Source organism: Silurus meridionalis, chromosome 3 (genome assembly GCF_014805685.1).
Source record: "Silurus meridionalis isolate SWU-2019-XX chromosome 3, ASM1480568v1, whole genome shotgun sequence".
Taxonomy (NCBI): Eukaryota; Metazoa; Chordata; class Actinopteri; order Siluriformes; family Siluridae; genus Silurus; species Silurus meridionalis.
This window is the reverse complement of record NC_060886.1, coordinates 8621541-8765719: the sequence shown is the minus strand read 5'-3', so window position 1 is coordinate 8765719 and position 144179 is coordinate 8621541. Positions and strand designations below refer to the sequence as shown.

At 40.3% G+C, this 144179-nt stretch overlaps 9 protein-coding genes across 21 annotated transcripts in view; 3 read left to right on the top strand and 6 right to left on the bottom strand.

Moving 5' to 3' along the window:
• The window catches only part of stxbp5l (syntaxin binding protein 5L), a 140107-nt gene extending 132329 nt beyond the window's left edge, over positions 1 to 7778 (bottom strand). For 4 of the 9 annotated variants that reach the window (XM_046843857.1, XM_046843844.1, XM_046843867.1 and 1 more), the window contains exon 1: positions 6914 to 7777. In XM_046843857.1, the coding sequence (XP_046699813.1) occupies positions 6914 to 7081 (168 nt within the window). In that variant the 5' untranslated portion in view covers positions 7082 to 7777. Of the gene's footprint in view, positions 1 to 6913 lie in introns of all 9 variants that reach the window. The other 5 variants (XM_046843898.1, XM_046843885.1, XM_046843889.1 and 2 more) reach the window with 2 other exon arrangements.
• Positions 7779 to 39619: 31841 nt separating this feature from the next.
• gtf2e1 (general transcription factor IIE, polypeptide 1, alpha) lies at positions 39620 to 63741 on the bottom strand. Of its 2 annotated transcripts, none has more exons than XM_046845802.1 (6): positions 63587 to 63741; positions 60439 to 60579; positions 59462 to 59945; positions 45214 to 45415; positions 44812 to 45041; positions 39620 to 40437 (listed from the first exon to the last, which is right to left on the bottom strand). In XM_046845802.1, exons 3-6 carry the CDS (start codon positions 59907 to 59909, stop codon positions 39995 to 39997), a joined length of 1323 nt encoding a protein of 440 aa, XP_046701758.1. In that variant the 5' UTR covers positions 59910 to 59945; positions 60439 to 60579; positions 63587 to 63741; the 3' UTR covers positions 39620 to 39994. The 2 variants fall into 2 exon arrangements, with proteins under 2 accessions (XP_046701758.1, XP_046701759.1); XM_046845803.1 differs by having other exon boundaries at positions 59462 to 59925.
• Positions 63742 to 63909: 168 nt separating this feature from the next.
• lcmt2 (leucine carboxyl methyltransferase 2) lies at positions 63910 to 71816 on the top strand. 3 transcript variants are annotated; one of them, XM_046845200.1, is made up of 15 exons: positions 63912 to 63985; positions 64068 to 64159; positions 65265 to 65389; positions 65477 to 65558; positions 65636 to 65813; positions 66203 to 66356; positions 66442 to 66631; positions 67656 to 67763; positions 67926 to 68013; positions 68918 to 69151; positions 69244 to 69468; positions 69547 to 69644; positions 70422 to 70609; positions 71383 to 71518; positions 71604 to 71816. In XM_046845200.1, exons 2-15 carry the CDS (start codon positions 64112 to 64114, stop codon positions 71802 to 71804), a joined length of 2055 nt encoding a protein of 684 aa, XP_046701156.1. In that variant the 5' UTR covers positions 63912 to 63985; positions 64068 to 64111; the 3' UTR covers positions 71805 to 71816. The 3 variants fall into 3 exon arrangements, with proteins under 3 accessions (XP_046701153.1, XP_046701156.1, XP_046701155.1); XM_046845199.1 differs by having other exon boundaries at positions 63919 to 63973; XM_046845197.1 differs by having other exon boundaries at positions 63910 to 64159.
• Positions 71817 to 71886: 70 nt separating this feature from the next.
• crygs2 (crystallin, gamma S2) lies at positions 71887 to 73754 on the bottom strand. Its single transcript, XM_046845202.1, has 3 exons — positions 73269 to 73754; positions 72558 to 72800; positions 71887 to 72273 (listed from the first exon to the last, which is right to left on the bottom strand). The coding sequence occupies exons 1-3, from the start codon at positions 73275 to 73277 to the stop codon at positions 72001 to 72003; spliced, it is 525 nt and encodes a 174-aa protein (XP_046701158.1). The 5' UTR covers positions 73278 to 73754; the 3' UTR covers positions 71887 to 72000.
• Positions 73755 to 73892: 138 nt separating this feature from the next.
• Positions 73893 to 79123, bottom strand: tbccd1 (TBCC domain containing 1). Its single transcript, XM_046845201.1, has 7 exons — positions 78854 to 79123; positions 77660 to 77991; positions 77392 to 77553; positions 76456 to 76822; positions 76062 to 76248; positions 75445 to 75948; positions 73893 to 75127 (listed from the first exon to the last, which is right to left on the bottom strand). The coding sequence occupies exons 2-7, from the start codon at positions 77987 to 77989 to the stop codon at positions 74935 to 74937; spliced, it is 1743 nt and encodes a 580-aa protein (XP_046701157.1). The 5' UTR covers positions 77990 to 77991; positions 78854 to 79123; the 3' UTR covers positions 73893 to 74934.
• An 8435-nt stretch (positions 79124 to 87558) lies between these two features.
• On the top strand, positions 87559 to 95886 carry rab5b (RAB5B, member RAS oncogene family). Its single transcript, XM_046845879.1, has 6 exons — positions 87559 to 87678; positions 89057 to 89339; positions 91254 to 91405; positions 91930 to 92052; positions 94025 to 94118; positions 94235 to 95886. Exons 2-6 carry the CDS (start codon positions 89177 to 89179, stop codon positions 94345 to 94347), a joined length of 645 nt encoding a protein of 214 aa, XP_046701835.1. The 5' UTR covers positions 87559 to 87678; positions 89057 to 89176; the 3' UTR covers positions 94348 to 95886.
• A 3290-nt stretch (positions 95887 to 99176) lies between these two features.
• dbr1 (debranching RNA lariats 1) lies at positions 99177 to 107703 on the bottom strand (the record flags this gene model as incomplete). The annotated part of the gene is made up of 7 exons (XM_046846002.1): positions 99177 to 100345; positions 101284 to 101429; positions 102321 to 102398; positions 104941 to 105165; positions 106097 to 106182; positions 106264 to 106344; positions 107559 to 107703. Coding segments are annotated over 7 exons (1533 nt in total), but the record flags the coding sequence as incomplete, so codon positions are not given.
• Positions 107704 to 111304: 3601 nt separating this feature from the next.
• Positions 111305 to 133545, top strand: armc8 (armadillo repeat containing 8). 2 transcript variants are annotated; one of them, XM_046845684.1, is made up of 22 exons: positions 111305 to 111430; positions 114701 to 114777; positions 116369 to 116440; positions 118545 to 118687; positions 118796 to 118893; positions 120724 to 120816; positions 121341 to 121421; positions 121780 to 121855; positions 121955 to 122045; positions 122322 to 122382; positions 122612 to 122812; positions 126339 to 126434; positions 128583 to 128665; positions 128880 to 128961; positions 129140 to 129226; positions 129332 to 129424; positions 129511 to 129660; positions 130623 to 130718; positions 130840 to 130935; positions 131083 to 131176; positions 132115 to 132208; positions 132368 to 133545. In XM_046845684.1, the coding sequence occupies exons 1-22, from the start codon at positions 111386 to 111388 to the stop codon at positions 132399 to 132401; spliced, it is 2043 nt and encodes a 680-aa protein (XP_046701640.1). In that variant the 5' UTR covers positions 111305 to 111385; the 3' UTR covers positions 132402 to 133545. The 2 variants fall into 2 exon arrangements, with proteins under 2 accessions (XP_046701640.1, XP_046701641.1); XM_046845685.1 differs by having other exon boundaries at positions 111306 to 111430; positions 131083 to 131155.
• Positions 133546 to 136202: 2657 nt separating this feature from the next.
• The window catches only part of kcnh3 (potassium voltage-gated channel, subfamily H (eag-related), member 3), a 162026-nt gene continuing 154049 nt past the window's right edge, over positions 136203 to 144179 (bottom strand). Inside the window, exons 12-15 of the mRNA XM_046844916.1 lie at positions 141128 to 141384; positions 140603 to 140703; positions 140416 to 140468; positions 136203 to 139198 (exon numbers count right to left, since the gene is read on the bottom strand). Of these exons, the coding sequence (XP_046700872.1) occupies positions 138254 to 139198; positions 140416 to 140468; positions 140603 to 140703; positions 141128 to 141384 (1356 nt within the window). The 3' untranslated portion in view covers positions 136203 to 138253. The remainder of the gene's footprint in view (positions 139199 to 140415; positions 140469 to 140602; positions 140704 to 141127; positions 141385 to 144179) is intronic.

The window sequence follows — 144179 nt, the reverse complement described above, 5'->3', positions numbered from 1 at the left end:
CTGTTCTACCTCTTCACCTAATGATCCTACTCTCCACCCACTGTTCTACCTCTTCACCTAATGATCCTACTCTCCACCCACTGTTCTACCTCTTCACCTAATGATCCTACTTTCCACCTACTGTGTTAACTCTTCACCTAATGATCCTACTCTCCACCCACAGTTCTACCTCTCCACCTAATGATCCTACTCTTCACCCACTGTTCTACCTCTCCACCTATGTTCTATCTCTCCACATATTGATAATTTTCTCCACCCACTGATCCCTACTGTCCACATTTAGTAAGTAAAAATATTGTTTTGAAGACATGTCTGTGTGTGTGTCTGTGTCTGTGTGTGTGTATAATCGCATGTTTAAGTGTGTAGTGAAGAGTCTGTTATGCATCAGCAATGTTACCAACATGCAGGGGTTAATAAGTGGCTCATCAAAGAGGACCAACTTCGGGTCAGAACAAGTAACACAAAACACACAATGACTTTAATATAAGGATAAACATCTGTGTATAATCAAAAGTCTGGAGTATTCATAACATAAAAACAATTTTAATACAAAACACATAGAGCTGTGTCACAGTGCCATGTTATAGCATGACCTTGAAGTCTGATTGAGCTTGCAGAAAAGAACTTAGACTTATAATATGTCTAATGTAAGTAAGTCTATAATATCCTAAAATGGATAAATAAGAGCATTAAGTTGGCCAATGCTCAATACTTTTTGAAAGAAAAGAGCTATGAGGTAGCAATTGTGTGATGTTACACAACCACACCAAACAATTTATAATATTGACACCTCAAAATATTACTAGCAATTGCAATATGTTTAGGAGGTGCGACAAAAACTAAGTAAAAAAACAACTACAAGAACATAGCAAGAACATCAAACCTCAGATCTTAGAATGGTGAGACTCCAACACGATTGTCCCTGTAATACCATCGCATCCAACTGGGCATGTGCTTAAAAAAAACTTATTCGCATAATTGTGAAATGACCGTAATTAAAAACATCCAACAGAGAAAATACATTAAAGTCGCACCCGGAGCTGCAATTCCCAGTAGAAAAGTCGGGGAAATAAATATAACCTAAGGTGTTGGAAATAATGGCTGGCTCTTATGTGTGCCACAATGTTCAGCCACTTTATTAGTCATTCAACGGATTTAATGTTCAGTGCAATTCTGTGCCAAGCAAAAGGACAGACTATAGTGGATATAGGGAAAAGTGTGTAGCATGGCAAAATTTATCCAGCTGAAATATTAGGAAGGAGCTCGAGGCACCTGATTACACGGTGTGCTTGTTTATCCATTAATGACTCATGTGAAACAAGACCATTACAGCTACAGGGTTCAATCTTCTGTACACAATTCTATATTTTCTATTGGGTTTGAATACAGCCAACAGCTTCAGGAAGGACATATACATAAAGTCACATATACATATACATGTACATGTACATATACATATACATATACATATACATATACTATAAAATATTGTAAGATAAATCAAGACAAATCAAATTGGATCTGTCTAATGAGGTAATAGATTCTTCTTGATTGCTGTAGCAGGATATACTGATTATTGATACAATATATGAACTGTCTTTTCCAGCTATATGTGGTACTTCCATAAACTCAAAGTTGGAGGCATGCAATTGTATAGGATGTCTTTGGATGTGGTAGAATTCAATTTATTGAAGTACGAGACCCAAACCTGTTCCAGCATGATAATGCCCCTGTGCACAAAGCCAGCTCCATGAAGATATGGTTTACATGGGTTGGAGTGGAAAATCTTAAGTGGCCTGCTATAGAGCCCTGACCTCATCACTATTGGACACCTTTGGGATAACTTGAAGAACTGACTGCACTCTAACCCTTCTCACTTCACCTACATCAGTACCTGACTTTCAAACATCTTTGTGGCTGAATGAGCATAAATCTCCACAAGCACATTCAAATTTTGTGGAACATCTTCACAGAAGAGTTGAGGTTATTATAACAGCAAATGTGGAATGGGAGAGGTAAAACAGGAGATGGAGATGTAGAATAGTTAGTGGAAGTAGTACCAGTGGGTGGAGAGGTAGAACAGTGGGTGGAAGAATAGAAACATTAGCTAGAGCATTAAATCAGTAGGACATTAGATGGAGAGAAGGATTGTTGGGTAGATAGGTAGAATGCTAGATGAAGCATTGAATCATTAGGTGAAGAGTTAGAACAGTAAAGGTAGAATAGGATCATTGGGTGGAGAATAGGTGGGGAGTATGGTCATTAGGTGGAGAGTAGGATCATTAGGTGGAGAGGTAGAATGATAGGTGGAGAGTAGGATCATTAGGTGGAGATGTAGAACAGTAGGTTCACATATGAATCTGATGATAAGGTGTTCACAAACTGTTGTCCATATAGTGTATGCATAGTCAGTAGATGACAAGCCAAAAAGAAGTCCTCATACACACTACATTCACTTAAGTCGACATTATATTATAGACAGAAATGCTTGCTTAATGACCGACATCTGTTAAATACATCTTTTCCCCGTCGGACTAAATGACGCCGCAAATGAGACTCAGCATTGTTTAGTTGCTCGCTTAAGGAGCAGTTTGCTAAAGGAACACATATTAATCAGTCATAGTAGATGAGTGGCGGACAAAAGACAAGAGAGAAAGAGATGTCTCCATATTCTGGAGCTTATGAAACATGACAGCATATGACAGGACGGCTTGTCAGAGCCCATCGCTGAGGGATGCGATCATAACCACTGATGGCCTCCATTGTCCCACTGGGACAACATGAGAAACTTGCAGAATCTTGTCCTTTGATTAGTCCATAATGAATTGTTTTCAAATGATTTGACATTTATTTATAAAGTACTTAATCGGTTTGTTTAAAGGATTGACTGTAAATATGGAGGACTACCACAACCTTTAACAAGAGCAAAAATACAACCATGAAAAGGTCAGCTGACTGGGTTGACATTACCTCATGTTTAGTAAAAAATCAACAGTGAGTTTTGCCAAGTTTGACCCAAAATGAATAAATTTCCAATCCTGGTTTTACTTCTGAGCTAGCCTGCTTCACAATACAAGATCACAGAGACACTAAATCAAGTTCTAATAGAGCAATGAATATACTGTACATTGTACAGCACTGTCCGACAACTAGTCTTTAGTTCAACACTTAACTTACTGTAATGAGACGGGGTGACATTTGTTTTGTCAGTTTTATCAAAAAGCTTTTTTTATAATATTCCTACAAATACATACATGTAAATTATAACATTTCAGTTGTATTTTTTATTACATTAATGATGACTTTTTGACCGTCGTGCTGTTAGATCCTCTTCAATAAAACAGCACGCTATGATCAAACTTGCATATTAGACAGCTACGAATGGCAGCTTTTTGTGTTTACTTTACAGACACAACAAGATGATAACATCATTGCACAATGAGTTTATTTTAAAAAATGAGTTATATCTTCCATTTTCAGGAAGCACATTGTTCTGATCTACCATTTCCTTCTCATTGTCCTCCTGAAATTAACAATTCATTAATAGATTTCTTATTTTCTTTTGTCTCATGGTCTCTCCTGAAATGTTTTTTGAGAGACACATGTATATTTCTTTTGTTTATATGCAACAAACAATGCAATTTAACTGTATGATATACTTTGACCGAACAAATATATAAAGTACAGATGATAAACATTAATTTTATTGAAAAACTATCCTGTAGCATGAATAACAGCTTTACACACTCTTGGCATCAGGACAGTTAATTTCTCCAAACATTCAAATGAAAACTTTGCTATGCCTCTTTTAAAACTTGCCAAAGGTGTTCTTTACTAATTGGATATTTATTTCTGACCCTGTGATCCAGTTCATCCCAGAGCAGTTCAATATGATTTAGGTGCGGTGATTGGGCAGACCATGACTATGATAGATAACACTCCAGCCTACTGTTTGCTCTCTAAATAACACTTACAGAGTTCGGATGTATGCTTTGTGTCATTGTCTTTTTGTATGGTGAAGTCGGTTCCAATCAGATGCGGTCCAGATAAAACTGCATGGTGTTGAAGAATGGAATGGTAGCCATGTTGGTTTTCTTATTCCTTTCATAAGTCTTTAAAATGATCCCAACCTATTAAACTTCCACCTCCATGTTTGATTGTGGGAGTGAGGCAGTCTGCAAACATCTTCAATCTTGTTCTCTGTCTTAAACAAGTTCTTCTATTAGAGCCAAAAGTGTCACATTTGGACTCATCTATTCAAAATAATTTTCCACTGTCCAATATTTTACATTTTTTAAATATGCATTTTTTATGTGTTTCTTATATTTGTTTGTTGAATATGCTGTGATAATAAGCTTTCCACTAGATTTGAGAGTTTGCGTGTGGGGATTTTTGTTCATTTAGCTACAAGAGTGAGGTCAGGTACTAATTTGGGGTGAGGAGCCCAGGCACACAGTCTGTGTTTTGGTTCTTCCCTACAGTGTTCAACGGGGTTGAGGTCAGAGCTCTACAGCAGGACACTCAAGATCTTCCACTCCAAACAATGCAACCCATATCTTAATTGAGCTGCTTTTGTGCACCAATCATTGTTGAACAGATTCGGGTCTTTTCAACTGACACTTTCAACTTTGTTCTAATAATATAGGGAGGAACTACATACGGATGTGATCATCTGCCTGCAAACTTAATCACTCAATGATTGAAGAAATATCTAAATTAGTTGAAGATTGCAGTCCAGTGTTACATCAATATTTACATTCTTTATACAGTATTTTGTAAATCTTAAAACAATAATGAATGAAAAGAACATGGGTGATGATACACTTTTAGTTTGCAGCGTCAATCATGAAGGACTCAGAAACCGTTAATAAAACCTTTATATCCTGCTGTGTTTGGTGTAGAGGTAAGTAGAAACTCTGCAGCCCCAATGATCTCGCCTGCAATAGCGCAAACTCGCAGCTGTCACGTGCAGAATTCTGTGTGCAGCGCAGTACTCCGATTCAAATTTCACACACCGTGGAGAGGAATGAGAAGGCAGTTACAGCACTGCACACAGTGGGAACAAGACTTGTAACAATAGCATTGAAAACAGCCACACTCATGCAAAGGCAGGCTTTTCTATTCATCACATTTTCTATGCCTCAGAGACCAGACCCTTTGTCAAGTACTAACATGTTCCTACTCCACCTTCAGTTTATGGGACTCCTGAGGGAATATAGTGAGAATTTTTGACCTATATTTATTTGCCGGGGGTTTTCTTTACTACCTTGAAAATGTTCTGAAAATAAATTCTGTACAGCACTACTATATTATATCCTAATGCAGGACTCAGATATAGTGTTTGAAGCAACTGCTGCATAAATTCTACACAAAATAATTGCCAAAATATTTGAATGTCATGCTAAAAGAATAGAAGTATGACGCTCAAACAAGTGCTTAGCTTTACTGTGCATGTGAATGGCAAGAAATTAATTCCCAATAAACTTCCCAACACTGACTTGGACCTTCCAGCATTTTCTGTGCTACATCATCTAGAATGGAAATAACCAGCACTGCCTTGGGCTTGCCCTAACACCATTCCCCTTTCTATGAACCCACTCGTTATTACACCACGTCCACACTGAAGTCCATTACAAAGAATGATTCTTCTAAATTTGGAAATTACTCTCTCTGAACTGAGCACAATTCCTACAGTCAGCTATAAAGAGGATTTCCAGCTTGGATGTAAATGAAAACAGTTCCGAATCTGTCCGATTCTAGCTACTGTAGATTATCAAAATGAGGTCCATTATTCAATTGTGTTAAAAATAGTACAAATCGAGATTGGAGGTTATCCAACCTGGCAACACTGGATTAAAATCCAGCCGCAATGAATGCTAAAAATAGATCCATGGAAGAAAAAAAGACACCAGCCCAAAGATTACTGCATGGTTCTGACTTTAGTACAGACAGAAAGCTTTAGGCTATTTTTAAATTACTTGGACACTACAGCCACATAGGAACAATAGCACACAGAGAACATAACCACTGCATGTATTGTAACCTGTCATGGTGTGCTGATCTGGACCATATTGTGGACAGAACCAAATAAGAGACCCATGACTAGTGTCAAAATGTCAGAATGAGAGTCCAGCTATATTTAGGACAGTACAACATCCCTGCTTATATGCCATATTGCGGTTTGGCAGCGAGCTGGAGGGGTGTGAGGTCGCAAACACAAGCCTGTAAATCTGCCTGATGAAAAGCAGAACCGCAGCATTGCAGTCAGTGAAATAAATAAAATGCCAACAAGAGGCCGCTTTAAATCTTATGATGCGCCACGTAGTGAGAAGATATTAGATTTATTTTGTAAAAGAGAACGCGTCCATGTATAACATTTGTGCGTAAGCATGCGTTTACGTGTGTGTGTGTGTGTGTGTGTGTGTGTGTGTGTGTGTGTTTGCTCGTTTAGCCCTAGGAATCTCATGTCAAAGTAAACTTTGCGCAAGTATTCGGTGCTTGCACACACACACACACACGCGCACACACGCGCACGCACGCACGCACGAATACTTTTTACCTACGGCTTACTTGCAATCATCGCCTAGACATGACCACGCCCCCTGATAACAATATCATTTAAGACCACGCCCCCTACTCTCCGTGCCATCCAAGAATCTGCAAAAAGTCTTCTCTAGTGAACTTGTGTTTTTGATTTGGTTTTGTGAGATGCACACACTCACTCTCTCTCTCACACACACTGGTTGTGGATTGGAAATCTATTCGCATATCCCTGTAGTAATCAGTAGCCCAGCACGCCACCCCCTGGTGCAGTAAGCTCTGCTGGTGTACTAGTGTGCGATGCGCTAACATTTCCTGCTGCTTGCTCGCTTTCAGGCGAAGTTGTTAGGAGCGAAGATTGCCACGCACCCACCTTACAGATGTGGAAGTGCTCCCCCATGAGGGTCTCCTGTATGTCCAGCTCGCGCGGAGTCGCTGCTGCAGTGGGAGTTCCAGCAGCGCTTCCGCACGACGGAGAGCCTCCTGCGCTGGCCGGGGACGACGTGGTCAGACCATCCAGCACCTTCCTGAACTTCTTCATGGTTTCTTCTTTTTTGTTTGTTGGTTTGTTTGTTTTTGCCTCCTTTTCTTATTCTTCTTTCTCTTCCTCTCCTTCCTCTTTTTATTCTACTTCTCCTTCTTCAGTTCTTCTCGGTGCACTCAATTCTACCGCAGAGACGATTAAAGCGGCATAGAGGAGGCTGTTGGTAGTACAAGAGCACAACAAGCCCTCCTTCCTTCCTTCCTTCCTTCCTTCCTTCAGAGAACTGAGAGACTGCCGAGCTCTCCGCTTTCCTCTCAGCCTTTATAAAGCCTTTACGTGCAATTCAGAAAGTCACACACGGACATCCTGGGAAGAACCAAAGCGCCCCAAAAGGTTGAAGAGCTAGCATACGCGTTAGAGCGCAGCTACGCGACACACACAAACTTCATGTTAGTTGTGTAGGACCACTGCATCACACCACCCAGTTCGAAGATGTATGAAATATGATGCTGTAGGAATGTTCATCAAGCTCGGCTAGAATGAGCACCGTTTTCGGTCCGTCCGGGCGTCCTGGGAGACGTTGATGAGGAAGAGGAGAGTCACCGCAAAGAGACCCCTGGACTTGCTGAACGACCAAAGTGCTCCAACTTTTGAGGATGTGACGGTGTGAAAACCTGAAAAGAAGTGTGCGCTCAAAACAAGAGCAGAGTAGACAGAGGACCTCTCTTTCTCTGTCTCTGTCTCTGTCTCTGTCTCAGTCTCTCTCTCTCTCTCTCTCTCTCTCTCTCTCTGTCTCGCTCCCGCAGTCGTCGCTGTCCACGGTGCTGAAAGACCAGCACCACAGATCCCGCCCCCTATTGATGCTATTGGGCCATGCGTTTTATGATTAAGCGCGCAGAGGGAAACGACTTTTGCTGTGCGTCATTATAAAGCATAGTTGCCGTACGCATCGACGCATGTTTGCGTGGTTCACCGTTGGACAGGATCATTTCCTCTTCATCTGTTCCAAAGATAATGGCATACAGGATATCAACTTCCCAAAGCCTCTGTTTCCGACCTGTGAATCAACGCTTTGAAACCTGCAGAGAGATCTGCAACACCACATAGGTGGTCTGCCAGGTGGGTTGCCAGATTGGATGGAGACAAAATATCCCTGTTCAGACTGGCGGTGTAAAGTAATGCCATGATGTGTATCCTATTGTGTTAGATTACTCCAAATATCAAAATCCGTATTCGTATTTAAAAGCTGGGCATGGTCTTAACATAAACTTTTTTTAGGTTTTTATTGAACATGGCCTTTATGTAAGCTTCATGTCTGATCTCTAACAGATATGTCTCCGGTCTCAACCAGATGTTCTGAGAACCTTTGACAGAAACAATCATCAGACAAAATCCTAGAATGACTAGAATGTCACTGAACAAGCTGCTCTTCATCATGGATAAGATACAGTATTCCACTTCGTCATCATACTACAAGGACAGCAAAGCGCTTTTCTATTTACATTTTGGCTGTTATTTTGTTCTGCTGCAATAAAAAAAAACATTTTAAGAAACGGTTCCTTGCTTTGGGGATAACACTGTATGACAATGTATGTGATAGAGAACAACAATATTATTAATATACTATTAATATATACATATTGTTGTGCTTATGTTGAATTGTGTTATTTACTGTGATTTTCTATACAGCTGTATTTTATATCTGCTTTTTTTTAACCTATATTGTATGCATATTTATTTCATAATCAATGCAGCTTTTTTGTAGCTCTGTAAAATGCTATCCATCTATCCATCTATCCATCTATCCATCTATCTATCTATCTATCTATCTATCTATCTATCTATCTATCTATCTATCTATCTATCTATCTATCTAGTGCATCTCTGTTGTTATGACCTAGTTCAGGGTTAGACTGAACGAAATAAATAGCTTGTGACATGCACACAAAAGTTTTATCACAGAAAGAGTTGTATATTATTGTTTAGATTAGATTAGATTAGATTAGATGCAACTTTATTGTCATTATGCAAGGTAGATGTACAGAGCTAATGAAATGCTCTTAGCATCTAACCAGAATATGTCATATATTATATATTCAGAGCTGGCCAAGGACAAAATAATAAACAAACGAGTCTAATGTTTTTGGAGCTTTCTTTCCTTACACATAAGCAACAAAAATACAGTCGAGCACATCTAACTCACACATACACAAAACAAAAAAAAAAATCCCACACACAAAATAAATTACAGCCGCACCTCTACTGCTGGTAAACAGAGTGAACAATATGTATAGTGATACATACAGTATATACAGAGAATAATATACACCACTAACAAGTCTGAAGGGAAACCAAGCTCAAGGTCAAGAAAAACAAGCACAAGTCAAAAACCAGAACATCGAACTTTTATAATACTCACAAATACAACAGACCAACTAACATCTCATCAAAAACCACCCTTTTTAAACACCCTCTTGCTTCCTCTCTTTTTACTTAAATAGAGCCACCAGTCAAGATGTCATCGAGATGCTTTCATAGCTTTAAACTGTAATACTGTAATGTAATCATACTCTAGCAACCCCATGGAAAGGCAGAGACTTTAAAGAGCATGGTCCATTATGCTGCCACACCCTTGACTTCTAAAATACATGCTCATTGGGTGTGTTAACTGTATATGTGTGTGTGTGTGTGTGTGTGTGTGTGTGTGTGTGTGTGTGTGTGTGTGTGTGCGTCTGTGCATGTGCGTGTGTGTGACCTCGCTTAGACTGAACCTCACGGCTGGAGATTGCATAAGCACTTGCATCATCAGCTTCCAATGCCATCGGCCAGGATTATATACCCCGGACTCACAAGCATGTGTGGCTCCCTTTCTCTCATTTAGAAACAGCACGAGAGCACAAAGAAATGAAATAATCCACAAATGTAAAATAAGATTAATTACACATGTCGAGTATGAGTACGCTTTATTTCATGCAATGCACAAAACATGTGGTTCAAGTACACCCTATACACCCCAAAGCTCATTTTCCATCTACTCTGCAACATGTTTTACCTCCTGTGCCAAATTAGATGTTATGCTTTTTTTTAATTCAGTAGGCTCAGTTGGTATGTTAGACCAGAGAATTCACCATGCTGTGAAATTCAAACAAAAAAGCCATAGTGTTTTGACATGTTTCCAAATTCCCTCATGCCTCCATGGGGAAATATCACGTGTCATTGTAGGCTTTACAGATAAATCAATGAATGCCATCTCATGACCTGTCTCTCATTATCTCTGCCCGAACCTCGGCAGGTATTTTGCAGAGTATGGTGGCCCAAATCATTACAGCGATGCTGTCATTTACTACATGAAAAAACGGGTTCTTTCTTTTTTTTCCTGCAGGGCAAAGACAGACCCCCAACATAGTCCTGGATATTGAAATTGACTTTCTATCCTTTATCTTTAAATAGCTTTTTAAAGATAAGATGCTCTGCCTCTGTTAAACACAGATAAGCTGAGCTCTTGTCCGCCTGCTTATAAGCATGTGATTTGGAGCATTATTTTTTTATCTGATTTTGAGAGACACATGTATATTCACATAGTAACACATTTTCGATGACGTATTAGAAATGATTGCATGATAATATAAAGAATAAAATAGGAACTTATCATTTCAAACACACTGCTTTTCTTTTTAAAAAATTAACATACAAAAGACTTTACAGCATTTGATGGACACTTGGATTCAGAGCAACTTACAATTATTTTATTTATACAATAAAGCAGTTGAGGGCCTTGGTCAAGGGTACTGGCATTTTGGTTTCGCTGGGATTTCAGCTTAAAACTTCCTGATTGGCAGTACAAAATCTTAACTACTGAGCTTCCACTTCCTGTAACATTTAAAGATACAATGCAACATGAATGACACAAGTTAGTAAAGTAAAATACACAGACAAGGTATACAGTATATTGTTATGCGGTAACACACATCGTTGATCCCACCTTTACAACAAGAGTTAAGCAATAGGACTCTGCTACTTGCTGGATGTATTACAGGACAAAAAACCCTTTGTGAGAAAGGATTTTTAGAGGAGATCAAATGGCGACATAATCCTCTTCACCACTCCCATGGGGCAAATGACAACTGAGATAATGTAGCTTTCAAGATGGCACTGCAGGAGAAAGCATGCTAATATCTACATTTAAACCTGCAGACAAGGATTAGCGAGCTGGGGTGCATGAGATGTTCCCAGCAAAACATGAAATAAAGGAATTGCAGATAGAAGATTCAAGCGCTAATGCTTACTTTGCTAATTAATGCTAACATGGATAAAATGAATGAGAAAAGCAGGGTAGATCTTTAGCACAATCTTTAACCTTAAATGTTTTTTAATGTTTAACCTAAAATCTGAGGCACAAACTATGATTTTATATTAATATGTCTTTACAGTTTCTTTGAATTAAACAGCTATCTAGTTAGCAAAATATTAAAGAAAACCATACAGCAACTAAACTATAATTATATATTATATTATATACAATACATTTATATACAATTTGCCACACATACTGCTGTTTTCTTCCCTATAAAGGTACAGAATGTTTTTGCCAATTACATAATTAAAACTTGTATAAAGCTATTACAGGAAGGCTTAACAGTATACCTTATGCTTTCGGTGACTCACACAGACACACACAGAGACACACAGAGACACACACACACACACACACACACACACACACACACATACATATGCACACATTTAAAAATTCCCTGTCAGCTGTCTGACATGCCCTTGGGTCCATGTCATCCACACTTAATATGCATGTTTAATTGTGTTTTTTTCTGTTGCTGCGTGATACATTACCTATCGCCAGGGGAAGCAGAACATGTCGAATGGATGTGAAAACGAGGTGCGCGTGTTCAAGAGCATGTACAAGCATGTAGAGGCCAGCAAGAAAACTCCAACCTTGATGATGGCACTACATTAACCAGGACAACCTGCATAATAGGCCATCATGCTGAATACTAGAAAAGAGTGTTCCACGTTATCCAACCTACTGAAAAATAAATCAATGATTAGAACCCAGATCGTAAATCACCCACTCGAGTGAAGATGATTTCTAAATCGTAACTGTTGGTTTTAAAACAGGCTGCCTTTGTGCGACTGTCCCTTTATTCCAGCTTCCGGAGTAACAATCACAAGCCTTTCGTTGATCACTAGCCACTGTTCTTCAAAGAAAGACAAGATTTAATAAAACCAGATTGGATTTTTCTAATTGCTTTACAATAACCTCCCTTTACAGCATATAATAAAGATTTTTTTTTACCTTTCTTCAAAAGGTATTGAACTATAGATCTATAGATCTATCAGTGCTCCAGAGAGTATAGATTGTCCAGTAAATGCTGTAACACAAACACTTATACTCCATGGCAGACAAAAAATAGCAAGTAATGAGCATTGATTAGCCGTGCTTGTCTTTGTAAAACCATGGAAAAGCAGGCTCATCATTCTACTAATCGTCCACCACAACAGTAACAGCCATTTGAACAGGGTTTTATATCCTGAACACACCCATTTACCATCACTCTGCATTGTATTATCCATAAAAAGTGCTCCGGTCAGAATAGGGTGTGTGCCACAATGACACTATATTTATCTGTGTCTGTAAATAATAAAATATTTTAATGATTTAAAGGATGATTTGAAAATGTACATTCTCAATCTAATTATTTTTGTAAATCTGTTTTGGTGTAATGTTCATTGTCCAAAGTATTACATGATTACAATTGAATTGGGAGTTTTGCAACCCTGATATCTGTAACTGTATGTGGATTTAAACATGAAGTGGGCGTTGATTAAAACAAGAAGGCTGGGAAGAAAATAACTCAGAGCTAGAAATGGCATTACTGTCTAGAAAGTCTAGAAATTTCTGTCTCTGACAGGTCCTCAACCTCAGCGACACTTTCACTCCGTTTCAAAACGAGGGATGTGTGCATGACTGGTTTTATTTTTAATCCCGCCCATGCAGGTCTTATTTTTACTCGTACCTGTCTGTGATATATATATGTACACTTCCCTAAATAGGTCTCAAGCACACACATATACACTCTAGGCGGTTTTGTGTCTTTCCTACCCCTAACATTTATTTGTTCCACTTAGCTTAAGTTATTGTGGCAAGATCTGAGCATCTGCAGTTTGTTGCAAGTGTGTCTCTTCATGATCACCAATTTACCATAGTAGCTAATAGAACTCACATACTCTCTTAGCACATGAATATAGTTTTCCCTTTACTTGAACTAAGAGAGCCAAACATGTTCCAGCATGACAAAGTCCCTGTGCTCAAAGCCATTATGAAAATATGCTTTACATGGATTGGAGTGGAAGATCTTGAGTGGCCTGCTGTAGAGCTCTGATCTTAACCATAATGAAGACCTTTTTGATGAATTGGAACACTGACTCCAGTCCAGGCCTCCTCACCTCGCCTACATCAGTACCTGACTTTACTAAATTCCTTGTGTCTGAATGAACACAAATCTCCACAAGCACACTCCAAACTCTAGTTGAACATCTTCTCAGAATAATGGAAATTATTAAACAGCAAATCGGCACTAAATGTGGACTCTTGGTCAGTGGTGGACAGTAATGAAGTAAATGTAATTCATTCCTGTTCTTAAGTAGCTTTTTCACATATCTGTACTTTACTGAAATATTTCCATTTGGGTAGACTTTTTCTTTTACTTCACTACATTTTAACTAAATTTTTTTAAAACAGCCGTTCCTATTTATTTATGAGTGGATAAAATCTTAACTGGTCAATCAAGCAGCAATCCACCAATCAGGGTAGAGCGCACAATTTGTTTTGAATGTGTATTGTGTGCTGCTTGGTGGTATCTACTGATCACAAACATACAGTTTGATGTCAGTTCAACAGCAACCAGAACATTTTAAGCAATAAATAATGAAAAAAACTCCTGACTCGAACTCACCACAACACCTGAGGCCTTATTTGTGTGATTTTTTTTAAAAGAAGTCATTTGAAAAGATATCAATCAGTGTTTGACTCATTAATATCATAATATCTAATAGATTGCTATGCTAAGAGTAACATTAGAGTGACGATTACCAAACTTTCCGGACTCATATATAAGCCGTGTGTGCAAGACCGAGGAATATGTCCTTATTATTTTCTGATGCTCATTTCTAAGTTTCTTTGACTAACCCTCTGTTGCCAAAAAAAAAATATAGCACGAGTTTTGGAAACCTGTCTGTGCTTATATGATTTCTGTTGCAACTGGAGTTAGTGAGCTCTCCCATGACCCAGACTCAACGCGTTACAACGGCTTGTATCTAACACTTGTTAGTAAAATCCGGCACAGGTATTTGATCATTAACACTTATCACCCCAGTTCTGCTTTTTATTTCACAAACCTACACTTATCCACACCCACCATTCCACAGCATTAAATTTCAGTTTTAATTTCTTACTCACTATAGTTAACCACAGCATTGATCGTGTAATAATTTTACCTTAAACCATCAATTCTGTTTCCAGTGATTTATTTTTTTATTCAATGCTTTTATGCAGTCAGGTTTTTATGTGGCTATCCTTCTGAGGATAGTGGTAGGACTATCTCCAAAAAAAAAATGTTTGTTGTAGAATTTTTAATTAGGTGCTCTCAAACAATACTTTAGTCCCATCAACCAATTGGCAAGAAAATGCAGATTGAGCCTGACTTCCTTAGAGCCTCCAGCTACTTTCACTTGTCTGCTTCGTATCGATCTTGCTGCTTACGTGCTCCTACTTTTTTTGGGTGTTTGTTTGGACAAGATGTTATCCCAAGCAAAGTCTAAAAAATGGCAATTCTAAAACAAAAAGAAAAAAATGTGTATTCCCGAGAGGTGCAGGAGCTCCAGCAAAATAAAGCTAGCAAGTTCAACGAAACAAGCAGACACAGACAGATGCAAACAAGCCAGAAAATAAAAAGAGAGGTGGATGCAAGGTGAGCAGGAGAAAATAAGAAAAAGAAAAAAACAAGTGTGCAGAAGACAAGGAGATAAAGCAAAAAGGTCCATAAAGGCAACAGCATTCTGCTTCAAATCTCTGTCTCATTATGAATGCATTTTAGACCGATGCTGAAAAACTAGAATGAATTCTCCTTTCCATCACGACAGTTCCTTTTATCCACTTTTCATCCTACGTGATTGCAGTCGCTCAAAGGTTCAGTTAGAAAGCTGATGAATAAGCTCAGATGAATACATGCTCTTAAAAAAAAACAAAAAACACCTGCATTCTGGTCTGCATTTGCTTCATCTCATCACCAAGAGAAAAGTATCCTTTCAAAATCATACAGTGACTAAAAACAAACAGGAGTCTTTTCGGGGTTTTTCATTTTCACCATCAAGAACTTGTCATGAAGAACTGTCATCAAGAACTGTCCAAAAGGTGCGCAGAAGTTTCTTTAAATAATTTATTTGGGTTTTTTTAAAGCTGTCCTTCTTGGAATTTTTTTAGGATTTCTCATAATAAGTATATATCCCATAATAAGAATCTGAATTTATTTTTCCCAAAAGCCTTTCTCAATTTTTTCTTTCTTTCCACCCAAAATAACTAAACAGCATTTATGACTGCTCAACTTGAAGGAAGTTTATTTTACAAATGGTATAATATAAATTGGTTAAAAATGTATTGCTTTGAAATATTCAGTTAAATTCAATTCATTTTTATTTGTATAGAGCTTTTTACAATGGACATTGTCTCAGCAGCTGTACACAGTACAGTTATAAGGTTGTATAAAAGAATGTGCAAGTTTGTTCCTTATAATTGTTTATCCCTGATGAGCGAACCAGTGGTGACAGTGGAAAGGAAAACCTCCCTGAGACGGTAAGCGGAAGAAATCTTGAAAGGAACCAGACTCAAAACATTCTCAAAGTGCAATCTAAGCCAGATGCCCTGTCATTTACTCCAAATTCTCATCTGGCTCAAGAGTCAATCAGCAACATGATCTTCCTGCAGCTATTCTGTGCTCTTATACAAGAAGTTGCTGTTGTTCAATATCTTTAGCCTGCTCTTTTTGTTCTTTCGCCCCAGACAAAAGAATGACCTTTAGAAAAATGGATGAAAAACTCTAGGAAAATATACACATTAAGTGCAGACATAGACTAAGAGAGGGTCTCTAAGTGATTGATTTTGGTAGATTTTTTATCATACAGCATGAAAGTGAACGAGCACTTGGCCTCAATCCATCAAACGATCGGAGCCATGAGCACATTCTGGATGAGTGCACTGTGCTTATAATAATGGCAGCTCGTATCTGGCACCTGTCTTGTTGCTCTTAGTAAAAAAAAATTATAATAAAATTTTTGTTCATTAAAGCAAAGCTTGAAAGATTTTTCTTAAACTGCACCTTGTGTTGATGTCTGTTGAGTTCACAAAAAATGTTTACAGTCACTAGGGAATTAGTGTCAGTGTTCCACAGCTAGCAGAGTGGCTCAAGAGAGACATGATGGATGCAGAAAGCAATAAGGATAAATGATCCATTCAGTAATGCTTCCAGATTTGAGTTTGGCAGTGTGTTTGTGTTAAAAGATAATAGTGGGTGAGTGTGTGTGTGTGTGTGTGTGTGTGTGTGTGTGTGTGTGTGTGTGTGTGTGTGTGTGTGTGTGTGTGTGTGTGTGTGTGTTGAGTTACACTTCTAAAGAATCAGGGGATAAGGTGTTTGCTGACATGTCTGATCATAGCTGTCAACTCATCTAAACCTTATAACATCTCTCATTTCTAGCTTTTTTATTAGAAAAGTCTTTGGAATGTTTGAAATGAAATGAATTAAACCACATCCTCTGCGGTTGACTGATAACACGCTGATTAAGTGCATCGCCTGTTGTTTCATTAACTGTAGTGGCCTCTGAGGCACCTGGCACCGTTTCTGAAGCCCTGCTGATAGTCTTCCTATTTAACGGGCAGAGCAGAATCTACTCGGGTCCCACTAACAGCAAGGCAAGTGCACTGTTTATCGATTTAGGACTCGATTGGCTTTAGTAATTGAGTAACACTGGCAGGAGTCTTGGTGAGAGTAAGCAGGTTTGTCCTTTGAGGCATTTCTACAATTTGCATATAAATGGGCTGGTAAATGCATCGTCGCCATTAGCGGAGCATTTGATTGGCTCGGAGGAAAGGGTAATGAGTGCCTTACCCCTTTCCGATTAGCATGGCAGTAAGAGTATAATTTTAGGGCCAAAAAGCACCATCTTTAGACACAGTGGAACAGATGGGCACAAAATTTTCAATAACATTTCGGATTTCAAATTATGTTAAAACAAATAAACAAGTTTTAACTCCCTTAACATTTAAACCGAACAAATAACAACTAAAGAAAACAACTGCAAGTACCAGTTAAGCATTTTAAAACACAGAGGACAAAAATGTAAGGAAAGAAGAATATTGGGATGCACCAAATGACACCAGTGACACCATATATCACTAACACCAATTGACATTAATGACACCAAATAACACCAGACATCAAAAGACTGATTTGATTTGATCACTTAAACCAAATGACATGACTGACACTAAACGATATTACTAAAACCTGGCACCAGAGACAGCAAATGACATCAGACGTCATATGACACCATATGACATGACACAAAATATGGTTGTCATATGCAACCAGGTAATGTGAAATACATTACGGATATCAGACATTACTGCACCAAATGACACCGTATGACATCACTTACACAGCTGACACCAAAAAATACCAGATATCATAAGACACACTGACAGCAAATGACACCAAATTACATTACTCACATCAAATGACATCAGACATTAAATGTCATCAGTAACACCAAATAACACCAGACAACAAATGACATCATTGACATAATAATGGTGATCCAAATGCCTCCAATTGTGATATGCACTGTAATGTAATGTAATCTTTATTTAATGACATATACAGTACAACAGTAATAACCCTAGAAATGCAGTACATGATACAAAACATCAGTGCTCTGTGTACTGTAATATTGACAACATGCATCCAGCTAGCAGATACTTTGATCTAAAGTGGCTTACAAGTGAGCTAAAATCTATCTAAGGAGTCGAGGGTTAGAGATTAACCAACAGCAGCTTTGTCCTCACTCGTCCTTCTTAAAACCACTACTGCTTAGCAAACTTTTAAAGCTTAACAAATATTCAAAAGGTACAATACAGTCTAATTGACCCCAGAGATAAGTTATGAATTTGCAAACTACATTTATTTTGTAGAAAAAAATAAAAATAAATTTAATGTGGTTGGCAGTGGAGCTATTTCCAGAACAAGGTTGTCTTTCCTTTATCGACTCCAAACCAATTGCCCATACAGAACTGCCTGTTAAACACCAGTAATTATTTGGTGAAATAAACTGACCTTGTCAATATCTTTTTTTTTCATCCTTCAATCAACACCAAAGGATATAATGAAGTGACAATTTCTTATATAGCATTAACTATTAATGCTCTGTTCACATGCAGAAGATGTGTGTTTCTTTCTTTTCATAAGAATGTACACATGAATTTCTCTTCAGCTGTGCATGAATTATTTGTTAAAGTCTGCTGAAAGAAATGTAAGATTTACAACATAATAGCCATTCTTTACAAAAAAATAAATAAAAAATCCTAATCCATGACATCATTAACAATATAATCAAGATCATCTGAAACACCCATAATAAGATTATCTGGCAATTAGGCATGATGAAAATGGTGATATAATCTTTATAATGTTTTGGGTTACATGTGATGTCTGTATTAAGCTATGACTGACAAATAGAGGAGTGCTGTCTCTTTTCATTCCTTTTGTCCCTTTATATTGTCCTGTAAGGAAGTGCTGTCTCACTATGCCTGAATACCTTGCTATTCCTGAATTGATAAGGCTGTAACTGATGACAGTAAAATCAGCAGGTTGAAAAAATTCTTTTCTGCAAAAGGATAAAAATCTAAAACTATTATGAATGTGGCATTGTTGTTATGCCTTCAGGGAAAAAAAAGAGAAAACATGAATAAACAGATGGGCTCTCCAGCTTGCTGTAGTACAAAACACACAACGAAGGCTGCCTTTAATAAGAACAGCAGGGGAATGGTTCCTGAGGATTCTGCTATTCACTGAAAGCCAGACATCTGTGTTGTGGTGTAGCCAAGTTAAGTGTTTAGATTGCTGAGGCACTAATCAGTACTCCATGTCTGCTAGCATGGAATATATGGGTGTAGAACCCACGAGTATGATAATGTGTCTACATTATACATGATATTTCAGTTATTGAAAGATCATAGATAGATATTAGAGTCAAAGTATATGTGCACTATATAGAAAAAAGTATTGGGACACCTACTGTTTTGTTACCACAAAGTTGGTATCTCCCTTACAATTGTATATTATGTCTTTGGATGCAGTAGCATTAGATTTTCCATTTACTTCAGGAGACTTTAACCTGTTCCAGCATGAAAATGCCCTTGTGCATAAAACCAGCTCCATGAAGATATGGTTTGCATGGTTTGGGGTGAAAGATCTTGAGTAGCCTTTTATAGAGCTTTGATTTCAACTCTATTTAACACCTTTGAGATAAATGAGAACAATTACTGCACAAAAGAGCTCCACACCCTACATCAGGTGGATTTTACTAACAGTCTTGTAGATGAATGAGCACAAATCTTGACAAGAACTCTCCAAAATCAACTTTCCAAATCTTCCCAGAACTAAATGTGGAATGGGCTGCAAAGGCATACACTGTATGAATCTTATAGTCATGTGTCCACAATCCTTTAACTTAAGTATTATTCTATTTAGGTTGATCCCATCTCAGGCACAGTGTTTACAGTATGGGCTGCTGATCTACCATCATTTTGACCATGATGAAGCATTTTCTGAGGATTAATACATTAATTAAATAACTATGAGATTTTTCTCTAAGGATCCAGGATCTACAACCAAGCTGTTCCTGAGCTCCAATACTGGAAATCCACATTCCAAGCATCCTCAACTTCCAACCCACCTGATCTAGTTCATCAGATCATTATCAAGTCCTTGAAAATGTAGGTCATATCTATTAAGATAGAAAAATAATTTAAGTCTGAAGGAAACTGGACATTATAATCCCTGCTACAGTAGCTCATCAATCTTGAACCCCTGCTAGACTATGAATCGCCATCATGCAGCCACTTGACCAGTCATTATACTGGGTAATGATGCAGTGGAAGATGGGCCCTGACCTTTGTGATCCCAGTTAGACTTTCACCAAGCTCTAGAGTGATTAAAGTGTATACATTGCTTGATCTTGACTAACCCACTATTTTCTAACTGACTGTTCAATTTATTAATCCATCCTCTCTTCTGCCTTTGTATTATAGCTCAACTTAATTTCTTTTCCTTCTTTCCCCTCCAGCTTTTCAACTGCCTGTCTTATAGCATGTCATTTTGTTGCTAAGTAACAGGGTCATGAGAAGGTACCAGGTCTTGGTCGGACGCTTTGAACAGGATTATCGCAGGAAGCAGAGTAGGACAGATTTTCCTTGTACATATTTAGGAATGAGATTAATCTGATCCTGTACACGATCTGTTTTTCTTCAGATAAGCATAATTTAAAGCAGTAGGATATAGTGACCATGAAATTCCCTTTCACATTTGACTGACTGCAGGTTTTGCACCTGAGATTGTGAAAAATGGTTCTCAAAATCTTTAGGACTTAAACCGGATTTAATTGTAACTGTCTATTATAGAAACATTACTATATCTGAGTTGATTAGAGCATACAATCTCCAGTGTGCCACTTTGACTTTGTGAAATCAGGCAGATCAAACAGCCTACAGTGACGTCCACATCAGAAATGTAACTCGGCTTTTATTTGCTCAAGAGCTGCTCATATTAGGACCATTAAAGGAAACAAGCATCTCATACCATTAGCTGCAATGGAGACAGAATCAATCTAATCACTTTTCTCTTTGACTGGGACTGCTGAGTGTACTAAATAACACACAAACATCTGGTTCTGTAATGCTATGCTCTATAATGCCTTGATTTATTTACCTGAATTGTCCTGAATATTTGATTATTGGCTCAACAATGATCCATAACCATCTTCAGTTAGTTTTGTGAATATGTGCGCATGTGTTCTTTCTGTACTCAGGTACACTACCTATACATTCACAAAACTACTGGGACAACTGACTTTTTCACCCATGTGGTTCTTTCCCAAACTGTTACCACAAAATTGAAGACACGCAATTGTATAAGAGGTCTTTGGATGTGGTAAATTTTCCCTACATTTATTTTATTTCCTAAGTTTATTGTGAAAGAGCTTGAGTGGCCTGCTATAGAGCTTTGACCTCAACCCTATTGAACACCTTTGGGATGAATTGCAAATCTGACTGCACCCCAGGCCTTCATCGGTACCTAACTTTACTAGCACCCTTGTAGTTGAATGAGCACAAATCTCCACAAACACACTCTAACATCTAGTGGAACAGAAAGGTTGAGGTTATTATAAAGCAAATGGGGACCAAATGTGAAATCTTGGTCAAGCGTCCACAATCTTTTGTTCATATAGTGTATATCTATTAAACGATCTGTTTGTTTTCTATATGAGTACAATTTCAAGGTAAATTAGTGTATTTTGTGGTTTAATATTCTTGCCATAATTATATTATTAGCTATCGTTATGATTATCATTTGCAGTTTGTTGAAGTGTAAAACAGTGACACTTTTAAAATCTGGAAAACCACTTGCTCCACATGAATAGCCTAAAGATACCTAAGGTTACTGTGGAAGTTGTAGCAGCCATGAAAATGGATATAGATTGTAAAAAATATAAACAATTTGCTACAATGGCATAGGATTATGATTTCCATAAACAGTTTTGTACTCAAGTGGCTATCAGTGAACAGCTGGTAACCTGTGGATGAAACTACAATGAATAGACATTCAGTGTCATCCAGATGGTTCCCTGATGAGTTCCCTATAGAGTCTAGTTCCTCTCAGTAAATTCTATTTTTTTCTGTTTATTTCTGTAAATTCACTTTGGTAATATGTTCATTGTTAAACATGGTATAGATATAAAAATTGAATTAAATTGCACTTGTTTGTCCAATTCCATTCAATTCTCTTTTATGAGTACAGCCCTTTAACAATGAACAGTGTCCCAAAACAGCTTTACAGAATAAAAAGTATAATATTTGTATATTTATTGTGTAGGGGACAGTTCACTTAGAATATCAACCCTACCACTATGCTAGTGAAAGCACAACAAATACAAGGCCTGGAAATTATTACAACAGTTCCTCAGCCTCAACTACATCACTCTGGTTTACCATTAAGTCTCAAGAGTCACATGTTTATCATTACATGTACAGAAAACATTCTGTTACACCATACAGTTTAATTTGCTCTCTGCAGCAATCCTCCCAGCAACCCTGACATCATTTAGACAGGACACAAAAAAAACCCCACAAAACATAAATGACAAAAATAACAAAATTACAAATAAGGCTTTTTTGCTCTGTTCCACAGAAACCCTATTCTGCACTCCTCTGGTCTCAAACAGAAACCCTATGAACCAACTCACCAGTTAACAGATATTCATTTTCCAGCACTTATATCACAATCAAGCAATTTTGTACTTGGATTGCACTCAGCACTCACTTCAATTCAATTCAATTTATTTTTATTTGTATAGCGCTTTTAACAATGAACATTGTCTCAAAGCAGCTTTACACAGATAATGTGGTGATAAAAAATGAATTTGTTCTTTATAAGTGTAAGTATAAAAGTATAAGTGTTTTGTATAAAAGCATTGGCCAATAAAAAAATGTAAATATAAATTAATCAGTCTTTTTTTTAGCTGAATATGGCCTGTTAAATCAACTCAGAGTAAACTAATCCGCATCCTGATTATGCAAAGTGAAAATGCAGCTATTGCAACTGCCAAAATTCCTGTAATAAGCTACACATTATGATGCATCTTAATAAGCACGGCGTTAACTAGCTTACAACAATCCTGCACATTTCCTGTTAAAATGAATCAAAAGTGTTATCTGTTTTTCTCCAATTTGGGAACCCATCCTCATCTGCGTATCACTGAATGTCTATTCAAGTCAAGTCAAGAGGCTTTTATTGTCATTTCTACTATACACAGTGGTACACAGTACACAGTACAAACGAGAAAACGTTCCTCCAGAACCCTGGTGCTACACAAAACAACACAGAGCTACAACACACAACATAAAGCTACATAAAGTGCATGAAGTGCAACCTAGTGCAAACAGTGCAGACGAAAAACAGTACCGACAGACAGTACAGGCAGACAGACAAACAGTACAGACAGAGAGGCAACACAAGACAACACAAGACAGTGTGGGACAATACACAAAACACAAGATAGCACCGACCAGTTACCCTACTGTATACTCTGAATATACAGTACTGTGCAAAGAGGACTGTAAAGACTATAACCGAGAGTATATGTAAACAAGCACTATGCAGTGCAAAAACAGCAGTAGCAGCAGTCAAGAGGTGCAAAAACAGCATGTAAATGGTGTAATATGGTTAAGGTGTAACTAAGGTGTTATTACAGCTAAACGATGTTTAGGTATGCAGTGATGGTGATCAAATGCAAACTGTAGTACTGCGTCAGTGTAGCAGATTGTTGACAATAAGTACAATCCAAATCCATCATCAGTGGTCCTGTGCTATTCCGTAAATTCATGGATCCCTAGGCCGTAGATCCCCAGCTGTACAGTGTCGCCTCCAATCACAGAAAACCCTATCCAGAGGCAGGCCTGGACAAAGCTTTCGACAAGAGGGGCAGGAACAGTGGTCACTGGTACCTCAGGAGCATGTTTACCTCAAGAGAGAGAGAGAGAGAGAGAGAGAGAGAGAGAGAGAAGAGGGGTGACAGGGAGATTAAGAAATGTATGATTAAGTATCCTTACTGTTGTATAAGAGTTAAGGAAACTGTGCAGTTGGGGACTCCAACAGGACTAGCTATGGCAGCCTAGCTAAAAAAGAGAGCCAGAAGGTAACACAGACATGATGGATCGCTGGAATAAGAGATGACCCACCACACCACAGTCAACAATCCTGAGTGATCAACAGCATACAAATATCCCAGTTCAACAAACACTCTATATCCATGATCCCTCCAGATCTGCTCCTTTACCTAAGAAAAACAACCGATAAAAGGCTTGACTAAATATATATGTTTTCAGCCTTGACTTGAACACTGAGACTGTGTCTGAATCCTGAACATTATTTGGAAGGCTGTTTCATAACTGTGGGGCTTTGTAAGAGAAAGCTTTGCCCCCACTGTAAACTCCTTTATTTGAGCTACTAACAAATAGCCTGCAACATTTGATCTAAGTAGGGGATCATAATGGTACAGGAGTTCACTCAGATACTGCGGCATGGGCCCTTAAGTGCTTTATATGTCAGCAGTAGTATTTTATAATCAATGCGAGATTTAATTGGGAGCCAGTGTAGGCTGATTAAAACAGGGGTCATGTGGTCATATTTTCTAGATCTAGTGAGGACTCTTGCTACTGCATTCTGGACTAACTCAAGCTTGCTTATGCACTTACTCGAACATCTAGACAGTAAAGCGTTACAGTAGTCTAATTAAGATGTAACAAAAGCATAAACTAGTTTTACTGCATCCTGTAACAACATCAAATTTCTATTTTTTTATTCATTCCCCCTCTCCTGCTCCAGCCTCGGAGAGAGAGTTACCAAGCAGAAACAAGTGGCCGATCCACGAATGGTTGCCGGCGGACTTCAAGACATAGAGGATTCCCAACTGTGAGTGTGTGGGTGAGCCCTGGTGTGAGTGCCAGAAAGGAAAGTGCCAGGGTGAAAACAAGGGTAAAGAAAGAAAGCTCAGCTTGGTGAACTTTTGCCTGTCTCTCTCTTTTCTCTCTCTCTCGCTCTTCCAGCGCGGAACCAGTGAGTGTGCTACAGATAGATTTAGATGTCTGTTCTTGGCTGACAGGAGTAGATTTAGTCATCTGCTGCTGTGGTTTATACAACTCAAGGTTTGATCTCTTGTGCATGCTGAGATTTTTTTCTGCTCACAGGTTGAAAAGAGAACTTATTTGTGTTACTATAGACACTGTTTGGTTCATCTCTGAGATAGCATCAGTTTAAAGTCCTATCTTGCTCGTTCTTAGTCAGTCTCTCCAATGCAGGCCTGGACATATCAATCACAACATAAGATATCTAAAGTTTATTGACAGAGTGCCTATATAGAGATCATTGACAACTATGAGACCATTTAGTTAAGCCACACTGTTCTTGGTACATAAATAAGCATTTATCATATAAATATGACAGTTGCAACATGACAATATGCAGGAAACAATCAAAGGAAGAAGTCATACAAATTAGTTAGGTGAGTTTTTTCTAATACACTAAACGATTGGCATGGAATATTACCTAACAGACAACTTGTCAGATCAGCTCAAACCAATCAACTCAATCTTCACTGATTATTCTCATCAACAAGGTGTCTTTAGACTATATAGACTCTACAGGCTGTGTATAAAAGTTTTTTTTTAACACACAAACCAGTCCATCTGGTACCAATATCCATGTAACAGAGAAGATCACTGCGATCATTCTGATGTTTGATTGTATTGAAGTGAACATTAGCTGAAGCTTTTATCCGGTATCCATGTGTTTTTCTGTAATGTGATGGCCTATGGCCTATAAATACTCATATGAGGGAAAAAACTAATAAACAAGAAAACCCCATTAAATCTACTTCAAAAATAAAAAAAAACATAAAACAAAGTCACTCTTGCTTTCACAGCCACAGTTTTTGTTAATTAATGATTGCCAAATTCTGGAATATTCTAGGAAACAGAAGCACAACACCCTTTTGCCTCTGCCATAAGGTTACAATTCACTCATACATGGATCTATCTGCAGACTCTGTTTTATAATATCATATAGTAATACAATCATGTCCCCAAATATCTTATTCTCAGAATCTCACCCCATGAATGTTATTCATTTCACAAGGGGTTGCCAAAAATTCTGAAGTAGAGCATACAAATAGTAGATTTTTATCAGAAAAATATTCCTTTGTGTAGATCAATTTTGTACTGCAAGGTCGGACCTGTTGCTGTGCACAGTGTGCATATCTGATTGGTTGATTTTTGAAAGCATAAAATAAGTCATGTGCTTTTCACTTTTGGAGAGAAGGCTGCAATTACCTCTGGTAATGGTCCACCTCGTCTGACAACTGCAGCTTTACCCCACACTTTTCGGGTGGGAGGGTCGGGGGTTGATTTGTGAAATTTTTTTAATGTTCTCTTTTCAGCACCACTTGACTGATGAGCTTTCACTTTTTTCTTGTATTAGGAATCAATGAGCTCCTGAAGAAGGATCATTTGTACAGTGATTAAAGGAGTGAATAAGTAGTGAAAAACCAATGGATGTATCAATCCAGCCAGTCTGCTCATCTGATCTGGTCAATTGTGCCTCTTTAGAACGCTTGCCAGTATTTCATTAGTCTGCTGTAGAAGTTTAATTTAAATAGTGTAGAAGTAGATGCTTTCAATTAACCATTGTACAAGTTCTTGATTAACTTTATTTCCTTATTGATCCCTTTTGAAATCCCTACTTTTACTACTTTAAGTTGAACTTCTTTTAAACAGAATGGTATTGCACAAGTTAAAAGCAATGCATAAGGGTTCTATTTTAAATACAAGGACCAAAAAGCCTACAAACTATTGAAGGTCATGTTTGATTGATGACATGGCAGAATGATAAATTCTGGTCCACTGTGATGCATCTCTTACCTGTTACTTCTAACCAAATTCCTTAAAAGAAAAAAAAAACCTAGAATTCACCTTGCAACAGGACAAAAAAGACTTCAAAAGTAAAAGAAGAGTTGTGTCTAGGGACAAAAAAAAGGAATGTTTTGTACTGGACAAGTCAGTCAGAGGAATAACAATGAGCTGGGTTTCATATAAGGATGACAAGGCTGAAGGTGAAAAGCCTCTGAAATGAAAAGATCAGGGAGTGAAAATGATTGAATTTTTGTTAGAGCATCACAAGTGAAGACATCCAGCATTACAGACTGTGTCAAAAATTTTATTTATTTTTTGTCCAGGAATGAATAAATAGTACGTGGTATCTATCTATCTATCTATCTATCTATCTATCTATCTATCTATCTATCTATCTATCTATCTATCTATCTATCTATCTATCTATCTATCAATCTATCTATCTATCTATACATACATACATACATACATACTAGGGTTTGTAGTTTGTGTAAGATATTTGTATGTGCTTTTTGAACATTAAACATTTAGTCCCTATTTGCTGTTATAATAACCTCCAGTTTTCTTGTAAGATGTTTCACTGGATTTTGGAGTGTGCTTGAAAAGATTTGTGCTCATTCTGATTCTAACCCACAAGAGCATTACTAAATTTATGTATTATTTTGGTTGAGGTGGCTTGGGGTGAAGTCTGCGTTCCAAATGATCCCATAGGTGTTCAATAGTGTTGATGTCAGAGCTCTATAGTGGGTCACTCAAGACCTTCCACTTCAACTTATGCAACCTATCTTCATAGAGCTGGTTTTGTGCACAGGGACATCGTCATGCTTGAACAGGTTTGGGTCTTCTAGTTCAAGTGAATGGAAAATGTAATGCTTCTAAATCCTAATACATCTTTTACAATTGTGTGCCTCAAATTTTGTTTGGAGAAGAACCACATGTGGCTGGAAAAGTCAGATGACTTAATACTTCTGTCCATAGTGTCTACTACTATGGACAGAAGTAGTAGACACTGATTGCTTTGCCCTACAGTCAAGTTAATAAATATTCATTTATGTTCAGTGTTTAATAGATGCTGTTTAGCTTTTATTTCAGAATGACTGTAAGCCCACAAATAAGATGAAGGTGAAATCAGGTGTCCCGATACTTTTGTTCAGATTGTGTATATAAAACAACACATTTCTATTTTCATTACAACTGACAGGACATTCCCATATATAAGTCTTTCTTTCAGCTTCTCCCATCAGGGGTTGCCACAGTGGATCATCCGCATGTTTGATTTGGCACATGTTTTTACGCTGGATGCCCTTCCTAACGCAACCCTCCCCATTTATCCGGGCTTGGGACCGGCACTAAGGCTTGTGTAACCCTAATAGCTGGGGTTGGTTCCCTGACCGGGATCGAACCCGGGCCGCAGCAGTGAGAGCGCCGCACCAGACCACCAGGGAACCTAAACTTTCTTTCGACTTCTCCAATTAGGGGTCACCACAGCGGATCATCCGCATGTTTGTTTTGGCACATGTTTTTACGCTGGATGCCCTTCCTAACGCAACCCTCCCCATTTATCCGGGCTTGGGACCAGCACTAAGAGTGGCTGGGGTTGGTTCCCTGACCGAGGATCGAACCTGGGCCGCAGCGGTGAGAGCGCTGCATCCTAACCACTAGACCCCCAGGGGACCCATGCCCATACATAAGTAAAGTGTATAATTTATGCATAGCCATATGCAGTATCTAATATTTCTGGTTCACAGACTTAGTATAAGGTTTCATTATTGTAATATTGCAGAGAAACTTGTGCACTTGTGCACCAACCTCAGGTTGAATGTTTGAAGCATGGCCCTGCTCTGTTTATATGGAGTATGCATTTTTTTCAGTGCTTTCGAGGATTTCCTCTAGGTCCTGTAGTTTCCTTTCTAAGTCCAAAGACATGCACTGTAGGCGATTGTGGTTCAGTGGTTAAGGTTGACTTTGAAACTAAAGGTTGGAAGTTTAAATCCCAGCAGCACAAAGCTACCACTGCTGGGCCCTTGAGCAAGGCTATTTACCCTCAACTGCTCATTTGTAAGTCGCTCTGGATAAGGGCGTCTCTTAAATAGCCTAAATGTAAATGCCCTGTAATAAGTTGGCACCCCATCCACCTTGTCCCCAGAGTCTTCGAGGATAAGCTCCAGGCTTCGGTGTGACCCTGTGTAGAATACACAGAACAAAAAAATTGACAGATGGATATATAGATATTTGGAGACCCCACAGATGATGTGGGCATAATGGAGAGCTCCTTGGACAAGGAGCAGTGAATCCATAAATAAAATATTCTATTTTCCATATTTTGTGCGAGTTCATGCAGAAATATAATATAAATAAATGAGGTATTTCAATTGTGGTGCTCGGTAAAGCAGTTTTCTGTCAGACAACCGGAGCAAACCTCTGACATGCAGACAAAAACTAAAGATTGGATGTCTGCTATGGTTTTGTAGTCTAGTCAAGCTTTCTGTTAAATTGCACCTGTTAATTTTATTTGTTTTTGAATTTATATTTAAAAGCACTATTTTATATTTAGACAGAATATGTACTTCCTCATAGCATATGTACATCTGAAGATAAGTAGGTTTAGTTTTAATTATTCGTTTTATATGATGACAATAATAGTATTATTAATAATAATAAGTAATTTTTATTATAATAATAATATATTATATACTCATAATTATTATTATTATAATTTATTATAATATCATTAATTTATTAATAATATTTATTATATCATTTACATTTTATTAATTCATCTATTAATATTATTATTATACATTGTGTTATAGATTTTAGCTGTTTTTTGGAATGTAGCCGTCTAACAGTAAATCTCCTGCATGAGAGCAGCTTCGACATTAATGCACAGAGAAAATTAGCACTTCCTCTCAGCATAAAAACCAATGCTCTGGATGACATAATTACATATTGACATCAATTAGCCTTTAATGAGCCAGTGAGATTGGATCTGTACAAAAAGAAGATGAAACAAGGCTTTTAATGGTCTGGACAAGCCTCTTCCCTCTAACTGTGTCCTGACATGTTTCCTTCTTTGTGTGTGTTTTTTCCCTTTGACTGGTTGTATGATTTATTTTGCAAATGATGCACATTTCTTATCTTTCCTTTTCAGGTGTCTGGATCAAACGAGTAGCTCATCCAGCAGAGCTTTGAACATCAAGCCAAACACAAAGGTTAACACATTCCCACACCACAATTGAGGACGTTCCTATCAATTATTCTGGTTTTGGTTGTTTGCACGTTTTGTGTGTGGATGCGAAAAGGGAATTGACAAGCGAACGAGTGAAAGAGACGGAAAGATGGACAGTTTGACAGTCAATCAGGCTAATAGTGAGTCACTTTCCTGAACGCATTAGCATCCAGCAGCAGACCCCAAGAGAAGCTTACGGTTTCCAGAGGGTTTTGCTCCACTATGTAGTAACGTCAGAGCTGAAGTCTGCTGGCTCAGTGTAAGGAAGAGTTTCCTTTGGCACATTGCACTTGCATTTGGATATGAGGTAGCATTGCAACTAGGAGGTGGTACATGGTACATTTCATATTTATGGCTTTTGGCAGACGTTCCTTCCAGAAGGCCCTTATCCTAAGTTGTTAGAACACTCTGTCAAGGAGTGCACTCAAGGGTCAAAAAATAAGGCTTTAAACTGGCAAAATATGAGTTTTAATGGCCTTAATAAGAAATCAGTGGTCAGAATAACAAATCCTGAAGATCTTTTTTGCTGCTCTGTTTGAACTTGTGGCAGATGAACAAATAATGACCTGTTGGACTAAATTTCACAGCAGACATTTAAATCACTATCTAGTCGGGGTGTAACAGTACACATATTCATACCATACTGTTTCGGTACAAGGCTTTCGGGTATAGTGCACATATGTACCAAATGCAGACCTTTTTACATGCAGGAGTAAAAAATCTGAGATTCTTCATGACTATATTAAGTGCCGGACCAAAGGTTTTATTAGTCTCTGCTTCGCACTTTAGATGCAAAAAATGCAAACAGGAAATAAAAACTTTGAGCGCAGTGTCACTGTGGCCACTCTTCACATACCGGAAACACGATTTGCAGAGCGCATGTGCAAAATTTTACGATTTTGTCGAATATGTTTTGCAATATGGATTCTTTGGGTGCCTTTTAAGTCCAGCTTCAAGAATTTCTTTTAAAAGGAGAAAATCCTGACAATTCCACATATCGAGGGAGTGAATGAATGAAGGATGAAAAAATGAAGACAATTGTTTAAATATGCTGAAAGAAGTAGAACAGTTAAGTTGATCATCTAAATCTAAAACACAGACACACATCTTTATTACCCAAATGAGGTCTAAAAAATTACTATTTAATTACTATTTGATTAAATGTTTTTTAATTGAATTTTACTTAATCTATTTCTTTTGCACCAATTTAATTGATTAATCAATATAATAAAAAGGTGTATTGCATTAATTTAATGTATTTTATTTCATTTGTAATTTTTTTTATTCAAATCAAGCAGGTATTTTATTTAAAATTGTTTTAAAATGTAAACTGCCTTAATAAAAACAGACAAGCAATTTTACGTTCCGCATTTCTTCCCATTAACTGTACCCAAATTGATCTGAACCGTGACTTTCCAAGTTTCTGCCTTTTACCCCTAAACACACATTTTCTGACCAATGATTCCTCCTTGATATTTGGCCTTTTTTGCCCAGGAGTGTACAGATGAAAAATTAGCAGAGTACACAAACATATTTTGCTGCATTTCTATACCAGTTGTACCATCTGCTAATTTATTTATCTTTACTAAATCTGTCACTTAGCCTAAAAGATTAAATAAAAGCCTTAAAAGATTTACACCAAAATTCTTCTTTGATTAAATCTTAATTCTTTTAACAGCTTAAAGGCATCACTTCATTCGCCACAAATAATTGTCGAACAGAAGCATGACTTTTAGAGGTTAGAGGTTGTTTTAGTTGAAGTGATGTGCAAATATCTGTAGTACAATAAGTGGCTAGAGTCCATGGACACATAAACATTGTAATAACCCACTCTTCGGGGAAGATGTTCAACTAGATTTTGGAATTTGCTTGTGGAGATTTATGCTCATTCAGCCAAGAGGGCCTTAGTAACTTAAGTTATGATGCATGGTAAGAAGGCCTGGGGTGCAGTCAGCATTCCAATTCATCCCAAAGCTGTTTGATAGAGTTGAGGTCAGAACTCTATAGCAAGCCACTCAAAATCTTTCAGGTTTGGGTCTCCTAGTTCATCAAGTGAAGGAAAAGATTTAATTCTACTGCTTCCAAAAGACATACTATATAATTGTGTGCCTCCAAGTTTATGGTAACAGTTTGGGGAGAGAAGCACATATGGCTGGGAAATGTCATGTGTCCCAATACTTATTTCAATATAGTGTACTTTATCTGGATCTAAAAGATAGGAAAGAAAGGAAACTGATGTTAATCATGATGATGATGATGCTAAGGCAGTGCACTCCCTTCCTGTCTTCCTGTTTTGCACACAGTTTTACAAATTTCTATTTTTTGTTTTTTACCTCTTTCAGAACAGTGACAATTTTGTTGTGATGATAAAATAATCACCATCCATGAGTAAATCAGAAATAGTTAGCATTATGCTAGAAGGCAATAGATGGCTGCTTGGCAGACTGAAAACTGATGCTTACTAATGGTACTAAATGTGAAGCACAATGGGATTTTTCACTGTGTGTAAGAAATCCCATAATAATATTATGTGGCATAATGCTCAGACTGGCAAATTTTATGCTATCACATCCAAAGACATCCTATATAATTGAGTGCCTCCACTTTGTGGTAACAGTTAACAGTGGTAACAGGAAAAGTCAGTTGTCCCAAATTATTTCGTCTATATAATGTATATTTACAATTACGGAATTTGGCAAACACCCTTATCCAGAGCGATTACAACAGAGCTGGGGAGGGCTAAGGGACTTGCTCAAGGGCCCAGCAGTGGCAGCATGGTGGTGGTGAGATTTGAACTTGTTGCCTTCCGATCCAGAGTCCAATTCCTTAACCACAGAGCTACCACCTCCCATATTTACATGCAAATAAAGGGCTATTTTGAAAGTATGTAATATTTTACACCAATCAGGCATAACATTGACATTATAACATATATGAACAGAAGTGAATACCACTGATTATCTCTTCATTATGGCACCTGTTAGTGGGTGGGAAATATTAGGCAGCAAGTGAACATTTTGTCCCTCAAAGTTGATGTGTTAAGAAGCAGGAAAAGCTCTTCATGTGTAAGTTTAAGGATTTGAGTGAGTTTGAAAAGGGCCAAATTGTGATGTCTAGATAACTGGGTCAATGCATCTCCAAAACTGCAGCTCTTGTGGGATGTTCCTGGTCTGCAATGGTCAGTATCTATTAAAAGTGCTTCAAGGAAGGAACAGTGGTGAACCGGAGTCAAGGTCACAGGCGGCCGAGGTTCATTGATGCACGTAGGGAGCAAAAGCTAATTGCTGAAGAAGTTAATGTTGTTAATGCTCAACGGGTCAGAACTGTTTTAGCAGCAAAAGGAGGACCAACAAAATATTAGGGAGGTGGTCATGATGTTATACCTGGTTATGTATTACTTTATTCCAGCCACTGGTTAAAACCCATACTAAGCCATTCTTATAATGTTGACCTGAAACTTGAGAAAAACAGGAATTATTTCTATATTTGCCATTGTATAACTTGTATAACACAAAAAACAGTGAAGCTTGTGCACTTTTACACAAATCTAATTTAACTAAATATGAGAAAAATGTAAACTCAGCCCAAACCCTTGGGAACCTTTTGTCTTTGGAAAAACTGCTCTTTCAACGGTTCATGTATTTGCATACGGAAACAAATCCAACGCACAATTCTATGTGTGGCATCTTATATTTATGGAAACCGATTCCCATCAGATCACCTAACGAGACTAACAAAACCGCCATGATGACAATTTCAGCATATTGCACGCTCAGTTCAACTGAAATTTTACATAACAACCAAATCTAGACCTGGTTTTGCCTGCCACTATATCTTCTGCAATGTACATGAGATTTCCGGCCATTTCGATCCATTCCAATAAGCTCAGCCCACTCTGTGAATGTGTCATTTCATCGCATCACGAAGAAGCAATGGGTTAATGCTAGTCAAAAGCACTAGCTCTTAAATCCAGTTCAATGGCCTAGCCAGCCATTCATTTTCCCCAAGGATGAGGTAATATGCTAATAAAGTCACAGTGTTCTCACAGAGTCATGCACCAATGCATTTTGGGTGAATTCCAACTTGTGTAATGGTGTTCATAATGTCATTTATTTATTCGGAAAATGATCCACTGCCAAACAATCTTAACAGGATAGGAAAATTTTATGCTTCAGTGTGCAGCTAGCAGTAACAGGAAAAATGATTGATCCTGAATGGGAAATACTTTTTCCTCACCCTAGTTGGTGTTGATAATATTGGTGGACGAAGTACACAAAGTATTTACTTGAGATACAATCTGTAAAATATTACTTAAGTAAAAGTGCTACTTTTAAACTTTCACTTGAGGAAAAGTACAATAGGATTTGCCTTTAAATGTACTGAAGTATCCAAAGTACTATGATTTATTATGGTTTAATGTCCTCTTGTAGCACTACCTTCTCTCTCTCTCACACACACACACACACACACACTTGGATTCTTTCCGGTTTTAGTACATCCTCAATGACTTAAAACGAATTACATTTGTACATATGTACATCTGCAATAATATCAAACACGTTGCCAGATGAAGTGAATAACATTGCTTGTCTCATGACAGTGGTAACTGTGAAGAGGTGGAATATATTAAGGTAGCAAGTGCACAGTCAGCGCTTAAAGCTGATGTGTTGAAAGCAGGAAAAATGGGCAAGATTAAAGATGTGAGCAACTTTGAAAGGGCCAAATTGTGCTAGATGGACAACTGGGTCAGAGCATCTCACAAACAAGAAGGTCTTGTGGGGAGTTCCTGGTGCGCAGTGGGTAGTACCTACAAAATCTGGATGAAGGCAAGTCTTAGCCTTGGGAAGAGATGACACCAGGATGCACAATATGAAGAAGGTAAGCTGGAAGAGAACGTTTGATGGTCTGGGTAATGTTCTCATGTTTATGTGGAAGCTACTTTGACATGTACCACCAACCTGAACATAGTCACTGAACAGTACACCCTTTCATGGCAACCAAAATCCCTAATGCTCCCTGGCACACTGTAAAAGATGTTTGAAAAACATGACAAAGGTGTTGTAATGGTCTTCAAATTCCAAATTTTAATCAGATCAAGCATCTGAAAGATGTACAAACAAGTCTAATCCATGAATCCATGATCCACCTGCCAACTTACAGGACATGCAGTAAAGGAGTTCTTGGTTCCCGCTTCCACAGCACAACCTCAGAGATCATGTGGAGTTCATTTGTCACAGGTCAGAGCTCCTCATCTAGAAGGAAATTCTAGAGAGCATTTCTACCATTTTAGGTATGAAGCAAGAACAGGAAGGTGAAATAATATAACTATATTTGCAGTCAGGAAGTGTTTGCAGGCAGCAGAAACATCTGGGCAAAATGTCAGTAGACCTCTGTGTGTAATTTATCCTCATCTGTGCTCCATCATGATGAGGATCCTAATGACTTTGCCTCGTAGTAGTGTGGGAGACACTCAGGGGGAAGGAAAATAAAATAAAAATAAAAATATCGATAGTCTGAAGCGGGGTGACAATTTGCTGAAATCAATACGAATGAAAGCTTGAACGAGGGCGGTGAAGAGAGGACGTGAGTGAACGAATGACAAGCAATTAACAAAATAAATAAATATATAAAGACGTAATGAGTAAGCAAATCCGTAAGTGAGTAAAGGACGAGGCGGGAAAGAAGACACACACATGCACACACAATGCTGTGAAACAAGAGACGTAATGACTTTAAATTGACTTGCGTGTTGATTGTGTGTGTGTGTGTGTGTGTGTGTGTGTGTGTGTGTGTGTGTGTGTGTGTGTGCACGCTTTAGCAGGTCAAGAAAGTTTAATAACCGCCTCTTCCTATTTAACTCATTTACTTCGTCTTCTCTCCTTTCTTCACTTAACCTCAAAACCAGATTACACTTTCATTAACATTTTAGTCCTACGTCTAAAATGAGTGTCAAAAATATAAAAAATGTATTGATACCAAATACAAACTGACCAAAAAAGCTGAGGTTGTTTTTAGAAAGGGAAAGCCGCAGGATTTATGCATTAGTAGCAGACGGTAGTTTGGCAGCCGGCAAAGAGACAGAAGACAATCGCAGCAACAGCATCTGCTCTCGATCGTAATCTGATTTTAGAACACATCCACCTCAAGCTGCAAAAAACAGAGCTCATAGTTTAATAAAAGCTATACTAGTTTTATAGTGACAACGACTCAGATAATCCAAATGAGTCAGTGAGAATTTAGATTGGCCAACCTTTTTGTGAGTAAGGGTTCTAGAGGTGGTAGCTTAGTAGTTAAGGCATTGGGCTTTGGATCTAAAGGTCATGAGTTCAAATTCCAGCCACACCAAGCTGCTACTGCTGGGACCCTGAACAAGGCCCTTAAACCCATAGCTGCTCTGTTGTATGCATTTGTCTTCTGCCAAATGCCATAAATGTAAATAGTTCTTATACTCTCACTAAAATATACATAACACCAATCAGGTAAACATTATGACCACCGGCCTAATATTAAGTTGATCCCCCTTTTTGCAGGCTTCACTCCCCACGTGCATCAAAAAGCCAGATCACCACTGTTCCTTCCTTGGAGCACTTTTGATAGACACTGACCACTGCAGACCAGGAACATGACACAAGATCTGCAGTTTTGGAGATGCTCTGACCCAGTCGTCTAGACATCACAATTTGGTGATTGTCAAACTCTCTCAAATCCTTACACTCGCCTATTTCCCTGCTTCTAACATGTCAACTTTGAGAACAAAATGTTAGTGTTCCACCCACTAACAGGTGACATGAAGAGATAATCGGTGTTATTAACTTCAACAGTCAATGTTTTGCCTGATTGCTGTATACACAAATCCTTGCATAAAATAAGTATAATTATATAGGATGTTTTTGGATGCACAAGCATTACATTTTCTCTTTACTTGAACCAAAACTGTATGCCGATAACCCTTGGACCATTTGCAGCAGGTTTTAGCCGCAGTATTGGTGATGCCCCAACCCAGTCGTCTAGCAATCACAATTTGGCCCTTGTCAAAGTCACACAGATTCTCACACGCTTGCCCATTTTTTCTGCTTCCCACACATCGACCTTGAGAACTGACTGATCAATTGCTGCCTAATATGTCACACCACTCGACAGGTAGCAATGTAACAATGTACTTATAATCTTATACTCCAGTACTCATGTTAGTTTTTACTCTCCAGTGTTCTGTACTGTTAAAAGATTTATGATCAAACTCTTGATGCCACCCAAATGAGGATGGGTTCCCCTTTTGAGTTTGGTTCCTCTCAAGGTTTCTTCCTCATAACATCTAAGGGAGTTTTTCCTTGCCACAGTCGCCATGGCTGCTCATCAGGGATAAATACACACCGTTCACCTTGACTGTTGATGTCTGTAAAGCTGCTTTGAGACAATGTCTGTTGTGAAAAACGCTATAGAAATAAGCTAGACTTGACTTAACAGCATAATCAATGTTATTCACTTCACCTGACAGCGGGTGTAATTTTAGGCCTGACACGGCCTTAAATTACAGGTTTTGTACACCAACTTTAATGTTGTTAAAAAAATTATAAAATATACAATAATAAATAAATTATATATGTGTGTGTGTATATATATATATATATATATATATATATATATATATATATATATATCTATCTATCTATCTATATAAAAGCAGCTGTTTTTTTTCCTTTGGTTGGCTTAAATAAAAAAAATAAATAAATAAAAAAAGGAGAAATACTTAAGGGGAAAAAAATAAATAAATAAATAAGATACTATAATTGTAATCACCTTTTCCAAAATTGTAATTGTTCTTGCTCAAATGCATCTCCGCAAAGGATCTTAAGATTATATGAAAGTTAAAAACACTGAATAACGTGTCAGACATAAACTCTGGCCTGTGATTGGCTTCGAATGGTGACACTATTATTTTAGTTACATGTTCTGAAGCAACATCTCTATTAGCACACACCATCGTGCCTGAAATCAGCAAAACACATATAACCATACAACTCATTTACCAACAACTGTTTATTGCTGTTAAAGACATCACTTCATCCCCACCCCTAATAAAAAATTCATGTCTTCATATTCAATTACATTCAAACTCAATTTCCTCACAGAAAGAGAGCTGACTGCTTGTTTCACAACGGTTTTTTTTCTAATACAATGTGCAGTAAATACTGTCCAGAAAGAGGAGAGCGGCTTGAGAGAAAGGGCAGAAAGATGAAAGCTAGTTAGCAGGTGAAAATGAAATGCTTGTGACATTTTGAAGAGGTGCTATACACTCGCTGAGCACTTTGTGAGTTCAGTTCTAAATCATTTGGCAGCTTTGCAATCCATGAGACCATGCCGGTACGGGCCAGCAACTTGGGTAATAATGTTCACATCAAACCATCAGAATGGGGAAAAAATGTGATCTCTCAGAGTTTTTTTTACTGTAGATTCTATAATGACTGATTTGGGATTTTCTCACACAACATACTCAAGAGTTTACTCAGAGTTGTGCATTTAAAAAGGTTTGGGCAGACTGGTACAAGCTGACAGAACTCAAAAACCTACTCTGTACAGTTGTGGTGAGATGAAAAGCATTTAAAATAAAATGCATAATACTTCGAACCTTGAGTGACCTGCTATAGAGCTCTGACCTCAACCCTATTGAACACCTTTGGGATGAATTGGAACGCTGACTGCACCCCAGACTTCCTACATCAGCACCTGACTTTAACACCTGTGTGGTTGAATTGAATAAAATTAAGGTCAGGTGTCCACAAACATCCATAACTTTTTATGTTAAAAGTCCTACTGAGTTTAGGAACCTGTGCTTCTAACCTAGCAATCTAAATGATCCTGTGTCATAATAAACAAGCTCACACTGTGTAAATGCACTTAAATGAGGTGCTGTTGCACAAAAATTTGGTAAACCTCGACAGTTCAGTTATAGCTGCATTTTTCTTGTATTTTTTTTTTTGGATATGCTCACTTATGTTTCTTTTTTGTAGTGATTGAGCACCAAATTAACCAGCTTGGTCTCTAATATGCACATTTATGGCGTCTCAAATGGCAAATCAATCCCCTCAGGGACCTGCTGTGTCAGTTGTTTTTGTAATCACGCAGGTGCTCTGGAAGGTCGCTCAGAAACCAGGCGTTAACGTACACACTGAACCCTCTGCTATTTGCCCAAGAGAGTGTGGGACTGAAGAAACAAACCAGAAATGCAAACACATAAGTGTGGGTGTGTGAGAAAGAGTCTCTGGATATTTATTAAAAATTCAAGCCCAAAATAAACTATAAGGACAAAAGAATTGGGACACCTGACCTTTCCTGCCATATGTGCTTCAACAAACTGTTACCACAAAGTTGGAGGCACACAGTAACCTTGAACTTCCTGAATTTATGGATTACATGGTTTGGAGAGGAAGATCTTAAATGGCCTGCTACAGAGCCGTGATCTCAACCCTACATAACACCTTTGAGATGAATTAAAACCCTGACTGCACCCCAGACCTCCTCACCTCTCCTACATTAGTACCTGATTTTACTTAAACCCTTGTGTCTGGAGGAGCACAAATTTCCACAAGCACACTCCAAAATCTAGTGGAACATCTTCCCAGAGGAGTGGAGGGAATTATAAGAGCAAAATAGGACTAAATGTGAAATGCGATGCTCAAAAAGCACTTAAACTTTTGGAAATAATGCACCTTCACAGTGTGGCATTCGTGTGTGAGTGAGTGCGAACAAATGTTATCAGGAATCCTGTAGAACAGAATAACAATGAACCTCTCTGAGAGAGTCGAACCTTCAGCACAATTCTCCACACAGTGTGGGTCAATGTTCCAAAGGCAACCGAGAGAAAACTACAATGATGAACATGAGCATAAAAAAAAAAAAAAAAAGAAATGAGAGAGAAAGAGGGAAAACAGGATGCTCAGAAGTACATGTCCTGGAAAAGGTTCTGCCCCATCTCGATGTAGGCCTCCTTCTCCTGTGCGCTCATCTGCTCCACCAGCTCTGGCCTCTGGCTCACTTCCCTGTAAGAGTACGCTCTTCCTCCCACCATCACCACCGGATCGTCTCCCACCTCCTCAAACTCTTCGTCCTCCTCATCCTCGTCTTCACCCAGTCTGCCTGGCTTCGCTGGAGCAGCAATGGCTTGGACCGGAGAGTCCTCGTCGGATTCACTGGTGTCGCTCTCCGAGTCGCTGGCGTTAGTTGCTGGGATGTTGGGGGTTCTGTGAAGGGCGCCACCCACTGGTGCAGTTGCACTCTTCTTTTCGTGGATGAGAAGCGCCCGCATCACTTCCTCGTTCTCGTCCTGCGCGTGCCCAGGTCCGGCCACGCCTTCCTGAGTTACCATGGAGTCCTCCTCAGCTGTGGCACAAAAACACTGTAAGTTACAGAAGCAACAAAAAGCAACTACATGCTTCATATTAACCAAGAGAACTGACGTCCAAACGTCCACAATGTCAATAAAACCCCGCGGACAGCCAACGTTAGGCAGCTGTAATTACAACACAGAATGAAAAAATGTTACAAGGCAGTTAGACTGTAGTGTTTCTCCCTTTTTCCACTTATTACAGTGTGTGATACACACTCCTGAGCAGCACGAGAGAAAAGTACCGGATCCATCGTTAGCAGATCGCGGAGCTCTGCTCATTCAGTCGAGACTTACAAGCTTATTTCCAGTCATAAAAAAAATCTCACTGATCTTTTTTAAAGAATAAAATACAATGCAAGAGCAGATTGTCTGATAGAATTATGCATTTATTTATTTTTACTTATATACTTATATTACTTAAATACATACATATATATATATATATATATATATATATATATATATATACATATATATATATATATATACACATATATATATATATATATATATGTGTGTGTGTGTATATATATATATGTGTGTATATATATATATATATATATATATATATATATATATATATATATATGTGTGTGTATATGTGTGTGTGTATATATATATATATATATATATATATATATATATATATATATATATATATATATATATATGTGTGTGTGTGTGTGTGTGTGTGTGTGTGTGTGTGTGTGTGTGTGTGTGTGTATATATATATATATATGTGTATATGCCATTAGGAAGACAACAAAGAAAAATCCTTGGAGCAAAAGCAACACCAGGGCAATTAATAAAAAGAAAATATAGATTATATATAAAGGAAAAAATTAGCATGATGTAAAACTTTCTTTATTCTGGTCATGAGCCTAGACAGGAGTATTGTGCTTCAGTCTGACTCAAGTCATGAGCTGTGTTGTCACCATGTGGCTAATTTAAATCACAAGCTGTCAAAACCCGAGAGATAGAGAGTGAGAGAAAGAGAGTGAAAGAAAAGCATGACTTCCATATGCAGCAATACGCCTAAATAAATATTCAAACCACATTAGGATCTAGATGTACAGTATCTCACAAAAGTGAGTACACCCCTCACCTTTCAGCAACCATTTAGTATCTTCTAAAGGACAATACTATAGAAATGAAACTTTGATGTATTTTGTATACTTTGAGTAGTCAATGTGCAGCTTTTATAGCGGTACAGATTTACAGTCCTCTAAAAATAACAGTTATTACTGTCAAAATAATTGGCAACAAACTGAGTACACCCTACGTGAACGTCAAAACTGTGTCCAAAGTGTGAATATTTTGTGTGAGCAGCATTGTTATCTAACACTGCCTTAATCCTCCTGGACATGGAATTCACCAGAGCTGCACAGATTGTTGCTGGGATCCTCTTCCACTCCTCCATAATGAGCTGCTGGATGTTAGACACATGGTGCTTCTCCACCTTCTGCTTGAGGATCCCCACAGGTGCTCAATCTCAATAGTGTTCATGTCTGGAGACATACTTGGCCACTCCATCATCTTCAGCTTTCTCAGCAAGGCAGTTGTCATCTTGGCGGTCTGTTTGGGGTCATTATTATGTTGGAAAATTGCTGTTCGTCCCAGTTTCTAAAGGGAGGGCATCCTGTTCTGCTTCAGAATGTAATAGTATATGTTTGAATCCATGTTTCCCTCAATGAACTGCTGCTCCCCAGTACCAGCAGCACTCATGCATCTCCAGACCATAATGCTACCACCACCATGCTTGACTGTAGGCAAGACACTTTTCTCGGTTCTCTTCAACAGGGCGTCACCACACATGTTGGAGCCAAACAAGTTCATCTTAGTCTCGTCAGACCACAGGACATGGTTCCAGTAATTCATGATCTTGGAAAGGTTGTCTTCAGCAAACCATTTGCAAGCTTTCTTGTGAGCCAGCTTCAGAAAAGGATTCCTTCTGGGATGACGGGCATGCAAAACGACTTGTTGCAGTTTGGTCTGAGCACTGACAAGCGGATCTTCTGCTTTAAAGCAATGCTGCAGCACTCATGCGTCTGTTTTTTTAAGCAGCTTCACAGCGCGAAAGACTCGACTTCGATATACCCTTGTGAGGTCTGATCCGATCCGATTTCTGTATGACCCTGTGCACTGTACTGTAACTCAGTTTCAGGGCGTTACTGATCTTCTTACAGCCTCAGCATTTTTGTGGAAAGCAACAATTCAAATTCTCAGATCCTCATGAGGTGCCATTTTAAACATCCAGTGGTCAGTATGAGAGAACTGTACTCAAAGCACCAGATTAAAACTGCTCTAATACAAGATACACAAATTCGTATGGTTCTGTCATGCAGACAAAAACATGAAAGCTGGTAATGCTCGACAGATCAGGACTGTTTTGGCAGTAACATGGGGACCAACACAATATTAGGGCGGTGGTCATAATGTTAAGCCTGGTCAGTGTAACTGTAGTAGTAATAGTGATCTTTTTTTTAGTTTAAATGCTTGGTCTCATTTTTAGACAGAATATATAATAATTCTTAAATTAAAAAGAGTTCTCTTGAGCTCTGGATTTAAGATCTTTTCACACAAATTAAGAAAAGCAAACTTTTTAAAAATAATAATTAACAAGCTAGTTTTGGAGTTTAAATTAATTCTCTAAAGCATAGATACTTTTTCTTATTTCAAGAAATCTTATCTTGAATAGGACATGTGGTTTTGCACGGTTACAAGCTGTACAGCTGTTATCACTTAGGGTGTACTCACTTTTGTTGCCTGTATGTTGAGTTGAGCTATTTTTAGAGAAAAGTAAATCTATACTGCTGTACAAGCTCCAGATATACTCTATATCAAAGTTTAATTTCTATAGTGTTGTCACTTGAGAAGATACTAAAATGGTTGCTGAAATGTGAGGGGTGTACTCACTTTTGTCAGATACTGTATAGACTCATTTTTTCTTCCAAACTATTGTCAATCTATCAGGTTAAAGGAAACACTGAACGTGAATGCTTCAAAAACAAAACAAATGTCAAATTAGCAGAATTTTAAATTCTTGAATTAGAATTCATGGGGTGTTGATGAATTTAAATTTGATTGAATATAGACAAACGTTTGTGGACACCTGACTATAAGATTTGTATACGCTGTTTGGAAGTTCTGCCACATTTAAGCTCGATTTACTGTTACAATAACCTCCACTCTTCTGGGAAGATGTTTCACTAGATTTTGGAGTGTTCCTGTGGAGATTTGTGCTCGTTCCGTCACAAAGTAAGGAATTGATACAGGTGATGTGAGGAGGCCTGAGGTTTGTTCCAATTCAACCCGTAAGGTGTTCACTAGGGGTGAGATCAGAGCTCTATAGCGAGAGACTTAAGATCTAAGTTACACGGACCATTATTATTGATGCACCACCCGCTAAACTCTGGAGTGCTCTGGACAGGTAACACACCAGATGCAGATGAAAAAAAATGGAGGAATGGAGAGAAAATAGCGAGGGTCGAAGAGAAGATTCATATGGAAGCCCATTTCCATATATCAAAAAAACGTATGCCTAATATATTTTTTTCTGGGCAACTTTTTTTTCTTGCAAAGCTTTACATAAAAAAAATGTAATAGTTTGTTATTCTATTGATTGTAGCCTAAACCTCCGATCCCTGGAGAGAACTCTGTATAAACAATCAGCTCTGGAGAAGATGGAACAAAACAGATGAGGTCTTGTTCAAACTTCAGGCCGAACAACATGGTTACCGGTGGATGCACCAGAAATGTTGGACGTTTACGAGAAATACATTCAGAATTGCGAGAAATTATAATTTTTTTATGTGGCAGATTACAGGCTTCCATAGAATTCAGGCCAAAGAAAGAGACCACGTTTCCAAAGTTTGAGATTATTCCAAATAATTTCTCATTATTTATGTCCTAAATAAAAATACATGTATATATTTGTATTTACATTTTGATGTAATTTGCTAATTAAATGCACTAAATTGGGCATGTTTTCACAGATAATCTCAGCACTAAATTGTTAATTTTTCAAAAAACTGGAAACAAGTTACTTGGTCAAATTTAACAGACCTGTCTTATTTTCTCTTCTATATTTATTTGTGCGCTTTAATAAAGAAAAAATACTTCTTATCCGATTACTCGAAGAATCGTTAAAATGAAATTAATACTTTTTTTTTATACACTAGGGGTAGCAGTGCTATACACAGAAATTTTCAGTTAAATGACTCAAAGTAAATGCATTGCTGGATTTTTGATACTAAACTGGTTCTGTTCCTTTTCGTAGATACCACATAGCAAACTCGAACCGTGCTCACTAGCAGCTCGTGTACACCTCCACACAAAGAAAAGAAAAGTGGTGAAGAGGTACTGACCGGCTTTGAGGGCGTCGTTGTCGTTGTAGGCGCCCTGGACGGTGCTCTGAGTCAGCCACACCGGTCTCTCTTTGGGGGCTTTGGCCTCGGCCGCTTGAGTTTGCTGGCTCTCCTGGTCCTCCATGCTGATCACAACATTCTGTGTGTACATATCCGCGTATGACGAGCCCTTCGTCCTCCAGACATCCCGACCTCCCGCAGCACCTGCGGGGAGAGCCGCCCGCTCCCGACTACAGGGCAGGACAGAAATGTGTAGTGGTTAAAATCTTACAACTGGACACCACGCGACAAATAAGACAACTATGGCCCGGGTTCACGACACTACACTTCCCTTGCCACCCTCATTTAACCAACAAAAGAAGACCAGAAAGTGAACAAGTGGCAAAAAAAGAGGGCGTCGACCTTTGTTTCAGAGCAGGGATTTCTGAAGGCTCTGGCTCCAGCAGCTCGTGCGACAGGTTGACGTCTTCTGTTTCCCGTAGCAACACGTAAATAGGCTCGATCTGCTCGTTGAAGCGGGCGACCAGCGTCCTCGCGTCTTTCTTCGGCACGGCCGACTCGTCCTCCTCCACTTCGGTTTGGCAGAACGTACAGCGGAACGTCCCTAAAGAGAAAGAGAGAGAGAATGCAAACGTCACCTATGCTGACTGCAAAATATCCCTGTTTAATAACAATAACAACAGCAGCAGTCATATTAAACGTTTGGTATAATATGTCTTGTGGGTGGTGGGATGGGCTGGTTAGCCATCTGCTGTGAAAATTATTTACAGACAATAATGACAGCATATACTACATTATTTTGTGTGTATGTGTAGTAGTAGAAGTATTGCTGAACCGATGTAAATAATAATAAAAAAAATCCCAGATATTGGAGGCAAAAAAAAACTACTCAATAATCATTCAAAAACAGTGCAATAGGTTTAGAAATGAAATTTCGCAGAAACAATGATCAATTTCACAAAACAAGCCGCTTGCTCCTACACCACCGAGTAGCAGTAGACATTATGTTAATCAGCCTCAGGGGTTTTGAGTAAAGTCAGGTAGTGTACTGTTTTCAGTTCATTGTTTTTTGTATAGCGCTTTTAACAATGGACAATGTGGTAAGAAAGAATGAATAAGATGTACTTTAATTGTAAGTTTGTCCCTAATGAGTGAGCCGGTGGCAACTGCGGCAGGAAAAAACTCCCTGAGATACCATAAGGAAGAAACCTTGAGAGGAACCAGACTCGAGAGGGACCCCATCCTCATCTGTTTGGCACTGAACGTCCATTTATTACAGCTAAACGATGTTGAGGTGTGCAGAGATGATGATCAGATGCAAGCTGTAGTTCTGTGTCAGTGTAGCAGACTCTTGATATTAAGTACAGTCCACATCCATCCTCAAAGATTGAATGGACTTTTGTGTGCCTTCAGATTGAAAAAGAACCACATATTTCATCAGGAAAGATCAGGTGTCCCAATACTTTTGTTTTTAAAGTGTATGTCTGTATATGCTGTATTACAAATGTTCCTTCACTGGATCTAAAGAGGTCTGTAGCTGTTCCAGTGTGACCGTGAGCAACACTGGACATAATGCGAGCTGCTGAACTTAATCCTATTGAACACCTTTGGGATAAATCGGAACGCTGACTGCGCCCCAGTACCTGACATTACTAACACCCCGTATGGATGAATGAGCACAAATCTCCACCAGCACACTCCAAAATCTAGTGGAACATCTTCCCAGAAGAAAAATGGAAGAGAAAAATGTGGAATTAGATCCAAAGACACCGGCACCCCCGAAGGTTTCTGTGTCCAATCTGTATCAGGTTGTTAAAACTGGCACTTGTGAATGATGTGTTGAAGTGCTATATTTAAGCAAAGGGAAAAAAACAAAAAAATTAAAAATAAAAGTTAAGCAAGGAGGCACAGATTTTTACCTCCTGATTGGAGGATTGTTGGCAGCTTTTAGGCCGAATGGAGTGGAGGAAATAAATAATAGAAAATGGAGACTATAAATGGAATGAGGTGATCAAAAACCATTGTCAGTACAGAAAATGTGACCCTCAGGCCGGTCCTAAATCTGTGAACCACCGCAACAAACTAAAAGCACGAGGGTTTAACTTATACAAACCCTGCATATTTGAACGCATGCCTAAAAGTGCAAATGTCCATACTACTAATGCAGGGTATCTGCAGGTTTCAAAGTCAAATCTACAACTTTTTAAGACCCTTTTCCTACAATTAAGAAAGAAATGTAAGACCCATATCACAAACACAAAAACAAACCCACACAATTTCATTTTTTTTTTAAGCCAAATATCACTAAACTTGCACTTCCCCACAGCTGGAAAAACTAAGTTTTACATCTGTTGTTTAATAGGAGAAAGATTCGTCCCAGTAACAGAAATCTGATTGGCCGTGGCATGTTGGTCTACAGCAATATTATATTTGGACTAGCGAAAGAACGAACTTCAACACTATGAAAACTAACAAACAAAAACGTTCTAAAGTGCTGATGGAGCATTTCAATTAGCATAGACTTTTTTTAAGACCCCGCAGAAACCCTGTAATAACAAATATCAATAATAATTTAAACAATGGGTCATGCATTTTTTTTTATTAATATTATTATCTCCAGTTACATAAATACGCAGAACTTGGTCTTGCTTTCATAGAGTTTTGACGAAACACAGCCGTGTAATTTAGCTGTATTCATGAACGATAAAGGGAAAAGATAACTGCACAAAGAAAGATAAGCCCCATTACATTCTGTGTGAAACGCTTAATGAGTGCCTGTCTCACAAACAGGCTCTGTTCTTCTAGGTAAAGCAGAGTGAGTGTTTTCTGTGTGTGTGTGTGTGTGTGTGTGTGTGTGTGTGCGCGTGATGTCTGATGTCTATTTTCACTCGAAGAATAAGAAAATGTGTTTTATTACTGATTGGGCTGCCAGTACCACTAATATCCCTCGGATATTAAAATGCTAAATTTCCCCTCCCTCATAGTATAATTTGTTGGTTTCCATTCTACGGAGATTAAAACGAAATTAAAACCGGTTCCTAGGTAAGTGCCGAAAGATAGATCTGCGCAGGTGTTTAGCACGTAGTCGTAATTTAGTACCAATTTGCCGCTTTTTGTTTGTACACACTAAAAGCTTCAAAAACTCCACTTCCACAGCCTCCACTGATGGTCCCTTTTATTGGCCTCTTATCTGTTATGTGAATATTTCAACGTTCACCCCCACTACACCCCCCACCCTGTTTCTGTCTGCCACTCAGTCCTGCAGCTCTTCTATCTGTCACAGTGCTGTCGGATAAACGATGGCTCTGCATCACTCTTACCGTTCTGTTTACTTACTTACTTTTGCACAATCGCTGGCAGGAGCGCAATAGAGAAATGGAGAAGGGCGGAGAAAAATGGGGGTGCCAAGAGTGATGGCACGAGCGTGGCACAAATCCTTGTTTGTATTCACTTATCTCCCTCGCTCATCAAGTTGTTTTCTTTTTCCTAGTCCAATCCATCAGATGACCAAGTTGTACGGAATAATAAAAAGGACCAGGCGGAGGGGATTTATTTATTTATTTATTTTCTCCTTTATTTCCTTTATTTTTTCGTCAGTTTGTCGAAAAGACTTTTCAAAATGAAAAAATGCAGTGAATTATTTCCTCGGCTGCTACCGAATCCAAACACCTCCTATGCAAATGTGTGCCTCCAACTTCGTGGTAACAGTTTAATGAGAATCCGAATACTTACAGTAAAAGATCAAAGTAAAGATTAAATTAAAAAAATATATAAATAAATATATATGTCATATTTTAGAGAACATTTTCAGCGACGTACCACATAAGGCGGGAGAAGTCAGGTGTCCCGATACTTTTGTCCACGGTGTGAAGGGTATCGGTTTGATTCGGATCACACTGCAGTAAGAAAGAAATTTGCTCCCATATGCAGGAAGGAAACCAAAAACTTTGATCGTTTTTTCTTGTTGCAGACGAAATGTTAATCTGAGCCATGAGGCACAAACGGAGCCAAATACACAGAGCAGTAACTAATTTCAACAGCTTCAGTCAAAAAATAAACAAACAAAAGAAAAGCAAGAGAGACTATTTATGCATGTATACGTTTTTTTTTACTAGTTACTCACAGTGCCCTCTACTAATATTGGCACCCTTAGTAAATATTAGCAAAGGAGCTGCGAAAAATCTGTATTATTTATCTTCTATCTTTATAAAAAAAAATAAAAAATAAAAAATAAAAAATCATACAAAAATACTCTGCATTAAAAAAAAACTTTTTGTAAAGGGAGACACAAAGTACTGACTAAAAAAAGGGGTGCCAATAATTGTGGCACGCATGATTTGCTCTCCATATGAGAGTACATTTGTGTGGGTTTTTTTTAAACAAAAATTAAATTTTAAACTTTATAAAATTATCTTTTTAATTAATTACACACTTTTGTTTGCTAACTTTATGTTGCATGTGCTTGAATGACACCAGATTTCTAAACCGAATCAATTTTGCTTATGCACTATATAGACAATAGTATCGGGACCCCTGACTTTTCCAGCCATTCGTGGTTCTTCCCCAAACTGTTACCACATAATTGTATAGGAGGTCTTTGACAATGCCCCTGTTCACAAAGTCAGCTCCTTCAGGATTTGCTGTACATAAGTTGGAGTGAAACACATCAAGTGGCCTGATATAGAGCTCTGATCTCAACCCTACTGAACACCATGGGGATGAATTAGAACGCTGACTGCACCCCAGACATTCTCACATCATCTACGTGACTTTCAGCTCTTATGAATCTTTTGGTCAGGTGTCCACACACTGTACCTTATTTTTATGAGTTGCTCAGTAGCTCCTGGTTTTATAACCACAAATGACTGTAGAAGACTGTAGAAAGAACATTACTCATAATCTTACACTCCAGTACTCATGTTAGTTCTCACTCTCCAGTGTTCTGTATTGTTTAAAGATTTATAAATCACACTCTTGATGTCACCCAAATGAGGATGGGTTCCCCTTTTGAGTCTGGTTCCTCTCAAGGTTTCTTCCTCATAACAACAGGTAGTTTTTCCTGGTCACAGTCACCATGGCTGCTCATCAGGGATAAATACACATTGTTCACCTTAACTCTTAAACTCTGTAAAGCTGCTTTGACACAATGTCAGTTGTGTAAAGCGCTATAGAAATGAACTTGACTTGACTGTACCTTTGGTTTTGTTTAATCTGTTAAACCTAAATGAAATAAATTCAGCAAACAGGCTAATAAATATGAAAGAGCCCTAAAACATGACCCTGGTTTGAAAAGCAGTGCTACTGAAATCTAAAACAGGATATGTATTTCCTTTATCTGTGTCCCTGACTGAAAAGGGTTTTGTGCTGGCACATAAAAAAAAGAACCCTGTGTGGGAGTGTGAATGAGAAAAAGAAAAAAAGAAAGCAAGCAGGTATTAAGGCAAAATGTTGATCAAACGAGCAACAGCTCTCTGGATTTGACCCGAGTCAAAGCTCGGATTAACGCCCCCCTGTCACTATCTGACAGAGCAAGCCAGAAATCAGCAGGCAATCATCTAATCAAATAGACGTTTTTGGCTCGACGTGCATGTGCTTAGCTGTACCTTACGCTCGAAAATGATGGTTATTTTAAGAAAAGTTCACGTCATGGTCATAATGCTTTTATTATGTTGTCGTTTGAGATTCAGCGTACTCAACCCGAGCTTCATCATCATACATAATCTATGTGCGCAATCAAGAAAAGGTCATATCGGCAAATCGCTCGGCTCGCTCGAAAACATACACTTTATTCAACGCTAGGTCAGATACAGATATTATCAGTCCTTACTCTGCTCAGTGTGTTCAGCCCTGATCCATCAGCTGATCAGTCATGTTACATTCCCTGCAACATTATTATTATTAATGAATATGCGTTATTTTATAACAGATTTATCCATATTTCCAACCTACAAAACTGTTGCACGATGTGAAAGATGATGATAGAAAGATATCGCGATATCCTGCTTTCAAAAACGATACAATTATCTATTGGGGCTTTAAGAGCGAACGCTGTATTTCCGAGTGTTTGACAATAGGGGGCAGTGTGCGGGCAGCGCGCTGCTTCCACAGAGCGTTGAGTGTTTTTTTTCCTCTCAGATGCACTCGAACTTTCACGGTTGACGAAACCAGAGGCATGAAACTTTGGAAATAATTTCAACTTTAAATAAAAAAATAAAAAAAAAATATTTTAATTAAATATTTGTTTTATTTTTAGTTTAAAAACAGTTCCACTGTTACAACTGACAACAAACATTGGGTGTTTATCGATAAAACAAAGTTCTGTTATTCAATTAATTTTTTTGGCCGTAGTATCGATTTGGTATTAGTATGATTAGATTTCATTTTCGTTATCGTTTTAAAGTAAAAAAAAAAATGTTGGTATCATGACAACACTAAAAGCAAGTAATGGCGGGAGATTTCTATCGATCGGTGCATTTACATTAATGTTGTCTAGCCCATGATTGTAGCACGTCGCTCGCAGGAAAAAGAAATGCACGACCATCATCACGTGGATTCGATACAGGTTTGAACCTGCTTCTCATTCTTTCGGCTTCTCCTATTAGGGGTCGCCACAGCGGATCATCTGTCTCCATACCCCCCTGTCTTTTACATCTGCCTCTTTCACACCAACTACCTGCATGTCTTCTGTCACCACATCCGTAAACCTCCTCCTTGTTCTTACTCTTTTCCTCCTTCCTGGTGGCTCCATCCTCAGCATTCTCCTACTGATATACCCCATGTCCCTCCTCTGCACATGTCCAAACCATCTCAATCTCTCCTCCCTCACCTTGTCTCCAAAACGTCCTAAATGCACTGTCCCTCTAATAAACTCAGGTACAGGTTTGAACCTGATTATAAAATATAATTCAAGGTTACATAAACCACCATTCAGATTATGTTTTTGACTTCAGCACAAAGGAGAAGCAGTAGAACTCAGCAGTTAAAGCTCTAGAGGTTAGAAGGTTGTGGGTTCAAGCTCCAATACCAGCAGGCTGCCACTACTGGGCCTTTAAGCAAGATCCTCACTCGCTCCATGTCCCAGAGGGCCTGTACCATGGCTGAATCTGGGTCTGACCTCTGACAAATTGAAGCCGTTTCTGTTTGGGAAGCGGAAAACTCACACCCTCATGTTCCTTTTTTTACTTATCAACATACCACACAGCTCATTTGGATGGGTGACACTTTTTTCCCCTCAATCCAGCAAACTGTATAGACAATCATTTAGATTTAACGAACGAACATGTACACTGTTACTCAATAGTGGTGCAACGGATCACAAAACTCACGGGTCGCATTACGGTTTTTGAGAATTTTTCGGATCAGCAAATAAAGGAGAGGAGACAAATATAAGTCGCTTGCCATTCATTACAAGAGAAAGTCTTCCTCTTTTCCTCCTTCCTGGTGGCTCCGTCCTTAGCATTCTCCTACCGATATACCCCATGTCTCTCCTCTGCACATGTCCAAACCATATTAATCTCGCATCCCTCACCTCGTCTCCAAAACGTCCTAAATGCGCTGTCCCTCTAATAAACTCATTTCTAATCTTGTCCTTCCTAGTCACTCTCAACAAAAACCTCAACATCATCTTTTTAGCTTATTTCTTTAATATTTCTATAATTGTGTCTGTGTGTGTCCAGGAGGTTATAAAAGTTGTGTTCTGTCCATTGGACAGCAATTATTCTAAACTAGTAGTACCGCCAGCTCCCAGCTCCCTGCGCACACGGGGTTTCTACCGGGTTTCCTTCATGCCAGGAAGCAATGCTAGAACTTCTTCTATAAGCGTGAATGAGTGTGCGCGACGTTCTGTCAATTTTCTGGATTTTCGAGTGTGCTTGTCGAGATTTGAGTTCATTTAGCCACAAGGGTGTTAAAAGTAAATGCAGGTACAGATGTAGGTGAGGTGAGGAGGCATGGGGTGCAGTCAACGTTCCAATCCGTCCCAAAGGTGTTCGGTAGGGCTGAGGTCATCTTCCACTCCAATTCATTTAAAGCATATCTTCATGGAGCTAGCTTTGTTCACAAGAGCATCATCAAGCTGGAACAAGTTTGGGTCTCCTAGTTTAAAGAAATTTTGTAACGGCTGGAAAAGTCAGGTGGCTCAAATTTTTGTCTGTAGTGTGTCTACTACTAAGCGAAATTTTTGCTCTACGGTCAAGTAAATAAATTCTGGCACTTCCAACGCTCATTAGATGCTGTTTAGCTTTTATTTAAGAAGACCACAAAGACTGCATGGTGAAGTCGTTTGTAGAAATCGTTGTCGTTTTGTGCATTTGCATGTTCTCTTCATTTTGACCAGGACTCCTGATGGGATGTTTTTAGTGATTATCCTGTTAAAAGTCTCCAGTCTTAACCTCCTGGCAGAGGTCGCGAATTCTGAGAATTCAAATTCATTAAAGCAAATACAAAGGTCTCCAGGAATACAGTGCTTACACAACTGAGCAGTTGAGGGTTTGTAACCTTGCTCATGGCCTCAGCACTGACGGCTTAGTGGTGCTGGGGTTTAAACTCCTCCTGATCAGAAGTCTTACCCACAGAGCTAACACTGTCTAAACATTGTTTGTTCGCCTTCAGTTGGCACGCTGCTCGAACCCCTGGAGCTTGCAGGTCTGTTTTGCAGAGGATCATTCTGGTTGGTGTGCACTTTCTTCTCCAGCCAAACTCCACAGGGTGGCCTCTCTACACTCTGCTCAGGTTCTCTCCGGGATGAAGAAATGAATGGCTCCGGCAAAGCCTTTTCTTTTTTTTCTTCCACGCTGTCAAATGTAAACACTCCAGCAACCGGCTCACAGTCAGCTCCTCACACAGCCAGACGCTTGGGTTGCATCGCTTGTAAGTCAGTTTGGATGCATCCGTCGAAGTCGAAAAATGGGAACGTAATATTCTGTATCCCTTATTGCATTAGACAGACTGAAGACTACTGAACTACTAATCGAGGTGGCACCCGAGCGCCTCATTTAAATAAATAAAAACACCACCAAACGTGGTGGCGGCGGCGGCGACGATGGTGATGTGACAAGTAAGTAACGCGCTCTATACGGTAAGGCTACCGAACGTTCCCGACATGTAACCGGCATGTACACGTCCGTGTGTGTGTGTGTGTGTGTGTGTGTGTGTGTGTGTGTTGAAGATGGCCAGCGGTGGGGTTGCTCTTTATCAACCCGTCTGCTTGCCCATCCCACTGCGTCTCCTAGCAACAGCTCGCCTCTTTTGCTAGTTGTTTGCCTTTTCCCATCACTAAACATCTTTCCTTTTATAGTTTCTCAGGTTCACTCGTATGACCAGGGGTGTGGATTTAGATGTTCTAGGGCTGATGCTTTAGCTCTTGACAACCAGCTGTATATATTTCCATCATTTAAGTTATTCGATGCTTTATATCGTGGAAGGAGTATGAACGAACCGTCCTAGAACTAAGCGATTGGACGATGTGGTAATTACACCTCGCATTGGATTTATTCCGATCCTTTTACACCATGCATCATTATCGGACCTACCGACCTCTGTACGCACGTCATTACAGCAGTGGTCTTGATCGTCACAGCTAAATAGCAAGTTTCCTGAAATGCCAAGCTAGAACAAGCAAACCATGCTGCCTGGAAGCCCCCGCCACGGTCCCCGCTCTCGCACCACAGTCGCTCTCCATATTTCTGTAAAGATCCCAGAATGCCGAGTTCATTACTATGAATTCAAATCCACTATGCAACATGCATGCTAAAGTTTAGAAAGAACTCAAATGCAGGAAGGTTTGGGTTTAAATATATTATACAGACATAAAAAAAATTGATGTCTAGTTATTTTTGGGACAGAAATGTTTTTCTTCTCTGTATAATTTTAAGTTTTGTTTTTTAATGAATAGAGAGCAGGGAAAAGCAGTTGCATTAAACAAGTATGAATAGACCTGAGGGTTTGCAGGAATCGCATGCGCTGACAAAGATTAAATATCACAATACAGAGCGGAATCTTTCAAATTGCGACGTAGACACAAGTAACACTGGTAATTCGAGTATTGAGATACGAAACGTCGGCATCGCAGGTCGAATATCGAATAGAGATATAACATAAGATTCTGCTTTTTACTTTTAAAGTGCTTGACTTGCATCCCACAGCATACTCTCATCTTTTTCAACCGTTTCCCTTGTTGTAACGTCCAGTTTGTTTAGTCACTATGGGGTTCAGGGCATTTAGCTGGTCTGCTCCTCATCTTTACAATTCTTTCCACAACCTATACGGAAAAAAAATGACCGTCTGACCACTTTTAAAATCATGCCTTTAAACTCATCTGTTCAGATTTGCCATTTTTGATCTATTTTAACAGTTAAACTGTTGTTGATCTTGATTTTTTTGATTGATTTGAAAGGTGACTTTAAAAAAAATTATAAAAATATTATTATTATTATCAAATCACTGACTCCACCCAAATCTCTTTTCCAGCTTTCTCACAGTCTGAAAACATTGTCTACATTTCAGGTTCAATAAATCTGACAGCACTTCACAGAGTACTATGGTCATCTGAGGGACGTAGGGAAGGAGACGTCCATCCTGCATCGCGCCTCTTCTGAAACCCGCATCCCCCATCTCCCATCAGAAGTCCGTGCACGTCTCTGTTACGGCAGAGCACACGGAGTCGTGTGCGCATGTGCATGTCTACGCGCTACTTCGATGGCGGGTTGATAAATCAGAAGCTAGAGCAGAGGCAGAAACTACAAAGTGCTGGAATGAGACGAGGTGCTGGCGCTATACAGCAAATGACAAAAGACTAGTTGACAAAGCCGAACACGCCGTAGTCGGTGTACTCGAAAAGAACATGTACATCTTTCTAGTACAATCCACACTTTGGGAGCTTTGACTCGAGCAGACTTCAAACCGTTGCCAGGGCGGGTTTGCGATTTTCACTCTGCTGCCGAGCCAAACTGTTTCAATCACTTCAGAAATCTGTTCATAGAAACTCTGCAGTAGCAGTCAGGCTGTTTTATAGAATTTAGAAGCATTGAATTTGATGTAGGCTTGTTTTGGACTACCTTTTAAAACTAAAATAAACAAGACGGCAATATCAGAAAGGCACAAATAGAATTTTTAGTAGCATTAGATTTGGTGTAGACTCATTTTGGACTACTTATTAGAAAGAACAAACAAACAAAAAAACAAACAAATAAATAAGACTCCAATTTTAGAAAGGCACAAATAGAATTTTTATAGAATTCAGTAGCATTGAATTTGTTGTAGACTCATTTTGGACTACTTTTTAAAACTAAAATAAATAAGACTGTAATATTACAGGCACAAATAAAATTCTTAGTAGTATTGGATTTGGTAGAGACTCGTTTTGGACTACTTATTAAAACAAACAAAAACAAACAAATAAATAAAGACGCCAATAGCAGTAAGACAAATTTTTTTTTATAGAATTTGGAGGCACTGAATTTGGTGTAGACTCATTTTGGAATACTTATTAAAACAAACAAACAAATGAACAAACAAACAAGACGCCAATATCAGAAAGGCACAAATAGTATTTTTATAGAATTTGGTGTACGTTCATTTTGGACTACTTTTTAAAACTAAAAAGAATAAATAAAAAAAGACGGCAATATGAGAAAAACTATTTTTTATGGAATTTAGTACCATTGAATTTGGTGTGGACTCGTTTTGGACGACTTATTAAAACAAACAAACAAACAAACAAACAAGACGGCAATATCAGAAAGGCACATATAGAATTCGGTAGCATTGAATTTGGTGTAGACTCGTTTTGGACTACTTAATAAAATCAAAATCAATAAATAAGATGCCAATATCGGTTTGGAAAAGGGCACAAATGCAGAAGAATGACAAGTCGGGTGTACTGCAGTTTTTTTTTATATAAAGCATTCAAATAAGAGCGAGCACAAAAAAAAGCCTGAACATTTTGTGCTGCTTCCTCAGTCGCAAGCAAACAAACTGAATCAAACGATGATCCTTGGGGCTCAGAAGTAAAGACTTCTAAGTTAATTATTTTCCCTCTGATTCAACAGGGAAACAAAACAAAAAACAAACAAACTAAAATTCCCTTTTGAATTTTCGTATGTGTTTGTCTTGTTTCCCTGTTGAATCAGAGGAGACCGAAAGCGAAGCACCTGGTGTAACCTACGTCGCCTTCCTTACTCATTGCGGTCATTTTAGACTTTGAACACAAAGACAGACTCGTTAGTCTCAGTTAATCTCGTTTTTCTGACATATTAAAGCAACAGCGCCCAAATGCAACCTTTCCACAAATCCATGCTGCCATCTAGTGTTTACCTCCTGCACAGAGCACAAATCTCCAGGGTGCAGTGCAGAGCTTGGAAACTCAGCTTCCATAGAAAATAATCCTACGGCATTGTGTGCATCAGGTCTGAATTGGTGTACACAATGCTCAGAATAGTCTGGGTATCAGTAAAGCCACAGGTGCACCAGAAGTGCACTTACTGCTCTCCGGTTTTAGCGATCCCACACACACACTGCGTAGACGGACTCGAGTTCTAACACCAGTGGAAACCCGTATGCATTTGGTGATTTTTATGCTCACTTTGGCTGCAAAGACTGCTTCTTTGAGTTACTATAGTCTTCCAGTCAGCTTTACCCAGGCTTGCTGATGAGAGAGAGATAAGAGGAAAATGCTTTCTGCACATGGTGCACAGAAGAAAAAAAAAAATCCAACAAGATCAGCAAAAATACTCAAAGCCTCAGCCTGTCTGGCACCAAGAGCCAGGAGATGATACCCCCATCCTCTTCTGATGAGCTCTTGATCTTACATCATTATGCATTGCACACAAAGTGTTGGGCAGAGAAATACTCATTCAGAACGTTTACATTCAGTTCTTTCTGGTTCGAAGTGTATGTCCACCATGCAAAGTAAAAATACACTCGCATCTATAAGGGGTATGATGCCAGCTTTATTAAAAACTCACACACTATATGGGCAAAAGTAATAGGACACTGTTGGGACTTTTCCAGCCATATGTGGTTCTCCGCCAAACTGTTACCACAAACGTGGAGGTACACAATTGTATAGGACGCCTTTGGATGAGGTAGCATTAAAGTTCCCTCCAGTTGACCTTCGAAACCTAAACCTGTTCCAGCATGACAATGCTCCAAAATCAAGTGGAACATCTCCCCAGAAGAGTGAAGGTTATAACAACAGCAAACGGGAACAAAATGTGGATCGGCTGAACACGTCGCCTGGCTTCAGAGCTTCCAGATACGCGTTATTTATCGGCGTAAAAGCATAAACGAGGTCACGTCACTTTTTTTTTTTATCCTCCTGTTAATGTCGTCTGTTCCCTCTTAACTTTGATTAAGGTGCCAAGAGCACAGCACGTCCTCTCAAAGACAAAACTTTCGTTTTATTGCCGTGCTCAGTAAATCAAAAACACAAGGTCATTCTCTGTTAACGATAACGTGAGTGGGAAAATTAATTAATTAGGGGTGTAACAGTACACAAAATTGTGTTCACGGATCGGTTCAATTTCTGTACAGTTCGGGGAAGAAATTCTAAATCTATATTTATATAATATATGCACAAAAGTAAATACACCCCTCACATTTCAGCATCCATTTAAGTATCTTCACAAGGGGCGATAATATAGAAATAAAACGTGGCTATACTTTAGAGTAGTCAATGTGCAGCTTGTACAGCAGTACAGATTTTACTGTTCTCTGAAAATAACTCAACATACAGCCATTGTTGTCAATATAGCTGGTAACAAAAGTGAGTAGACCCTAAGTGATAACAGCTTTTTGTCGTGTAACCGTGCAAAACCACATGTACTATTCATCATCTTCCTTTTTGTCTGCTTGACAAGACCATACAAATTTGTGTATCTTGTATTAGAGCAGTTCAAATACATACGCTGCACACTGCAACGAGTCGGTTTGCATGGCCGTCATTCCAGAAGGAAGCCTCTTCTGAAGCTGGCTCACAAGAAACTGTTTGCTGAAGACGACCTGTCCAAGAGCATGAATTACTGGAACCATGTCCTGTGGTCTAATGAGACTAAGATAAACATGTTTGGCTCAGATGCTGTCCAACATGTCTGATGACACCCTGGTGAGGAGAACCAAGAAAATTGTGTCTTGCCTACAGTCATGCATGGTGGTGGTAACATCATGGTCTGGGGCTGCATGAGTGATGCTGGTATTGGGGAGCTGCCGTTCATTGAGGGAAACATGTACTGTGACATTCAGCTCTGGTGATTTCCATGCCCAGGAGAATTAAAGCAGTGATGGATAACAATGCTGCTCACACAAAATAGACACTTTGGACACATTCGACATGTTCACTCAGGTTGTACTGGCTTTTGTTGCCATCCAATACTGTTTGTATGTAGAGTTATTTTTAGTAAACAGTAAATCTGTACTGCTATACAAAGTTTTGATGCTCTGATAGGAGGATGATTCGACTACCAATCTCAATAGAATCTTCGCAGAGGTGCTATGAAACGAGGACCATGCCATTTTCGTTATATGGGGGTGCTCAATGTCTGATTTCCCATAGAACTACTGGTTTCCTTCCAATAAATTAATATGCAGCCTATTATTATAATAATAATAATATTTGCATTCTGAAATCGAATTGGCTCCCCCCCATCCTTCTCACCTGTCATTGGGTCAAACAGCTGGTTGGCCTCGAGGTCGGTGAAGGTGCTGCAACAGTTGGGGCAGTGGAACGACGCGCGGTTGGTGGAGTCGCGTTCGTCCGTCTCGATGCGTCTCCGCATGTGGTCCAGCTTGTACTTCACCACATTCACCAGCAGCCTGTAATTAATGAAGTAGTAATTGTGGCGCGTGGTCTTGCCATCCGGCGCCGTCTCCACGCGCATGCGGCACTTGACGAACTTGTCGGCTTTCAGGGTGTTCAGCATGGAGCGCAGCTGCTTGCGGTCGAACTTCAGCAGCTCCAGCATATCCTCCTCGCGCACACAGGAGTTGCGAATCAGGACGTCTAGAGCCAGAGCGTGCTCGATGCCGTAGAAACCGCGTACCACCTGCTTGGCCAAGCGCTTTAGCGCCGCCGGAACCTCGGTCAGCACCTCCGGCTCGGTCATCACACAAAGCTGGAGGCTGAAGGAGCAAGAGAAAGCCTAGGTGTGAAAGAAAATCCTGTTAAAGGTTTGTTTATCGGTGTGTCCGAGTGTGTGTGTGTTTTATTTATGCGAGGAGTTTAAACACATGCAATTTAAAAATTAGAGGTCGACCAATAAATCGGTTCTTTCGATTAATCGGCACTGATGGAGGATTGCTGGAACTATCGCAGAAAATCCATGGCTCAAGTTTTTCCGACTTCCGATCAACTGTCATTACAAGGGCGGCCTCTAGAGGCGAATCACTGACGCAGAGAGCGCCAGATTATATTTATTTATATAATTATTTTTATTCATATATTCAGATCATTTAGTAGTTTTCTGTACTAAAGTTCAGTACTATTTTACATTGAGTGTAACGTCTTTTTTATTTAATGCAGAATATATTTAAAAACAACTATCGGTTAATTAATTGGTTATCAGCAGGTATGATCTAACCAAGCAATCGGTAAAAATCACCATAGGTAAGTGTAGAGAAAAAAAATAAGCTTACCCTGTCCTAATAATGAACGAAGTGATGTAGAGCAGCAGGGTCTGACTGACTGTCCTGAGCTCTCTGTAGGTTTATTAATCAGATGACAAGCACTGAATATATATATATAACTTCTTGAAGTTGGCCCAGTACTGTAGAGATCTGTGTGAGAGAGAGAGAGAGAGAGAGAGAGAGAGAGAGAGAGAGAGAGAGAGAATTTTAACAATTATTCACATGACAACATAAAAAAAACATGAATACTGCAACAACTAATCGATGAAATCAATAATATTCGATAATGAAATGAATTGTCAACGAATGTGGTTATCGATTAATTGGGCTGCTGAAGTTACGAGAAGTAAGAGAACACAGCCGCCTGTGAAAATACCAAAGAGTACAGGGTCAACCAGCAGCAGGAAAAAGTGTCATCCAAGGCATGGGAGCATTTTATAATAAACACAACAAAGAACACTGTAACCTGCAAGTTCTGCAAAGCAGAGTTTGCGTGGAATAGAAGTACCACAGTGATGCACCAGAAAACACACCGGTGTCACGGATGAAAGAAAAAATGTATGATCATCTTATGTGAAAATGGTGTAGTTTAATGAAGTGCTATTGTATAAACTGTAACTTCAGTACAGTCACACCGGATCTGTTGTGTTGTGACTCGCGAACATCAGATTGCGCAATCAGCTCGCTCGAGACATAGTGATGGATTCAATTCAAACCTGTGTGAACAAACACTAAACCTAAAAGCTGCAAATAACTGCAGCAGTAAACAAGTATATTTTTAGTCACTGTTGTTGTTTTCAGCGAATGATTATGCATTTGTACACCAATGCATATTTCTCCTTTTTTTCTTTTTTTAAATCAGGCCTGTAAGCGTGCTGCGTTTCTCCGTTTAAAAAAAAAACTAAAAAAAAAAAAAACACCATTCGCTTAACCTATTATCAAAATAGTCTTTAGCTGCAGGCCTACATTACAGTAATAACTCCATTTCACTAAAGAAATTACATTCAACATCTGAACTTTATACTATACAATACTCATAGAACAGAAAAGAAACACGACAGACAAACACAGACAGACAGACGGTCTGAGAAGACGAGACAGACAGGCATTAAAGTGTGCTGCTATACACACAGACACACACAATTATACTCTTACACACACACATTCACATACTCTCTTACACTGTCTCTCACTCACTTATACTAAACACACACACACACACACACACACACACACACACACACACACACACACTCACACACACACACACACACACACATACTCTCTTACACACACTCATATACTCTCTTACACACACACACATATACTCTTACACACACACACACTCACTCACATATACTCTCTTACACACACACACTCACTCACATATACTCTCTTACACACACTCACTCACATATACTCTTACACACACACACACATATACTCTCTTACACACACTCACACATATACTCTCTTACACACACTCACACACATATACTCTCTTACACACACTCACACACACTCACATATACTCTCTTACACACACACACACACACACACACACTCACATATACTCTCACACACACACTCACTCACACACTCACATATACTCTCTTACACACACTCCTCACACACACACTCACAAATACTCTCTTACACACTCACTCACACACACACTCACATATACTCTCTTACACACATACTCTCTTACACACACTCACTCACACACACACACATACTCTTACACACTCTCACACACACACACACTCACTCACTCACACACACTCACATACTCTCTTACACACACTGCATATACTCTCTTACACACACTCGCATATACTCTCTTACACACACTGCATATACTCTCTTACACACACTCACATATACTCTCTTACACACACTCACTCACACACACACTCACTCATACTCTCTTACACACACACACAGTCATACTCTTACACACACACACACACACAGTCATACTCTCTTACACACACACACACACACATACTCTCTTACACACACACACACAGTCATACTCTCTTACACACACACACACACAGTCATACTCTCTTACACACACACACACACAGTCATACTCTCTTACACACACACACACTCATACTCTCTTACACACACTCACACACACTCACTCATACTCTCTTACACACACACACACTCATACTCTCTTACACACACACACTCATACTCTCTTACACACACACATATACTCTCTACACACACACACATATACTCTTACACACACACACATACTCTCTTACACACACATATACTCTCTTACACACACACACATATACTCTCTTACACACACACACATACTCTCTTACACACACACATATACTCTCTTACACACACACACACATATACTCTCTTACACACACACACATATACTCTCTTACACACACACATATACTCTCTTACACACACATATACTCTCTTACACACACACATATACTCTCTTACACACACACACATATACTCTTACACACACACACACATATGCTCTCTTACACACACACATATACTCTCTTACACACACACACACATATACTCTACACACACACACACATATACTCTCTTACACACACACACATATACTCTCTTACACACATATACTCTCTTACACACACACACATATACTCTCTTACACACACACACATATACTCTCTTACACACACACATATACTCTCTTACACACACATATATACTCTCTTACACACACACACACATATACTCTCTTACACACACACACACACACACATATACTCTCTTACACACACACACACATATACTCTACACACACACATATACTCTCTTACACACACACACACACACACACACACACATATACTCTTACACACACACATATACTCTTACACACACACATATACTCTTACACACACACTCACTCACACACCCACCCACATATACTCTCTTACACTCACTCACACACTCACTCTTATACTCTCACAATCACACACACACAGGTGTAAATCATATGTGGGCAGAGCTACAGAGTTAGCGGTTCCTGGTCTACACCACACCGCATCCTCCAAATTATCAGCTGAAAGAGTAAAACTTTACACATAAACACTGAATTCTTAAATATCTAAAGCAAATAAGACAAGATACATACAAAGCCGGAGCCTGTTACGGTACAGATGCCTCACTTCCGCCTAAACCAGCCTCTTAGAGTGGGCATATAGCGGAAATGACGCAGCGGATGTTGTTTCACATACGGGTCACGAGGAAACACAATAACGTGTATTTTACTGTTTTAAGGTTTTTATGAATAAAATTACATATGTGTATGAAATGTATATATTCGAAATGAGAAAACATTAAAAAGTTTGCTTTTTATTCATATTCCGATAAACCCCACCCTATTTTAATAATACTCACGCTCTGATTGGTTGTGTCGGCGCACTATAGCCAATCCTGGGACAGGGGGCGGAAAACCGGAAGACGGATATCCAGCTGTTTAGACACGCGGGTTGATTAGAACTGTTCCGTTTTTAATCAGGTTCTAAATCAGGTTCTTATCAGGCTTTGGTCTGGTTCTGTTCAAGCTCTTTTCGGGTTTTGCTCAGTTTCTAATCAGGTTCTGTTCTCTTCAGTGTGTGGGTTTGAATTTGGGTGTGATTAAGTGCCATGAACCAGAATGTCTCTGATCAACATCCAGAAGAAGAAGCATGGGGAGGATGCTGCGGTGAGCATGTCCTCATGTGTCAAATCCAGATGTGTCTTATACGTTTAACAACAACACCAACAACAACAACAACCTTTAATACATATTCGTTTGTCAAAAGGTTAGGGGAGCTAGGTATGGGTTCTGAAGGACCTTAATTCAAATCATTTACATGATTTCCCCCAGAAATGCCAGTAGAAATCTTTTGGGCATTTATAAACATTTCTCAAGAGGACTCTGCATATCCACAGGGATAAGAGGTTCCTCAAAATGCTTCTTCATCACTTAACAATATTCTGAGTAGAGATAGTAGAGACCATCACTTTCCTGCTAGCCAGGGCAAAGTCCTCTCTCTTCCCACTTTCTTGAGGTCCCAGTGTATTTTTCCAAACTTACAGCTACCCCTAGCTAGTTTTATCCAGAGACATTGTTTGATGCTAACTAGCTAGTTTTGTCTTGGACTATTTCCTAATGTTATCCAGCTAGTTTTGGACATTCTTCTTTGATGTTTACTAGGTTGTTTTGTCAATGGGACATTCTTTGATGTCAACCAGTTAGTTTTGTTCAGGAACATGCTTTCTTTGATGTTAACTATCTAGTTTTATATATGCTTGTTTTGTCAATGGGACATTTTTTGATGTTAACTCAGTAGTTTTGTCTAGGGACATTCTTCTTTGATGTTAACTATGTTCTTTTATCAATGGGACATTCTTTAATGTAAATCAGCTAGTTTTGTTCAGGAACATTCTTTGATGTTAACCATCTAGTTTTATCTATGGACATTCTTTGATGTTTACTCAGTAGTTTTGTCTAGGGACATTCTTCTTTGATGTTAACTAGGTTGTTTTGTCAATGGGACATTCTTTGATGTCAACCAGTTAGTTTTGTTCAGGAGCATGCTTTCTTTGATGTTAGCCAGCTAGTTTTGTCTAGGGGCATTCTTTCTTTGATGTTAGCTAGCTAGATTTGTCTAGGGACATTATTTCTTTGATGTAACCAGCTGGTTTTGTCTACGGATATTATTTAATGTTAACCAGTTAGTTCTGTAAACTCTAATGTGAACTATTTCAAAAGAGATGTGTTTGTTGATGAACAGTTTTGTGATCCGCATGTCCTCCTCTATCAGGTTCAGGGCACTAACGACAGCAGTGTGGTCAGTAAGGTGTCCGCAGCAGCTCGAGGCTACTTTCACGATGACTTCCTGAGACATTTTGTGGGCAAGGTGTCTCGAAGAGCTCCTCTCATCAACAGGTAGCACTAGTGGACATTTAGTGCTGCATTGTAGAATGATTTTGAATAGAAAATTAACGTTGGTCAGTGGCTGTGGTTTCTTCCCAGGGGCTACTATATTCGCTGGAAAGCTGTGGACCACTGTGTGAAACAATTCTTACGTGTTACAGATGGCTGTGAAAGGAGACAGGTAATACAGAACCCCCACAACATCCTGATTTCTGCAGTACATTTTTATGTCTCATCTCTCAATCTGTCTGTCTACAGATCTTGTCTTTGGGCGCAGGCTTCGACTCGCTTTACTTCCGGCTTCATGCGGAAGGCGTGCTGGAGCGGGTTAGCGTATATGAGGTCGATTTCCCTGAGGTTGCCAGGCGCAAGGCAGCTTTAATCAGCGGCACTCATTCTCTAAAAGATGCTCTTCCTGATTGTGAAATCTTAGCAGGTATGAAGTAAATCCACCCCCCACCCTCACCACCCTTTATCAGCAAGTCTTTTTGAGGTGAATGGATGGAATGATTTTATTCATCCCCATTGGAAATGTACAATTAGAAATGAGAGAATTTTTTTTAGAAAGTACAATACTATACAATACTATACCTGGACTTATCGTTTGACATCAAATTTGTGCTGCTGAATTGAACATTACTTTAGTTTTTGTCTCTTTAGTGTTGCCGTATAGTTTGCAAGCAACCTTTTAAATACTAATACAGCATGAAAATGCTATACAGTTTAATATTTTAATGCACAAAGCGGTGATTCATGTTGGAAAGTAGCATTCCTTCGTCACTTCAATAGCTGTGGTTTCTGACCAGTTTCTGAACCCATGTTCAGGCCCTGTGTACGTGAGCAGTGCTTATTATAAGCTGCTAGGCGTGGATGTAAGGAACGAAAAGGAAGCGGAGGAGGCTCTGAGTGCAGCTGGATTGCAGTGGAGCTCCCCACTGATTCTCTCAGAGGTGGTGCTCACTTATATGGAAACCTGCTGGTAAGTAAAAGTCTGCATGGATTTACATGGTTTCATTACTCTACACTTTTTTGTAATGATTCCTAAGCTCGTGTATGTGCTTCAGGTCGGATGCTGTGATTGGCTGGGCAGCGCGCATCTTCCCTCAGGCTATGTTTGTGATGTATGAACAGATACGGCCAGGCGATCCCTTTGGCACCGTTATGCAGAACCACTTCCTGAAGCTCAACTCTAAAATTCATGCTCTCTGCCAGTACCCAGACACAGTAGCACAGACGGAGAGATTTCTGGGAAGGGTATGATTTCTGATTAAACTCTGAGAGTTATATTTTGAAGCTGTTGAGCTTTTTTTTTTTTTTTTTTTTTTAAATATCCTTTAACAATGGACGTCTGCTTTCCAAAGATAAGGAAATTATAATGTAGACGTTTGGTGCCTATAAGCTTGTCCCTAATGAGTGAGTCAGTGGTGATTGTGGCAAGGATAACGCTCCCTGAGGTGACATGAGGAAGAAACCTTGAGAGGAACCAGACTCAAAAGGGAACCCATCCTCATTTGGGTAGCAGCAAATGTTCATTGTTGAGGTGTACTGGTCAGTGATAGGTGCTTAAATACATGACTGTATATACTGCTTTTCTTGAATCTATTTCAAGTATAATGATTAAATGCTGAAAAGACTTGTGTGAAACCTCTGGTGGTTATCTACATTTCTTCTGAAAGAATTTGTGAAAAATGTTCAAGTACGATTAAATGTCCATATTACAGGAGAACCGGCAAAGAACATGTCATGCTGGTTTGAAAATAGCTCTACCACTTATTTTTCTAATTATTTATTTGTCACATAAATATTCATACAGAGTGTGATATGGTGATGTGCTTTTTTTTGACTGTCCGACTTGTAAACGTGGAAAGAAATACAATATAAAAAATAAAGAGTAAAGCAACATTTAAAAATAAATAAAATAGAGAATAAAAGTAAAAAATTTAATCATACTAGCAAAAATTAGTTAAAAAAAAAAAAGTGTAAATGTGTCAAAAACAGGGATAAATAAAGTACTCAGTAATACATAAAGTGCACAAAAGAAATTACAAAGCAGCACTAAGATTTTCTTTAATGTCTTTTATAGCCTGTCAAAGTTTAACATGTTTTTGCAAGATAAACTATTCTATAATTTATTACCCATAATTTTGATAAAATCTTGTGTTCTATGTGTGAGTATTTTAGGAAAGTAAAAGTCTGAAAATGTTTGAGGTACATAACATCAAATCACTGAATTTGTTTTAAAATACTTTCAGAAGTGAAAAAATTATTTTCCTGACAGGGCTGGGAGAAATGTGTATGCTTGGATATGAACCAGTTCTACTTTGGTCTTCTCACAAAGAACGAGAGGGAGAGGGTCGAAAAGTTGGAGCCGTTTGATGAATTTGAGGTGAGACACACTGCACTTTGAACACACACTCAAACTGAGACTGCAAACTTCATTCCATTCTTTTTTTTATTGCTATAAGTGCTGCTATACGATATATACAGCAAGTACATATTCCACTAGCAAACACATCCTTTCTTTTTTTTTTTTAATAAATATTATTAGGAATGGCATCAAAAGTGCTCTCATTACTTCATCCTTACTGCCTCCAAAGGGTCTCTGACCAGTCAGGTGGTCCTCATATTCCCGAAAGGTAAGATCTGATAATCTGTGTGTCATAGTGTGTCATAGTGTCAGGAGTGGAAATAGTAATTAAATATTCTACTCAAGTAAAAATATTGCAACTTCAATAAAATTTTACTTAAGTACAAGTAAAAATAGCAAATCTTCTTCAAAACAAAAAATTGCAAAGGAAAAAAATCTTAATTAAAGGTGAAAAGTAGCTGATTTACAATACTACTATATTAATACACTGGGATTCTAGTGTAGTTCAGTAAAGTTGTGTAGTTGTTTTTAATTGAAGGAGCACCTTTACAAATGAAAATGCATTAAAAAACCCACTACAGTCCACAATTGAGTCTGATGGAAGTTATGCAGTTTCACAAAAAAAAAAAGTTAGTCATTTATGATAAGGAGAGAAATCGCAAACTCAGATTCAGAATTCAGACAGTGAGCACACACATTGAGCAACTTTCTAATCGAGGACGTTTCGCTTTCAGCTCGGTCTGACTCGATGCCGTCTGTCTTGTCCATCTCCATCTTCCTTCGTTCTGAGTTTAGCGCATTTGTTCTCCGCCCATCAATCAGTAGTTTTCGGGGTGCGATTTCTTTTCTCCTTGCATTATTTTTATTTATTCTTTTTTTTACTCAGAAACGGATATTATTTTAAATGTAGTTAAGTACAGTATTTCATACAAAACATACTTAAGTAAAAGTAAAATTATAGATTTAAAAACTACTTTAAAAAGTAGTGGTGCACAAAAAACTACCTAATTGCAGTAACGCGAGTAAATGCAATTCGTTACTTTCCACCTCTGCATATTGTACAGTAGGTCTTTGTGTTATTTGTTCTGCAGAGTTAGCAGTCGTAATAGTTAGTCGATAAAGTATTAAGGTGTTGTCTGAATTGTGGTTCTCTCCCTTTGTATATCTCTCAGATACTCCCATTCCTGTGATCAAGCCTGATGTAGAGGATCAGCCTGTCACAGTACGGGTCATGGCTGAATCTCTGTGTGTAGAGGCTTTGGGAATGGCCTCCTGCCTTTTGGAGCCTGGAGTCATGCTCCTTACAGGGGGCTGTGGCAGACGAGGCCGAAACACTGCAGTTACACTTTTGATCAAAGACCACACGGCTTGGAGATTTGCCACTGTGGAGCCAGGCGGAAAGAGATGTGTGTGTGATTGTGCCAGATTTTTGCATGGCCCATTTTTTAATGTTGAAATAAATAAAATGTTCATCGATCTTAATTTTGGTCAAATGCAGGTGTGCGGATGTACCACTCCATGACGTTTGTGCCTGGATGGGGCGCAGTAATTCTAGGTGGCAGAACTTCACCCCTTAACCCCATTGATGATGTTCTGAGAGTCACCTATGTGACTGATCAGTTTAACCACGAAAATATGCTTGTATCTCTGGAGAAAATGGTTTGTAATGGCGCAGCCCCAAAGCCAAGATGGCGGCATTCAGCGACCTTGCTGAGTCATGGTGGTAAGGAGGTTCTCTAACTGATACATTGCTATTACAGTATCAATAACTGAAACTCATTGTAATATCTCTTACATTCAGATAGGAACTACTTATTTGTTTTTGGAGGCTGTACAGAAAGAGAACTGGTTCTAGGTGATGCACACTTCCTGTGTTTGGAGGACCAGCAATGGACTGATGTAAGTCTTGACCCCTTTTTTAAATAAGGGGGGGTATGATTCATACCATCACTCTGGTGGCAAGGGAGTTTCCCCCTTACAAAGAAAGGAACAGTCTAGACTTTTTATAGCAGGTTTATTTAAACAGAGAGACATAATGAGTTGATATTAAGAGTACTTTCCTCAAGGGACAGGAGTAATTTGGGTGTGCGGTAATCAGAATTAGCAAGAATTTTGATTACCGCACACCCAAATTACTCCTGTCCCTTGAGGAAAGTACTCTTAATATCAACTCATTATGTGTATAAAAACACCAGTCACAGTCACTCTTCTATTCAAACCTCTGCATCACCATGGAAAAGAACAAAGAGCTGTCAAAGGACGTCAGGGACAAGGCTTGGTCCCATTCACCAACCATCTTTAAGTGTTCTGGCTGAGGCCAGGAGATTCTCATCCAAGATTCTACAGTGCATGGCCTCGTTCATGTGGTGAAGTCTTCCTGTACCCTTAGCAGAGAAACCTCCCCAGAGCAGAATGTATCCTCCTCCATGTTTGACAGTGGGGATGGTGTTCTTGGGGTCATGTTAAGCGTTTCTCTGCCTCCATACACGGCAAATCGAGGTGATGCCAAAGAGCTCAATTTTGATCTCATCTGAGGAGACTGTTAATTTCTTTGTAAGGGGGTAAATTTACAAAATCAGCAGGGGATCAAATCATTATTTCCCCCACTTTAATGGTTAAGAATTCAAGAATGCCACAACCCATTTGTTTTATTCTTGATGAACTGTCTCTCCAAAGGTCCCACTTAAAGGATACATCCCTGAACCACGTCACTCCCACTCCGCTTGTGCCTATAGACAAGGATTGGTGGTCTTCGGAGGCCTGGGCCATGGAGGTATCCCTTTAGGAGATCTTGTCCTACTGAAGCCCACGTCCGCTGGGTTCTGCTGGGAAAAGTTGAATGTTTGCCCTGCCTTGGTACCAAGGTAACACATGTTCTTTTTCACAATATTTGATTTGATTGTAATAATACTAGAGGTCAACCGATGTGTTTTTCTCTGTCAAATGCTAATATTTTTTTGGCCTGATATGTCTGGCTGATTTCCCCACCATCCCGCAGCTTTCATCTCATAAAATCTACATATAATTAAAAAGATGTGATACAGAAAATTGCTGAAACTATAAACATTTATTGAACAACACAAGCCTCTCCAATCAGTGCTTGCTTTATATATTCACAGTTCCACAGAAACTCTTCCGGTTTCCCTGTTTGGAGACAGAGAACAGAATACTGCCACCTACTGTTAAGGGAGAGTTATGTTCTCTCACGCAAGCACAGAACGTACACGCATGGTTTGGTGTGTTTGCAGATCCGCCTGCCTAATAATTAATAGCACAGTCGGCTGATGACAATTTATTTAAAAAATGCCAAAATTTTGGTTCAATCTGTTGACCTCTAAATAATACAACTATTTATTGAATAATTTGCCCAAGGTTCCCTGGTGGTCTAGTGCGGCGCACTCACCGCTGCGGCCCGGGTTAGATCCCCGGTCAGCCATTAGGGTTGCACAAGCCTTAGTGCCGGTCCCAAGCCCGGGTAAATGGGGACGGTTGCGTTAGGAAGGGCATCCAGCATAAAAACGTGCCAAATCAAACATGCAGATGATCCGCTGTGGCGACCCCTAATGGGAGAAGCCAAAAAAAAGTTTTATTGAATAATTTGCCCGGTGGCGGTTAATGTGATTTTTGTAATCCTCAGGTATTCCCATACCGCCCATGTGATTGGAGAGAATCTGGTGGTAGTTGGTGGAGTCTGGCTCCAGACAGATGGTGTCCCGGGAGTTGCCGTAATAAACCTGACCACCAAAGTCAGTGTTGAAGTCCACGTGGACACAGTGAGTAGTACATTATGTGAAATAAGGATTATTTGTTATTAAATATGAATTGTCAAATCACTTTGATAATTTTCTCTCCCTACAGTCAGTGGTCCCCTGGCCCCTCATGCTACATTCTTTCTGCTCAGAAGTGCTGGACTCTGACGGAGCTGAGATGGTGCTTATTGGTGGCGGAGGAAACTGTTTCTCTTTTGGCACCCACCTCAATTTCCACCCTGTTGTTCTAGACCTGAGGCCTGTGCTTCAAAAAATGGCACATTTAAACCAACCACCTCAGGAAAAATGATAGGTAGCTAGCTATGAAGACCAGCATCTGGGCCATTATCATGTGCTAGTAATGAAAACCAATGTCATTAATCAGACAGACATTTCCAAGCAGTCAGCACCAGCCAAACTTTATTTCATCCAGGACCTCAGTTTAAATCACAACCAAGAGATCTAACGCGACACGGGACGGCCGAGCATGCTTGTTTTTGTTACGGTCACTCGGTCAGCCGACGGAAGGACTGCACGTTGGGAGAGACTGCGCCCCAGTCCACAGGCTTGCGGTAGTCGCCCTTTTCCAGGAAGTACTGGCAGCCACGGTAATTGGGGTGCTCGTAGAAGATCCAGTATCCTTTCAGGACCTTGCAGGAGTGCACCTCTCTCAAGCGGTAACGCTCCAGAATGGAAGGGCAATCCTCCGTGACTTCAAACAACTGACCTGCAAAATCTGCCTCGTCATAGAGCTGCATCTTGTACTGTGTCCCACTTGTCTGGAATAGATGCCAAGAAGGATGGAGGGTGTGGGGTTTGGGAAAGAAAGGGGAAGGTTAGAAATGGGGAAAAATAGGTTAGAGTGTTGATAAGATCAGAGTAACCTTTTATTGCTGGTGTAAGTGTTTTTATTGTTTTATAGTAAACGAGTCAAATCAACATTTTAAATAATTATCAGTTCACTGGTGGGACAATAAGAATAGGAAAATGAGAGACGTAAAGTGTACTTTTCTAGGTTTTACCCAGTCGTTGTTGGTGCAGCAGTTCTTACAAAGTGACTTACAACGTGGATTATCCTGCAGGAGCTGAGCCGCTCATTGAGCCCCGTCCAACACAGGAACTCGGGGTATTTCCCACGAGTTAGAACATACTGGTAGCCCATGTAGCTCGGAAGCTCGTAGACCACCCAGACGCCGCTCTCCACGTGTATGGAGTTACAGCGGCTCAGGTAGGTGTGGAAGTCCGAGCAGTCGCTGTCGCACTCATAGCAACGACCCTGGAAGTTTTTGTCCTTGTAGAAAATAATCTGAAAGGGTTTTGGACTGATGTTTTAAAAACACTTTTTCTTTATTAACATGAGCTCGTGTTATGCATATGTAAATATCTTACTGTTCTGATTTATGCAAAAAGAAAAAAAGCACCATGGGGCCAGCTGGGATCTGATGGTTATGGGGACTTTTTTTCCATTGAATGCCGCAACAAAACCGGAATTTTGAATTGAAAAAAAAATTAAAATGCCTTGCTCATAGACAGGTTTTGAAAACTATCCACAAATGATGATTAGCTAAAAACCTTTTCAGCAACACAGGAATTTGTAATGCAAATCTTTCTATTTATTAAAATTAATTTTATATATTCAAAATGTATCACTAATTAATAACTGCATATAACCGGAGCCTCAGTACGGCCAAAAACAACAAACACAGACACCATTCAAAATAAACTTTGCACATGACTTCCATTAGAACACTAACTTTCCAAACTGTGTACTTACCCTCCCCATTATGGATCCTCGATCTCGATTCCTGACTCACCGCAGGCCCACTAGTGCTGCTTTTAAATACTTAAATACCCCCCTGATTTAGGATTAGTCAGGTGTAGAGTGGTTGATAATTGCTTTGTCATGATAACGAGATCCAAATTTTGAGTCAGTGATTCTAGGCCTCTGTTCAGGTTTTCCAGAAAATAAAGTGTGGGATTAAAGAAGTATAATAGCAGCACTGCCCACAGCCCACCCATTTACTCCCTCTCTATTCGGTCCTGAATGAGACACTGAAACACACACATCCAGTATCCCAGAACGCACCACAAAACACAAGCATAATACCAACCTAGGAACCGATGCCAAGACCACTGGCGAATGTGAAGAGGTCGAGTATAATAGGTTTTTTCGTCCTACTGTTCTGAATGACGCAACATATTGCCAGCTCAGCTCTTTTTACTGGTCCGGGATCATTTCTGTTCAAATGATTTATTCATTTGTGTTTAATAGGAATTCTGTGAAGGTAATCTGGATGCAAGCTTTTCTTGTTTCAGGATTCTTCTATAGCCCTATTTCGTGTGCAAGGCAGTCAGTCCAACTCAGTCATAAGGCTTTCAGCGATTCAATCACTGACACTGAATATACACTTTTTTTTTATTGGTAGTCAAACAAACCCTGTTTTCCTAATCTAAACATAATACCAAACTGTGCTCTCTTCAAAACTAATCCTCTGGATTTATTGCTGCTCTATTAATAATGGAAAAAGGAGCGTGACAGGCAAAGATGAATTCTGACAAAAGTATAAAAAAATGGATCTATAGAGTAATGGGGTATTGCTTTGTACATATATTTCATATAGATTAAATGTAAATAATCTAAAGCAATGCTTCCCATTTTTCTGTGTTTCAAGTTCTTCTGAACTATACATGTAAATGCTTGTTTATCTGAGAGGTGAAATTCATGCTATTAATGTTTTAATGTACAGAAGAAACAACTAAGAAACACTGATCCTAGAGTTCACAATACATAAAAAAAAGTTGTGAAGCTTGAAGTGCAACTAGGCTACAGCAGGAATAAAACAAAAAATAATACATTCACAGTCATACTGGCTGCCAGGTAGAAAACTTGGTACTTGTAGGTATCAAGCAAGAAGTAAATTTGTTCGATAAGCATTCCCTCTGTTTGACCTCAGATCAGTGCCCTTATAGTATGAAAATAAATGCGCGACGGGAAAAAGGCGCATGTTTCCTTCGGCACGTTAATGCGAAAACAGATTCCGGGGCAAATATGAAAGACTTCAGGACTCTTCTGTACTAAGCTACATTTTATAATTGGAAAGTCCACTTTTTCTTCTTCGTTAATGCCACAGCAGCAAGACACTCGTCGCCTTGCGATTGATGCTCATTACACTCAAGTACCTTAGCTAAAAAACCTGCTTCTGATGTGGAAATAAAAAGCAATGCTGCTTGCGGAAATAAGTAATAATGATGGTCATTCTGCAGCATTGATCCAGCATTGAACTCTAACAATACAATATTATATACTTTTAAGACAAAATTTCACTTCCAGCATCCATTTCAAATTCATATCTTAGTCCTGAGTTAAGCAAATGTAACCACACCAAATAAAATAAGTGCATTAGTGTCCATTACAGTCGTGTGTGTGTGTGTGCGCGCGCTCAGGAGACTGTGGGTGCTTTCAGATGCTGTAAAGAATGTTCAGAGCTGTGGGTTGGGTTTGACTGGCAAGTGGGGTTGGAAGGCGTGACGGTTGGCAGCAGCAGGCTGTCCAGCTCTTGTCTCCGCCCGGTCTCTAGGAGCCATTCGTGAAACTTCTGCTCTACGAGAGCCTGGAACTGCCGTCGTTTCTCCCTGGAGGACGAGCGAAGGTAAATCCCGTTAGAGCTCTAAAACCATGTGCTTGTGCTAGAATTCAGATATGCTCGCCAGCTACTATTCCAGAAGTGGCAGGAAGTGCTGTATTGCTGTGCAAGGGGACTATTTTAAACGTAGATAAATAAAGTGCTTTCTGGTAAACGGCTAGTCTTGAAACTTTTTGATACCACCTCATAGCTGACTGATGTTTATGTTGTTCTGGGTATCTACTTGCACTTGACCATGACACACACTCACCTCCTGCCAAAAGAAAATTCTTTTCAACTTTATCTTATGCAGAAAAAATGGCTTACTTGTTAAGATGCGAGTCCTTCACTATCTTCTGCCAGTCGTGCACTCTTTGCTGACGCTCCTCCAGAGCCTGCTGGTAGGCCGACGGAATTCCCCCTGGCACCTCGCAGGTGTCTCCCTCCATTAGGAATGGTACTACCATAGGGCAGAGCTGTGCAGGGGGCAGTATGCAATAGCAGGCCGCGTCCGTTGAGGGACCGTCTGGCGCATAAATCAGCGGCTGATCCCAGAGATTAGGCACGACCGCCAAACCCACACTGGCCATGTGGTCCTCCAGGCTGGGGTAATGGGTGTGGAAAGGCCCAAGCGTGAGGCTGGTGTTGCCCGGCAGTAGAAGCGGCCTGGTGGGAGTCAGAGCATGAATGGTGCAACGGGTGGAGCAGCCAACCGCCAGGCGTCCGGCCACACACACCAACCGCACGTTCTCACAGCTCTGCATGTGCACACTGGTCTCCACCGGCCCAAGGACCACCGTGCTGTCACGACATTTATCGAGCGTCACTGACCTGCGGCATAAATCAAAGTACGGGCCATAAAGTTAGACTCAATTGATAATGTTCAGAAGAACTCTAATTATTTAAGCCTAAGGAGTAACAGCAGGTTTACCCAAGACTCGTACCTCAGGGGGGAAAGAAGGTAGATAAAAGCCTCGCTGCAGCGGTGCAGTTTGACATTTGCACCAGCCAGCTTCTCGGAGTCTTTAGCGAGGGTCTGTTTGTAAACCTGGGACATCAGCACCACCTTGCTGCCTGGAGGAGCCGTGTGTGTGTTGCGAGCTATTTTGGCCCTCTTCATTGCACCATCCACTGAGAGAAAGACAGACAAAGACACTGACAAAGAGGGCTGGAATGGGATTAGAGATGAGCGATGTTCCTTTGCTTTATTTTACGATCTATTGATCTATAATAAGTTAATCGTAGCACTAATGTGTGTGTAAAATTGACAATCTTTATAAGCTGTGACAGGAGTGGACACAAATCTCGGGCGGGAGCGCAAATAAAAAAATACCCCACCTTGCAGAGCCCAGGCCAGCTTTTTTCCCGAGCGAAGACAGGAGGACATGCCGAACGGGTTGAGCGTAAGCACCTGGCGCAGCCAGCTCTGCAACTGCTGCAGCGAGTAGGACCGAGTGAGTTTTGAGTATCCAGCCATGGCCTGGAGTGGGGCGCGGCTCAGCAGCCGATGCAGGGGGTGAATAGTGCGTCCGTTGCTCATCGTGCCCTCCAGCAGCATGCTGAGAGCCTGCAGGGCATCGGCTGAGATTTCGCTGTCTCGCACGGTCTGACTCGAACTGCTCAGCTCGCCCGGATCTACCAGCAGCTCCAGCAGCTCGGCCAGGTGAGTCTGCACAAAGGTGAGGTGTGCCTGGTCGTCCCAGTTCTGGTTGGTCAGAAAGCACAAAAGATTCGATACTAGAGGCTATAGTTCCTGCGTTTTCTGTCAGTTCATTGAGTAACACTGATGGAACGCGTTAGTTTTGCATTACACTTTGCTTTATAGCACCGATCAGGCAAAACTTTATGACCACTGACCAGTGAAGTGAATGACACTGATTATCTCTTCATTATGGCACCTGTTAGTGGGTGGATCTATTACACAAGTCAACATTGTGACGTCTAGACGACTGGGTCAGAGCATCTCCAAAACTCAAGCTCTTGTCTGATGTTCCTGGTCTGCAGTGGTCAGTATCTATCAAAAGTGATGGAAGGAACAGTGGTGAACCGGCGACAGGGTCAATGATGCACGTGGGGAGAGAAGGCTGGCCCGTGTGGTTCGATCCAACAGGCGAGCTTCTGTAGCTCAAATTGCTGTTAATGCTCAATGGGTCAGGACTGCTTTGGAAGCAAAAGGGGGACCAACACAATATTAGGCAGGAGGTGATAATGTTATGCCTGATCGGTGTACAAAGCTGGTACAAGGGGCATAATTAGACCCGACAAAGATTTGACCTTGTTTTGAGAGCTGATCTTAGCGTCCCTTTCAGAGGACAACGACAGGGAACGAGAGCGAGGACTCGGCCACTCTTCGCCGATTAGAGAGACACGCAGAGACACACGGTTCAGCTGCTGCAGGTAGAGAAACAGCAAAAACTGCAGCGTATCCACAGACAGCTGGAGATGAAGAGGCAGATCAGAGTTAATATGAAGATATATGGAACATGAACAATCTCTCTTTACAACACTGAATGAGTAAAAGCATATGGTACTCGTGTCACACCTTGCTGCGCTGGCGGTCAAGGTCACGAGGGGTCAGGCTCTGAGACAGGGCCTCTGCCCACTCAAGCTTCTCCTCAACAGTACGTGGCACCAGCAGGTCAAAAGTCTCGAAGTAGAGCCAGGCCAGCTCCTCGGGCAACTGCAGCTTTCCGCAGGCAATGTGCCGCCACATATGCCAGCTCAGACGCGGGAAGCAGCAGTCACGTGTACGAACGTAGCAGGCCATCTTGCGCAAGTAGTGCATGCTCAGCTTGCCCGGAGGAGCCGCCTGTAGCGCACCCAGGAGGAACAGCTCCAAACGGGGCCACACGCTTGCTGAGCAGGTCTCCATTTCTATACACGTATATCAGTAAGCATCAACAATGGCCAAGCCACTACAGACTATTCACCAATGAGGAAACAGTGTTGTTTTAAATCTGGAATCTTTACTAGAGGAGTAGAATATCCAAATCTCTGACTGATATCTGACTATTACACTTATAAACAGGCTACAGGTTACACAAGTACACACTACAAACTCATCACTACTAGCTCATTCAGCAGGCATCTTCAAAGGGAGGACATGGTTCCCATGGCAACCACAGCATGTGCAAGGAGTTTGACTGTTAACTATGGATTAGCAAAGAAGAGACCAAGAGATAATCATTTATAGATAATATATAGACAATATTATGAACAATCATTTATTGATGACTATTATAGATAATCATTAATATATTATTTGTAGATAATATTATAGATAACACTTTATAAGTAATGCAGAGAATTTTTTAGATATTATAAATAATTTAGATCATTTTTAGATAATCATTTATGTGTATGTAATATATAATGGTTATATAATATAAATAATAGATAATCATTTAATGATAATATTATGGATACCAGTTTACAGGTAATTTAGAGACCATTTAATGATATAAATAATAATTATAATATATTATAAATAATTATTTAGATCATCCATAGACAGACAATCATTTATATATAATTTATAGATTAAATGATAGATTATTTATAGATATTATAAATAATTATTGATAATCGTTTACAGGTAATTTAGAAATCATTTAATGATAATATTATGGGTAATCTTTTAGAGATTGTGGATATAATTTAGAGCTAATAGTTTTGAGATAATATTTATAATTAAAGCAACAGATAAAATATAAAGTTGAAATAAAAGAGTTCTTACTTCCTGCATCCGGGCCTCCTCTGCTCTCCCGAGCCCAGAGCGCGCGCTTTGCTCTGCTAATGAGCTTTATAATGCTAACAGTGCAGCGGCGTGTGAATTTTTCTCTGAAGTGTTAATCCATTTAAAATGTGTAACAAAAACCACCTTTATACCCCAAATATCCTTAAAAACTCCTTCACACAACTCTCCCATTCAGCTCTCCAAGGTCCGGCAACTGGAGCAAACGTTTCAATAAACAACACACAGAAGCACTTCCTGTTTCAAAATAAAAGTACTAATATATTAAGAAAGCAATAACGATGCTATGCAATTCAATATGGGACAGAAAGTTCGCGTTTGTTTCAGACAGACAGCAAATTATCAATTAACTTAAGTGCCTTCTGACTTCGAACACATGGCTGCTTTCACAAAGAGGCTTTTGTAGAGCAAAAAGAAAAACGCATAAATAACACCAATTTTTCCCCTATTCTGTCTCCAGGAAGATGCAGCTCTACCTCTGCCATGTAATTCCATACAAGTAGTCACCGAATATCGCTTGAAAGTTGTCCGATTACCCCAGTGTAACTTGAAAATTTAACCCAAGTCGATATATGGCTTAGCCAATCCAGGAATCTTAAAGAATGTGGATCAGTATGGGGTAGTATAACGTAAATTGTTAATAATTTGGCAAAACAAAACAATTTATAGTACAGTACTGTATAAAATATATGTGGTAGCGGGGACATGGACGAGTGCAGGCTCACAATTGGAGGGCGGCGCATACGCTGCTACATTAGCCTGCCATGCGAAACATAAAATATTTTTACAATTGTAAGGTGTCCCATCATTGTCAGCATCATATGATCAAAAATTCATAAGTCTAACCATCGTAACTCATCGACCATTTGTATTCTGTGTGACTCTCAGGACACGCCTCATATTCACATAGCAGCAGTGGTGCTGAGAGAAAGTGCTTGATAAACAGTTTCGAGAAGAGAAATCACTAATATATATACTTTTTTTTATTGTTATTTATTTATACAGTATCACAAAAGTGAGTACGCCCCTCACATTTTAGCAACCATTTTAGTATATCTTCTCAAGGGACAATACTATAGAAATTTAACTTTTCTTTGAAATATTTTATAGTCAATGTGCAGCTTGAATAGGAGTACAGATTTACTGTCCTCTAAAAAATAACTTAGCATACACCCATTATTGTCAAAATAGCTGGCAACAAAAGTGAGTACGCCCTAAGTGATAATGCGTAACCATGCAAAGCCACATGTCCTATTTATTATGTTCATGTTTTTGTCTGCATGACAGAAGCATGTAAATTTATGTATCTTGTATTACAGCAGTTAAGAATTGTTGCTTTGGGTACAATTCTCTTATACTGAACACTGGATGTTCAACATGGCACCTCATAGGAAAGATTTTGAGAAGGATTTAAGAATTAGAATTGTTGCTTACCACAAAGATGGCGAGGCTATAAGAAGATCGGTAACACCCAGAAACTAAGTTACAGTACAGTGCACAGGGTCATACAGAGGTTTTCCAAAACGAGTTTCACTCGGAACAAATCTTTCATGGGTCGATCAAACAAGTTGAGTCTTTGTGCAGTGCGTCAGGTGCAGAAGCTGCTTCAAAAAACAGACGCATGAGTGCTGCAGTATTGCTTTAGAGGTTGCAGAAGCAGAAGGTCCGCTTGTTAGTGCTCAGACCATATGCTGCACACTGCAACAATTCGGTTTGCATGATCATCATCACAGAAGGAAGCGTCTTCTAAAGCTGGTTCACAAGAAAGCTTGGAAAAAGAGTGTGCTGAAGACAACTGGTCTAAGGGCATGAATTACTGGAACCATGTCCTGCGGTCTGATGAGACTAAAATATACTGGTTTGGCTCAGATGGTGTCCAGCATGTGTGGTGTTGCCCTGGTGAGGAGAACCAAGAAAATTGTGTCTTGTCTACAGTCATGCATGTTGGTGGTAGCATCATGGTCTGGGGTGCATGAGTGCTGCTGGTATTAGGGAGATGTGTTTTTTTGAGGGAAACTTGGATTCTAAGATGTACTGTGACTTTCTGAAGCAGAACATGATGCCCTCCCTTTAGAAACTGGGACGAACGTCAGTTTTCCAAAATAATAACAACTGAAAACTCACCGCTAAGAGTCCAACTGCCTTGTGGAGGAAGCTGAAGGTAAAGGTGATGGAGTGGCCAGGTATGTCTCCAGACCTGAACACTATTGAGCACCCGTGGGGAATCCTCAAGCGAAAGGTGGAGAAGCGCCATGTGTCTAACCTCCAGCATCTCCGTGATGTCATTATGGAGGAGTGAAAGAGGATCCTAGAAACAACCTGTGCAGCTCTGGTGAATTCGAAGCACAAGAGGATTAAGGCAGTGCTAGATGGTGCTCACACAAAATATTCACACTTTGGAGACAGTTTTGAAATGTTCACTTAGAGTGTACTCACTTTTGTTGGCAGTTATTTTGACAATAATCGCCAGTGGTGGACAGTAACGAAGTAAATGTATTGCGCATATCTGGACTTCATTTGGGGAGACTTTTACTTTAACTTAACTACATTTTAAAGTTAAATATCACTTTTTACTCAACTACATTTTGTGAAATCAGTCGTTTTGTTTTATTTATAAGTGGATAAAAACTTTACTGGTCAATCACGCAGCAATTCACTAATTAGGATAGCGCACACGCTCTGTTTTGAACTTGTTTTGATCGCCGCTTGGCAGTGGCGGATTAGAAAGAGGTGAATTGGTCAACCGCACAAGCCGGCACCTTGCCAGGGGGCTGCAATGGGGCGTCCACGCAAATCAACCATTTTTTTTACTGCTTATTTGCACGGTTGTGTTAATTTCTTTATCACGCCACGGTCTATAAATCTGGTTGGGAATCGTAGTGCGCACTCACCGCCCGGGGAAGTTCCCTCACTCAAACACTCAGAAATGAGAAGCGGGGGGTTGGTGACATCAGAAGAGCTAAATCCAAATAAAAATTATAGATGACAAAAAAAAAAAAAATCCGTCTCCATACCACCCTGTCCTCTACATCTGCCTCTTTCACACCAACTACCTGCATGTCTTCCCTCACCACATCCATGAACCTCCTCCTTGGCCTTTCTCTTTTCCTCCTACATGGTGGCTCCATCCTCAGCATTCTTCTATCAATATAATTCATGTCCCTCCTCTGCACATGTCCAAACCATCTCAATCTCGCCTCCCTCACCTTGTCACCAAAACATCCTACATGCGCTGTCCCTCTAATAAACTTATTTCTAATCTTGTCCATCCTCGTCACTCCCAACGAAAACCTTAACATCTTCAGCTCTGCTACCTTCAGCTCCACCTCCTGTCTTCTACTCAATGCCACTGTCTCTTATCCATACAACATCGCAGGTCTCACCACAGTCCTATAAACTTTCCCTTTCATTCTTGCAGATACCCTACTATCACAAATCACTCCTGTCACTCTTCTCCACCCACTCCACCCTACCTGCACTCTTTTCTTCACTTCTCTAACACACTCTTCATTACTTTGCACTGTTGACCCCAGGTACCTGAACTGCTCCACCTTCTCCACCTCTTCTCCCTGCAACCGCACCACTCCACTGCCCTCCCTCTCATGTACCCACATGTACTCTGTCTTACTCCTACTGACTTTCATTCCCCTTCTCTCCAGTGCATATCTTCACCTCTCCAGGCTCTTCTCAACCTGCTCACTACTCTCACCACAAATCACAATATCATCCGCAAACATCATTGTCCAGGGAGACTCCTGTCTGACCTCGTCCGTCAACCTGTCCATCACCACTGCAAACAGGAAAGGGCTCAGGGCCGATCCTTGATATATCCAACCCGCACCATGAACCAGTCTGTCGTTCCTACTGCACACTTCACTGTCACACTGTCCTCATACATGTCCTGCACCACCCTCACATACTTCTCTGACACACCTGACTTCCTCATACAGAACCACAGCTCCTCTCTGGGCACCCTGTCGTACGCTTTTTCTAAATCCACAAATACACAATGCAATTCCTTCTGTCCTTCTCTATACTTCTCCATCAACATCCTCAAAGCAAATAAGGCATCTGTGGTGCTCTTCCTCGGCATGAAACCATACTGTTGCTCACAGATGGTCACCTCTTCCCTCAGCCTGGCTTCCACTACTCTTTCCCATAACGTCATGGTGTGACTGATCAACTTAATTCCCCTGTAGTTACTGCAGGTCTGCACATCTCCCTTATGCTTAAAGATCGGTACCAGCACACCTTCTCCATTCCTCAGGCATCTTCTCACCTTCCAGAATCCTGTTAAACAATCTGGTTAAAAACTCCACTGCCATCTCTCCTAAACATCTCCATGCTTCTACAGGTATGTCATCTGGTCCAACCGACTTTCCACTCTTCATCCTCTTAATCGCTGCTCTCACTTCCTCCTTACTAATCCTATCTACATCCTGCTTTACCAACTCCACATCATCCAACCTTCTCTCTCTGATTTTCCTCATTCATCAGCTGCTCAAAATACTCCCTCCACCTTCTCAACACACTCTCCTCACTAGTCAACACATTTCCCTCTCCATCCTTTATTGCTCTAACTTGCAGAACATCCTTCCCAGCTCGGTCCCTTTGCCTGGCCAATCGGTATAAATCCTTTTCTCCTTCCTTAGTGTCCAACCTCTCATACAGCTCCTCATATGCCTTTTCCTTTGCTTTCGCCACATCCCTCTTTACCTGCTGCCGCATCTCCTTGTACTCCTGTCTACTTTTCTCATCACTATATCTATCCCACTTCTGTTTTGCCAACCTCTTTCTCCTTATGCTCTCCTGCACTTTCTCATTCCACCACCACGTCTCCTTGTCTTGCTTTCTATTTCCAGATGTCACACCAAATTTTCTAGCTGCCTCCCTCATCACTCCTGCAGTAGTTGCCCAATCATCCAGCACCTCTTCATCACCACCGAGCCCCTGTCTGACCTCTTCCCTGAACCTCACACTACACTCTTCCTCCTTCAGTTTCCACCATCTTATTCTTCTTTCAGTTCTCACTCTCCTCCTCTTCTTCTTCGCCTCCAAAACCATCCTACAGACCACCATCCGATGCTGTCTAGCTACACTGTCCCCTGCCAACACCTTACAGTCTCCAATCTCCTTCAGGTTGCATCTCCTGCATAGCACATAGTCCACCTGTGTGCACCTTCCTCCACTCATATACATCACCCTATGATCCTCCTTCTTCTTAAAATAAGTGTTCACCACTGCCATTTCTATCCTTTTAGCAAAATCTACCACCATCTGCCCTTCCACATTCCTCTCCTTACAACCATACCTACCCATCACCTCCTCATCACCTCTGTTCCCTTCACATACATGCCCATTAAAGTCTGCCCCTATCACCAATCGTTCTTTCCTAGGTACACCATCTACCACTTCATCTAATTCACTCCAGAATCTTTCCTTCTCCTCCATCTCACAGCCAACTTGTGGAGCATAGGCACTGATGACATTTATCATCATCCCTTCAACTTCCACCTTCACGATCATCACCCTATCGGAAACTCTCTTTACCTCCACTACACTCTTACTGTACTCTTCTTTCAGAATCACCCCTACACCATTTCTCTTCCATCCACACCATGATAAAACAGTTTAAACCCACCTCCAATGTTCCTGGCCTTACTCCCTTTCCACTTGGTCTCCTGAACACACAGCATATCTACCTTTCTCCTCCATCATATCAGCTACCTCTCCCTTTACCCGTCATAGTACCAACATTTAAAGTACCAACCCGAACCTCCACTCTCCTACACTGCTCCTTTCCCTGCCGTCTCTGTAGACGTCTTCCTCCTCTTCTTCTCCTCCTTTGGCCAACAGTAGCCCAATTTCCACCGGTACCCTGTCGGCTAACGATACCTGTGGCGGTAGTTGTTAACCCGGGCCTCGACCGATCCGGTATGAAATTCTCATTTGTGATCCACATATTTGATTTGGCACATGTTTTACGCTGGATGCCCTTCCTAACGCAACCCTCCCCATTTACCCGGGCTTGGGACCGGCACTAAGAGTGCACTGGCTTGTGCATCCATAATGGCTGGTTTAGCACCCTGTCGCATGCTTTATCTAAATCCACAACACACAATGCAACTCCTTCTGACCTTCTCTATATTTCTCCATCAACATTCTCAAAGCAAATAAGTTGTCTGTGGTGCTCTTCCTCGGCATGAAACCATACTGTTGCTCACAGATGGTCACCTCTTCTCTCAGCCTGGCTTACACTTCTTTTTCCCATAACTTGTTTTTAACATTGTGTGACTGATCAATTTTATTCCCCTGTAGCTACTGCAGCTCTGCACATCTCCCTTATTCTCAAAGATTAGTACCAGCACACTCCTTCTCCATTCCTTAGGCATCCTCTCACCTTCCAAAATTCTGTTGAACAACCTGGTTAAAAACTCCACTGCCATCTCTCCTAAACATCTCCATGCTTCTACCGGTATGTCATCTGGTCCAACCGACTTTCCACTCTCATCCTCTTAATCACTGCTCTCACTTCCTCCTTACTAATCCTATCCACTTCCTGATTCACCATTTCCACACCATCCAACCTTCTCTCTCTCTTATTTTCCTTGTTCATCAGCTGCTTAAAAAACATTCTCCATCTTCTCAACAAACTCTCCTCACTAGTCAACACATTTTTCTTCTCCATCCTTTATTGCTTTAACTTGCAGCACATCCTTCCCAGTTTAGTCTCTCTGCCTGGCCAATCGATATAAATCCTTTTCTCCTTCCTTAGTGTCCAACTTCTCATACAGCTCCTCATATGCCTTTACCTTGGTTTTCACCACATCCCTCTTTACCTGCTCATAGCACTCTGAATAATTAAGTAAATTTGAGGACAAATACTTTTGTATGTTTTAGTCAAGTGAAAGTTTAAAGGGAGCACTTTTATTTTGCTAAAGTAATATTTTACCTCCTGCATCTCTACTTTTATTCGAGTACCTGCTTTGTGTACTTCATCCACCATTGATAATGGCTGTATGTTGAGTTATTTTCAGAGGACAGTAAATCTGTACTGCTTTACGAGCTGCACATTGACTACTCCAAAATATATCCAAGTTTCATTTCTATAGTATTGTCCCTTAAGAATATACTAGAATGGTAAAATGATTGATGGGTGTACTCACTTTTGTAAAATAGTGTGTGTGTGTGTGTGTGTGTGTGTGTGTGTGTGTGTGTGTGTGTGTGTGTGTATATATATATATATATATATATATATATATATATATATATATATATATATATATATATATATATATATTATGTAGAGATTTCATTGGAAATGTTTTGCGTTTTTTGGGGGGGTTTGCTTACACAGTTACAGAGTTTGTACATTTTACAATATACCAGCACGCTTCCACAATAGGTGGAAAATAGTCTTAGAAAGAAAGATAGCAGAGACAGTTCCTACAGTTTCCAACACTTTTTACTGCTGCTATATAGAGTCCCTAAGTCCCTGCTTTCACCCTGTTCACACTGTACAGTGTCTTTAAATTTGACAAACCAATAAGGATACTTATTAATCCCTATATCTCTCTTCCTGTTGCCACTTTACTCCTCTCTCTCTCTCTCTCTCTCTCTCTCTCTTTCTCTCTACCAGCGATCCTGTTCCTTTTCTTCTTTTTCTATCTGCCTGATTCATCCCAACACCCTACCTCTAGATGGAGTTCTCTTCAACTTGAGCATTTTGTGCAGCTAAGGACGGATTCACATGATCAGTCTGAAGATCCATGAAGTTACTGAGCAACTCAAGAACTATGAGGATGGATTTGAATTGTAATTAATATCAACAGTCTACTACAATGACTCAAGATGGCAATTTGCATTTAAGCGTCCTTAACTTCAGAGCACACCTCAACAATGATGAAACTGTAATGAATGGACATTCAGGGCCACCCAGATGAGGATGGGTTCCCCTTTGTGATAGGGTACCCTAACCCTAACTCTAAGATAAACTTATAAGCATAACATATAAATTCATATTTTATAACCTCTTTATCACAGTAATGCTGCTTTAAGACGATGTCCATTGTTAAAAGCTTGATACAAATAAATCTGAATTGAATTTTAATATTTACTTAATGGAATAGGAACTATTTCTTTCTTTTCTGTACAAACTAGCCAGCATTCTGTCATTCAGACATACACCGACTAGTAACATTATTGCGTTATGTCTGGTGAAGTGAATAACTCTGATTATCTCTTCATCATGATCAATATTTTGTCCTCAAAGTTGACGTGTTGGAAGCAGAAAAAATGGGCGAGCGTAAGAATTTGAGCGAATTTGACAAAAGCCACATTGTGATGTCTAGATGACTAGATGACAAAAATGCAGACGAGGCTCATTGATACACTTGAGGAGCGAAGGATTGACTGTGTGATCTAACAGACCTGTAGCTCAAATTGCTGGAAGGAATGGGGAAGTTTTATCTAAATGTTTTAAAATATATTAATAATTTACACATTTTAATTAAATGTAACACAAGATAAAAACAGTAAAAGTTTTGTCTATTTAGGGTTAATAGTGATAGCTTAAATAAAAAAATATATATAATAATAATACTGGTATTCGTATCGGTATCGGCGATACTCATATCGAAAGCATAACACATCGGTCTAGTTGGGTCATCGAGTGACTTCTGCGCATGCGCGACCTTCCCGGAAGTCCCGGCAGCCTAACCATATGATAGATCAACAACCTGGAGAAGAAACCTGGATCACCGATTGTGACATACGAAGACGGCAGGAAGGCGCATTGACAGTCACAGGTAACAATGTGAAACGATATCCGAGTGGGAAATGTGTCAGTTGGCCGGAAAGAGGTTGATATTATTAGGAAATATTGGGTGGTTTTTTTTTTCTCCTCCGAGCGGCCCGCCGTGTTTGTGTGGCCGGAGCGGCGAGGTTCATTGTCGGTCGGAATCCGTTCTGTAGCTCGTGTCCTGGTTCCATGATCTGAACCTGCTGACAGCTGAAACCCAGCAGCGCACACACACGAGCACACATGTTGCATGCTGTATAGATCAGTCATTTATGAATTCATGCATGTTATTTGTCTTATGATCTATTATATAGATCCATATACAGTATTGATCTTGGATTTCTTCTGTCCTTGGATGCAGGACAGCTTCTGGTAACTCACATGTATAATCTAGTGTATAATCAAGGCTGGATGTTGGGTCTCATCAAGTTGACAAAACACGTATTTGTGGAATGTTGCATGGGCTGTCTGTATTCAAATTGTCTGTACAGGTACCCAAATGTTGGTCCTAGAGAAGTCCTGTATTTTCACTGTAGAGTGTTTTCCTTCTTCTAGCACACCGGAGGATTGTTAATTAACGCGATTAATTGAATAAAGTGGGATGTGTGCAGAAAAAAAACAACACATTTACGCCAGGACTCGCATTCTAAACACTTAGTGTTGGCAAAAGCTGCTCTGTAGTCAATCATTGCCAGAGAAATAAATACTTCCTCACCATTCCTGAAAATTGCTAATAAATTCTAACATCGTGTATAAGATTATACAGGAGACTGTTGGGTTTCTGTGCATAGAGTATCGTGACTGTGTTCAGCTGCAAGTGAGCAGGGTGATGGGGGAATGTTATGGGTTCGAGCCTGGTGATGGAGAGATAAAACAGCAAAGAACTGACACCACACGATACGATGGCGTTTAAATCTAGTAGGTTTTTTATTAAAAAAAGAGAGAGAAAACCATTATTATGTTAGAAATCGGGCAAATAAATTCAATACCAAACACAGAAACCTAGAGACAGGTTTTTTTCGACCTCTGGTAAAAAAATCCAAATAGATTTACGTGTAATCATTGATGGTGGGTGGGGTGTTAGTTGACATCATTAGTATTTTAAGCAGCGTGGCCTTGAAAAGAGTGTCACTAGGTGATGTGATTTCCTCCGAATCCTTTTTTCTGTTATTAGAGTACATTTAAAATAGCAGTTCTGTCAGCCAAGTTTCGTTTCTGTCAACACATATATTAGTTAGGTTACATTTTTTTCCCTGATCTCTTAACTTGCATTATACAATCTCTCAAAAAATCGCTTTTGTTTATTAAATGTGATATTACAATAAGTTGACTAATCAAGCCCCTAGTACTGATGCTCACTCATATTTGTCTCTTTTTTCTTTCAGGACCAGAGACTGCATAACAAACTAATCCGAGTCCACCGTTTTGGTTTTGCTGTGTTCCCTGAGGCTTCCTAGGAGGACCCCCGTCCCACCCCACATCCCTACCACTCCTCTTCCACCATCATGAGCACCCGTGCGAACCCCAGGACCAACGGGAACCTGCCCCAGACCAAGATCTGCCAGTTTAAGCTGGTGCTGCTAGGGGACATGGCAGTGGGCAAGTCCAGCCTGGTCTTGCGCTTCGTCAAGGGCCAGTTTGATGAGTTCCAGGAGACCACCATCGGAGGTGAGGAGCTGAGTGAGGCAGAAAAACGGACCGCTTTGAACTCTTAGTACATATTTCAGCATTAGGGACTTAATCCATACTGCATACCATTTCGAACGGATAATTGAGTGCATGTATAGATCAGTTATCTGAAGAAATAATGGTTTAAACTCGTTTTGAAATAGAGACGTTTTGGTGCTGAATATATTTGCCATCGTCTGGTAGAAGTAAAGGGTCTAAATTAACCTAATCCACTACATGGAATGAGACTTTTTTGTTGCGATCAGCAGGTTAAGAATTAGTATCATTCACAAGCTGATAAAAATAGAAATCAATGGCAGATTGTCAGGGTCAGCAAGGCTTTCTCTGCTCTGAATCACTGACTTACTTTTGAATATATTTTTGTCCATGAATATTTATGAAATTATTCCTATTCACTAGTCTATTCTCTATATTTTATAGCATTTCCCATGGGTGCGGCGCTTCTTGCTTCTCGATTGTAATTTCACGTTTGAGTTTTTCTCCAATCAGATTTCAGCCGTCACATTACGGCTTTTTTTTACTCCATGTTACACCAATTAGATCGCGATTTGGCCACGGCGAGGCCCCCTTTTCATGTCCTTCGATTAGATGGTCAGAGAGCGCACTAGTCAGAGCTCACAACCCACATCTGTAGCAAACTGCACAAGCTTAAATACATGCGTGTGGATTTAATAGCTGATTTTTCATTCCATAACGGCTGAAAGAGGAGAAGAAATCGGTTTGGTCGTAGATACACTTACAAGGGCATTTACAAGAGAGACTTTTGGGGGGAAAAAAAAAACGCATGAGGAAAGGTCGGCCCAAACAGTGCAAATACTGTTCACAAACCATTTTTACTTTTGAATCAGAATTAGGAAAAGCGCTTTATTTTCAACTATGTTTGCACATTCAAGGAATTTGTTTTGGTGAAAAAAAGCTTCTAGTTGCACTTTAAATAAAAAAATACAAATAAACATAAGGTAAAAAAAAATATTAAAAATAATTTTAAAAAAGTGTTATTGCTTGTTTTTTTTATTTTTTATTTTTTATAAAGAATAGGAAATAATATTGCACAGAAGTTACAGAAGTGGTATTGCACATATTTGTATTTTAATGCACAAAAGTTTTGCGGTCGTAGAATTTGCACAAAAACACACAATTTACGTTCATTTCGAATCCCCAAGAAAACCGCAATGCCGGAAATTGCACAAGAAACCCGGTGTGGTTTTATGAGGTTAACATCAATGCTTGTGCTGGAGATTGTGTTAATTGTGTGAATGCTTTAGTAATGGCATGGGTCTGTATGAGATACCCGTCTGTGATGCAGTGCTCTGTTTTATAATATTGATGGTTCCGATAGCCATCATAACGATGGTATTAAGAGGTGGATTGCCGCAGATAAGACACCACTGAAGGCCTAGGTGTGGAACGCATGGTGCACCACTGATACAAATAAATAAATCGAAACACACACAAGAGCAATTTCTTTACGATTAGATCTTTGTGATGGTTTCCTGGTGGTGTAAAGAAAATGTATGCCCCAACCACTTTGTAATCATCATCTCTGATGTTGAACATGAAGCATTCTCTAAACACACTGCTCAAGAGCGGGGCTTCATAGTCAACGTTCACTTCCCTTTTCTCCATTTTGGAATCTAAAATATTGACAAATGACTTCCTTATTGTGGAAATCTTTTAAATTTTATTAGCAACCTTTCGTTTGTTTTGTTTTTTTAGCTGAATTCTGAGACAAGATATCACTTATCGTTCTAGGTTTAGATTAAATGTCCTACCCTAAAGATACAATAGAATGCAAATGTCTCACAAAATCAAAGAAAGGATTTCTCTGTGATTGCATCAGTAACAGAGGTTCCTCATGTAACTTCTTCCTTCCTGTCTATGATGTTCCCTTAGCTGCTTTCTTGGCTCAGTCAGTTTGCCTGGACGATACCACGGTGAAGTTCGAGATTTGGGACACAGCCGGACAGGAGCGCTACCACAGCCTGGCCCCTATGTACTATCGCGGGGCCCAGGCAGCTATCGTAGTGTTTGATATTACAAAACCGGTGGGTAGAAAAGCTTAACCTGTAAATATTATAACACAGAATGGTTAAAAGTATTTGGACACCTGATGTTTTAGCTATATGTGGTTATTTCCAAAACACAGTTATATAGGATGTATTTCGATGCCACTGCTTGAAATGTTCCCCTCACTTGAACTAGGAGAAGAAGTGAGCTCCTTGAATATACATCAGTTGGAGTGGAAGACCTTAAATGGCCTGCTATAGAATTCTAACCTTCTAAACCTATTGAACACCTTTGGGATGGATGTGAATGTTGACTGCACCCCAGGCCTTTGAGCAAAATCTACATAAACACACTCCAAAATCTAGCGGAACATCTACCCAGAAGAGTGGAGGTCATTATAACAGAATTTGGGGACTGTGTCTTTTTATAGGATGTTAACATACTTACCATATGCTCAGGTGTCCACAAACTTTTGTCTGTATAATGTACTTAATCTACACATTACTGCATATTTATTCCTCAGCTCATTATATTCCATTGCTTTCTGTGCTTGACTCTGTAGGAGACGTTTGAGCGAGCAAAGGCCTGGGTGAAGGAACTCCAGAGGCAGGCAAGTCCCAACATCGTCATCGCGCTGGCAGGAAACAAGTCCGACCTCGCGGAGAAGAGACTGGTGGAGTACGAGGTGCTGTTCCGTGACATCTCATCCTGCCACTGTGTTTAAAGAGGTTTGGTTAGACAGAAACATCTGAAAGGTCAAATTGGGTTCTTTGCTAGTGAATGCTGATACGGCTGTTTGTTTATTAGTCCAGAAGGGCATGGATTTATTGGAGGATTATTAGATTTCAAAGGTTAAGGGCATGTATCATTAGTCACAGTTGTCTTTTTCTGCTTTGATACATGAAAGGTATTTTCATATTGAGTAAATCGATTATTGAAATGTCACACTGAATTTTGAAGTCAAGTTGGAATCCTAAACAAAAACTAAAATATTTTCTGAGCGTGTTCGAGCTTATTGACGTGTCGTTACGAATATCTGAACTCAGGATTTGTTTTATAATCTTAAAAAAAAACTTCAAGAGGTTTTCATTTATGTATATATTACATAGTGTGACAGCAGTGAAGTGTGCAGTAGGAACGACAGACTGGTTCAAGGTGGAGGTTGGACTGCATCAAGGATCGGCTCTGAGCCCTATCCTGTTTGTAGTGGTGATGGACATGTTGTTGGACGAGGTCAGACAGGAGTCTCCCTGGACTATGATGTTTGCGGATGATATTGTTATTTGTGGTCAGAGTAGGGGGCAGGTTGAGAAGAGCCTGTAGAGGTGGAGGTACGTACTGGAGAGAAGGGGAATGAAAGTCAGTAGGAGTAACACATGAGAGGGAGGGCAGTGAAGTGGTGCAGTTGCAGGGAGAAGAGGTGGAAAAGGTGGAGGAGTTCAGGTACCTGGGTTCAACAGTGCAGAGTAATGGAGAGTGTGTTAGAGAAGTGAAGAAAAGAGTGCCGGCAGGGTGGAGTAGGTGGTGAAGAGTGACGGGAGTGATTTGTGATAAAAGAGTATCTGCAGGAGTGAAAGGGAAAGTTTATAGGACTGTGGTGTGACCTGTGATGTTGTATGGTTTAGAGACAGTGGCGTTGAGTAGAAGACAGGAGGTGGAGCTGGAGGTAGCAGAGCTGAAGATGAGGTTTTCGTTGGGAGTGATGAGGATGGACAGGATTAGAAATTAGTTTATTAGAGGGACAGCGCATGTAGGACGTTTTGGAGACAAGGTGAGGGAGGAGAGATTGAGATGGTTTGGACATGTGCAGAGGAGGGACATGGGGTATATCAGTAGGAGAATGCTGAGGATGGAGCCACCAGGAAGGAGGAAAAGAGGAAGACTAAGGAGGGGGTTCATGGATGTGGTGAAGGAAGACATGCAGGTAGTTGGTGTAAAAGAGGCAGATGTAGAGGACAGGAGGTATGGAGACGGATGATCCGCTGTAGTGAACATCCAGGTGCAGCCAAAAGATGATGATGATGATGATTTACACAATATCATGTATATTTGATTACATGTATTTTTATATATATATATATATATATATATATATATATATATATATATATATATATATATATATATATATATATATATATATATATATATATATTTGGGATGAATGTGAACACTGACTGCATCCCAGAACTCCTCACCTACATCAGTGCCTGACTTAACTAACACTCTTGTGGCTGATGAACACAAATGTTCCTCTAGATTTCTTAAACAAGGCTTTAACCCTCAACTGTTCAGTTGTAAGTCGCTCTGGATAAGGGCGTCTGCCAAAATTCCATAAATGTAAATCCCAAAGGTGTTGGTGAGAGGTCTTGGTCAGAGATCTTCCACTCAAACCCATGTAATCCATGTATTCATGGATGTGGCTTCGTGCACAGTGGTCTTGTCATGCTAGAATAGATTTGGGTCTCCTAGTTTAGGCATCGAAGGGGAAAATTTAATGCCACAGCATCCTATACAATTGTGTGCCTCTAACTTTGTGGTAACAGTTTGGAAAAGCACCACATAACCCTGGAAAAATCTCAATACTTTCGTCCATTTTTTTTTCATGGTGGGTTTTTGCAGATTGTACATTAAAAATCTTTCTGGTCCTTTTCCAGGAGGCTCAGACGTACGCTGAAGACACAGGCTTGTTGTTCATGGAGACGTCGGCCAAGACCGCTATGAACGTGAACGATCTATTCCTGGCCATTGGTGAGCCTCCATGTTTCTTGTCCTTTGTTCTATTTCCTTATCAACTGCATCTTATTAGCAGAACCTGGAAATAAAACTGAGTTTTAACGTTAAATTTTTTTTTTAAACATATGCAGCAAAGAAGATGCCGAAAACAGACACTCAGAACCCGACGCACGCCGCCCGGCACAGGGGAGTCAACCTGCAGGACCCGGACGCCCAGTCCACCCGAAGCTGCTGTGGGAACTAAACATCTCTTAGTCCACTCTGTACATCGATAAGGGAGACCACCGACACCTTTTCCCCTTTGGTTCCCCACCTTCTACCCTTTCACCTCCAAGACTGACCTGAGAGAGAGAGAGAGAGAGAGAGAGAGAGAGAGAGAAAGAAAGAAAGAAAGAAAGAAATGTCTAACAGAGTGAATGAGAGAAAAAAAGGGAAAAAAGAAAAAGAGGTTTGGATATACCCTCCCTGGTATTGAAAAGCGATTTATCTGAACAGAGAATTGGTGAAAACACTTGTACTGTAGATTACAGGACTCTCTCGCTCTCTCTCTCTCTCTCTCTCTATATATATATATATCTATAAAAAAAATGGCACTTAATGGTGGATGTCTGTTCCTGTTTATTTTGCCAGCATTTCTTTTTGCCTACTCAAGCAGTTGGGAATGGCAGAGCTTCGACAAGAACAAAGAAAGGGAGGAAGCCAATCTCCTAACAGCTTCTCAACACTAAAAAAGAAACACCTTAAGCTCCACCCCTCCCTGGGTTCATCACGCACCCACCCCAGAGCACCACGATGAACTTGAAGACGGAAATTATCATCCTGCATGCGTGTAGACTTTACCTTCTTCTACAGCTGTGAAATCCCGGACAGGAAATGTCTTCCCGGTTTCCTTTCCCTTCTTCTCGCGTGCTCTCCAGTCATCCGGTCATATTTGCTTTGCGATTCCTGTCCCGTCGGAAAACTACTGATGCGGCCGTCTGTAACGTACTAGTGTTAGTAACATAACTATACGATTGGTAGCAATCCTACGTGAAAATCTGTCGCTTGACGCACAGATCCAGATCCAGTCTTCTTCTTGTGCTGTTTGTCTTGAAGCAACTACAACTACACAAAAACTGCACAGAGGAAAATGGTGGTTGAGTTAAAAAAAAAAAAGAATGAAAGAAAGAAAGAAAAACAATAATGTTGGAAGGAAAAAAACAAACAAAACAGAAGTGCCTACTCTCCGTGTTCTTTGTTTTAGGCCTGCTCGGGATGCTTTGAGTTGGCAGATGTATGGCAGCGTCCTTGAGGGTTTCAAGCCCAGTCTCGGTTTCACTCCCAGCTGTAAACGCACCCAAAGAGCTTCAACACTGTTCTGCACAGCGCTACAGGGTGCGTTTAGAGATGGGGGGTGGGGGTGGGGAGAAAACGACTGGATTGAGATCCTCGGACCCGGAACGCACCAATAACTTGCAACACGTTGCTGTTTGTTTAAAAAAAACGTTTTTATCGTCACGTTTTATGGATGCTCGTTCGTTGTTGCCGTTTGTGTTAAAAGAAGTAATAATCAATTGTTTATTTAAAAATTATTTTGAATCTGTAATTTTACAGTTTGCTGATCCGATTTTATCGTCGTTTAAGGAACGATGGAGAAGCATTTACATGGATTGAAGTCATTGTCTTGTCTTTCACAATCCATTGTATGTGTGTGTGTGTGTGTGAGAGAGAGAAATAGATTTGATCTCCTGTTAACACTCGTGTGAACTGGAAAGTCAAATAAAGCTGTGCTTTCTGCGATGAAGAGAGCGTTTCCCGGCCGATTCTTGGTATTTTTTAAGATTTGCATCAAAGAAACCCTCTCCTCCGGCATTTTAACTTTGAGGCACCTTTGACCAAGATCTCCAGAAAAATCTGATGTATTGATAAACTGCAAAAAAGTAAAAAAAATTTTTATGGGCTCTTTTCTGGTGAATGAGCTCCTGGTATCGACATAAAAAACTGTTTTAGCTCTGCTACCTCCAGCTCCACCTCCTGCCTTTTACTCAATGTCACTGTCTCTAATTCATACAACATCTCAGGTCTCACCACAGTCCTATAAACTTTCCCTTTCACTCTTACAGATACTCTTCTATCACAAATCACTCCTGCTGTCACTCTTCTCCACCCACTCCACCCTGCCTGCACTCTTTTCTTCACTTCTCTAACACACTCTCCATTACTCTGCACTGTTGACCCCAGGTGCCTGCACTCCTCCACCTTTTCCACCTCTTCTCCCTGCAACCGCATCACTCCACTGCCCTCCCTCTCATTCACACACATGTATTCTGTCTTACTCCTACTGACTTTCATTCCTCTTCTCTCCAGTGTGTACCTCCACCTCTCCAGGCTCTTCTCAACCTGCTTCCTACACTCACCACTTATCACAATATCATCCGCAAACATCATAGTCCATGGAGACTCCTGTCTGATCTCGTCCGTCAACCTGTCCATCACTACTGCAAGTAGGAAAGGGCTCAGAGCCGATCCTTGCAACCCAACCTTCACCATGAACCAGTCTGTTGTTCCTACTATACACTTCACTGCTGTCACATTGTCAATATGCGGCTGCAGATTATTGGCTTCAGTACACGCTATAACTGAGAATGAAACATGACTGCCCCCTACGGGCAGGGGCGCCGTTAGGGGGGGTGCAGAGTATGCCAGGCATATGGGCCCAAGAGAACGCTAGGGGGCCCCACAATCATCAATTCAAATTTTTTTATTTTAAAAATTACATACACACATATATTTTAAATAATAACACTGTGGTGAAATAAAATTCCCTGTAAATAAAATAGGATGAAAATGTTTATTTATTTTTTGACTTTGAGAGAGTGTTTACTCATGAATAAAAATAAAAGCATGAGGTTTGTCTACAGCACAAGTTAAAATGTGTTTAGAAGCTCGTTGTGGTATTTAGTCGGTTGATTAATTAAAAAAATGTTTAATTAAAAAATTTAAATCATTTATATTCATTATATCATTTATATGGTAACATATGCAATAGCAAATTATTACATTTCTTTAACAATAAAAATTATTTAATTATTAATAATATAACATTGTATAACATTGTATATATATATGTGTGGGGGCCCAAAATTCTGTCTTGCATACCCCCCTTAAAACTGTTAATTGCGCCCCTGCCTACGGGTAGTGCCAGAGCTTCATTACGTGCCACGGTTTGCCACGGCAAGTCATGGGACCCATTTTCCTGTGACGGCATTCTTAATGGCCACACCTGTAAACATCTTACAGTCCACCGTGTACATCAATAATGGAGACCACAGACACCTTTTCCCCTTTGTTCTTCACCCTCCACCCTTTCAACTCCCAACACTGACATAAAGGTAGAGTGAGACAAATGTGAACAGACTCGCCATTGGGGGGGAAAAAAGTAATAAAGTAATAAAAACGAGTGAAGCAAATGATTGGATACAAGTTCAAATTGCTTCCTGTTAGTTTTGTATGGTTGAATTGTAATAAAACGTCTCTGGCATTGATTCATTTTCTGGTCCATCTAAAATCCAGAAACCTCTCCAGTGATCCATCAAGTTTAGCTTGTGATCCACTACAATGTCACTTGACCACAACAACCATAAAAGACACAAACCTGTTCCAGCATGACTGCGCCCCTGCAAACAAAGTGTGCTCCATGAAGGCCAAGGTTGGTGTAGAAGTTGAGTGACCTTACTATTTGGGATGAACTGCTCAACATTAGTTTTCCCAAATGCTTTTGTGATGGAATGAACATAAGTTCTCACAGATACACTGTATGGACAAAATAAATGGGACACTTGACCTTTCCTGCCATATGTGGTTCTTCTCCAAACTGTTAGCACAAAGCTGGAGGCACACAATTGTATTGGATGTCTTTCACTTGCACTTGGAAACCCAAACCTGTTCCAGCATGGCAATATGCACAAAGCCAGCTCCATAAAAATCTGGTTTACAGGGTTTGGAGAGGAAGATCTCCTGCTATAGAGCTCTGAACACTGACTGCACCCCAGACCTTCTCACCTTCACCTACATCAGTACCTGACTTTACTAACACCCTTTTGGCTGATGAACACAAATGTCCACAAGCGCACACCACAATCTAGTGGAACACGCTTTTTCACGTATTTGTACTGAAGTGCTTCCGTCCAGGGAAACTTTTACTTCACTACATTTCAAAGTCAAATATCTTACTTTTTACATTTTACGAAATCAGTCGTTCCTTTTTATTTGAGTGGATAAAACCTTTTTCATAATGGTGTAGGGAGTGAAGTTTTAAATTAGGGAGAGAGAGACAATTATAGCCATAATAAATCACAGTATTTTGGATACTTAAGTACATTTGAAGGCAAAATTTTTTTATGTTAGCTACTGTATCACATAATTTGTGTACTTCGTCCACCACTGGCAGACGGGACACAATCATGATGTCCAAACTGGTAATGACACAGTTTGGGCAGCACTCACACCATCATCATTCTTAAAAAAAAAAATGCTTTACAGCAAGCGCCTGTTGGGCACCACTGCACTTCTCCATTATATCTAATAGAGGGGCTTCTAAACGAGCTTCTGAACGATGATCGACGCTCCGGGGGTCGCCCACTCCTAGTTCAAAGTTCAAAATTTCGCATTTCCCTGCACATCCTGCACTTTAATACATAAGTGTTCTGCCTTCATAAAGGCACGCAATCAAATAGTTAACCCTCTTAAAAAACAGATGGGGGAAAAAAAAAAAAAAAAGGTATATATGATATTTCTTTCCAGTTTCATCTCTGATTCCAGGAGTGGAACCTGATGTGGTCTTCTGCTACCCGATGTGTAGCTCATCCACCTCAAGGTTGTATGTTGGGGGGTATTTTTATTCCATCACCCTGCTTGTAAAGGCTTATTGAGTTCCTGTATCCTTCCGGTCAGCTTAAACCAGTCTTGCTAGTCTTCTCTTTCATAAACCAGGTGTGTCTACCTGAACTGCTGCTTACTGAATGCATTTTTTATTTATATGCATTTCACACTATTCTTTGTAAAGAGTGTTGTGGGTGAAAGGAATCGCAGACGTTTTAATATACTCGACCCAATCCATTGTGTGTTTTATTGTGGATTTTGTAATTAACCCTACTGAAGGTTATGTTTGTCCTGAATGCTTCTACTTTAGTAAACACTCGCAGCTTGTCTAAAAAGGTGACTGATCAGGAAAAACACGAAAAGAAATTTATCATGAACAATAAACACAGGATGGAGACACTAAGAATCATACACTTGTATGACAATGATTGCATTTAAGAAACAAAAAAAAAAAGCCCATAATAACAGCTTTGTTATCTAAAACCCATAACAGCTCATTCATTAAAGTAATGCACTTAAATGAATACAATCATAAAAAACAACTAAAAGCTCTCTTAGGTAAACAAAAAATGATTTTGCACCAGTCTATACAATATCACTCACTCCTTTTCTAACTCTCCTCGTCGTCAGCTGCTGCATAGATGGTCTGATTGCGCCGTTTGATCTTTGGGGTGCTGCCTGTAGGGGTTAATGCTCCCTTGGTTTCTCCACTATGGCGCTTAGGGACTCTCGCTGGTGCTGTGGCGCCCTCTTCTTCTGAGCTTGTATGCGAGAAACATGGTGCAGAAGGCGGAGGACATCTGAGAGGCATATCTAAGGGCTCGTCCGTCTCGGATGTGTTGCGAGGAGCTGGTAAAACGAGTCTGCCCACAGCGTCTCGCTGGGGGCTGCTGTCCCGATCACTGTCCTGGGCTCCTAATGGAGCCTCGGGAACCACTGCATCCGTCCCGGTCTTCTGTACCTCTCCTCCATCCTTCTCCTCCTCCTCCTCTTCCCCCCCCTTCTCCCACTCATCCTCGAGGGTGATCTCATCAGGGTTGTAGGAGTTTGAGAGCATCGAGGTGTCAGTGGGGTACTCGCTGGTTTCGTCTGTGCTACCCGAGCTCTGGTTGTCCTCGTCGTCCTCGTCTTCTCCTTCCTCTCTGCAGGATGTAGAGATCTGCGCACTCTGGCCTGCCAGGGCGTAGATGTCGACGAGGCCCAGGGTGGCACACAGCTCAGTGGTTTGGGGGTTGGTGCAGTAGGCCGGAGGGGCGTGGTGCTGAGGGCGGGAAGGGTCATAAGCGGGAACGGTTGGACTGAAGTTCTCAGGGATGCTGAGATCACCATTTAAAGCACTCACTATCTCCAACATGGCTTCCTCTGATACACTGTAGTCCCAACTGAAAGAAGAGCACAATGAGGTCAGCTGAGGACTCACTTTGACGTGTACAGAAGACTAGAGGCAGCGGTGTACAATAGAGGTCGAGCTGAGCTGAATCGCCAAAGTTCTCTTTCTCTGTCCGACCAGAGCCAAAGGTGCGGAACACACCGGAAAACCGACACTCAAAAACCACCTCCCTGTCGGCCGACCATCAGCTTGGCCTGTCCTGGGTTAAAGTTCTTATCCTTTGTTCTTAAACTAGCCTTATACATTTCAACAGCTACATTTTCGAGGTGGTCTCAGTGTGGACAGAAGACCAAAAACGGGGAGAAGAATATCGGTTTGCAAATGAAAACTTGTGTGAACATGGCTGTAGGCTACAGGTAGGCACACGTATCTAAACCTGGTGCACTGATTAAAGAGGCTTGTGTTGTTCAATAAATCTTTAATTGAAGCAAATTTCTGCATCACATTTTATTAATTAAAGGTTAGATATAATTCGATGAAGGGGGGAAATCGGGCCAAAAAATTCTCTATCATACATTGGCTGCCCTGATTCCTAAATATATGCATCGGCCCGAGAAAAACACATCGGTTGACCTCTAGTGTATAATATCTATACATGTATGAAGAACAGGGTTTGGCTTGTGCTAGACATGTGACTTGAACGTATACTTGGTTTACCCAGAGCAAGTACACGTATAAAATCCTATGTAATTTGTGGCATTAGGTGGTGTTTAAGTGCCAGATTGTGAAATGAGGGTGGAGTCCGGAGCGTGAATAGCAAGAGTGAACCTTAGCAGGCAAGGATATCACAATCATTGTCTTCATTATACAAATTTCACTGCAACAAACCACGTTTATACATTCTGTGAGCCTCGGTGCGATACGAAAACTCAAACTGTTCTCGCAGTGTGCTGCAACACCAGGTAGTGCATATGTGTGGAAAAGCCTTACCGAGAGTGAAGGCCGTTATTCTCAGGCGGGTGCCAGATGTTTGGTGACGGTTTCTGAAGGCGAGTGGTGGCCTTCAAGATAGCTAACCACTCAGGATCATACTCCAGCTGTTCAGAGGAGCCGGGTCTATCTGCGATCTCCACCACCTACAACGTTAAAACGTATTCATTAGCTAATAGTCCACCTTACCCACACGTACATGGCATAATTGGCATGGAATTCGCTCCGCTTAGAATAATCAGGGTTCCTACACACGTTTCATTGCAAAATTCGATACTTTTCCAGACTCAAATCTGCTGAATTTTTTACTTCTGAAATAATTATTTCAAATTCCTGCTATAACATGCGTTGCGTTACAATCTCTGATGTATGTCGGAGTCTCAATCTCGGATGTTTTTCATGAGTTTGGTCACACGGTCACGGGGTGCTACACTGTCATGGCAACTGCTGCCGCACAACGTAACAACCAATCACAGCTGTGCAGATCCAGTCTAACACAGAGAGAAAAAACAGCTTTTGGCCATGTCCACACTGTTACGTTTTAACCTGAAAACACACGTTTTTCTGTTTTTGCCTTCCGTCCACACTGAACACAGCATTTTTAGTCAATTAAAAATTAAAAAATGCTGTTTTCGTGCGGATGGTGAAAAGGGAGTCTTTCCACATTTTTTGTCACTGTAACGAAACTTCAAAGAGTAAATGAACGGCAGGGGAAAATGACGCAGGTTGAAGTGTCTTACGTTTTGCTTGTGTGCAGAACGTTTTTCTTTTTATATGTTAGAAAACCGAATAGTGTAATAGTATGGAAACTACTTTTTTCAACAGAATTTTTATGTAGGTAAATGATGTGTATTTATCCCTGATGAGCAAGCCTGGGGCGAGTGTGGCAAGGAAAAACCCCCTTAGATGGTATAAGGAAGAAGAGACCTTGAGAGGAACCAGACCCATCAGTCTATACTTTTTTAAAATGCATAGAAACCCTGTAACTGTATAATACCATGTAGTGGAGATACAGTGTTACTGCCTTAGCATTCTACCTGAAGAAAGTCTCTGTAAGGAAGACACTTGTCCAGAGAGAGGAATCTGGTCGTCTTAGGAGCAGCATTACCCTTCGCCTATGAACATAGAAACAAAATATCTTGGGTCAGATATTACAGTGAAACTCCATCACATTAGGAAAGGTAAGATTCACCTAATACATTGAATACAAGTTCTCTTTGGTATTACGATGCATAATTTTTCACATATTTGAATCATTAAAAAACGATTAATTCATATATAATTATTAGTATTAGCGCTATACTTTTATTTTTTCAAAAATGACCAATAATTTGTGACCAATATTTCATATGTAGATTGATTTCTCTTCGTTAAACGGTTTCTCAAGCGCATTCTCTCAGCACCTCTACTGCTATGTGAATATGACGTATCGCAACACGCAAAAAGACCGAGGCGTGTCCTGAGAGTCACGTGGAATATAGATTAACATTGCAGAGGTAGAGCTGCATCTTCCTGGAGATAGAGAGACCAGCTTCGAGCTTCCGGCACCTCCACGAGTGGCAGCCTTTTCCAGCGGCTCTGTGTGAGCCTTGCTCTTTCTTGAGCTGTTTGTGTTTTTTGTGCTATCGTTGCATCCGATTTCCATCTATCCTATGGATATGGATTTTCACAAGATGAAACAGGTTTATTCGAGAGGTGGTGTAATCCTGGGCATGTGAGCATAAAAATCTCCAACTGCTGCAGGGACACTGAACTTCTGGCTATATGTGAGTGTTTGGACACAGCATTGTTCTCCTTCAGCCTCGCTACAAACCAAGCGTGAGGAGACTACCCACAACCACACACTCATTCAGAAAGTGGTCTCCTAATGCAGAGCAGACTTTGGTTGTGGAGCGCACAACCGACTACACCAACTTCTGTATGGATGTTATTGTTCTGGTAAGAACTGTACCCTGCTATGCAACAGATTGAGTTTTTTAGCTGGGAGACCCTCTACAGCGCATCTTTAACCTGAGTCTGGAACAGGAGTCCATCGGCTGTGGAAATCATCCTGTATCATCCCAGTTCTGAAGAAACCATGCGCTGGAGTGTTGAATGACTTCAGGCCAGTCGCCCTGACGTCATTCAGCTCTCCAGCGCAAGGTAGTCCCTAACAGGCAGTCCTCAGTACATCAGTACCTCAGTACAGTAGATCTGACACAGTGGTCAGCAGAACGGGAGTGTTTGCAAGAGACTGTGCTCTCTCCCGTCCTGTTCACCCTGTACACGTCAGACTTTTTTTTTTTTTTTATAACTCAGACTCCTGCCACGTGCAAATGTTTGTGGATGACACTGCTATAGTGGGCTGCATCAGGAGGGGACAGGAGGAGAAGTACAGGACACTGATCCAGGACTTTGTTGCATGGTATGACTTCAACCACCTGGACTGCTGACACGGGCGCTATGTGCAGGAGAGGACAGCGCCGGCTGTACTTCCTCAGAAAGCTGGCATCCTTCAACATCTGCAAAAAGCTGCTGCAGATGTTCTATCAGGGGCTGAGCAGGATTCTGTCAATCATGGACAATCCACTGCACAGCATCATCTCCAGGCAGAGGTGACAGAGAGGGCTCCTGTCACTGCTCTGCTCCACTGACAGACTGAGAAAGTTCTTCCTCCCCATCCCATGCGACTCTTTCAGTCACTGCTGACATTCCTCACTGTTCTGAACTGTAACACACACTGTACACTATGCACCTTAACATCCGGGTTCACACAGGACCTGTTAAAACGCTGTTTTTGCACAGGACTTCTTATACTTTAACTAAAGTTTATTACCTTTACATTAGTTATTTATTGCAGAAGTTTGTGGATGCTACTGGAATTTGTTGAATTTGGGGGTGGTAGCATCATGCTTTGGGGGTGTTTTTCTGCACATGGGACAGGGCGACTGCACTGTATTAGGGAGAGGATGACCGGGGCCATGTATTGCGAGATTTTGGGGAACAACCTCCTTCCCACAGTTAGAGCATTGAAGATGGGTCGAGGCTGGGTCTTCCAACATGACAATGACCCGAAGCACACAGCCAGGATAACCAAGGAGTGGCTCTGTAAGAAGCATATCAAGGTTCTGGCGTGGCCTAGCCAGTCTCCAGACCTAAACCCAATAGAGAATCTTTGGAGGGAGCTCAAACTCCGCGTTTCTCAGCAACAGGCCAGAAACCTGACTGATCTAGAGAAGATTTGTGTGGAGGAGTGGGCCAAAATCCCTCCTGCAGTGTGTGCAAACCTGGTGAAAAACTACAGGAAACGTTTGACCTCTGTAATTGCAAACAAAGGCTACTGTACCAAATATTAACATTGACTTTCTCAGGTGTTCAAATACTTATTTGCAGCTGTATCATACAAATAAATAGTTAAAAAAAAATCATACTTCTGATCATACAACTGATTTCTGGATTTTTTTTTTTAGATTATGTCTCTCACAGTGGACATGCACCTACGATGACAATTTCAGACCCCTCCATGATTTCTAAGTGGGAGAACTTGCAAAATAGTTGGGTGTTCAAAAACTTATTTTCCTCACTGTATGTATGTATGTATCACAGGGAAAGAAGAGGTGGGTAGGAGCCCTTGTTTTGACCCCCGAGTTAAAACTTCTTATAATGATGAATTTATACCTCGTGCTGCATCATTGCAGCGAATTTGACGTGCAGATGTGCAGAGAACCAGTAGGAGGGCTGTAAGTGATCGAGGAGCTCGGCGGCGGCCGGACTGCCCAGTGTGCCCGACTCCACCTCCTCACGCAGGAACTTCTTCTTCCTCAGTAACTGCTCTGTGCTTCCATAGTGGTAGATGCCTCGTGGCCAGTCGTGCGTCATGAACACATCTATGGGCATGCGGACCTGACAACAGGACAGGAGGGGAAAAAAAACAAACAAAAAAACCCCCAAAAAACTTAGATTACAAATATTTCACACATACAATAAGCATATAAATATAAATAATAAACATGCAATAATTATGTGCTGCGATTACGTTTGCAGTTACTGATCTCTCCTCCACAATGTCTCTTGTGACTGCAGGATGGAACAGTGATTATACTACTATATACAACAGGTACTAAATGTGAGGAACTACATGTGAGGTTCGATCAGGAAGTAAATGTGAGGAAATAAAAGTGAGGTTGGAACAGGATCTAAACGTGAGGTTCGATCTGGAAATAAACGTGAGGTTCGATCTGGAAATAAACGTGAGGAACTAATAGTTAGGAACTTAACGTGAGGTTTGTTTAGGAACTAAATGTGAGGAACTAAAAGTGAGGTTGGAACAGGATCTAAACGTGAGGTTCGATCTGGAACGTAACGTGAGAAACTAATAGTGAGGAACTAAACGTAAGGTTCAATCTGGAATGAAACGTGAGGAACTAATAGTGAGGAACTAAATGTGAGGTTCGGTCTGGAACGAAATGCGAGTTTCTAACAGGAACTGAACGTTCAGGTAACTGGGAGTTATTCCTTACACACATTGTGAATACATTGAGGGGAAAACTGGGATAAAAAGAAGAACCTTTAACATCGTTCTGCATCACTGTGTTTTTCAATTAACTACATAATCACTACATTCGCTTGTGCTAGTATGAGGATGTATTCTGAGCGCTTCTCTAATGTGAATGTGTTTATTAACATAAATGTGCCCCAGTAACACTCTTAATATTGTGTGAAAGCTTCGAGTGCCATCTATTCGAGTCACACTACACTATTTATACGTGTTGATTATTTCCCCATCACAGTCTCCACACTCGCTGTTTATAATTCCTGTGGGAAGGCGTGTTACCTGTTTAAGCTTAAAGACGTCGCTGTTTCGGATGTGGTAGACGCTGCGCAGGGTTTCTTGGCTGTATGGTGGAAACTCATAGTGCCCTGGAAACAGATATTATATTCAACTCTAACAGCTACGTTGTGGGATTGAAAAGGGTCATACAGCTGGAGCATGTGTGTTACCTTTTCGGTAATCGTGCGTTTTGAAAATCCCGGAAAGGCCACCGATCCGTATACCTCTGTAGCGCACGACGCCGGCATAACCTGCAGGAAGTGAAACGGTGTAGTGTTGTTAAAAAAAAGGGTATGGAGCTCATAAATTACAGATTCCATTCATATTAACAGTCTCATGAAATTCTATATACAGAAACCCAACAGTGTCCCGACGAATCATAGAATAGACTTATTCCTATAAAATCTTTTACTTGTTTGTACTGAGAATGTCGGTTTAGCCAGACAGTGTTTGTTTTGAACAAAGTGAATGGTATTCATTACTGTTCTAAAGTAGCTTTTTCACGTATCTGTACTTTACTGAGGTATTTACATCTGGGGAGACTTTTACTTCACTACATATCAAAGTCAAATATCACTTTTTACTCAGCTACATTCAGACGTTCCTTTTTATTTACGAGGATAAAAACTTAACCGGTCAATCGCGCAGCAATCCACCAATCAGGGTCGAGCGTGCGCTCTGTTTTAAACTTGTTTTAACTGGCGCTTGGTGGAATCTACTCACACTAACATACAGTTCAGCATCAGTTCAACAGCAAGCAGAACATTTACAGAGGAATAAATGATGAAGAAACTCCTGATTCGAACTCGACACAACACCTGTGGCCTTGTTTGCAAATTTTAGTTTTGAAGTAGTTGAAAAGAAGGTTTTGGGCTCATGATAATTTGAATAAATTCAATCAGTGTTTGACTCATTATTATCATTCTATTAATAGATTTGTATGTTAAAAGTAACAGAGTCTTTTCACATAAACTGAGTTGATTAAGGAAGAGTCTTGTGATAAAAATTATATACATTATAGCCACAATAAATCATACACAATTGCAAAACAAACACAATAAATGATTCATAGTCCAGTGCTGAGTTCAGGCGATACCTGGTTCCAGCAGAACCCAGAGTCAAAGTGTGGTGCTGCTACACAAACTGTATAAAATGCTATCAGGCCTGGCAATATAATATGGTGGAATATCACCTCCAGACAATTGTTCTATCCCACGTCATGCTTCGGCTCTGGAAAAGTAACGATTTATAATTTATAAGAAAAATGTCCTTCTACAATCTGGTTCCCCGCTTTTTTTTTCCTCCTCATGACTTTTCAGGGAGTTTTCCCTTGCCACTGTTGCCTCTGCCTGTCTAACTGAGGATCTATAATACATTTACATATGTAAAAGATTTTTCATTTTTCTCATCATCTAGAAACACAGACAAGAAGCAACACGCACAAATGTTACCCAGAATGTCTTACCCAAATAGTATATGTTCGGAGCCACCCAGCCGCCATACGGAAGCTCTTGCAGATGGTTCGAAGCTTCATGGTTGCCACCGATGAAGATGGTCAGGACCGGCGCTTTCTTCTCCCCTGAATAATACCTTCCACCAGCCAGTGCACATCAGGAACTAAACAGGAACTAAACAGGAACTAAACAGGAACTAAACAGGAACTAAACCTGAGGCATAAACAGGAACTAAACGTAAGGCTTAAACAGGAACTAAATGTGAGGCTTAAACAGGAACTGAACGTGAGGTTTAAACAGGAACTGAACGTGAGGTTTAAACAGGAACTAAACCAAAGATCTATGCATGAGAGGTTTAAACATAACCTAAACGTGAGGCTTAAACAGGAACTAAACCTGAGGTTTAAACAGGAACTAAACAGGAACTAAACAGGAACTAAACGTGAGGCTTAAACAGGAACTAAACCTGAGGCTTAAACAGGAACTAAACCTGAGGTTTAAACAGGAACTAAATGTGAGGCTTAAACAGGAACTAAACCTGAGGCATAAACAGGAACTAAACGTAAGGCTTAAACAGGAACTAAACCAAAGATCTAAGTGTGAGAGGCTTAAACAGGAACTGAACGTGAGGTTTAAACAGGAACTAAACGTAAGGCTTAAACAGGAACTAAACAGGAACTAAACCTGAGGCATAAACAGGAACTAAACGTGAGGCTTAAACAGGAACTGAACGTGAGGTTTAAACAGGAACTGAACGTGAGGTTTAAACAGGAACTGAACGTGAGGTTTAAACAGGAACTAAACCTGAGGCATAAACAGGAACTAAACCTGAGGTTTAAACAGGAACTAAACCTGAGGCATAAACAGGAACTAAACCTGAGGCATAAACAGGAACTAAACCAAAGATCTATGCATGAGAGGTTTAAACATAACCTAAACGTGAGGCTTAAACAGGAACTAAACCTGAGGTTTAAACAGGAACTGAACGTGAGGTTTAAACAGGAACTAAACAGGAACTAAACCAAAGATCTAAGTGTGAGAGGCTTAAACAGGAACTAAATGTGAGGCTTAAACAGGAACTAAACGTGAGGCTTAAACAGGAACTAAACCTGAGGCTTAAACAGGAACTAAACCTGAGGCATAAACAGGAACTAAACCTGAGGTTTAAACAGGAACTAAACCAAAGATCTATGCATGAGAGGTTTAAACATAACCTAAACGTGAGGCTTAAACAGGAACTAAATGTGAGGCTTAAACAGGAACTAAATGTGAGGCTTAAACAGGAACTAAATGTGAGGCTTAAACAGGAACTAAACAGGAACTAAATGTGAGGCTTAAACAGGAACTAAACCAAAGATCTATGCATGAGAGGTTTAAACATAACCTAAACGTGAGGCTTAAACAGGAACTAAACCTGAGGTTTAAACAGGAACTGAACGTGAGGTTTAAACAGGAACTAAACCTGAGGTTTAAACAGGAACTAAACCTGAGGCATAAACAGGAACTAAACCTGAGGTTTAAACAGGAACTAAACAGGAACTAAACAGGAACTAAACAGGAACTAAACAGGAACTAAACAGGAACTAAACAGGAACTAAACCTGAGGCATAAACAGGAACTAAACGTAAGGCTTAAACAGGAACTAAACCAAAGATCTATGCATGAGAGGTTTAAACATAACCTAAACGTGAGGCTTAAACAGGAACTAAACCAAAGATCTATGCATGAGAGGTTTAAACATAACCTAAACGTGAGGCTTAAACAGGAACTAAACCTGAGGCATAAACAGGAACTAAACCAAAGATCTATGCATGAGAGGTTTAAACATAACCTAAACGTGAGGCTTAAACAGGAACTAAACCTGAGGCTTAAACAGGAACTAAACCTGAGGTTTAAACAGGAACTAAATGTGAGGCTTAAACAGGAACTAAACCTGAGGCATAAACAGGAACTAAACCTGAGGCTTAAACAGGAACTAAACCAAAGATCTAAGTGTGAGAGGCTTAAACAGGAACTAAATGTGAGGCTTAAACAGGAACTAAATGTGAGGCTTAAACAGGAACTAAACAGGAACTAAACCTGAGGCATAAACAGGAACTAAACGTGAGGCTTAAACAGGAACTAAACCTGAGGTTTAAACAGGAACTGAACGTGAGGTTTAAACAGGAACTGAACGTGAGGTTTAAACAGGAACTAAACCTGAGGCATAAACAGGAACTAAACCTGAGGTTTAAACAGGAACTAAACCTGAGGCATAAACAGGAACTAAACCTGAGGCATAAACAGGAACTAAACCAAAGATCTATGCATGAGAGGTTTAAACATAACCTAAACGTGAGGCTTAAACAGGAACTAAACCTGAGGTTTAAACAGGAACTGAACGTGAGGTTTAAACAGGAACTAAACAGGAACTAAACCAAAGATCTAAGTGTGAGAGGCTTAAACAGGAACTAAATGTGAGGCTTAAACAGGAACTAAACGTAAGGCTTAAACAGGAACTAAACCTGAGGCTTAAACAGGAACTAAACGTAAGGCTTAAACAGGAACTAAACGTGAGGCTTAAACAGGAACTAAACGTGAGGTGTAAAATAAATAAACATGGGGAACTAAATGTGAGGTTCGTATAGGAACTAAAGGTAAGATTCTAAGAGGAACTAAGATTGAGGTGTAAACAAACGTGAGGTTCGAACAGAAACTGAACGTGAGGAACAAAATGTGAGGTTCGAGCAGGTGAGGTGTAAATAATATTCAGGTTTATTTGTTTGTTTTTCTGATGAAGTGGCTGAAGATCCTCTTAGATCTTTGGTCTCCCTCCATCAGGAACCCACCACCCCAGTAGAACTAAGATGAGCACTAATTCTGCAGCCTATCTAGTGCACTATAAAACCCTCAGAGAGACATTTGGAAGGCGGCTAGTTCCCAGAGCACGCATGCTAACATACTACATCACTAACCGTTATATCCTCTTTAAACCACAACGATTCCATTTTGTGTAAATTGTGTGCATACACAAACATTGCATTGTAAAATAAATAACTTTATATTGACCTACCTGCGTGTTATACCCTACACAAAAATTCGCTTATTTTTTTCCCCCTAATAGCAGCGCTTAGCATAAGACCTGGACCTCCTTACTGAGAGTGCAACGCGCATGCGCGACAGGTTCACGCATTTGCCTGGGTATATGCATTTTGGCAATTTGGAGACGCACTTTCCTTTGTATAATAATAAGAAAACTTGTAAACGAGTAGTTTTATTTGTTTATAGAATGTACAATTATTTTTTTTATTTGTAAAAAACGCTTTCAGATAATTTTGGTCATACGGCAAATCAAAGTAGAATAACTAGTACTACTATAATAATAATACTGTAATATTTTTTTTCTTACTACTACTATTATTATTATTATTGTATAATATAATAATTTTATGAACATCATAAATAATTATTTTAAATATTACATATAATAATGATGATAATGATAATAATTATTATACTTATTTTATTATTTGACGTAAGATGAGGTAATAATAATATTTTTTTCCGCTTATTATTATTATTATTATTATTATTATTATATAATTATTTTTATGATTATTATTGTTATTTTTTGACGTGAGGTTAGGAAATAATAATAATAATAATAATAATAATAATAATAATAATAATGATAAATTATTATTAATTATATAACAAATAATAATCACATTATTATTATTATTTGTTGTTGTTGTTGTTATTATAATTATTCAGTGTAGTTGCAGGTGTAGCTGACAGGTCGGGGCGGACGTGTGGAAAGTGCGTATGCGGATCGTCTCTCGCTCAGGGGGAGAGAGACATGGCGTGCTTGCTGGAGGCCCCTCTACGCATCAGCGTGTTATCGGTGAGTGTGTGTCGCTTTGTCACGCTGAAAGCCAGGCTTTTCCGTGTGCATGCACTCCGGCACCGCAGAGCCGAGCGGGTTTGGTACTGGAGCCGTGTCCTGGTGGAGCTGTAGCGGGCTTGAAGGCTGCGTTTTCTGGGCTGGAGGTTGGCTGACGGTCACCCGGAATGAGTTCTCGAGCCGGCGCGGGGTCGGAGATCTGATCGTGTGACCCGTTTTTTTTTTTTTTCGCCTCTCGCTCTCACTTGATGAACCCGCGGATTTATTGGCAATTTCCGGTGTTAAAGATGTCTAAAAACTTTGTGTCACGGGATGAAGATCATAACTCTGGAGTTTTGAGTTAGCCGGTTTTGCTAGGAGCATTCGAACTTGTCTTACTTTATACAGTGATTAGCAAGTGCACAAAAACAAGCTCATTCCATGGCCATTAGGTTTCATTCAGACGCTTTTGGATGTGTACATGAAGGAAAAAGTGGTGTTGATGTGCAGCTAGAAGTGAAAGTAAGCGAGGTGGAAACGCCCCCTGCCTTCCAGACCTCTGTGTGTGTGTGTGTGTGTGTGTGTGTGTGTGTGTGTGGAGGAAACTGACAACCCAGGAGGAAACCCAGGGATCAAACTGACATCCCTTACACTCATTTATATTGTACATTGTGGGATCTGAACAGAGTTTGGGGTGATGGATGAAAGAAATTTGCACTACCAATTTTTAAGAGACATTTAGACCAAAAGGGAAAGTACCAAATCTTTCCACACGGCACTAATAGGGCCCTAAGTAGGCTACAGGAGCTCAGAGTTCACCCCCTACTGCGTAGTGTGACTTTATAGGAAGTAGGAAGTTGTTTGGAATGTAGCCGTGTGTGTGTGTGTGTGTGTGTGTGTGTGTGTGTGTGTGTGTGTGTGTGTGTGTTTTGGTCTAGTTTGTGTATTAAGTTATAAATCTTGCATCCGTTGTCCCAAACTCCATCCAGATACACTGTATTGCCAAAAGTATGCGGACACCTGGTCATAATTATGGTGTGTGGTTTCTGAGCATCACATTCCACATTTGGGTCCAACTTTCCCTTGTAATTCGCGCTATTGTTTTAGGAAGATATTCCACTAGATTCAGTCAGGAACTGATGTAGGTGATGTGAGGAGGTCTGGAGTGCCGTCAGCATTCCAATTCATCCCAAAAGTGTTCAACAGAGCAACTGACCTCAGCAGGTTTGGGAAAGTCAGGTGTCCCAATACATATAGTTTACAATCTAAATGATAAGTCAGCATGGTGTTATGTGGGTATGATCCTTGGGGGTTTCTTCAGGGTTATCAGGTTTCTACCAATGAAAAAAAGGGTTCTGGATGGTGGACCTCAATTCAGTATTATTTGTACAGCTCTGCAAAGAGAGAAGCACTTTTGTACATCGCGCTGGACAAGGGCGTCTGTTAAATGCCGTAAATGTAAAAATAGGTTATAAAATATATAACTTCCTGAGGTAGCATGAGGAAGAAACCTTGAGAGGAACCAGACCCAAAAGGGAACCCATCTTCATCTGGGTGGCATCGTACTATAAAGATGCCAGAAGGTGTTCCTATAACTTCTACTGGTTGCTATGGTAACCCTAATCCATTGATGACGCAGCTAGCGTTCTGTTTTTCACGATGAAGCAGGTCTGCTGTCTTCACTCCCATTGGTAGGTTCTGCAATGCGTCTTTCCGTATTTACTTTGGTCACGTCGTGTCGCTGGACACAACAACATCAATTCGGATATGGGAGTCTATTATATACCATAAATGTAAGTGAAAAATGTGATATTGGGGATCCAGGATAAACGGGGTGCTTACAGCATATTAGGGCTGAAACGATTCCTTGAGTAACTCGAATACAAAAATGCTTCATCCGTTTAACTACACACAGAGCACTGTGTTTTCCCACGGAACATTATTACTGATGCACCACCAGTAAAAACTCTGGAGAGCTCTGGACAGGTAAACACTGGAAGCCTGTTTCCACCACATAAAAATAAAAGTTTGCGTTTGAGTTTTTTTCTTGCAATTCCGACATTTTTTCTCGCAATTCCCACTCTGTAGAGCCAGAAAGCTTTACACATTGAAAATGAAATAGGCTTCGATCAGTAGAATCGCACGGTATCAAACTATGCCTCCGATCCCTATAGAGATTGTGGATATTTGAGATTTAACCTTTTTATAAATGTGGTGGAAACGGGCTTCCATACAACATCAAAGAACGAAAAATGGAGGAACGGGGAGAAAACCATGAAGGACGATGAGAAGATTCAGGCCAAAGTACGACAGAAAGTTTCCAAAGTTTGGGATCATTTTAAACTAAAACATAAAGAAAACACTGTACAGTGCGTTTACCCTTTTTAGAGTCAATTGAATTGAGATGTATTTGTGTTTACATTTTGATGTAATATGGCAATTAAATGGGTTTAGTTTTGCAGATATTCTTGTAGGCAATTTCAGCAATGAAAATGTTTCTAAACAAACGACTTGTTAATTTTAAGACCTGTCTTATTTTTTCTCTTGTATATTCAGTATTGCTCTTTAATTAATAAAGAAAAAGTACTTCTTATCCGAAAAATTGATGGAATAATCTCTAGAATGCCTGATTACTAAAATAATCGATAGCTGCAGCACTACTGCATACGCATCGATTCTGCCAAATGAAAGTTGCAAGTCATCCTTTGAGTATTGCACCCTGAGCCGGCATTAGTGTGGCTAGCCCATGTAAGCTGATCTGTTTTTGGACTGTTTGGCACAGTGGAGATGAGCATTTGGACGGAATAGTATGTTTGTTAGAGAGCTGTTGGGGTCATGTGACACTGAGCGGTCGTCCTGATTTTTATAATGCAGTAATTCGAACCTCTGGTCCTCACAATTCGAACTCGTCTAGCAGTTATGATGTTTGACATACAAGACAGCTGTTTTTCCAAAACTTTAGATGCCCTTAGTGCTTAGGAAAAGTGCTCCGACACGCCAGGCCGGCTGGTCAGGTCACTACGCTGACATCATGAGGCTCTGGGGTTGCTATAAAGCGATCCAAATGGTTCCTTCTAGAAACCTCTTCCCACTGCCGAACAGGCATAAACAGAGTTATCAAGTGTCAGAGCTTTATCTTGTTGACCAAGAGAGTTGGCGATGGCCGGGTTCGGGGCGAGCGCTGGGCAGAACGAGGGTTTACCAGCTCGCGTCCTGCTGCTCTGCATGCATGTGGGATTTGAAGCGGGATAAAATGCACTGATTTGGCTTTGTTGTCTCGTCACCATGCAGGAAGTCACAGCCACCAGTCGCCATTATGTTGACCGGCTCTTCGACCCCGACCCACAGAAAGTGCTCCAGGGAGTCATGTGAGTAGACGTTGACACGTTTGGCTGTGCTTCTGTTCTCCTCAGGCCAGATTAGCCTGATGTTTACCTCAGAGCATCATGAATGTGGATAATGTGTGTGTGGGACAGTGTGAAGCAGCACCTTGTATCTGTGAACCTGCTCAATCTTTTCAGCTTTATTTTTAGCTTGGAGCTTTAGTTACGGCAAACCGTCTGCTAATTAGCTGCTTCATCTGTACAGCTTCAGCTCAGCCTTTTAACAATTTTATGAGGTTTATTGAGCTGCAGACGGAAATTATTTAGCACTTTTATTATTAAAAGTTATTTTTAAAAAAAAAGAGCCTAAATCCCCTTTTATTGTCAGTGAATGACTGTGGGTAATCTTTATAAATCTATAATTAAACCATAGAAAATTATTTTACATTTATATCCACACATTCAAGCAATAGAGAGAGAAATCCTCGGGAGTTAGAATAGTCGCATATGATATCCTCAATAGTACGTAGTTTTTCCCCCCCAGAAAAAGAGTTCATACTTTTAGTCTATAGTATAAAAAGGTAAATTGTGATGCAGAGCAAGTTTTTTTAGAATGTGTTTTTTTTTTTTTAATACCTTTTTCATTTTTCATTTGATGTAGTTTGTAAACAGGAAGTTTCCTAGTGGAACAACTCCATCACATATCCAATTATAATTCATCATTGTTGTTCTCAACTGTTAATTGGTGGGCGCTTGAGGGTAAAAACTGTTTATGGTAATTGCGCTCCTCAACCACTGTAGCAGACTGTTGATATTAATTACAGTTCAAATAAGAGTCTCAACATTTTATGTTCTAATATTTTTACTACTAAATGTTTTATAAATGCAGTTGCAATCAGCATCAGATTTATTGGTCAAGTATGCTTGATTATAAAAGGATTTTATTCCTCGTTTAAAGCAAACCAGCAGCAGTGCACATTTAACATATGCAGAAATTCAGGACTGAAACAAGACATGGACTAACACAAAAATGAACAAATAATAAAGCATAGAAGACGGTACAAATTGGCCCTTGACTGAAAGTCACACAATAGTCCAGTGATTGTATTAGTCTTTGTGTTGCAGTATCATTCCTAATATGCTTCTTTAACCAACTTAATTAATCGGCACCGATAGTTGATTGCCAGAACTATCGGCTATCTGCAAAAAAAAACATACCGATATAGTTTTTCCGGGTTGCGTCCATTACTAATGCGGCTGAGAAGGCCTGCTGTCATTACGATAGCGGCCTCTAGATGTGAATCAATGATGCCACGTGCTGGTTGCGACATTTAGCAGACGCCCTTGTCCAGGGCGACTTACAAAAGTGCTTTAAGTCTCTAGCAATGAATAAATCCACACTGGTACACTAGATTACAAACTTAGGGAGGTGGTTGCTCAGTGGTTAAAGTGGAAGGTCACGTGTTCAAATCCCAAGCTCCCACTGCTGGGCCCTTTGACAAGGCCCTTAACCCTCAATTGCTCATTTGCAAGGCTCTGGATAAGGGTTTCTGCCAAACGTCATAAATGTAAACTGTGATGCATTGGTACAGTCTTGAGTATTGTTGTGTAACATACACTTGTGTTGTTTCCACAGCGACATGAAGAACGCTGTTATTGGAAACAACAAACAGAAGGCCAACTTGATAGTGTTGGGAGCTGTGCCCAGGTAGGTGGAGCCTCATCACATAACGTCATGCCTGCCCTTCATTCAGCTCCAGGAGTCACATTCTATACAGAGATTCTTTGTGTACATTCAGATTTGAAGCAGTTGTGTGCTAATAATATCGTATTCACGTGTTAGAGCTTTACAAAGCACACTGCTCATATACTGTAGTTCAGTAATGTGTAAGGGGTTGGTTTGGTGGACTGAGGGTTTTAGAGACTGAGAGACTATGTAGTGGTGATCAGTTCAGAGCCTGGATCATCTAGAGCAGTGAGGTTGGGCAAATGAAATGGTTATAACATCTGGATAAGTAACTAACCTGACTTTGTTATGCGTAACCAATAGTGATGACTTCATGGCTGTATGTAGAACACATCGGTTGAAATTGATTAGGTTTTGATACATCATGAGACTTCTGTCTAGTACTACCAATGGTCATCATCAGTGTAAAATCAGCAAATGTGGGTGGAAAAAAAAACCTCATCCTCATGAGCTGCCTTCAGGTAAATAATTAACACGTAATGGATGAAAGTTTGACTTAAGATGTGTTTTATGGACATCGTACTCCATACTTAGTCCGTTTGCTGTTATAATAACCTCCACTCTTCTGGGAAGATGTTCCACTAGAATTTACTGTGTGCTTTTGGAGATTCATGATCATTCAGCTACAAGAGGTGAAGTCAGATACTGATACAGGTGATGTGAGGACGCCTGGGATGAGCTCACCGTTCCAATTCATCCCAAAGGTGTGCAATAGGTTTGAGGTTCGAACTCTATAGCAGGCTCATTCAAGATCTTTCACTCCAATCATAGAGCTTTGTGTACAGGAGCATTGTCATGCTGGAACAGGTTGTTCAAAAGGCTAATTTATTGCTAATGCATTCAAAGACGACCTACAACTACAATTGCATGCCTCCTGGTTTGTGGTAACAGTTTGGGGAAGAACCATATCAGGCTGGAAAAGTCCGCTATCCCAATACTTTTGTCCCTGTAGTGCTTGTGATTGGCTGAATGATTTTGAGATTTGCCATGTTTTTCTTTTATACGTCGATGGACACCAAACTACTGTTCCCCTTATGGAGGACCTCTTTCTAGAGAGCATACTCAAGCATTAGTAGATGAAGTTCACCGTTCCTGTATTTGGGTAAAAGTGCTGCAGTAACAGTGGAAGTATGTGAGTAATTGTACTCCCTTTTGAATGTATTTCAGAATCGAAATGTGCCTCCGATTACACCTTCTCGCCTTCTGTGTTTTCACGTATGCAGGGCTCAGAGTTTACTTACAGGTGCGCACTTTCTCCCGCCAAGTTTTTTTTTAACTTTTATAAACGATGACTTTCCCCACAGAAAGTGGCGTACGCTCAAAACGAGGCTAAAAGCGTGTACGCCACTTTCCGCGCAAAGGTTACGATTTATAAATAAGACCCCTGGACAGGTAAAAACAGAAGACACCACAGAATGAAAAATGGAGAAAACAGCGAGGGGCGAGGAGAAGATTCAGGCCAAAGAACACAACAGAAAGTTTGGGATCATTGCAAACTAAAGCATAAAGAAAACACAGTGCAGTGCGTTTACAGTTTTTCAAGTAATTGAAATAGATTTTTATATTTTAATTGATGAATTATTATTATAATTTTTTTGTATTAAAATTTTGATGTGATAGTGCAGTTAAATGCACTAAAGACGTTTCACAGATTGCAATTTCAGCAATAAAAATGTAAATTTTTCTATTAAAGAAACAAATTACTTGCTTTTATGTTCAGATTTGTTTTAAGAGACCTGTCTTATTTTCTCTTGTATATTTAGTGTTGCTCTTTTAATGAAGAAAAAGTCTGATTAATCGATGGACTAATCGGTTGAATACGATTTACTGAAATAATCGATAGCTAATGTCAAAGTTTTCCCAATATGATAAAAAAATAGAGATACATGAAAAATATACAAGTGCTGATGAAGTAAAAATACTTATTGTCCACCAATGTTACTTCTTTCATGTTAGAACTGTCATATAACATTTATTGTGTGTGTGTGTGTGTGTGTGTGTGTGTGTGTGTGTGTGTGTGTGTGTGTGTGTGTGTGTGTGTGTGTGTGTGTGTGTGTGTGTGCAGGCTCTTGTACTTACTCCAGCAGAGCTCATCCAGTGCGGGGTTGAGGACAGAGTGTGCAGTGGTGTTAGGCAGCCTGGCCATGGGCACCGAGAACAACATCAAGTCCCTGGTGGACTGTCACATCATCCCCGCGCTGCTGCAAGGTCTCCGTCCTTTTCTCCCCCTGTCTCATCCTGATTTCTCCTCATTTCTGTGCCCAATCTAAGCCATGTACAGAGCGAAACAATGATCAATTGTGTCTCATGCGGCAGGTCTCTTGTGTCCTGACCTGGTCTTTATCGAGTCGTGTCTGCGCTGCTTAAGAACAGTGTTCATCAGTCCTGTCACGCCGGTGCAGCTACTCTACACGGTAAGACGATGATGATACATGCAGAATTCTTGCTCTTCATCAATGGTGGACGAAGTACCATGTACTTGAGTGCAGGGATGGGTGGTATTTCAGATACATGTATTTCAGATATGAAATAGGATTTAGTCATTTGTATTTGATACGGTTGATTAAAAAGTATTCATATTTTGTATCAAAATACTTAAGTGTTTAGTGTAGTTTTAAAACACTGTCAAATACTTTGTAAGAAGTCTCCATGATGACGTCATAAAAATGGGGCCTCTGATTGGTTCTTATTTAGGAGTTTGGCCAGACTTGTTGATCAGAACAAAAAAATGTATTCATATGTAAGAAGGTGATGAAGGTAAGAAATGGTGTCAATGGAATAGGAGTCCAATGATTGATAAATATATATTTGATTGCTGGATATTGTGCTCTAATTGAAGTAGCTGTTTAGTAGGATCATGACTTTGCCATACCATTGAATGACTGCCTGACTCATAATATATTGTTATATTTATAATTAACTTTATCTTACGATTAATTAGTTAGAAACTAGACGCTATGAATGCAGGTTGTCTTTTTATGAATGACTTGTTTGTCATTGAGTTGTTGTTGCTGATGTAAAGTAGCTCTTCATTACCAAACACTAAGTAACTAAATTAGGATACAATTATGAGTCATTCACAAACTGTTCAACATTAAACTGTTGGTTACTTTAAAAACTGGGCGATCACAGGGATTATGTATGTAAATATTTTATCTGTTAACTGGTTGCATATGTCAGATTTATTGCACGACTCGACCAGAGAGAAGCTGTTGCTATCAAACATTGGTGTCGGTGTAATTGTGGAGTCGGTGTAACGGTGTAACAACAGCTCAAACAGGCCAATTGAAGGAAGGTTTGCGAAGAAATGTCATGCTCCATTGTGACAGGTTTTTTTTTAAATACAAAGATTCAGTAGTTTATTTTGATACACTTTAAGTTCAGATATTTCGATGCATCTTTGCCCAACCCTGGTTGAAAAAAAGTAGAGATACAATTATTAAAATACGACTTCAGTAAAAGTAAAAGTGCTCCTTTTAAACTGTAACTTAAGTAAAAGTACAAAAGTATTTGCCTTCAAATGTATTTAATCATCTAAAGAACTATTATTATGGCTATAATGTTTCTATTATCATTTTTATCACAAGACTCTTAGCTTAATCAACAAGTTTTTGTGAAAAGACTCTGTTACTCTTAACACACAAATCTATTAATTTGAATGATATAATGAGTCTTTTTAGTGACTTCAAATAAAGCCACAGGTGAGTTCGAATCAGGAGTTTCTTCACCATTGTAGAAGTATGTTAGTGTGAGTAGATTCCACCAAGCGCCAGTTAAAACAAGTTTAAAACAGAGCGCACGCTCGACCCTGATTGGTGGATTGCTGCGCGATTGAAGTTTTTTATCCTCATAAATAAAAAGAAACGACTGATTTCACAAAATGTAAAAAGTGATATTTGACTTTAAAATGTAGTGAAGTAAAAGTCTCTGCAAATGGAAATACCTCAGTAAAGTACAGATACGTGAAAAAGCTACTTTAGTTGTTGTTATAGGGTATTGTTGATCAATTAAATCCATTGTAGAATAAAACTGTAACATGACAAAATGTGGAAAAAGTGAAGCACTTTGAATACTTTCCGGATTCACTGAACATTTGATCATTACTGTCTACCACTGAACATCACATAGGATCATATACAAGTGATTTAAGATCATGCCGTGTTAAATCTTTGATCATAGAGTTAAGATGTAGACATGTTCATAAGATACACACTCCTGCATACTCACCCTCTGCTTCTCATTAGGACCCCACTGTGATCCCTCACCTGATGTCTCTACTGAGCCGGTCCCAGCGCACACAGGAGTACATCACCCAGATCTTTTCTCACTGCTGCAAGGTAGAACACACACACACACACACACACACACACACACACACACACACACACACACACACACACACACACACACACAATACATAATGATATTTGTAATTTACAGCACAGTCAAAAGGCCACTTTGTGTGTTGTGTTCAGTCGTTAAACCACTTTCTGCTGAATTTCAGTAACATTTATTTATTAGATACTTGGTCTAATGACAATAGCCCCCCCTTCAGGGGAGAGGAAAAAATAAATCAATAAAGTAATACCTCCGCACTCGTCAGCTGCAGAACTCGTCAAATTCGACGCTCGTCACGTTATGACGACTGAAAATGTTTTGGCTTATATAACTTATAATACATTTCTTTAATATTTTTTGACTGTATCAATCTGGGGATCTGTTTGTTGAACAGAGTTTATAGAACATTGAGCTACTTGGAGTAATCTAATTAAGTGCTGTCTTCATTAAGTTATTACTCGGGAGTGCAGTTTTAACTCCTGGGCAGGTTTTAAAGGCTTTTCCCATGTCTGTGTTTGTTCAGACTGCAGAGCATCAGACAGTTTTGTTCAACAACGGTGCAATCGAGAACATCGCGCCACTGCTCACTTCACCATCCTATAAGGTACCTTACATGAGACTTTGCGCACACACACACACAAAGCATAAATATACTATACTCTAGATGGTGTTAAAACGAGACAGACTTGTGTTGTGACGATACCAAAATTTTTACTTTGATACCTAAATTATTATCATGATACCAAATACTAAATCGATACTATTTAAAAAAAAAAAACACTATTGATAACACTGCCCCTATTGATGAACACTTGGAACTACAGCTGGCACTATTAAAGTACCAGTACTAATAAATTAAGAATCGTATAGTTTTTTAAAAAGCTGGGTATTGCAATATCTTTCTAGTACTGGTATATCGTGCAACACTAAGGACACTAACAGACACCATTGTTGCTCCGCAGGTGCGCATGCAGGCGTTAAAATGTTTCTCCGTCCTTGCATACGAGAACCCTCAGGTCTCCATGACGCTGGTGAATGGTAAGAGGATCACTGCTTTGACCACCTGAACCCGTTCTTCAATTTCAGCTTTTTTTTTCTCAGTCAGTTTTAAAAGTTCAAAACGTGTGTAATTATCAGTGCCGGTGGACAGCGAGCTGCTCTCTCAGGTTTTTGTGCGGATGATGCAAAGAGATAAACCCATCGAAATGCAGCTGACTGCAGCCAAATGGTGAGGGGCTCATTCATTCCTACACAACACACACTGAACAGTGACTCTTCTCCTTTTACTCAATATGTGAGAAAATATTATTAGGATATAGAGAGCTTTCAACAATGTGTAATTATGTTGAAAGTTATCCAGGCTTATTCTGCCCTCTAGTGGTAAGATTATATAACTGCTATACGAAAATTGTGTTTCAATATAAACTCGGGATTCATTTCTTTTTCTTTCCCACCTCCCCCCAATACCCCTCTCTCTTTCTTTCTTTCTTTCTTTCTTTCTCAGTTTAACATACATGTGTCGAGCAGGTGCCATCAGGACAGATGACAGCTGTATCATACTAAAGGTAGCTCCAGACCAACCTATCTTTTTCTTTGTTCCTATTTAAGATCATTCTAATCTATATATATATATATTTTACGATATAATATTTATATGCACGCTATATTGTATAGTGTGCAGATTGATGTCAGGCATCACAGACAAATTCATTACAGCTTATGTAACTAATCAGCTTTGTTTGAGGCCGGTGTGTGAGAGGTCTAAGGCGTGTGTGTGTGTGTGTGTATGATTAGACTCTACCGTGCCTGGTGCGCATGTGCAGTAAGGACCGTCTGTTGGAGGAGCGGGTGGAGGGGGCGGAGACGCTGGCCTACCTGCTGGAGCCGGATGTGGAGCTCCAGAGGATAGCGAGCGTCACGGATCACCTGGTGGCCATGCTCGCCGACTACTTCAAATACCCCAGCTCAGTCAGCGCCATCACTGACATCAAGAGGGTGAGGCGCGCGCACACACGTGCGCACACACACGTACACACGTCAGTTTTTCATTGGTATTTAAAGGTTACCGTTTGAAGGCTACATAAAACATTTACAGTGAAATAGATAATGTTGACGTGGATCTGTGTGTGTTTCTGTGTTATGGAGCACTGCTGTGATCAGTCAATAAAGCGCACACTTCACTTCATTAAGGAGAGATTGGGCCATGTTTCATTAGAGTAGGAAGGGTTTTTCCATGGATTATCTCTCTGTCTGTCTCTCTCTCTCTCTGTCTCTCTCTCTGTCTCTGTCTCTCTCCTTTTGTCTGTCTCTCTCTCTCTCTCTCTCTCTCTCTCCCTCTTCCTCTCTGTCTCTCTCCCTTTCTGTCTGTCTCTCTCTGTCTCTCTTTCTCCCTCTCTGTATGTCTCTCTGTCTCCTCTCTCCCACCCGTTCCTCTCTCTCTTCCTCTGTCTCTGTTTCTCTCTCTCTTCCTCTCTGTCTTTGTGTGTGTCTGTCTCTCTTTCTCTCTCTCTCTCTCTCTCTCTCTCTCTCTGCATGCTGGGAAGGGGAAGTGGGAGGAATCACACAGTTTAATATTTTTCTTTTTCTTTTTTTCTAAAACTTTTTATTTGCACATTAAGTCCATGTGTGTGAGGGTGTGAGTAGTGTGTGAGTGTGTGAGTTCCTATTCTCCGGGAGCAGTAGTGTTGTGGAGGGCTGGAGGAGGGATGGGGTCTCACCTGAGTGTGGAGACGCTATTTGACCAGTGTGTGACCAGCGTGAGAGTGTCTGTGGAGGACGTGTTGTTGGATATAGCTGAACGTGAGCTCCCCCCGTTTCGGGACGTTTGCTAGTGGTGTAAGAATGGTTCCGCTCAGGTGTAAAAGCCCGGCACTGAAGCATGTGGTATCATTCAGGAGACGGGTGTACATGTTCCTGAAGTCGCCGACCCTGAACGAGTCTTTCCGCTGTAAAAAAAAAAAAAAAAAACAAAAACGTACATGATGTGAGTGCGGTAATATCGGGCATGTGAAACTCCCCTGTCCCTACAGAGACGGGGCAGAGAGGGAAGCAGGTCTGAGTAACACGGAGGAACAGGTGAATACTGGAAATGATGGAGTTATAACTGAGGAGCAGACTGTGAGTAATCAGGGTGAAAGTGTGGAGGAAAATACAAGTGATAGAATCAATGGTACTGAGATGGATAAAGTGAGTGTAGCTGAGGAGAGTTCAGCTGTAAATGGTGTCTCTAGTGGTGAAAATGCTGAAGTGCAGGCGCCCGGGGTAACTGATCAGGTCTGCAGATTAGAATAGTGAAGAGGCTGAGGGTGATCATGATGATGCACAAACCAAACGAAAAAATTACTAAATAGGTCAAATGAAATACAGATCACTCTCCTGTCATCTATTTTCTTTCTGTTATTTTCCCCCTCTCTCTCATCCTCTTTATTGATATATATTTAAAGGGTGGGCTCTTAAAATACCAATGGGGGACAGGATATGAGAGAAAGAATTTATTAATGTAAAGGATGTAAATGTCAACACACACTGATGGGGACAAGGTGGTGGGAAGGAGAATGCATTTTTAATCACAAAACAACGATTCACTTCGACAGCGATTCATTCTCATCCAGATAAGAATGGAGAGGAGCCTCAACCACAAACCAGTAGCATTCTTCTCTATACCATGATTGAATTGGATTTAGTTGATGTGTGGAGGAACAGAAGTAAAGTGTTTCACATGTGTGGAAAGTGGTAGATTCTAAGATGCCAGGTGTGAGATTGGACAGAATATATCCAAGTACAGTGGAACCTCGGGTTACGAACGCCCCGGCATACGTATAATTCAGGTTACGAATCGCAGTTCATCAAAATTTTTGCCACTGGTTACGAACAATATATCAGGATACGAACGTCGCTCACCAAAAAATCTCAGGCAAGTTGGTTGTTTTTGCTCTATCCACGCAGCTCGTCACATCAGTTAGCGTCCTGTGTCCCTAGCGAGAGCATCGTGTTACTTATCCGCTTGAACTTTTCCGGCAGCAGCGTAACAACTCGTTAGTTGATGCTCGTGGAATGATGAGATGGACAACATTAGCCGATGCATAACCACTTTACTTGTTTTTATGAAGATAGATTAGCAGGGTTACAGTCTTTTCCAGTACAATACCCATAATGAATTTCACTCTGGACTTCAATACCAACTGATAGTAGCCTTAAAGAAACAGCTCTCATTTTCCTCTAATGCAACAATTGTCTCAGCGTTCGTGTTAATAACACTGTCTTTAATATTCTATAATATAATATATAATAATATATAATAATATAATATAATAAGATTCTCCTTCAAACAATAACTCTCCCTCCTCCCCTTCTCTGACGTCGTCTCCTGCAGCGAGTCTTCTCAAAGGAAAGTACCGGTAAAGATCTTTTCCTCTTTTGTATGTTTTTATGTGGTATGATTTTAATATAACATGTTAAAAGTAAATAATATTAGTGAATATTGGCTTTATTTTTATTTAAGTAATATTTTTGGTTGTCCAGAACGAATTACCGAAGTTTCTGTTCATTATTATGGGGAAATTTGTATCGGGATACGAACTTTTCAGGTTATGAATAAAGTACCGGAACGAATTAAATTCGTAACCCGAGGTTCCACTGTAGTTTAGAAAATACTAATAAGTAATGCAGCTATAATCCCCAATGGGTTTTCTGACCATGATATGATCACTATAGATTTGAATCTTGTAAAACCACTATGTCCAAAATATTACTAAGTTATTTTCAAGTTATTACAAGACGAGATGTTTTTGAGAGAGGATCAGTTTGAGAGGTGGGAAGTAGGTAAACTAAATATTAGGGTTCTTTGTCCATGTACAAACCACCTATCGAGAGAAGGACTGGGGATCTGCAGTGGCGAGTGGTGCATGGTATAATAGGTAAGGGTGAAATGAAACAAGGTTTCTGGTTCCTCACAGAAGGGACACTCCCCTTCTGTGAGGAACCAGAAACCTTGTTTTATTTGTTTCTCAACTGGTTAAGATTAAAACCTTTGTTCTGGAAATTTCAGGAGTGGTGTAGGACGTTGGGGGAGTTTTTCACACCAACACTTTTTTTGTTTCTGGCCCCAAAAATACAAAGAGCAGAAAAGATACTACTGAACTTTTTATTTGGGGAAGGAAATCTAGCCATACAAAAAAATGGAAGCTAAATGGAAAAGGATCAACTGAAGTGGTCCCTGTTATTAGGGGGCTAATAAAAACGAGAGTAAAAATCGAGGAAGCGTATCACCAGATGGTCAAGAACATGGAAACTTCTCTTTTCAGTGCAAATAAGGAGTAAATGAATGTATTTGTGAAGTTGATCATGACAGTTTTCTGCAACTTGAAAGTTTGACTTGAATCAAATGTTCCAACTTTACAACATTTTTTTATTTTACCCTCAGTGTAGTTGCTTTGTCTCCCTCCTCCCCTAAAAGTCAAGTGTTTCTCTCTCTCTCTCTCTCTCTCTCTCTCTCTCTCTCTCTCTCTCTCTCTGTCTCTAGCTGGATCATGACTTGAAGCACGCACATGAGCTGAGGCAAGCAGCCTTCAAACTCTACGCCTCTCTCGGCTCTAACGATGAAGACATTAGGAAAAAGGTTAGATGTCACACAGCACGATGTCTTACTCAAGATTTAGTCTTCCCTTGCTCCCACTCTTCTGGGAAGGCTTTTTTTTTTTTCTTGCAGTGTGGCTGTGGGCATTTGGGTTCATTCAGCTGCATGAGCAATAGTGAGATCAGATAATGATGTGGAATCTGGGGGTGCAGTTGGTTTTCCAGTTCATCTAAAAAAAATTGAGGTGCAGGTTTGAGCCTTTTGGTTCCAGCACAGGTTAATTTTAATGCAATAAAAAGACATTTCATACAATTTTTGAGTTAGATTAAATTCAACTTCATTGTCATTGCACAAGTTACGGTACAAGGCAACGAAATGCAGTTAGTATGTAACCAGAAGTGCATTGGGGCAATGTCAAATATTGGCATATGTACAGGTTGGTAAGGCTGTGATATATGATAGAAAAAATAAACCATGGCAGATGAATAATACAAATATAAAAAGCAATTAGCTGCAACTTGCAACTTTTCATAAGGATTTTCCCCAAAAAGGGGTTCCACTTTTTTTCCCCGAAAACATGAACAAATAACAGCAGCACATTTGAATCTGTTAATGCAAATATCAAATAAATAAATCTATCCATTTCACTTATTTCCATAAAATGTGTAACAGCATGCAAGGGTTCACAAGGACAGACTTTTCAGGCTCTGCTTTTTAACTGATGAACAAACAGCAGCAAATTAAAATCTATTAATATGAATAGCATTGAATCAGAGATTTAATCTCTTACTGTATTTTTGGTTTTGTATTCTAAAAAGGTTCAAACACAAAAGCTTTTTATTCACAACAATAATTATTTATCGTGCTGTTTAATTTTTTAATCATGCTTTTCTAAAGGAAATCTTCTTCTTTCGGCTTCTCCCATTAGGGGGCGCCACAGAGGATCATCCGTCTCCATCCCCCCCTGTCCTCTACATCTGCCTCTTTCAAACCAACTACCTGCATGTCTTCCCTCACCACATCCATAAACCTCCTCCTTGGACTTCCTCTTTTCCTCCTTCCTGGTGGCTCCATCCTCAGCATTCTCCTACCAATATAATTCATGTCCCTCCTCTACACATGTCCAAACCATCTCAATCTCTCCTGCTATCACTCTTCTCCAACCACTCCACCCTGCCTGCACTCTTTTTCTCACTTCTCTAACACACACTTCATTACTTTGCACTGTTGACCTGAACTCCTCCTCCTCCACACACACACACACACACACACACACACACACACACACACACACACACATTAGCCTGCTTGGTTAAATACTATATAAAATAATGTTTTATTAATATACAATAGAATAAATCAAATGATAAATTTGTTAGACTAACCCAGCCATTAGGGTTGCACAAGCCAGTGCACTCTTGGTGCCGGTCCCAAGCCCGGATAAATGGGAAGGGTTGCGTTAGGAAGGGCAAAAACATGCCAAATTAAACATGCAGATTACAAACCTGAGTTTCATACTGTTTTGTATACAGTAAGAGTGTAGTGGAGGTAGCAGAGCTGAATATGTTGAGGTTTACGTTGGGAGTGACGAGGATGGACGGGATTAGAAATGAGTTCATTAGAAGTACAGTGCATGTAGGACGTTTTGGAGACAAGGTGAGAGAGGTGGGATTGAGATAGAACATGAACATGTTCAGAGGTGGGACATGGGGTATATCAGTAGGAGAATGCTGAGGATGGAGCCTCCAGAAAGGAGGAAAAGAGGAAGGGAAAGGAGGAGGTTTATGGATGTGGTGAAGGAAGACATGCAGGTAGTTGGTTTAAAAAGACAGATGTAGAGGACTGGGGGGTATGGAGACGGATGATCCGCTGTAGCGACCCCTAATGAGAGCAGCCGAAAGAAGTTGTTTAAATTTGTTACACTCCATTTGTTTAATTTAGATGTAGGTGTGTGTACAATTGCTTAGTGTTGTACCGGGATAAATCCAGGGCAAACAAAATGAATGTTAATAATTGCAGACATAGGAAACAGGTGCTCTTAAGAAAATTCTATAAAAACGTTATTAAATTCATCTTTCCGTAGCTAATTTTTTTGTAGCGTATGTCTACTACTTGAAATGCAATGTGATTTGATTGCCTTTCGCTGATTATACAGATTGTTGTAGATCATATCTGTTTCTATCCCTACAGATCACTGAGACGGAGAACATGATGGACAGGATAGTGAGTGGCCTGTCTGAGTCCAGCATAAAGGTCCGCTTAGCTGCTGTCAGGTATTGTACTTAACTGTAAATCCATGAATCAAATCCACATTCAAGGCTTGAAATAATTCTCTTTCCGCTTTGTTTCAGTCCACACACAGTTCTTTACATCCTGAGAAGGGAGAATCATAACTTATACTGCTTTTTATGTAGTATTTGCTCTCATTCCCTGCGTTTTTCTTGTTTTTTTTTTTATTATAATTTTTTCATTTCTTTTATTTTTAAGGTGTCTGCACAGTTTGTCACGATCGGTACAGCAGCTAAGGACAAGTTTCCATGACCATGCGGTGTGGAAGCCACTAATGAAGGTTGGATCTTTGAAGATCGCTTTGGTACTTTTTTTATGAGCTGTGTATTAAAATCATAGGGTTTTCTGACTGGTGTCTCTCTGTGTGTGTGTGTGTGTGTGTGTGTGTGTGTGTGTGTGTGTGTGTGTGTGTGTGTGTGTGTGTGTGTGTGTGTGTGTGTGTGTGTGTGTGTGTGTAGTTGTTACAGAATGCCCCAGATGAAGTGCTAGTCATGGCCTCTTCAACACTATGCAACCTGCTACTGGAGTTTTCACCCAGCAAAGAGGTCAGTGATTGATGCACACACACACAGACCTTACAATGCTATAATTCAGGAATTTCACAACGTGTAAATCCAGCACTGTATTTATTAATCTGGATATCTGCACAGCCCATCATGGAGTCTGGAGTGATCAATTTGCTATGCAGCTTAACACAAAGCGACAGTCCTGCACTGAGGGTTAACGGCATCTGGGCTCTCATGGTGAGAACTTTAGGATTTTAATGCTACTTTACTGGCAGTCTTTGAAAAGTCTGTGCACTATTGTAAAGTTGTGTGTGTGGTTGTAGAACATGGCTTTCCAGGCTGATCAAAAAGTCAAGGTGGAGATCATGAGAGCGCTCGGGACAGAACAACTTTTCCGGCTCCTCTCGGACCCCGACACCAACGTGCTCATGAAGACCCTGGGACTGTTACGCAATCTGCTCTCGACACGACCGGTAAGACACACACTAACACACCACATAACTCCATAACATAACCAGTGTGTGCTAGAGTGGAAAACTGAGAAAAGGTGTCCATTTTTTTCATTTCATTTGCACCCTTCTGAAGATACATCATTTTTATTATAAAAACACGCCGGTCGTTCTGTTATAATGTGTTCTGTTGCTTGGTAAAATTCCACTTATACCAGATGGCATCAAAAAGCTTCGAGAACAGTTTTGTAACCCGCCAACAGATGGCAGCACAAGGATGCACGCGCAATCACGGGAATCACCGCCGTTCGTAAGTCAGCGTGTCAAGATACCGAGAGATGTGCAACCGGTGCTATTCTGACCACGTGTGTTACCACGTCTGCTATCGTGTCACCGAGCTCTCCTCACACGTGAGTTTCTCACCGGAAACAATGTGATCGCGCTTCCGCACCTACTCCTCCTCGTCAGATTTGGCTTCTGCAGACTTCACCGTCTTCCTGAAGATGAAGATCGAGCTCAAAGGTCGGCGTTTCGACACCACAGCGGAGATCCAGCGCAGGGTTCTTGACAGGCTTCGGAAAGAAGATCTCCAGGACACAAACGTTAATAAATAAAGTACTTCCTTCTTATAAACGGAACAAGTCGTATTTAGTCTTTAGAAAAAAAGTACCTCAGAAGCATGATTCAGCATTTTTGTGCTGCCTATCTATTATTGATGCTCTGGCCAACCTCCTAGGGAACATCTAGACACATTTTTATCCACATGTTAAGCAAATCCTCTCACACACTTTTTTCTACAATATCTTCTATTCTTTGCTATACACTGCCATGATCCTCCATTCGAACTCGCACACCTCATCATCTCAGTGCACTCATTCCGAGGACTTTGAACATTTATAAGCTTTCTTAGACTTTCAGTCACACACACACACACACACACACACACACACACACACATGCGGTAATCCTCGCTGTATCTTTTCTAGCACATAGACCAGATCATGAGCTCCCATGGGAAGCAGATCATGCAGGCAGTCACACTGATCCTGGAGGGAGAGCACAGCATAGAGGTTAAAGAACAGGTACGAACAGAACCTTCAAAAAAAAAAATGGGCTTTTTTTTTTTTTTAAATCATTAACGTCCGTCTCTGTTTAACGCAGAACCGATTCAAACGTAACGCGCTTCTTTTTTTGCATTTTCAGACGTTGTGCATACTGGCCAACATCGCCGACGGAAACACAGCCAAGGAGCTCATCATGACGAACGACGACATGCTTCAGAAAGTCAAGTACTACATGGTATTATGTTATTTAATCTCGTTTCATATATGATTTCATACGTAGATATAAAGCTCTTATATAGCAGTGCGTATTATTTATTTATTTTAATTCTGTGATTCGATGAACATTATTGACCCATGATCGGTTTTCTTCACGTCGCTGCAGGGGCATTCCAATGTGAAGCTCCAGCTGGCTGCCACCTTCTGCATTTCCAACCTGGTGTGGAACGAGGAGGACGGTGAGGGTGGAAGAAAAAACGGTTTAGTATTTAGAAATTCTTAGTCATGCACGACTTTATATGGACCAAAGTTCGTGGACATCTGATTATAAGATTACTTTTTCGAATATCTACTTTCACATTCAGTCCCCATTTGTCATAGAATTACCTCCACTCTTCTGGGAAGATGTTCCACCAGATATGTGGAGATTTGTACATGTTCACAAGGGTGTTAAAGTCAGGTGTGAGGTGGGTGAGGTGAGGAGGCCTGGGGGTGCAGTCAGAACTCTACAGCAGGAGATCTTCCACTCTAATCCATTGATGAGATATCTTCAGGTTTAGGTTTCCTAGTTTAACTGAAGGGAAAATCCTACCGAATTTGTGGTAACAGTTTGTGGAAGAACCACATATGGATGGAAAAGTCAGGTGTCCCAATACTTTTGTTGATATAATGTATAACAGCAATATTTTTTTGTTTTATTTATTTGTTTGTTTATTTATTTAATACTTCACAATGAGCAACGCTTGAATTCAGACAGCAAGATGATTGAACTTAAAGACTAATCACTCATCTTCTGATAAGAGTTTTCTTCTGGAAAAAAGAAAGATGGACCCGTCTCGGACAGAACGAACACGATGGCACATGAGAAATGAGTTTAGCAATGTATTATTTTTGATATTGCACTGGATTACAGACTTCTCACAGTAGCCTGGGTTCAATTTCACCTGCTAATCTTGTTTTTTATTTATTTTTTATTTTTTGGTAGAACATTGATTTGTACATTCATACATTTCCACTTCCACATGCTAGTCAGGGTCTCGGAGTAAACACCCTGGATGGATCACCAGTCCATTGCAGACCATACAAACACACAGACACACACACACACACACACACGGCTGACCATGCTTCCAGATGTTTGAGAACAGTGTCAGGTTCTAATCAGACAATCGGATGCTTTTCCGTCTTTTTCCTTCAGGTTCCCAAGAAAGACAAGATAAATTGCGGGAAATGGGTTTTGTAGATATTTTACACAAACTCACCCAAGCATCAGATTCTAACCTCAGTGACAGGTAACACACACACACACACACACACACACACACACACGTACATTGACATTCTGTTGAAGTAGTCCATTTTCTTTATCTCTCTCTCTCTCTCTCTCTCTCTCTCTCTCTCTCTCTCTCTCTCTCTCTCTCTCTGTGTGTGTGTGTGTGTGTGTGTCTCAGAGCAAAGACAGCGATGCAGCAGTACTTGGCATGACCCCGAGCGAAGGCAGCCATGACTGAGAGGATTGACGTCCCCTAGCCTCTCTTTTCTTTTGAGTTTTTTTTGGTTTTGTTGTTGTTGTTGCACAAGACACCTTTCGAACCTGCGGAGAATCTTTCACACAATGCGATAAACTAGAGATCTGATTGCCAGGGGCAATGGAACGCTTGCGGAGATGTCTTCTACTTTTTTGTGCTGAACTCATAGAAGATGGGTTTTGTGGCTTTTTTTCTGTTGGGTTGAAATTTTTTTTTGGGGGGGGATTTTGAAAAGTGATTCGGTAAAAAAAGAAAACCCTGCAAAAAAAAGGACTTTGATCTGCTTGTGCTGCAGTGCCACCCGGTGGTTTGGATGCTTTGGTGCTTCGGACTTCGTCTCACACTGCTAAGCTGAACAGACTAACGGCAGGGTGAAAGGGAGCGCCGTCTCCTGATTTCAGTTGGCTGACTTGTTATTGTTCTTATCATAATTATTAACATTAATTATTAATGAAAAAAAAAAGACTGCTTTTTGTGGACACATACCTCGTAAATATTTCTCGCTCTCTAAATATATATATATAAATATATATAAATATATTTTTTGATTTATAAACCCCTCCCCCCAGATTTTTTTTTCGTGTGTTTTTTTTTCCATTAAATGATCATTTGTATGATTATTACTGAATTGTTTGACGATATGAAGCAGGAGCTGTGAAAACTGTTCTTGTGGGGGTGAATTGAGCAGACCTGCATTAAAAATAATATAAATATGTAAAAAAAAAAAAAAAAGTCACCAAACATAAAAGTGTGCTTCAAATGCCTTTAATTTCTGCTTTGCAACTTGCATCTCCAGACTGGACAATTCTTCTTATTTCTTCACTAATTTATGAAATTAGTTTATTGATTGAAATTATTTTTAATGACGTTCTGTGAACGTTCCCCCCGGCACCTGTTACCTGAATTGCAGAATATATATCGAAGACTGGGACTAACAGGTGGGAAGCTTCTGCTGTTGGTTGTACTGTTGTACTTGTTGTTCTCTTGAGCAGAGTCTGCCTCAGTTTTTCCTTTAACCTCCAGCGTTCACTCCTTTCTTTTGGAAATTGACATTGAATGTTCCCATTGAAATATATGCAGACCACTGCCACGGAGCCGGCCACCGCTTACTGTGTTTTATCTTCTAGATTATGTACGAAGTGGTTTAGTTCACTTGTGATGTGTTTGAGGTCACTGAGATGTTTATTTACAAATTTGTACACTCATTCTTTAACAGTCCAACAGGTTTTAGTGGGTTTTTAATCCTGACCCATGAATCAAGTTCAAGTTTATTTCTATAGCGCTTTTCACAACAGACATTGTCATTGTGTATTTATCCTTGATGAGCTTAGATGTTATGAGGAAGAAACCTTGAGAAAAACCAGACTCAAAAGGGAACCCATCCTCATTTGGGTGATATCAAGAGTGTGATACAAAACATTGGAGAGTGAGAACCAACATGAGCAACTGAATGTAAGTTTATGGGTAGATCCCATAGATCCAACATCAGCTTCTCCATGAGAGAGCCTGTTCAAAGAAGTCTCATGTCAAAATTACAAGAAGTGGGCTCTAAAGGGTGCTGATACATCGATAGATTGCTGGGTCGTCATCTACTCTTTGAAGGTCCATAATCTTCATGAGGTGGGACACAACTGAACTGGCGTAACCTCAGGATTTGTAGAGAAATAATCAAATACAGTATTGATGGTTTATGTAGTTTGTACTTAAATACATAGAGAAGGAGTAGCTCACTGGTTAAGGCTCTGGGGTGCTGAATTAAAGATCAGGAGTCCAAGCCCCAGTACCACTAAGCTGCCACTTTTGGGCTCTTGAGCAAGGCCCCTAACCCTCTGTGCTTCCAGGGTGCACATGGCTGTCCCTGCGCTCTGATTCCAGCTTCATAACTTCGCTGGGTTATGCAAAGAAAGGAGCCCCTTTATAGTGTATTTTCTCTGAATTAATGAACCTGTGAGATTTAAAAATGCAGAGCAGATGGATGCATATCAGTTACATCATGTCATTCTGGATTTGATAAAATGATGGGAAACTTGTATTATTACTATGTTTTGATGGCCTGGCTAATGCAATTTCTCCGGGCATGAAGACTGGATGACTAGGATGTTCCCTGTCCTGTTCCCTTCCTACTTACCATTAAGATAAAAAGGGAATCCCAAACAAAACTTCATTCTTTTTCCTACATACCTGCTCGTCTCATCTAGTCTCTTCTGAGTCCTTTAGCATCTTCTGATCAGCACATATCTGTATGTAAGCTCAGACATTTAGCAAAAAGAAGCTATTGCCTTTATCAAGCCAATTTGTTTCATGACCTGCATATGAGTCATTACGACTCTTCACACATGTTTGTTCAAGTAAGGATCTACCAAGACCCTGAAGATATGGAGACAGCTCCATCCATCAATCACCCTGGACACACGCCATCACTGCAATAAATGTCACCATCCAGAACAGTCAGTGCTACATTACCTAAAATATGGCAAATCTGTCTCTCTGGCACAGTTTGGCAGGAGCAGTTGTCCCGAGCAAACTGTCTCACCGGTATTATAATAAAAACCAAGTTTTTTTGAACCAGGAACAAAATCTGTACATGTGGGTGCAGGATGTAAATCTTATCCTACATAAACAAGCCTACTGTATGCGGTTAGACTTTGCAGGGTATGATGTGTTTTGCTGGTTGTTCTGGATCCTTTTTAAACAGCTGGGTGTATTATGGAAGCTTTTTATATGCCACCTGTGCATCCTTTCAAGGACTCCTTGGTTATTGGGAAGAGTAGATGCTAATTGCGCATCGTTTCAGTCTGCACTATATGTTCTACGCATGGTTCAGATGTGGAGCTTGAGAGTGTTTTTGAATCTAGGGCTTACTTTGTCTTTGGTCCATTTGGTAACCCTGGTATTATATTAATGTTGAGCTGTTGGCCAAAAATCAATGACTGGTCTAAGGACCAGACTGTAGGATTCCTCTAGTCATAAAAGTCTTTATATAAGCAAATCACATGAGATATATGAAACATTCTATACGCACTTAGTAAAGACCCAGTGTTCCTGATAACCCTTTAGATTGAAAAGTATATACACCAGTCAGGCATAAAATTATGAGTGGTGAAGTGAATAACACTGATTATCTCTTCATCATGGCACCTGTTAGGTGGATTTATTAGGCAGCAAGTGAAATTTTTTTCCTCAAAGTTGACGTGTTAAAAGCAGGAAAAATGGGCAAGCGTCAGGATTAGAGGGAGTTTGACAAGGGGCAAATTGTGCTGTCTAGACAACTGGGTCAGAGCATCTCCAAAACTGCAGCTCTTGTGAGATGTTCCTGGTCTGCAGTGGTCAGGATCTATCTAAAAATATTCCAAGGAAGGAACAGTGGTCAACCAGTGACAGGGTCGTGGATGGCCGAGGTGTATTGATGCATGTGGGGAGAGAAGGCTGGTCCGTGTGGTTCGATCCAACAGACGAGCTCATGTAGCTCAAACTGCTGAAAAAGTTCATGCTGTTTATGCTCAATGGGTCAAAATTGTTTTGGCAGCAAAAAAGGAACCAACACAATATTAGGCAGGTGTTCAGTTTTGTTCAGTTTTGAGTTCTGTTGTATTAAGAGAAAATGTTCAATTTGGTGTGTTTAATGTGGTTTATTGTATTAAGACAAGCCAGATCATTTGCAAAAGCAGCTGCATTTAGCCTCCCTTCATTATTAGCAAGATTGCTTATTCAAGTAATGAAGAACTCACCAGTCAATGAAAGAAATCACCTCTCTCAATTCTTATAAAACACATTTTATTATTCAGGTTAAGGATCTGTTAAATTTCATTGCAGTTAACAAAATACATTTATGCTTCTGGACCTCCATTTAGGATTTCCCCTACACGCTTCCCATATTTAATAATGCAGGCACATTCCTCATGCAAAAAAGATGAGACATGCAGGAACCCCCACCCACCCAAAACCCTGACCCAAAGTCTCAAAACACCCTGCTAGTCATGAACGCCCCCTCACACAGTTCCTAGGTAAAGAAAATAGAATCCAGAATGACGTATACCTACTCAAGCAAGATGACGAATGAGAAGCCCATGCGTAGTGAATGGACCCCTAAATATTAAGACGTAGTGATGGCATTTTCTCAAAACCTTGGATGATTTCAGCAGCATTCAATTAGCTGCTTATCACCATCACTGTATCGATACGAGTTGACGATAAACTTCTTGTAGGTTTTTTTTTTCTCTCTCTCTCAAATGGAACCAAGGGGTAGAAATATTCACCTGAGCACTTTCTAGTTCACTCTCATTCAATGTGATGGGTAAGTAAATAAATAAATATGTAAATAAATAGGTAAATAAATAATTACTAGGTGAATAAAAGTGCAGTGCTCGTTGAAATGATGACATGACTGAAATCAAAGAAAGAACAGAAAACAAATGGGGAGATGTTCTGGAGAAACTGGATGGTTATAGGAAAGGCACACGTGGCTGGATGGCTAAAGCTGCGTGTGGTTTTTTTTTGTTTGTTTTTTTTTTATATATTTTTTTTTTAATTCAAACTTGCACCTTGGGATTTCCTCCCCTCTCTACATCTATCCCATGTGTGCAATTCGTAGTCTGTTGGTTGTTTATCATGCCAACCCTGTGTCCTTGACTTTGGCTATTTATCACTGTGAGTCTTTTTAACTTAACTCCCAAATGGACACTTATTGGCATGCTCAGTCTTCCCACTATTTGGCATGCCAGGCTAGGGCAGTGTAGATTTGTGTAGCTGGCACATTTTGTAGTTTTATCTGGGTCCCGTTAATGGTTTGGTTTGATTGTCTTGTTGTAATACCTACTGTGGTCACGTTTGGAGAATTGAGCTCCTCCAAGAACCACATTAGGTTATTGGCCATTATTCCATGAAACAACCATATGCTATATGACATTCTGTAAATGTATAGTATGTAAACCTAAAAGGTTTCCACATCCCTCATTCAAAATTTATACTTTTTGTTCAGTAGCCCTGAAATCCTCCTCTTAATGAGGGCCATAAAATAAATCAGCCTACAATATACTGGTTAAACCCCTGTACATTTGTGGATTAAATAAGGTATGAGATATAAACGTGTGTGCTGTGTGAAGTAGGAATAAGATCTCCATTCCCACTCTAAATAAATATGCAATGTCTGGGCATGTGTTCAAATAAGGAGAAGAAACTAAAAGTGATGTGTGCTGCGGTGTAACACATTCATTCATCTACCTAATAGCTGTGAAAAATCAGAGCAAGTAGATGCATTTGTGACCTATGGTTGGCTATATGTAAAGCACAAATGTTTTGGCAGTAGAGAAGATGAGATTGCAAACATGTGCCATGTTTCAGATTCAGGTCTCCAGGGTCAACATGTACCCATGCAGAATAGCCAACAGGAACTCCTCATAGATCAAGCACTTATTACAAAGTTTGCTGGGTTTGGTTATTTCGTTTATGAATTTTGGTTGCCATGCACCATACAGATTTGACCTGTTGTGTGCATGTCTTATAATGCTGCTGAAGAAGAGCTCCTGTTGGTCCAGAGAAGCACAGGCCCCTTTCGTGCTGATATGGTTGCGATTGGCTGGTGTCAAGTTTTGGTGTGTTTGAAATGGTGCACGACCAGTTTTGAAAGCCGCAGCCCAAGAAGATAAGCAGCTCCCTTTGCCCATTTGAATGGCGGATGGACCCTGCTTTACTTTTTGGATAACACTTCAACTCCATATATTAACCTTCCACCCTAATTTGATGTATTGATGTGCTGCAGTCCAGCTCCTGGTTGTGCTACTGCTCTTCTCCCATTTCTCCCCATGGCATTCACAGTGGTGGTCCTTCCTCATCGATGAAGCTGATGTGCTCTGTTGAGCTCTTCCCTCCCGCATCCCATTCCTGCATTTCCAGTTCCAGCTGAGGTTGCTCAGGGCTGGACGCTGCCTGCGCACAGCTGGAGGTCTGCCGGTGCCACGGGAAGCCCATCGACCCCTGCCCATCTCTCATGGAACAGAGCAAGAGAGGGGAGGGGTGTGGGCAGGATGGTGAGGAGCAAGGCAAGGTCTGAAGTAGGGGTGTGGAGGAAGAGGAGGCTGGAGAGGGACCACCCCTAAGTCTGTGGTCACTTGGGGAGTTACTTAGTGAAGCAGGTGCAGAGCAGTGGGATTGTGGCTGGATGTCCTGGGAAGATGGTGGGATATCTTGTGATGATGGGGGAAATAACAAGCCTTGCGTGCAGCTGGTGGGGCAGGAAGGGTGGGGTCCTTGACAAGGTGTCAAGGAAGGTGACTGGGAGCGGGATGAGGATATTGACAGGGAAAAAGAAAGAGAAGGGGAAGTGGCTCGAGAGGCAAGCCGGTCTGGAGCTGCCTGCCCGTATCCATTGGTAGGGCCAATGGGGATATCGTGCTTCCCTGCCCCTGTGCTATCTTTCTGAATAGTCTCTAAATGAGACAGGCTGGCATGAGGGGAGCCATTTGAGCAAATCACCTGGGAATGAGGTCTCTGAGGTGGACTTGTGGGTATGAGGCAGCTGGGAAGACCTACCACCACTACTGGGTCTGTGATGTCCAAAAGAGAGCGGGGTGGTGCTGGAGGACGTGGACCTGCAGGTAAGTTCATTGATGGTCCACTTCCAGCTAAAGTCATTGGTGGTGGTGGTGGGGTTGATAGGAGTGGCTGAGAAGCAGTGAGGAACAAAGGGCGCAGGAGGCGAGTCATCTCCTGCAATTCTTCACTGAGCTGGGAGACCTGTTTTGACAAGCTGTTCATCTGTACACAGAAACAAAGCAAATGTATGAGACACTCCAGTTTTGAATGAATTAGAATATTCATTGAAACTGTACACTGTGTTTACTTGTACCTGCAGCACACCTTTTACCATATCATTGACACTTCTAAACTGTTCCGTACAATGGTACCGTACAAATAACTTGGGGAAAATGTTATAGTGTCTAACACCATATTGATACTTTGAAGGATCCAGCTTGTTCTCAGAACTGTCTAAATTCTTGATGGCATGGATTGAACAAGGTGTAGAAAACATTCTTTTGAGATGATATTGGAAAGTGTGAATATTATAATTGGTGGTTTTATACTTTAAAGCACAGTGAAATTCTTTCTTCACATATTCCATCCATGTTAGGAAGCTGGGGTCAGCAATGTTACAGTGCCCCTGGAGCACAGAGGGTTAAGGGCCTTGCTCAAGGGCCCAAGAGTGGCAGCTTGGCATTACCAGGGTTTTAAAACGTGCCCTTGTGATTAGTAACTTAGAGCCTTAACCACTGAGCTACCAATTCCCAATTGCTGCAAATCTTCATGCTGTAAATTTCCCATTATTTCAAAGCCAAGAGATAAAGCTAGAAAATATAATGTAATAATTGGTGGCCGTAAAGGGATGCATGTCAGCAACAATATATAGATATTGGCATTCAGTCATCTCCCATCTCTAGACTGAACTTCCAGTACAAGGTACTGTATATTGGGTCAATAGATTGAGATGTATCAAATCAAGTAACATAAACCCTCAAAACCTTTTTCTGTACAGTTGAGGTAAGACTGCCTCAGATTCTTGTTCTTGGCCAACAGGAGTCAATCCTGATGTAGTTTTCTACTGCTGTAGCCCGTCCACCTTTATGTTTGATGTTGTGCATCCTGAGAAGATTTTCTGCTCAACATGGTTGTCAAGAGATTATAGGAAGCCTGAACAAGATGGGCCATTCTCTTTTGACCTTTATCATCAAGAAGTTTATAATTCTTATACCTACTGAAATTCATCCAACCAAAGAATTAATTTCCTCAGAACACACTGCAACATTACCACAGGTTCATTGTGTCCATTCTAAGCTGATAAAGCTTGCTGCAATATAGCTGATTGCTCATCCAAGCAAATCTGGTTCCCAGCTGCACATCAAAGCAGGTTTTCCACTCTAGTCGTTTGACAAGGTAAATGGCACATTAAAGCTTTAGTGTTTGTTTCAGACACTCACCTCTTCACTGAGCTTGTTGATGCTCTGCCTGGTTTCCACCTGCTCTTGGCTCACTACACATACACCCAGACATAGAACAAAAAGGGGGTGTGGATAAGAAACTTAGGCTTCTTGTTTGTTTTCTTGACATATGCCATGCATGGATTGGTTAATAGATCTGAGACACAAAAAAGTGTAAAGAGTATACCTGGACAGGGGGATGAAGGACCACTATGAGGTAGGTTAGTGGTGAACTCAAACCTTTGTGCTGAACCAGAATTGTTTTCTGTCTCAATTCCATCCACAAACCTATAGCCCAACAAAGATCAGGACACAATCAATCAAAATGAATTCATAAACAGCTTGTTTAGAAACGAAGCAAAGATATTTTTCATGCAAAAAAACAAAACAAAAAACACAACACCTAAGAACTGTTTGCCTGCAGTCTCACTGAGCTAAACCTGCGCTTTCCTAGTGTGAAATCGAGTGCCGTTACTGGCTGGTTGTCATGGCAGCCGAACACTTGGACTAAATTATGGATTGTACCAAGTGCACTTCACGTGTTGTCTAGGGGGGCAGATTTAGTTGGACATTAACTGTGATTGTTCTAGACTTAATAAATGATAGCATCCAGGTTTTCTCAAAGGTAAGTTTAACATCACTGGGCATGAGAACTTGTAGCCTTTAGTTCTTTTTGATGTATGAAAACAAACAGAGTGACAGGTTCTCACACCTGGGGCTTAGCTCTGGAGGGGCAGTGCTGAAGCTGACCACAGGTATCTGAAGTGTGGTGGGGCGGCTGTTATCTGAAGGCGGGCGAAACGGCCTTGGAGGCAGAAGGGGTGAGCGCAGGGGTGAGCTGATTCCCCTTGTAAGACGCAAAGGTGAACGAGGTGCCCGTGACACGGAGTGCTGCTCTTCATCATTCTCCTCGTCTTCACGAATGGATGGCAGCTTCTTGACAAGGCCACCGTTGCTTTCCCAGTCCACCTTGAAACAAAAACATAAGGACAAACTTTTGTAAATTATTATTAAAAAAATAGATGATTTGAGAAGTTTTGAGAATAAAATGCATGCAGTGGTGAACGGTGGACAGTAGGGGGCGGAGTGACACAATCTTACACTCTGCAGCATGAGTCTTTATTTTCTCTTTATTTCATCTGCAGTTCTAGTACTTATTAAACCTCTTCATCATTCCAATAAGAGCCATGTAGTTTTACCACTCCCTTCAAGGAGCACTGATTCCCACCATTTGCCTGAGACAATGCAGTTGTTTTTTTTAATCCTACCAAAAAAAATCATGAAGACATGTAACCACTTTGGTAAAGGCTCTTTGTGGCCACCATGGCAGCTGCTGTCTCAGTAAGCCTGTGGCGTCTGAGATGTTTATTTACGTTTGTCATGGCAAATGACTGGATATGTCAGTATCCTTTCCATGCACACTACACCCACCATCGCTTCCGAAAACCGCCTTTATAAAGGGTATTCGCTTTACACGCCGAAGACAAATATTGTTATTTCAAGCAGGATTGAATTCTTTTTCTTTTGGCTGTTTTGGTTCATATCATGATCATCTCCATCTTTTTTCCCTGCACCACAACCCCTCCTCTTCTTCAGTTATGCTTTTTCTGTTATTCTGCTTTTCTTGCTCCTCCCCTGGTCTTTCCATCTGCAGTCCCCAAGTGAAGGCATATTTTTGTCTCCTCTTGCCATTCTTAGTAACAAGGGTCCCAGTGGCACTGGAAGAGCAGGTTCATGTACACAGCTCACGTGTGAAGGCAAATCAGTGACCGCAGATGGAACGGATGGAGAACATGCATTTATGTATAAAGAATTGAAATGATTATGTAAGCTGTGCTCGCTTCACCTAGGATCCTCCATTGGTCATGCAAAGCAGCAGGTGTGCAGTCAATGTAAAACCATCAATATTCATCTAAGAGCCTGGATCATTTTCAGAATAACAGTGTGGACAAAGACCTGTTTGCAGTCACAAGAAGAACACACATATTCGAGCTCCTACTCCTTCCCCATACACACACCTACATACTAATGTGGAAATCTTTTTCCCTTAATTATTTCAAGCGAATTAATATTTCCTGCCGCAAGGCTGTTTGCACACTCGCTCTCGTGAATACGCTCGAGAGAGAATCAAGTCGATGCTGAGATGCTTAGTAAGACGTTCTGGTTCCTAGCTCAAACAAACGTGATCTCTGGTCAACGCACACACCGGACTTTACCAATACAACCCTCAGCACGTTTTGTATTCAGAGCCGTGCGTTTCTGCAGTGCCAGAGCCAGAAGAAAGCTGCACTACAGGAAGATTCCCCCTCCCCCCACTTTCTCTCAGCTTCTCTCGCTTTCTATTTTTAGTTGTGCAGGATCCAATCTTAGCTGCCACAGAGGGAGCTCCCAACCAGTGAGGGAGAGCCCCCGCCCCACCCTGCTCTATTCTTAGAAACGGCTCGTGCTTGCAATGCCGACTGTTGCTATTTCGGTCCCTGAAACGTACACTCTGTGCTTGTGTTTGGGGGCATTGCGAAAGGAGGATTTGTGAGCAGGCAGGCACGTGCAACCTGATGGTGGGGGTGGGATTAGGGGGTGATTGTAGGGTTCAGAGTAGGATGGACAGTGAGGAGTATGTACAATGAAGGAAAAAATATTTTGATCCCCTGCTGAATTTGTATTTTCGCCCTGACAAAGACAAAGAAATGATCAGTCTATCATTTTAATAGAAGGTATATTTGAACAGTGAGAGACAGAATAACAACATTTTTTTTTTTTTTTACATTTTAATGAGTAAAATAAATATTTGATCCCCTATCAATCAAGATTTCTGCTTCCAGGTGTCTTTTATACAGGTAACGAGCTGAGATTAGGAGCACACTCCTAAAAAACGCCTGTCCACAGAAGCAATCAATCAATCGATCAATCAATCAGATTCTAAACTTTCCACCATGACCAAGACCAAAGATCTGTTCAAGGATGTCAGGGACAAGATTGCAAATCTACACAAGTCTGGAATGGGCTACAAGACCATCGCCAAGCAGCTTGGTAAGAAGGTGACAACAGTTAGTACGATTATTTGCAAATGGAAGAAACAAAATAACTGTCAATCTCCCTTGGTCTGGAGCTCCATGCAAGATCTCAACTTGTGGAGTTTCAATGATCATGAGAATGGTGAAGAATCAGCCCAGGACTACATGGGAGGATCTTGTCAATGATATCAAGGCAGCTGGAACCATAGCCACCAATTGGTAGCAGACTACGCCGTAATGGACTGAAATCCTGCAGCACCGTACGGTCCCCCTGCATGTACAGACCAGTTTAAAGCTTGCCAATGAACATCTGCATGATTCAGAGAACAACTGCATTAAAGTGTTATGGTCAGATGAGACCATAGAAATGCTGCCTATTACCCCAAGAACACCGTACCCACTGTCACACATGGACGTGCTTTGGGGTGTTTTTCTGCTGAGGGGACAGGTCAACTGCACCGCATCAAAGAGACGATGGACAGGGCCATGTACCATCAAGTTTTGGGTGAGAACCTCCTTCTTGAAAATGGGTCGTGGATGGTCATTCCAGCATGGCAATGACTTAAAACACGTGTTCGAGTTGCCAGTCATCAGCCTAATAACTTAACTTGGACTTGGAGAGGATCTACAAAGTCCCAACTACAAGAAATGTCTGACCTCTGTGACCAGACCTCTGTGTGTAAGTTTTAAGTGGTCAAATACTTATTTCACTCATTAAAATGCAAATAAATGTATAACTTATTTGAAATG

Excerpts from the sequence above, each read along its gene's own strand:
- gtf2e1 (XM_046845802.1), bottom strand. The coding sequence starts at position 59,909 with ATGACCGAGCCGGAGGTGCTGACCGAGGTTCCGGCGGCGCTAAAGCGC. Across the intron at positions 45,416-59,461 it reads GCTGTTTGACCCAATGACAG|GGACGTTCCGCTGTACGTTC; the intron begins GTGAGAAGGATG and ends CTTTCTCTTTAG. Across the intron at positions 40,438-44,811 it reads CAACGACGCCCTCAAAGCCG|CTGAGGAGGACTCCATGGTA; the intron begins GTCAGTACCTCT and ends TTTGTGCCACAG.
- lcmt2 (XM_046845197.1), top strand. The coding sequence starts at position 64,112 with ATGTCTCTGATCAACATCCAGAAGAAGAAGCATGGGGAGGATGCTGCG. Across the intron at positions 65,390-65,476 it reads AGAGCTCCTCTCATCAACAG|GGGCTACTATATTCGCTGGA; the intron begins GTAGCACTAGTG and ends GTTTCTTCCCAG. Across the intron at positions 65,559-65,635 it reads ATGGCTGTGAAAGGAGACAG|ATCTTGTCTTTGGGCGCAGG; the intron begins GTAATACAGAAC and ends GTCTGTCTACAG.
- crygs2 (XM_046845202.1), bottom strand. Across the intron at positions 72,274-72,557 it reads CCTGCAGGATAATCCACGTT|ACAAGTGGGACACAGTACAA; the intron begins GTAAGTCACTTT and ends CATCTATTCCAG.
- tbccd1 (XM_046845201.1), bottom strand. The coding sequence starts at position 77,989 with ATGGAGACCTGCTCAGCAAGCGTGTGGCCCCGTTTGGAGCTGTTCCTC. Across the intron at positions 76,823-77,391 it reads AGATCAGCTCTCAAAACAAG|AACTGGGACGACCAGGCACA; the intron begins GTCAAATCTTTG and ends CTGACCAACCAG. Across the intron at positions 75,949-76,061 it reads TACCTTCTTTCCCCCCTGAG|GTCAGTGACGCTCGATAAAT; the intron begins GTACGAGTCTTG and ends TTTATGCCGCAG.
- rab5b (XM_046845879.1), top strand. The coding sequence starts at position 89,177 with ATGAGCACCCGTGCGAACCCCAGGACCAACGGGAACCTGCCCCAGACC. Across the intron at positions 89,340-91,253 it reads CCAGGAGACCACCATCGGAG|CTGCTTTCTTGGCTCAGTCA; the intron begins GTGAGGAGCTGA and ends ATGTTCCCTTAG. Across the intron at positions 92,053-94,024 it reads AGAGACTGGTGGAGTACGAG|GAGGCTCAGACGTACGCTGA; the intron begins GTGCTGTTCCGT and ends GTCCTTTTCCAG.
- armc8 (XM_046845684.1), top strand. The coding sequence starts at position 111,386 with ATGGCGTGCTTGCTGGAGGCCCCTCTACGCATCAGCGTGTTATCG. Across the intron at positions 122,046-122,321 it reads CAGCTGACTGCAGCCAAATG|TTTAACATACATGTGTCGAG; the intron begins GTGAGGGGCTCA and ends TTTCTTTCTCAG. Across the intron at positions 126,435-128,582 it reads ATGAAGACATTAGGAAAAAG|ATCACTGAGACGGAGAACAT; the intron begins GTTAGATGTCAC and ends CTATCCCTACAG.